The 121,896-nt window shown below is 37.2% G+C and overlaps 1 protein-coding gene and 1 non-coding gene across 2 annotated transcripts; one reads left to right on the plus strand and one right to left on the minus strand.

Annotated features, from left to right (window-relative positions):
* Window positions 1–3,834: 3,834 nt before the first annotated feature.
* On the minus strand, window positions 3,835–3,906 carry TRNAG-UCC (transfer RNA glycine (anticodon UCC)). The gene has a single exon. It is a non-coding gene; the product is annotated as a tRNA-Gly (tRNA).
* A 44,385-nt stretch (window positions 3,907–48,291) lies between these two features.
* On the plus strand, window positions 48,292–118,267 carry GUCY2C (guanylate cyclase 2C). The gene is made up of 27 exons (XM_025995541.2): window positions 48,292–48,612; window positions 54,472–54,584; window positions 56,111–56,175; window positions 59,184–59,399; window positions 59,942–60,063; window positions 61,700–61,796; window positions 64,510–64,627; window positions 66,391–66,526; window positions 73,215–73,300; window positions 74,889–75,000; window positions 81,691–81,772; window positions 84,804–84,909; window positions 87,988–88,050; window positions 88,612–88,683; window positions 89,144–89,248; window positions 94,794–94,880; window positions 96,153–96,285; window positions 98,600–98,737; window positions 99,479–99,567; window positions 101,228–101,319; window positions 104,140–104,298; window positions 107,870–108,062; window positions 109,794–109,968; window positions 112,658–112,756; window positions 114,196–114,290; window positions 116,284–116,360; window positions 117,660–118,267. Exons 1-27 carry the CDS (start codon window positions 48,402–48,404, stop codon window positions 117,835–117,837), a joined length of 3,219 nt encoding a protein of 1,072 aa, XP_025851326.2. The 5' UTR covers window positions 48,292–48,401; the 3' UTR covers window positions 117,838–118,267.
* Window positions 118,268–121,896: the final 3,629 nt, after the last annotated feature.

The raw sequence follows: 121,896 nt of genomic DNA on the forward strand, positions 1-121,896 counted from the left end.
GGGAAATAAGATACAAAGAAATACAATGAAAAATAATCACTAGAACTTATCAATCTCTTGACAATGACTAGATTGGCAATATGTTCATGTTTAATACTAGAATCAATGCAATACTTTTTTTAAAGTAGTTTCCATGACCAACCTGGGACTTGAACTCACAACCTTGAGATCAAGAGTCACATGCTCTACAGACTAAGCCGTTCAGACACTCCAATGCACATACTTGATAAGAAACTACAATATAATGATAATATTTTATGTCACAGATTGACAAACTTCTGGGAAGGTCCAGATAATATATATTTCAGGCTATGATAGCTGGATAAGAGTCAAAGTCAAGAATACTATGTAAATACTTATATAAAAAGAGAGAAAGTAAATTTCCACAATTTGTATTAATGAAATTCAAAAGATAATATAATAATTGACTAAAATATCTGGTGTAGGGCAGCCCGGCTGGCTCAGCGGTTTGGCACCACCTTCAGCCCAGGGCATTATCCTGAAGACCTGGGTTTGGGTCCCACGTTGGGCTCCCTGCATGGAGCCCGCTTCTCCCTTAGCCTGTGTCTCTGCCTCTCTCTCTCTCTCTCTCTCTCTCTCTGTCTCTCATGAATAAATAAATAAAATCTTTTAAAAAAATAAAATAAAATATTCTGGTGTAGTATAGGTCCAGTAAGGAGAAAAATGGAATTCTGGAGCAAGGAAGATTCCCTTTTCTTATTTGGGATTCAAAGTTAATATTCTCCTCAAAATACAAGCTAATGCTCATCTGTTAATGTGTTTTAAGACTTTACATATTTCAAATTTGAAACTTTGCTTTTCACATAGATACCACTACATATTGTTAACTAACAAGCATATGATTTTAGTTGAGCATACTCATCATTTGGATGGCATTTTTTGCCTTTCAGCAAATCACTACATTGCAGATTCATCACTTCCAATTGAAGTATAAATGGACACTCCTCAATTGCATAATTAAATGGAATTTGGAATATGGAAATATCTTTTGCACTTACATCAAGATTGAAAAAGAAATGCTATCTTAGAACTATAATTTGAGCTCAAAAAAATATATGTTGCAAATTTGTGTAAAAATGGCAATCCCACTTCTCGTGTTTACCTTTGACAACATGTATAGTTTATAGAGCAGCTTGACATTACTTGTGATTCAAATGTTAGTTGTTTTTGAAATGACTTTACCACAGTATGTTTCACATATAAGTGTTGTTTTGGCTTGCAATTTTAGGAATTCATTAAGGAACATTTTCAAGTCAGCAACAAAGCTCATTCCAAAGGATGGAATTTGGATCTTAACCTCTTGGTTAGGGGGCTGGCAAAGCATCTTCCTTATACCACTTCTTTATTCTTTCCCTCTATCACTTGCTTTCTTCCTCTGCTAATGGAATTATTACTCTCCATTTTCTTTACTTTTTTCAAAAATGCCATTTTATACATATATTTGACATAATTTTGTGTAAATTTAAGGCACACAACATGTTAATACATTTATATATTCTAATGTGATTGCCATTGTGATAATTAGCACCTTAATCATGTTCCATAATTATCCTTTTATTTAGTGATTGGAATACTTAAGTTCCAGTCTCTTAGCAGGTTTGTTATTATAACACAATATTTTTGTCCATATTCATTATACTGTGCCTTAGATTTCTAGGGCTTATAAACTACTCATTCCAAGTTTGTACCCTTAGGCAACATCAATACTCCTCATTTTTCAAATGAATCATGTTCCATAAATATCTCAATTACTTCCTGAATTTCCTGAATTCTTAAGGAATTTGTTTTGCTCTTTACCTTTTTTAAACTTCTAATCAGAAGTTTTGATTTCTGCTCCAAATACCTTGTAGGTTTGATCAAGTTAGAGATGTCCACAGTTTTGCTAATTTACATATAAACTAATGAAAGTTGTTAAGTAGTTTCCTCACTCGTAGGTTTCACATCAAGTTCTTACTCTTCTTTCAAAGGATCCGAGATGAGAATGAAACACTTTCTAAAGCTTTTATTGGTTGCTTAGCAGTGGATGATGACAGCTGACACCATCTCATGGGTGAATTCTCTGATTTCATACTGATTAAGAGAAGCCCAGATTGTCACATTTTTATGATCAAAATGTATTACTCTTCTCATTTCCCATTTTTGTTGAATATGAAATCTTGCATAAATTCCACTTGAGGGCCAAAGTGGATGCAATCATTCATATAATCATTTATATAATTAAAGCCCAAGCTGTTTACTGCAGTTAAGAGAGCACATTGCTCTTTTAAGAAATGCTTTGGGGTGGGAATCCCTGGGTGGCTCAGCGGTATAGCACCTGCCTTCGGCCTAGGACATGATCCTGGAGTCCAGGGATCAAGTCCCACATCAGGCTCCCTGCATGGAGCCTGCTTCTCTCTCTGCCTGTGTCTCTGCCTCTCTCTCTCTCTGTGTCTTTCATGAATAAATAAAATCTTAAAAAAAAAAAAAAAAGAAAAGAAATGCATTGGGGTGCCTGAGTGGCTCAGTCGATTCAGCATCTTACTCGTGTTTTTGGCTCAGGGTGGTGCAATCGAGCCTTGGGTAGGGCTCTGTGCTCAGTGGGGAGTCTGCTTCTCTCCTTCTCCCTCTCCCTCAGCCCCTACTCCTGCTCACACACTCTCTCTCTAAAATAAATAAATGTTGAAAAAAAAAGGAAATGCTCTGTTGATTGTGAATATAAAGGTAAGGATGCTGTTTATCCTCCTTTTAATCTTTATAATTATTGACTTCCTTGTCAGTATTGTAATCTATCCAAATAATTCAAATGAAAATATTTGGGAGCCCCAATCATGCATTTCACTTCTTCTCTTCACAGCCTGGCATTATTTAGGCTTCTTTTTTTCTTTGAAAAATTAATAGAAACTTGTAGAAATATTTAATCTGCATAATTTAAAAACAGATATCGAGTCTGGACTGTGAACATATCTACTTCCAACCTGAGAAACTGAATTCTTAAGTAGAAAGAAAAAATTCACATAGCAAGCTGAAATGGCAATAAAAACTATTAGATGTATCTTGAGGTTCTAAATAGGTACAATTTAAATATTAATCATGTGACATGAAATTTATTTAGCAGAGTCACAATGAAAATTTGAAGTATTCTACTTTTCTACTTCTGGGCATCTGCTGTAGGGAAAGGATCCAAAATACATGTAGGAAACTTTCCATACAAGTGTAATTTTTTTGCAGCAGTATTTTAAAAAGAAAAAAAAGACAATTCAAATGATACATTAAGGAAGATGATAAAATAAATTAAAGTGCTTCATAGACTAAACTATAGTACCTTAATAGTTATACAAGTTTGTATCATTATTATTAGTAACTAGATAATTATAATTTAAATTACAAAGGCCCTATGGAAAGTTGGGCACACAGTATGATCTCAACTGTGAAAAATATGCATAAGAAAGAAAATACATAAAAATCTACCAAATGTTAAAGTTTATTTTTTTCTGAGGAGTAGCATTAGAGTGAAGTTTTCACTTCTTTATTTTTTCCTGTATTTTCCAGTTTTTCTACAATGAATATGAACAGTGAGTCATAAACAGCCTTAAAAATTATAGTTAAAATGTTTTAAAGTATATTAGCATTTGTTGTTATTAATTATGACATTATATGCATTTTCCCCCTATAATTTGTCTCTTCTAGATAGTTGCTAACTGCCAGTTTTACAAGGAAAGAGGTCATTTTCAGTCAGGTGAATAGTTCAAGGAGGTTCTGTCTAATTAATTTGAAGAGTTTTAATAATTTCTGCAATTAGATTTTTTTTTGGAGGGGGGAGTACATGGGAGGCACTGCATTGGCCGGGAATCGAACCCAGGTCAACTGCTTGGAAGGCAGCTATGCTCACCACTACACCACCAATGCCTGCTTGCAATTTGATATTTAAAAACCTAATCCATATCATATTCTATAAAGAAATAACATGATGATTTTAGGGAACATACCGATTGCTTGATAGCCTTAACCCTTTGATTCAGGTGGAACCGTCCTATGGCATCTTGCTCAACCAATTGGTAGCTGTCTTTCATGCAGATCTCCTCATTAACTGTTCTTAATGGGGTGAAATAAAGATAGTGTAAGATATGATCTACATGAGCAAAACAATTGCTGTGATCCCAATCCCATTAAAAATTTCTGCTGACAAATTTTTCATTAGTATCAAATAGGAAGTTTTATTTTTTAATTTTATTTTTATTTTAAAAACACTTAATATTGTATTAGGTGCAAGACACTCTTCTTAGTACTTTACAAATATTAACTTATTTAATCCCCTCTATAACCTTATGAGGAGGGTAGTATTATTAATTTATTTTACGTCTATGATCCTGAGACATAAAGATTCAGTAATTTAGCAAAGGTCACCTAATTAATAGATGATAGTATAGCCAAGAATTGAACTATGGCAGTGTGGTTTCAAGATTAAAATCTATAACCTTGTACATGGAATATGTAACTGCCTCAGTAGCTAACCAGTTCATAGACCTATTGATGAGTTCTCAACTTCAAACAGTCTTTACTGTTTACTGATTATAGGTTTATATTTTGTCAAATACCGAAGGGAAGGATCTGTGTACACACCAAAGTTTTACAATGAATCTTGTATTTGGTAAATACCAAGATTTGAAAATATAGTGTCATCAAAGAATTTTCTATTTTTTTTGTTAAATTATTTGAAGATTTATTGATCTACTTTTAAGTAGCAAGATAATATATATGAATCTCAAGGTTTTCAGAACTTCATTTCAGAAGGATTTTTTGTTTAAAAAATTACATATTAAAGAACACAGTCAATTCACGTGAAAAATCAATTAAGACTTGTGACTTAATAGTTACAATAACCGATATTACAAGAAACTGAAAACAATTTAAAATTTAAACCTTAAAAAATAAAATTGAATTTGAAAAGTCTTCAAATTTTAAGGTTATATGGATACTTACAGTTGTTCTAGTTCAACAGGCTTTCTAATGTAAAGAAATTTTCTACCCCATCTCCAAGAAATAGTCACTAGCTTCTATTTGAATATGTATAGAGAAGGTAAATTTGCAATGTTTTTAGGCTAGATCTCATAATTTAAAAAATGGATTTTTCTTCATGGTGACCTAAATTTTCATATTTGTATATTGAAATCATTTCTTCTAATTCTATTTCTGTTATACTAATTTTAGATAGTTCCATTGATAAAAATACCCTAAACCTGTTTGGATGGTGCTATCAGTTCATCCCTCAGCCTTTCCCCTGCAAACTAACTGTCCTGAAAATTACTTTGACTAAGGTTCTTGTACTCAAATATGAGAGTTTGACCGTGAGAGATGGGAGATCTGAGATCCACAGAGACAATGGAAATGATGGTGATTATCAAGTCAAGAAACTGTTCTCATGAGATGCTCAGTGAAGCCATGATTCCACTTGGAAAGTACCTGGTACAAGAGGAAAGGAATATCTTAACAACTGTAGATGACATTTTATTCTTGAAATTCATTCATCTTAAATGAAAACAGAAAACTCAAACATGTATGAGTTTTGCAAAACTAAAAACGTGAATTTTAGAGTTTACATAGAAATAAATTTCTTCAAGTTACATTTAAAATTAGTTCGGGGGGGCCTGGGTGGCTCAGTCAGTTGAGTGTTCCACTCTTATTTTAGGCTCAGGTCGTGATCTCAGGGTTGTGGGATCAAGCCATATATTGGGCTCCACACTCAGTGGGGAGTCTGCTTGAGGAGTCTCTCCCTCTGCCACCCCTCTCTAAAATAAATAAATAAATCTTTAAAAATAAAATCAGTCCGTGGGTGTTTTATTAATATAGATACTTTCTCTACAATATTATTGAACTCTTGTATTTAAGAGACTGTCCTAGTAATAGAAGCTATAAAGCTGAATAAAGCATTCTTTTTCTCTAGCTTTAGTTAATGGCATAAAGTTAATGTGTAAAAAATTAAAGATATAAAACGTATAAGAACTGTCATAGTGGTATACAGTAGAAAGGTTTGGTAACAGCTGTGTCTGATATTATCAGTTATTGATTTTTTTCAGGGAGGTTTAAAAATGTATGCCTGGCTTTGAAAACAGATGAAACTTTCAAGGACTAAATGAGTAATGGCTACGGATTCTGTAAACTCAATAAACAAGATTAAAAGTGCAGAAAGTTGGGGCAGCCCAGGTGGCCCAGCGGTTTGGTGACGATTTTGGCCTGGGACATGATCCTGGAGACCTGGGATGGAGTCCCACGTCGGGCTCCCTGCATGGAGCCTGCTTCTCCCTCTGCCTGTGTCTCTGCCTCTCTCTCTCTCTGTCTGTCATGAATAAATAAATAAATTCTTTTTTTAAAAAGTGCAGAAAGTTCATAAGTAGTTATTTGACTACGAATTAGTTCTTTTGCAGTGAAGTCTTTACAGATCTATAAGGGTTAGAGATGAGTAGACTTTTCTTCAAAATATATGATGATCCATGAACTTGCTGGAAAAACACAACCAATAACTGTATTTTGAGAGTACTCTGCATTGAAACGTATTTTTGACAGATGGTCTGTGAATATATTGAAATTTAAGGATTATCCATGGTGATAATGCAGTTGTGGTTTTTTGTTTTTTTTTTTTTTGTTTTTTGTTTTTTGTTTTTGTTTTTGTTTTTGTTTTTGTTTTTTTTTGATAATGCAGTTTGACCTTCAGATGCCAACCATTTCTTTCCTGGGTCTTGGAGAAACAAAGACTTTCAGCTGTGGAAGGAAGGAAGACAAGTGACTATGATTATTAATAGGAGAATAAAGCTTCTGATGTTTGTGAAGTGCAGATCATTGGTCATGGGTCAGCAGAAGGTGCCAAAAGACCTTTGGAACTCAGTTCTGAGAATGCCATCCTCCCTACCCCCTCAGGGAGCCCCTGAAGAAGGAAATTTTATATATATATAAATATATATATATATAATTGTGTGCATATATGTGTGTGTGTATATATATATGGCAATAAGTCCAAAAGTATATTAGAAAGGAAATAGCCACTTTTTCTGAAACTGGCAGTATACGAGGCTTAAAAATATGTAATTGGTGTTGAAACAAAATTAAAAATTTATGAGTTAGATGAATGGTAGGTAATATTTTGGGAAGTCGTAAACAAGACAGAGTAGTAAAAGCATCTTGTTGGTGATGATGAGTGTAGCCTTGTACAACAGAGGATTTATAGCACTGGAAGCAAGAATAGAGTATGAGCAATGAGCATACCGTCTTGAAAAAATCTGTGACAGACCTAGGATCTTTGTGAAAGACCAATCAATACTTACATTTGAAGACAGCCCTTTTTTTTTTTTAAGATTTTTTTTTACGTATTCATGAGAGATACAAATTGACAGGCAGAGCAGAGGGAGAAACAGGATCCCTGCAGGAAGCCTGATGTAGGACTTGATCCCTGGACCCCAGGATCATGACCTGAGTCAAAGGCAGAGGCTCAACCACTGAGCCACCCAGGTGTCCCAAAGATAGCCTTTTAAATTGATTCATATTATTGACAGCAAATCTGAATGGTTTCTCTGTTACCCATAAATTGAAACAAAGTAAAAAAGATATTGATAAAAGCAGGAAGACAACCATTATTTCACATGAATTAAGAAGCCTAAATCAGAATGACCACATGGGCATTACAGATGAAGATAATATGATTTTCCTTTCAGGTATCACCATTTTTGCCTTGGTCCTAGTAAAACAAAGGCTTACCTCCAGGGGAATGAGTGAGCAATACGTAACTGTGACCATTAAGAGGAAAGGAAAACTTTTAACTTTTTGTGAAGTGCAAGTAATTGTGCCAGGGCTAGTGGAAGAAGGTACTGGAAGCTTTTCGGTTCCTGGATCTAAAGATGCCAGTTTCCCCCAGGAGGCCAATGGAGAAGGAAGTTCTATTGGTTTATATGCTTTCTTTCTCTGAAACATTTTCAATTTCATTATTCTCCAAAACTATTAATATTCAACACAATGTTGGGTGATATCATTTGAATTTTATTTTTCTAAAATTTGGTATTTTTTATATACTGCCTTACCTTTGTGCCTGCTACATTCCTCTTCTTTTATTTCTCCCTTCTTGAGCTTCACATCCATTCAGAAGTCTCTTAAACCTACAAAACACTGCATCTGGCCTGACCTGTAACAATTTGGAAACTTTGTTCTACCTAGAGTGATGAAGTTCATAAGAAGAGTGAACTGCAGTTGCGTGATTTCATTGGTCTCCTTGATTGGTTTTCTCTGAAGGGAAAAATAAGGTAGGAAGAGAGATGAGTCCCCTATTTAATGAGCTCAGTGAGAAATTGTTGTGTCCAAGTAACTATTTCACCTGTTATTCATGGTATATGCCAGAATATTAGCATCAACACTGGGTTGCATAAAAATAATGAGTCCATGGTATCAATTAGATGGCATCCTTCTCATATTGCTTATCTCTTTTTTTTTTTTTTCAGATTCTGTCCATTGAAATGGAAGGTGGCCACTAATTCTAGTGCTGTAAGATCTTTGAGATTTCAAGAAAGCAATGGATGGAGTCTCCAGAAACTGACTTTGATAAGGGCTCCATTTTTCAAATATGGCTGGAGACTGACCCCCAGGAGATGGTAGATCTGGGATCTTTGGAGACTGCAAATCGTGGTGATTATGAACCTAAGGGACTGTTATCAGGAGGATATTGATAAACCTGCGACTGATTGGAGACCCACCTGGTAATTGTGAGAAGTTAAATTTGAGGTATTTAGGGAACCTTATTTTTGAAAAATGTTTAAATCTATTTTTGGGGTCACTATCTTGTGAAAGTTTTTTTTTTTGTTAAACTCTACTTTTAAAGTAAACAATAGTAGGATATTTTTATTCATATGCTTAAATGCTACTTTCTTCTTTAATATTACAGTCACTGAGTTAAAGAATTTTCCAGTCACTCATGTACAAAACATTGTTTTGTCTACTATATGTTTATATAGCAGGGTTTTTTGGAAAACTTAATATATAAAAAATAATTTTTATAAAAAGATATATACTACAGTAAGTGGTCCTCCCACCTAGATCCCATGGTACCTTATCACAAATCAATTACTTTTAACATTTTTTAAACCTAGCTTTATTGAGATAGAGTTGGCCTATAACATTGTGTAAATTTAATATGTACAATGTGATTGATACATGTATACATTGCAAAATGATTATCACAAAAAGACTAGTTAACACACCTATCACTGCACATAATTACTTTTTTTTTTAATGGTGAGAACAATTTTGGCTATTCTCTTAGCAACTTTCAAGTCTGTAATCCAGCACTGAGACTACTTAGAACTATAATCATGCTGTGCAGCAGGTCCCCCAAAATTATTCATCTTATAACTAGAATATTGTACCTTTTGATCAACATCTCATTTCTCTAACACCCAGCCCCTCACAACTACCATTCTACTGTATGTTTTTATGAGTTGACTTTCTTAGGCCCTACATATAACTGAGATCAAACAATATTTGTCTTTCTCCTCCTGACTTATTTCACTTAGCATAATGTCTGTCCTCAATGTCATTCCATGTTGCAAATGACAGACTTTCCTTCTTTTATATGGCTGAATAATATTCCATTGTAGGTATTTTCTCTATCATTCTTTCATCATTGGTAACTTAGGTTGCTTCCATGTCTTGAGTATTGTGAATAATGCCATAGTGAACATGGGGGTGCAGAGATTTCTTTGGTATTGTGATTTCATTTCCTTTGGATGTCCATCCAGAACTAGGATCACTGAATAACATGTATCAAGAGTTCAGCTAATCTACCCCATGATATTACTGCATGGGCATCCATTTTGTTTGGGCAAGCTGACTGCAGGTGCCTTAACCTGACATTAGTCTCTCATGCAAGTGCCTGCCTCAGATAGCAGCTGGCAAATAAATGTTAAGTTCCTGATGTGACTTTCCTCAATGACCCTTGTGATAAAATCTCTCTTGCCTCCTGAGGCCTTCCCTTTGTGTGCTCCTTAGAAAAAAACCCTGCAAAGCCTACTAAAACCCCACTCTTCTGGTTTGTATTGACCAATTTGGCCTTAGACCAGTACCCTAATATAGGCATATGCCTTAGACTCTACCACTATCTGCCTACACCGCGCCTTGACCTCTAAGAGGCCTCCTTGATGCATGCTGTGTATGTTCTCTGGAATCTATGAGTAATAAACTACTCTACCTTGACTCCCTGTGGTCTTTCGTTGAACCATAGCTTACATTCTGACATACCAGGGCTCTACTTAACAATGTCAATTTAATACAGTCACAACAATATGGTAGTTCTATTTTTAATAGTTTGAGGAACTTCCATGCTGTTTTTTCATGTGGCTGCACCAATTTACACACCAACCAACAGAGCACAAGTGTGCCCTTTTCTCCACATCTTCACCAACCTTTGTTAGACATGGCCAACAAGCACATGAGAAAATACTCTGCATCACTTGCCATCAGGGAAATACAAATCAAAACCACAATGAGATACCACCTCACACCAGTGAGAATGGGGAAAATTAACAAGATAGGAAACAACAAATGTTGGAGAGGATGTGGAGAAAGGGGAACCCTCTTGCACTGTTGATGGGAATGCGAACTGGTACAGCCACTCTGGAAAACTGTGTGGAGGTTCCTCAAAGAGTTAAAAATAGAGCTACCCTATGACCCAGCAATTGCACTGCTGGGACTTACCCCAAAGATACAGAAGCACTGAAAGACCAAGACACCTGCACCGCAATGTTTATAACAGCAATGTCCACAATAGCCAAACTGTGGAAGGAGCCTCAGTGTCCAACAAAAGATGAATGGATAAAGAAGATGTGGTCTATATATACAATGGAATATTAGCCATTAGAAATGATGAATACCCACCATTTGCTTCAACATGGATGGGACTTGAGGGTATTATGCTGAGTGAAGTCAATTGGAGAAGGACAAACTTTATATGGTTTCATTCATACAGGGAATATAAAAAAATAGTGAAAGGGATTATAGGGGAAAGGAGAGAAAATAAGTGGGAAATATCAGTGAGGGTGACAGAACATGAGAGACTCCTAACTCTGGGAATCGAACAAGGTGTAGTGGAAAGGGAGGTGGGCGGGAGGATGGGGTGACTGGGTGACAGGCACTGAGGGGGGCATTTGATGGGATGAGCACTGGGTGTTATACTATATGTTGGCAAATCGAACTCCAATAAAAAAATACAAAAAATAACAATCTCCTTACTTGTTATTGGTCTGGTCAGGTTTTCTGTTTCTTCTGATTTGGTCTTAGTAGGTTTTATGTTTCCAGTAATTTTTCCTTTTCTTCTAGGTTAACCAATTTGTTGGTGTATAATATTCATAGTTACACATAGTATAATGTTCTCTCACAATCCTTTGTATTTCTGCAGTATCGGTTGTAATATCTCCTTTTTGTAATTTCATTTTAATCTTTTCCTGCTTAGTCCAGCTAAAATTGTTTATTTTGTTTATCTGTTCAAAAAAACTCTTAGTTTCATTGATCTTTTCTATTTTTTTAAATCTTTGTTGTTACCTTCCTTCTACAAACTTTGGGCTTAGTTTCTTTTTCTTTTCCTAATTTTCCCAGTTTCTAGAGGTTTAACATTAGGTTGTTGATTTGAGATCTTTTTTAATATAGGCACGTATTGCCTATATTAAACTTCACTTTTAGATCAGCTTTTGCTGCATCTGTAAGTTTTGGTATGTAGTGTTTCCATTTTCATTTGATTCAAGATATCTATGATTTTCCTTTCAGTTTCTTCTTGACCCGTTGGTTGCTCAGGGGTGTGCTGTTTAAATTACATGTATTTATGAATTTTCCGTTTTTCATTCTGTTTTTATTTTTAGTTTCATACTATTGTGGTTAGAGAAGATACTTGGTATGGTTTGAATCTTCTAAAATTTGCTAAGATGTAACATGATCTATCCTGGAGAATGTTGTTGGATTGAATCTTCTATGTCTGTTAGGTCCATTTGGTCTAAAGTATAGTTCAAGTCCAATTAACAAATTATTGTAGTGCAGTTATTTTTAATATTTTTGTTTTTTTACTCTTATTCTACAGTTAAGTGATTAATACACCATCATATTACAGTATTAAAATATTCTAAATTTGATGTTATACGTACCTTTACCAATATGTTTCATATTTCAGCTTTAGGACTCCTTTTGGCATGTCTTGTAAAACTGGTTGAGTGGTCATAAACATGCCCATTTTTTTGTTTGTCTCAGAAAGTCTTATCTCTTCTCCAGTTTTGAAGGACCACTTTGCTATGTAAGCTATTCTTTTTTGAGAGTTTTTTTTTTTCTTCCAGCACTTTGAATATATCATCTCACTCTTTCCTGGCCTGAAAAGTTCCTGCTTAGAAGTCCACTGAAGGTCTTTTGGGGGTTCCCTTGTACGTGATGATTTTCTTTTTCTCTTGCTGCTTTTAAATTTTTCTCTTTGTCTAAAGTTTAAATACAAGGAAGAAAATTAAAACAAAAAAAAATGTTACTTAAATCACCAATTGTGATGATTGGTGTCTGAAATTACTAGTCTGTGCAAATAGTCAAGTGAAATAAATTAGAGGCATAAAATTCCTCAAGGAAAAGTATTTTTTTTAGATATGTCATTGTAAATCTACAAAACCAAAAGAATCAAAATAAAAACCACTGGAAACAATAAGACAATTCAATATTGTGACTTGCTAAAAATTAAAATACAAAAAAGTGTAATGTATTTCTGCATATAAGCAATAATCAGTTGGAATATATAATGAAAGTATAATAAAAGTAAAAAATCCCATTTTATTTTTTAAGTAATTATTTTTTAAGATTTAATTTATTTATTTGAGAGAGAGAAAGCATGCACAAGAGAAAGAGCGTAAGCAGAGGGGAGGGGCAAAGGGAGAGGGACAAGCCAACTCCCCACTGAGCAGGGAGCCTGATGCAGAACTCAATCCCAGGATCCTGGAATCATGACCTGAGCTGAAGGCAGGCACTTAGCTAACTGAGCCACCCAGGTACTCCAAAAAATTCAATTTTCAACAGCAACGAAAGGTTTTAATACTAGGGAGAAAATTAATCCAAAATATATTGAATATGTATTTTTTAAATTAAACTTATACCTCAATAACATAATTTTTTATTTGACTAAGTTAAATAACCTTTAGTTTTAAGTCCATTTCTGTACTAGTATTTGTGGTTAATGATCAGAAAAATAAATATGGAAAAATAAATAAATAAATATGTAAGGAGAGCAACAGAAATAAAGATCACATAAAACATCACCTTTCTTTCTTTGCTTATACATAAGTAGGATAGAATCAGAAGCAATGTAGAAAACCATCAAAATTGTCATTGCTCCGCAGCCATGTTCTGACAATAGAACCTAAATATGAATAATTATAGGAATCAATTCTCTTTTGCATGAAGCCATTTGTATAGAACCAGGAGATGATTGTTGGTTTGAATTTATAATCGTAACAATGGTACATTTTAGCTAGACCTATAGGTAATGAGATATAGTTTATATATCAATTTTCGAGAAATGGAAATGTTTCCCCATTACTTCCCATTAAAAAAGTCACTTTCCATTCTGCCAACAATACCTTGTGCTTTTCTTTTTGTGTCTAGCTCACTTTAGCTAATCCTTTGGTATTTAAGGTCCAATACTATGTCAGGAGAAAACATCTACCAAACAAGCTCCATGATCCTTTGATATCTCTTGCCTAAGCTATTAATGGATCTTTCATGAGTGATTTATGTTTAAAATCATATCCAAACCCCAAAAGAGACTAAACCCTAGTGGATCATGGATCTGGGTTCCCCATGGACTGTGGACATTGTGTCAATCACCAACTGAGGAGAATTTGTCATAAACAGATAAATGGAGCTGTGATTCTGAGTATTCATCTGCTCAGAATGGCCAAACAAATTCCAGGTAAAGATCAAAACTTTAAGCTTCTAAAATAACTAAGTAACTCATTAAGTTTTTATATCAGTTTATATCCATGCAACAGTAGTTCTTATCTCCTTATAGTTTGAAGAATTCACTATAGACAATTTTGTTGATATGTGTATCATCTAGGTATATGGAAACACACTATTCTTTTTTTTTTTTTTTTTTTAGATTTTACTTATTGACTTATTTGATACAGAGAGAGAGAAAGCATGAGCAGGGGGAGGGGCAGAGGGAGGAGCAGGCTCCCTGCTGAGCAGCAGCCAAATGTGGGGCTTGATCCTAGGACCCTGGGGTCATGATCTGAGCCAAAGGCAGACACTTAACCAACTGAGTCACCCAAGTGCCCCTGCTTACACTATTCTTAAATGAACATTTAATATATTTAAGTTGATCTTACAATTTGCTAAAAGAGAACCCTTCCTTGAGGTAAAAGAATCAAATTAACATGGGTATTTAATAAGATTTACTGGTAATTGATTGAAATAATTAATTCAGCCAAAATCGTCCAACCAGCCGATAGCATATAATTAAATACCATAACTTTTTCTAGATTTAAAAAAAAATGTAATACCAGCTCTAGGTAAAACCCAGGTATGTCAACTCTATTCAGCTATAAAATTTACCGTTTCACATATATTCAATTTGAACAATGTGAGGAATGCAGATATTCCCATTTGTATGCATATGGCAGGTGGCTTCATGCAAAATTAATAGCAGAACCTAGATCTTTATGTTAGTCATGCAGTGAGCTCTTTTTCTTTGTTTTGCAAAGTAGATGATACATGTTAGCAATCTTGATATAACTTATACACTGTTAGAATGAAATTTATGCAGGACCCATAGAGGCAGTGAAAAAAACAATATATTTCTCAATTTACAACACAGCATGTCAGAACTTAAAATTTCTTATGTCAAGTGGGACTGAGATGTAGGGACATCATAAAATTTTTTTCCTACTTATTTTTTTCCATATATTACTTTGTTAACTTTCTGAAGAGATCCATTCGGAGAAACATAGCAATTCATAATTTGAGAGTGGTGTAGTAATAACCCAGAAGTATATAAAATTTCCCTTTTATTGTTATCTGTAAACTGTTTACAAGGAATTTTAATTTCCTCTAATTATTAATTATCCCTACCACTGCATATTTAATATTTTGGTAGTATCTCTAGTACTGCCTCCTACGATAGCTGTAACCCAGTCCAACACCTTGAATCTGTCTAGATCTTTTCAAAAGAACCACTGTCTTTGATAAAGTTACATATATTCTGAACTATTAAGAGACTAATTTCCTGGTGCATGGTGGATTTGGCCTTTTCAGTGAAATTTGCATTACTCACCAACCAAAGAGATTTTTGCCAAGAAGAAATAAATGAAGCTATGATTCTAGTTGGAGATTAATTGAAAATTGTGCCGCATTAAATCCCAGGTATGAATCCATGTTTTGAATTCTAGAAGGATCATAATATGCTTATCTTTCCTGTTTTCACCAATTCAGAGAGATGATTTACATTCAAGAACTAGAATATAATGAAGTTAAAAGAGCTGTATCAACTGATCCTAAACCTCACAGCTTAGCACCTTCAGTGACTCTAGATCCTCTGAAAAAGCCAGATGAATCTGTAGTAAAGGCTCTTGCATTCAAACAGAATTGGAGGATGATCCATGTTAAACAGTATATTTGGGTTCATTATATGTTGTCAATTATATTTCCATCACCAACAGAGCAGACTTTTGGAATGAAAATCTATATGGGGGTTATAATTCTCTTGGAGACCCATCTAAGAAAGATGGCACATTGAACCCCAAATATTATATCCAGATTTTAATTTAACATTAACTTGGTAATATAAATAATTTCACATTTAATACCGATGTAATTGAGGGAAGAAATTGGAATTAAGAAGAGAATTTCCACAATTATTCAAATTTTATTATATTGATACTTAATGTGAAATTGTTACCAACTTAAAACCAGTGTGGCCTTTCTTCTCCCTATACTTTTAGTCAACAAATAAGGGTGTCATTCAAAAACTTACACTTAATTTAGTTGGAGCTGAGTGACACATAAACTGATACTATACTAACATCCACAAAAATATTGCTTATATTTCCCCCATAATTAGTAGATTACCAAAAAAGTAAGTTTACTACTGAGATAGATAAGAATTAATTAACTGTGGCAAAACACATGAAAAGCAAAAACAATATTCATCAGCAATTGCAGCATGGGTTGTTAGTTAAGGCAACCTTAGGCTCATGCAGTGATTTGAAGGTTGAGTTCAGTGTGGTAACAGAGTATATTAACAGCTACATTTCAGGTGCATTAATTGTCATGTAATGACACCATATGGAGAAGTCCCTGTTTATATGCTACTAGTAAATATGGAGAGCTACTGGGATGAACAAAAGAGTACAACACTGTCTCTGCCCTCCTACAGTTACTTTTGTTGAAGAAAGAAAATGTTTAAGAAATGAATAAAGTAACGTGATTGTCACACAGATAGCAAAGAGGAGGAGTGTACACATGAGGTCAGAAAAATAAAAAGGATCTGAATTATATAATAGTGAAAAATTGGAACCTAAATTTCTAATAACAGGGAATCAATTAAAATTTAATGCTCAACCCCTGAAAATGATAAAGAAGTATATGTATTTACTATATACATATATATATACTTATATACACAAATTTTTATTTTTAAATTTTTTAAGTTTTATTTTATTTAAGTAATCTCTACACCCAATGTGGGGCTCAAATTCATGACCTGAGATCAAGAGTTGCATGCTCAAGGTGCCTGTGTGGCTCAGTTGGTTAAGCATCTACCTTTGGTTCAAATCATGATCCCAGAGTTCTGGGATCCAGCCCCACATCAGCTCCCTGATCAGCTTCTCCCTCTGCCCTTCCCCCTGCTTGATCTCTCTCTCTCTCTCTCTCTCTCTCTCTCTCTCTCTCTCTCACACACACACACACACACACACACACTCTTGCTCTCCATTCTGTCTTTCAAGTAAGTAAAAAAAAAAAAAAAAAAAAGAGTTGCGTGCTTTTCCAACTGAACCAGCCAGGTAGGTGCCCCTATAATTTTTAAATGTCTGCAACTTACCAAGTAAAAAACAGGTGAACAGTATGTATATTTAGATTGTCTATTGGTAGAAAAGTATATATTTATATGTGTCTCTGTATGTAAAAATCTTAGAATGTACACTGAAATCTTAATGGTGTTCATCCTTTCATGGCAAGATTTTAGAGAATTTTACAGAATTTTTATTTCCTTCTTTTAACCAACATAAACTTTTTACATACAAATATCTTTTCTATAAATATATATCATATTAGTTCAAAGTAGTGTTTCTTTTTAAGCTATGTGGAGTGTGAATTAGATTCATCATAAGAACACAACTAAATGATCCCTGGGTGGCGCAGCGGTTTGGCGCCTGCCTTTGGCCCAGGGCGCGATCCTGGAGACCCGGGATCGAATCCCACATCAGGCTCCCGGTGCATGGAGCCTGCTTTTCCCTCCGCCTGTGCCTCTGCCTCTCTCTCTCTCTGTGACTATCATAAATAAATAAAAATTAAAAAATTAAAAAAAAAAAAAAAGAACACAACTAAATGAGAGGGTCATCAGCAATCCTAACAGGCAAATCCTGTAAATGCTAAAAGCTTGCAAAAACAGTTGCATGTAGGTAAAATTGTTAGATACTCCATTAAAACAAGAGGAAGATTCTTTTTTTAAAATAGAAAATATATCCTTCTTTGATTTGGAGAAAAATGTGGGGAAATCATTTTAGAAAATAAGATATGTATCCATGGGTCCTTTTTTCCTGGGCTTTGAAAAAAAGAAGAGTTTGAATATTCTGAGAATCACTTAGAATGTTGGAATGACAGCTAAGATCTTTCTTGGTGTTGATGTATATTGAGTGAATAATGGATGAGTGAGTAAATAAATGAATGGATGAATGGATGGATGAATAAATGAAGAGGAGATTCTAAAAGAATTCAAAGTTGAAAAGCAATAAAGCAAAACAATATTCCTCCCCCAAGAAAGAGCTTCCTGGTGTTAATCCTCCCTGGCTATCACATACTGCTCTCTTTCATCGTCTACTGGTTCCTCTGACTATAGCTGATTTATTTGTTGCATAAACCACAGTCTCCTGTATTTAAAAAAAGTAGCTTTGGAGCCTGAGTCAACTGGTCAGAAGACTCAACTCAAAATGTCTTAAATATAATGAAATAAACACCTTACATAAGAACATATGAAGGTATAGTGGTGCTGGGGCCAGTGGCTCAGTGGCATCATCCATGCTGGCTTCATCTCAGGTGGCTGGTGAGATGGCTACTGCTGCTCCAGGTATCGCACTTGGACACCTTTATGTCCAGAGGCAGAAAGAGACCACTTCTCCCCTCATAACTCTTCTTAAGAGCAAAGGAAACTTTGGAGAGGTCCCTCAAAGATCTCCCCACATATCTCATTGGCCAGAATTATGTCACATGGCCATGGCTACACTGATCATAAAAAAAAGGCAATGGAACTACCCCAGGTAGATCAACTAGTCATCCCCTGGGGCCGGGGGAGGGGCCATGACTCCTCAGAGGCTCAGGTTCACAATTAGCAAATACCTGAACACATTATGATTCTGGAAGGAAAAGGGAATGACTTTACCATCATCATAGGTGTCTTTAGCAACAGAGAGATCAAATTTAGTGGCTGTTTTTAAAATTCTGGCACTTCCCCGCCTTTTCAGCAGTTAGGACTCTGTCCAGCAATCTTTCTCTTATATCTTTTATGGTATATACTGTTACCACATCCTCTTCAAGTTTCTTCTGCTGCCAAAAGAAAGAGAAAGAAAGTGTGCCATGTTACACTTGTTGCTACATGTTTTACCTGTGTGGCAGTTTATTATGTATTAAATATTTTCATGAGCTAAGATACCTCTAATTGGTATCTCATTGCAATATAGTAAACTGTTAATTATGAATCCATCTTTTTTGACATAAATTAAGCTGGGTTTATTCTTGCCTTGACTAAGTTGTTTTAACAGTAAGTAATTTTGGATATAAATTATTTAAGTAACTTTCCACAAAGTATTTTTCTATGAAATCAGAGCTTTTAATTACCTTAATTTGATTCTGGAAGAACTTAACAGAAATTTAGATACTTAAGTATGAAGTTGTCTTGTCTTTCCTTTCATCTTCTAGTTGTTGTATTATTATTATTACACTCTTAATACAAAATTCATTTTCTGTTTCATATATAAATTAGATTAAATAATACGATTTCTTGAGAAAATGAGACTTACTTGCATTGTTCACAGTTCAAGCATTCCTTCCTTAATGTAGAGAGGTATATGGACAAATATCTATTGTACACTTTATTTTTTTAAAGATTTATTTATTTATTCATGAGAGACAAAGAGAGAGGTGGAGTGAGAAGCAGGCTCCCTATGGGGAGTCTGATGCGGGACTCCATCCTCGATCCTCCAACCCCAGGATCACACCCTGAGTGGAAGCCAGATGGTCAGCCACCAAGCCACCCAGGCATCCTGCATAATTCCTTAGTATTCCCTTTCTTTCCTTTAATCTTCATACACACAGAACAGCTTTGCACTGGACCAATAACACCACTTAAGGCTAACTACTTTCCTTTTTCCTTTACAAAATTGGACAACAGCCCTTGCCATATCAGGTCATTACTTGTTTATTGCTCAGTTAATTGAACATCATATAAAAATTATCTGACCAATGGGGGGGAAAAATATCTGGCCTTCCCACCTAGGCAAGCTATGAGCTGAGGATCTGAGAACCCCTAGTCATGGCATAAAGGAAGAGAAGAAAATTTAAAGACAAAAATTCAATAGTAGAATTCCACTTCCAGGGATATGGGATAGAATGTACTTGTCCTTATTCTTCTGCTAGGTACACCAAAAACCTTGGACATTTTATGTAAAACAAAAGAAGACTGAAAGGTGAAGAGAAAAAGGTTAAAAAAGGGAATTCAGAATCTATTGAACAACCAGATGGTGGGTTCTCTGTGTTTTTGGTTTTTGGCTTTTAGTTTATTTTTGGCTTATATATCCCAGACATAGAACTGAAGGGGTTGGCAAACTGGAAACCCTAACAATGCAGACAAAACAAGTGCCAACAAAAGTCTGGAACAAGAAAGGGCAGCCTAGCAAGACAGAACATTTTTAGGCAACAACAGCTCCATTCCAACCAAATATCACAGAAAAAACTATAACCTTACCCCCACTCCTACCACAGAAAAATTGGGTGGGGAGCCCAGATTTCCACCCTTGTCAATCTATCAGAAGGTATGAGTGAATATCTAGATTTCTACCACCACTGGGCAGTAATAAGTTTGTGTCTCTCCCTTTGCCTACCAGAATGATGTTCAAGGAAGCCAGATAAAACATATGGTTAAATAAAATCCAGAGTCTCATAGTGTAATACCCAAACATTCAAATTTCAAGAGAAAATCATAATCTACCAAGAACCAGAATAATCTCAAACTGAATGAAAAAGAAGATAATCAGTAGATGCCAACATTGAAATGATAGAGATATTAGAATCATCCATCCAATATTTTAAAGCAGTCATCACAATACGTCATGTAAAATTATAAACAGTCTTGAAACAAATGAAAAATAAAACTTCATCAAAGAAATAGAAGATATAAAAAAGAACTGCACAGACGATTCTTTGAGGACAGTGAAACTATTCTGTAAGATACTATATTGGTGGATACTTGTCATTATATATTTGTCCAAACCTATAGAATGTACAATATCAAGAGTGAACTCTAATTTAAACAATAGATTTTGAGTAATAATGTGTCAGTTAGGTTCATCACTTGTAACAAATGTACCATTCTGGTGTGATATGGATAATGGAGAAGGCTATGCATGTAGTGGGGTAGGGGGTCTGTGGACATATAGGTTCTCTTTGTATTTTCTTCTCAATTTTTCTGTGAACCCAAAGTTACTCTTAAAAAATAAGGTCTGTTAAAAGAACCAAATGTAAAATTTACAACTAAAAATACATTAACATAAATTTAAAAATCAGTGGATAAGCACAAAAGCAAAATATAGAGGATGAAGGAAGGAATCCGTGATCTCGAAGATAGAACAAAAGAAATGGCTAGTCTGAATAACAGAAAAGCAATAGACCAAGAAAAACAAACAGAGCTCCAGGAACTTATGGGAATATAACAAAAGATCCAACAGTCTTGTCATTAGAATCCCAAAAGGAATAGAAAAAGGAGGGCTAAAAAAGTATTCAAAGAAATAATGTCTGGGACTTCTCAAATTTGGCAAAAAACATAACCTAAGTTTAATAAGCTGAGTGAACTTCAAAGAGGATAAACAAAAAAAAAAGATTCCTACCAAAGCACATTAAAGTCAGACTTCTGCACATTCAATATAAGTCTTTTTTACTTTATTTTATTTATTTGTTTATGATAGTCACAGAGAGAGAGAGAGAGAGAGGCAGAGACACAGGCAGAGGGAGAAGCAGGCTCCATGCACCGGGAGCCCGACGTGGGATTCGATCCCGGGTCTCCAGGATCGCGCCCTGGGCCAAAGGCAGACGCTAAACCACTGCGCCACCCAGGGATCCCAGACTTCTGCACATTCAAAGCAAAAATTCTTTAAAGCAGTGAGGGAGAAATGACACCTTTTATTTAGAAGAAAATTCCAGGGATCCCTGGGTGGCGCAGAGGTTTGGCGCCTGCCTTTGGCCCAGGGCGCGATCCTGGAGACCCGGGATCGAATCCCACGTCGGGCTCCCGCTGCATGGAGCCTGTTTCTCCCTCTGCCTATGTCTCTGCCTCTCTCTCTCTGTGTGACTATCATAAATAATAAATAAAAAATTTAAAAAAAAGGAAGAAAATTCCAAAGACAGCACATTTCTCATCAAAAATCATGAAAGCCAGAAAGAAGTGGCAAATTTTCAAGTGCTGAAAGAAAAGAACTGACAACCCAGAATTCTAGATATAGCAAAAATACACTTTAGGAATGAAGAGGAACTCAAGACATTATCAAGTTAAGGAAGGAACACTAATAGAATTTATTGCCAGCAAACTCGCTCTAAAAGTGAGTGACCCTAGAAGTTCTCTAAACTTAAAACAATAGAAGGGGGACATCTGGGTGGCTCAGTGGTTGAGCGTCTGCCTTTGGCTCAGGGCATGAACCGGTAGACCCAGGATTGAGTCCCACATCGTGTTTCCTGCATGGAGCCTGCTTCTGACTGTGTCTCTGCCTCTCTCTCTCTCTCTTTCTGTGTCTCTCATGAATAAATAAATAAAATCTTAAAGAAAAATAGAAGGAATCATGAAATATCACATGGGAATAAAGAACATGGTAAGTAAAAATATGAGTAATTGCAATAGACTTTTTTCTCTAGGGTTTCCTAAAATATGTTTGATTGTTGAAACAAAAATTATACCACCTTCTAATGTGATTCTAAATATATGTATAGTAAATATTTAAGGCAGTTGTATAATGAATGGGGGAGAAAAAAGAATGTAAAGAGGAGTAAGTTTTTATTATTCTTTTGAATTGATCAAATGGAGACACCAGTAGATTGTGTTATGTATATATAATACCTAGAGCAACCTTAAAAAGTTATACATAAAGATATTCTCAAAAACACTATAGATAAACCAAAATAGAATTCTACAAAACTTTCAAGTGACCCACAGGAAGACAAGAAAAATAAAGCACTAAAAATAAAAACAGAGAGAATAGAAAACAAGTGCAAAAAAAATGGCAGACATAAGCTCTAACATGTCAATAATTACATCAAATGTAAATGATCCAAAAAACAAAAGTAATCTTGGCAGAGTGGACTTGAAAATATGACTATGTATCTAAAAGAAACTCATTTCAAATATAGACATATAGGTGGGTTGAAAGTAAGAGGATACAAACATTTCTATCATACAAACATTAAAAAAAAAAAGCACAAAGGATTATATTAATATCAGATAACGTGAACATCAGAGCCAAAAAGAAGAAACAAATGAAACCCCACCAGAGTTAGGGAGGAACATAGTATAAATATAAAATTATCCACCCAGAAGACATACCAATCCTAAACGTGCTTGCACCACATAACAGAGCTGAAAAATATGTGCAGCAAAAACAAATAGAAAGAAAGGAAAGGAAAAAAAAGACAAATCTACAATCGTAACTAGAAACTTCAACATCCCTTCTTCAATAATTGATAGAAAAACTAGACAGAAAATCACAAAGATATGGAAGTCAACAGCACCATCAAACAAGATCTTATAATCATTTGTAGAACACTCCATCCAACCCCCCCCCAAAAAAAACCGCATTATTTTTAAGTGCTAATGGAATATGTGGTAAGATCATATTCTGGGCCATTAAACTTCAAAATATTTTTTAAAATTTAAATCATATAGAGTATGTTTTCTGGCCATTATGGCAACAAACTAAAAAATCAACAGCAGAAAGAAAACAAGAAAATCCCCCAAACATTTGAAAACTAAACAACACATTTCTACATGGTTCTTTTCAAACTGGAAACCTCAAGGAAATTAAAAAAAAAAATGCACTGAATTGAAATAAAATGAAAATATGTCAATGTATGGGGTATAGCTAAAAGGAAACTTATAACATTAAATGGATACATTAGAAAAGAAATAAAGTCTCAAATCAATATGCTCTCACCTGGAAAAAGAAGAGCAAATTCAAAGCAAGTGAATGGGAAAAAAAAATTTAAAGTAAGAGCAGGAAATTAATGAAATAAAAAAGAATAATACAGAAATTGGGGGAACAATGATTTTTTGAAAAGATCAATAAAGTTGATAAAACTCTAGCAAGAGCCTCCCTGGGTGGCTCAGCGGTTTGGCACCTGCCTTTGGCCCAGGGCATGATCCTGGAGTCCTGGAATCGAGTCCCACATCCGGCTCCCGGCATGGAGCCTGCTTCTCCCTCCTCCTGTGTCTCTGCCTCTCTCTCTCTCTCTCTCTCTCTCTCTCTCTTTCTCTATGTCTATCATAAATAAATAAGTAAATCTTAAAAAAAAAACCTCTAGCAAGACTTATAAAGAAAGACACAAATTACTGTATCAAGAATGAAATAGGGGATAACACTCCAGATTCTGCACACACTACAAGAAGAATAAGGAAACCAACTCCCCACACATAAATTTGATCTTGGATGAAATGGACCAGTTCATCAAAAAAGTACAAACTACCACAGATCATCCAAAATAAAATAGATTATTCTGATAGACTTATAGCCAAAAAGGAAATTGAATACATGATTTTAAACACTCCCCAAAATGGTATCACTCTAAGATCAAATGAAACCATTTGTAATTATAAAACCATCTATAATCAAGAGTTATATCAAACATTAAAAAAAGAATTAACACCAATTCTACACAATCTCTTCCAGAAAAATAGAACACTTTTAATACATTTTATAAACCTGATACTATCCTGATATCAAAACTCCAAAGGCTGTACAAAAGAAGAAGGAGAAGGAAGAAAACTACAGACTAATATTACAAAAATCTGCATTTCTATATACCAGTCATGGGTACATGGACACCAAAATTTAAAATACTATACTGTTTATAACTCAAAAATGGAAATACTTGGGTGTAAATCTAACAAAACACACATATTACTTGTATGCTGAAAACTATAGAACTCTAATGAAAGAAATCAAGTAAGATCTAAATAAATGGAGAGACATATCATGTTCATGGACTGGAAAATGCAATATATTAAAAAAGCCATTTCTCCTCAAACTAATAAACAGGCTTGGTGCAATTTCTATCAAAATACTAGCAAGATTTTTTGACGACACAAACAATATTACCTTAAAATTTATGTGGAAAGGCAAAGGAACTATGGTAGCTAAAACAATTTACAAAAAAAAGAGCAAAAGGTAAGGAAGAATCAGTCTTTACAATTTTAAGATTTATTATGTAAGAATAGTCATCAAGAACTGTCAAATGCAGAAATATAAATCCATACATCACTACAACCAAAGAGCCCAGAAATTAACCTACACAAATAGGAATTTTGGCAGGAATGTAAAAGCAATGCAATAGAGGAAAAATAGCCTTTTCAACAAATGGTACAGGAGCAATTGGACAATCATAGGCAAATGAATGAATGAATGAATGAATGAATATCATGGCCCTCTGTCTCCATCTCACTTATAAAAAAATTAACTGAAAATGGATCATAGACTTAAGAATAAATTTAAAACTGTAAAACTACTTTAAAAACATAAGGGAAAATCTTTAGGATCTGCAGGTAGGCAAGGAGATCTGACACCCGACACAGTAAGTATTATCTACAAAAGGAAAATTCCATAAGTCAGACTTAATCAAAATTAAAACTTTTTTTTCTATGAAAGATCCTTTTAAAGAGGATGAAAATAAAAGCTACATCATCATCAGAAAGGGAGACAGAACATGAAAGACTCCTACTCTGGGAAACGAACTAGGGGTAGTGGAAGGGGAGGAGGGTGGGGGGTGGGGGTGACTGGGTGACGGGCACTGAGGTGGGCACTTGGGATGAGCACTGGGTGATATTCTATATGTTGGCAAATTGAACACCAATAAAAAATAAATTTATAAAAAATAAAAATAAAAAATAAAAATAAATTAAAAAAAGAAAAGCTACAGACTGGGGAAAATGTTTGCAAACCACATATTTGACAGGAGAGTGGTATATTAAAATGAATAAAGAAACCCCAAAATTCAACAATAAGGTTATTGACAATACAGTTAGATACTGGGCAAAAGACATGAACAGACATTTCACCAAAGAAGATATGCAAATGGAAAATGTACACATAAAAAAATGTTCAAGGGCAGCCCCAGTGGCGCAGTGGTTTAGTGCCGCCTGCAGCCCGGGGTGTGATCCTGGAGACCCTTGATCGAGTCCCGCGTCAGGCTTCTGGCATGGAGCCTGCTTCTTCCTCTGCCTGTATCTCTGTCTCTCTAAATAAATAAATAAATAAATAAATAAATAAATAAATAAATAAATATTTTTTAAAAAAAGATGTTCAATATCAGTAGCTATTGGAGAGACAAAAGTTAAAGTCACCACGATCTATTACTACACACCAGTTAGAATAGCTAATACTAAAAAAAGTGACAACACTAAATGCAGGTGAGGATGCAGAGAAATTGGAGCACTGATATATCATTGATGGGACTGAGAAATGGCACAGCCACTCTAGAAACAGCTTGGCAATTTCTTATCAAACTAAATATGAAATGGCCATGCTACCCAGCATTTATACTATTGACATTTATCCCAGAGAACGGAGAGTTATAGCCACACAAAAGCCTATTACTTGTAATAGTCTAAGGTGGAGCAATCCAAATTCTTTAAATAGGCGAATAGTTAAACTATGGTAAATCTGTACCATACTTTGCAATAAGAAAAAATAAACTACTAATGTACACAATGACTGGAGGAATCTCCAGAGAACGATACTGAGTGGGGAAAAAAAAATCCCCAAAGCTTATATACTGCATATTTCCACTTATATAACATTCTTGAGATAACAAATATATAAAAATTGAGAACATATTAGTGGTTACTAAAGATTTTCAAGGGTTGGAGGTGAGGTGGCAGGAGGAAAGTGGGTATGGCTATAAAAGGGCACCTAAAGGGATCCTTGATGTGATAGAAACGTTTTGTATTTTGACCGCATCAAGATCAATGTCTTGATTGTGATATTGTACTGTTTTACAAGATGTTGCCATTGGGCAAACTGGGTAAAGTGGGCCATGAGATCTCTCTATATTATTTCTTACAATTGCATTAAATCTTCAACTATCTCAAAATAAAAAGTCTGATTTTTTAAATGAGTGATTTAAGAAAATGTTCCAAATTAATAGTACCCCTAAGATACTGAAGCAAATGCAAAATGACACCTGAGCTAACACGCATTACATAATAAACCTCAAAGGAGTTTCAGACACAAATCTTCCCCCAAAAATGAGATACCAGTAGAAAATCAGTAACCACACACAAAAACATAAACCACATAAGCAAGCATCAGAAGAAACAAATGGCAGAATCAGGCCACAAAATTTCCAGATATTGAATTTAGCAGTTACAGAACATGCAATAAGAGAATTTATTATGCTTAAAGTAATAAAAGAGGGGTTTGAAAACATGATAAAGATAAAATAAGCTACCAAAACTAATTTAGTAAGTTAGGGGGGAAAAGCTAAAATTCAGAGAAATTAAAAATAGAGCTCCTAAATTTAAACTCTTAACAGACAGATTAAGCATGTTTTTGGCATAGCTGAAAAAAGATTTGGAGAGCTAGAAAATGAATCTGAAAAAATTACTCAGAATGCAGCACAGATATGGGAAAATAAAACAACATGAAAGCAGTATTAAGAACCTACAGAAACTAAAATAAGAAGGTATACTCTAATAGAACTTTAAAAAAGAAAGAATAGGGGCAACCCGGGTGGCTCAGCGGTTTAGCACCTGCCTTGGGCCCAGGGAGTGATCCTGGAGTCCCGGGATTGAGTCCTGTGTGGAGCTCCTGCTTGGAGCCTCCTTCTCCCTCTGCTTGTGTCTCTGCCTCTCTCTTTCTCTCTCTGTGTGTCTCTCAAGAATAAATAAATAAAAATCTTTAAAAAAAATAAAAAGTAAAGAATAGAGAGAATGAGAATTTTGAAGGGCTACTAGTTAGCATTATCCAGGAATGATCAAAGAAACCAGTCCTCATAATCAGGATTATCAGTGAATCCCAAATAGAAAAATAAAACGAAATAACCTAGAACTTTGTGGTAGAACTACAGAAACCAAAAGACAAAAGGATGATTTTTAAAAAACCTTAAGGGAGCCACCTTGGGTGGCTCAGTTGGTTGGGATCTGACTCTTGGTTTTGACTCAGGTTCTGGGATCTGGAATTGAGCCTCATGCATGGCTCCCCACTCACGAGGAGTCTGTTGGAGATTCTCTCCTTCTTCATCCTTCTCTGCTTCTCCCTCTGCTGTGCTCACTGTCTCTCTCTTTCTTTTTCTCTCTCTCAAATAAATAAATAAATTAAATTAAATTAAATTAAATTAAATTAAATTAAAAAGAATCATGATTAGATGACTTCCTGACAAGATCAATGGAACCTGACAGCAGACTGTCTTCAAAGTTCTGTCACTTTAAATTGTATAGCTGATGAAAATTGTCTTTTAAACTTCTAAAAAGATTCTTAACTCTTAATAAGAGCAATGTGATTAGAACTCTACTGAAATATAACCTCTCACCTATTAACCCAAAGACTAAAAGTTCAACATCAGATTCTGTATGAGGGGCTGTGAAGAACCAAGTACTGTCACACGTGTGGGATTGCCTCACATGAAAGGCCAAGTTAGGTAATCTAGCAAAGTCCACTAAAACTATAGCTTGCATTTACTCTTTGGCCCAAATATCTCTCTTCTCGGAATGTATTTTTCATAAGCACTTATACAACTATATGATAATGTGTAGAAGGTATTCCTTGTAGCAGTATTTTTAATAGCCAAAGATGGAGAAAATCCATATTCCTAATATAAGATACTGCCTCTTATAATATAAATGAAAAATCTACAGGATGAAATACTGTGCAGCTATTTTTTAAAAAAAGAAAGAAGATCTCTATGTATAGATATGGAAATACTTCTAAGATTTTTACCATTAAGTGATGTCAGTATATAAGAAAGAAGGTTAAATAGGAAAAAAATATATATATATATACAGATAATCATCTGTGCATTTAAAAACATACAATGATTAAAGTAAAATTAATAAAAATTATGTAATGTGGATGGAACAGAATAGAGGACAATGATTAAAATGAAGTAATATAGATAATTTTTATATTTCATTGCTTGTTTCTTATCGATATATAGATGTTTCATGGTAATCCGCACATGTTAATCCTTTGGCAGTTACCCATAGTACAGTTATTTCTCTTAGTTATATTTTCACTCTCCTCAGAGTGCACTTGTTGAGTAGAAGTTCTTAATTCTAATGCAGGAGGAAAAAACTAGCTTTCCATATGTGATTTTCACATTTTTGTGTTTGTTTTACAAAACACAACTCTCTGTAAACATTTAAAACAGGGGATCCCTGGGTGGCGCAGCAGTTTGGCGCTTGCCTTTGGCCCAGGGCGCGATCCTGGAGACCCGGGATCGAATCCCACATCGGGCTCCCGGTGCATGGAGCCTGCTTCTCCCTCCACCTGTGTCTCTGCCTCTCTCTCTCTCTGTGACTATCATAAATAAAAAAAATTAAAAAAAAATAAGACAGATCATTTTAGTCTTACACAAACCCTTTCAAAGAATAAAAAGAGAAATAATATACTTCAACTCATGTTATGAGGTTCATACAACTTTGACAGCTCAAACCAGACAAAAATAGTCCTTTCTCATATTATGAAGGTATATTACAGACCAATATCACTCAAGACATAGCTGCAAAAGTCCAAGTAAAATATTAGCAAACCAAATCTTGCAATGTATAAACAAGAAAATAAATATATCACGACCAAGTGGGATATATTTCAGGAATCAAATATTGCAGGAATAGTCCAGCATGATAAAATATGCTGATACAATTTTCCAATTAAAAAATAAAGGTAGAAAAAAGCATTTGATCATCTCAATAGATGCAGAAACAATATAATTAAGTATTGTTTTATTATTAAAAACTTAGAAAACTTGAAATAGAAGGAAATATTACGGGGATCCCTGGGTGGCTCAGCGGTTTAGCGCCTGCCTTAGGCCCAGGGCGTGATCGTGGAGTCCCGGATGGAGTCCTGCATCAGGCTTTCTGAATGGAGCCTATTTCTCCCTCTGCCTGTCTCTCTCTCTCTCTCTCTCTCTCTCTCTCTTTCTCTCTCTCTCTCTGTGTGTGTGTGTGTCTCGTGAATAAATGAATAAAATCTTTAAAAAAAAAAAAAGGAAATATCACTAACATGATAAAAGAATCTAAACAAAATAACATCAATACTAAATCCTTAGAGTGATCATCACATTTAATGGTGAAATGTTAAAAAGCATTATCTTTAAAATAAGAAACATAGCAAGATGTATACTGTTGGGTGAAAACAGGCAGCAAGATGTATACTGTTGGGTGAAAACAGGAAATAAAAAGGAAGAGGAAATAATATAAAAACTGTCTTATCTTCCCACATAGGGAAACTAAAATGCACAGTATCCCTACTTCTTTTTAAAACAACATAAAAAAAGGAAAAAGAAAAATATCATTTAGTAAGTGACGTTTTCATATACAGAAAACTTATTTTATCCACTACATAATTAGGATGTAATAAAAGAGTATAGCAATGTTGTCAGATACAAGATCAGTATAAAAACCTTTTAATTTCTATCCACAAAATTTTTATTCAATTACAGATTTTTAAAAAGATTTTATTTATTAATTCATGAGAGGCACAGAGAGAGAGGCAGAGACACAGGCAGAGGGAGAAGCAGGCTCCATGCAGGGAGCCTGATGTGGGACTCTATCCTGGGACTCTAGGATCACGCCCTGGGCTGAAGGCAGGCGCTAAACTACTGAGCCACCCAGGGATCCCTACAGATTTAAATATAACTTGCAGTTTACTTGCAATAGCAAATATATAGTAGTTATGAATAATTCTTATAAATACTGTACATTATTCTTATGTATATAATCATAAAACTTCATTTAGATACATCAATAAAGATGTAAATAAAAGGACAGAGTTACCATGTTCTTGAATAAGAAGTCTCATTATAGTAAAGATTTCAAATATCCCCAAGTTTATCGTATTCATAGTTTTTAACCTTTACACTATCCCCTAAAGACACTAAGGAAGAAAAAATAATTTTTTTACAAGTAAGGAGATTTATATTAAGTGTCTTTCTGGCTTCTTCATCTGTATCCAAAAATATTTTGCACTTCACCCAAGTGTAATAATGAGAAGGGGAAAAAAGAAGAATACAAGTTTCTTATTTGTTTGGAGACGATATTAAAGTCCGATTGTAATCATATTTAGAAATGGGAAGTAATTATCAGGAGATTATAGTCATCAGGAAATTAATATTGAAAACTATAATAAACCATCTTTATAAGGCTTTGTACTTCCCAAATTACTACCAACTCTACCTTTTTAATTCCTCAAGGTCCTTTTAAAAATCTATTTACTCAATAAATATTTATCGAATTTTGACTACATTTTTTGAGGAGATGGAGATACAGAAATGAGTAAGGCAGTTTAATTCCTTGAATTAGTAGAGTTTAAATTCTAATGGGGGAGGCAAATTAATTAAGAAGATAGTATTAAATAATGATAACTTTTATAAAGAAAACAAAGCAAGTTAATATAATAGAGAACGACTAGGGGAAAGAGATGTTTTTTTAAACGGAATAATCAAAAGAAATGCCTCTAGGAAGTGCCATTTGGGCTGAAATCTGGTAACAGTAAGGATACCACCTTGTGGAGAACTGCAGGCAGAAGGAGCAGCTAATGCAAATACCTATAAATGGGTGGAACTTTCTAACCAAGGCAGAAAGTGATAGGAGATGAGACCTGCAATGTTGCAAGATGATTGTCATGCAAAGCAGTGGTTCTCAAAGTCTGGTGCATTTGGGTAAGGGTCCACAAGACCCCTTAAGGAGTCAACAAAGACAAAGCTATTTTCATAAGAATACTAAAATGATATTTGCCTCTTCTTTTTTTCTCTTTTGTTGACACTAGTGTTAATAGCTCAAAAGCAGTGGTAGGTAACACTACTATAACCTCAACACAAATCCCTAAACTACTAGTAGCCATTGTACTCTTCACTTAACCACATAGCATTTGTGTATGATTGAGTTGCAAGCTGAACTAGTCACCTTTTTGTGGAAACCATTTTTACTTGAAAGAAAAATTATGTTTTTTCAGACTTGGGGATTTGGCAGACATTTTCTCAAAAAGTAAATCCAGTGAGCTGGTCACCTCAAGAACACACTGACAGTATTTGTTACAATGATGAAATTTGAGGACACAAGTGATTTCAGACAACTTGGATCAGCTACTATGAGCTTGACATCTTCCTGATACTGAAAGACTTTTTTAAAAAAAGATTTTATTTATTTATTCATGATAGACACACAGAGAGAGAGAGAGAGAGGCAGAGACACAGGCAGAGGGAGAAGCAGGCTCCATGCAGGGAACCCGACGCGGGACTCAATCCTGGGTCTCCAGGATCACACCCTGGGCCAAAGGCAGGCACCAAACCGCTGAGCCACCCAGGGATTCCCCTGAAAGACTTAAAAAAAAAAGATTTTATTTATTTATTTGAGAGAGAGCACAATTGTAGGGAAGCAGCAGAGGAAGAGGGAGAAGCCAACTCCCTGCTGAGGAGGGGACCCAATGTAGGCTCAATCCCAGGACTCTGGGAACATGACCTGAGCCAAAGGCAGATACTTAACTGACTGATCCATTTAGGCACCCCACTGAAAGGCTTTTCTAATGAGATCAAGAATGATATAACAAATGTGATATTTTGAAATTATATATGGAAGTGTGTTAACATTTGGAAGATTTGCATAACTGAAGACAATATTTTCCAAATTGACCAGTGCATGATGTGTGCAAGATAGCCCAGTAGATTTTAATATATCAGGGTATGAAAGTTCCTTGGTATGGTTCCAAATTTCAAACTGCAATAAACATTTAAGAAACTAACACTTGTCAGGAGCAACTGGATGGTTCAGTCCGTTGAGTGTCCAACTCTTGGTTTCAGCCTAGGTCTTGATCTCAGAGTCATGAAATGGAGTCCTATGTTGGGCTTCATGCTCAGCAGATAGTTGGCTTGAGTTTTTCTTTCTCAGTCTCCCATTTTCCTCCCTCATGCTCTCTCTCTCTTTCTCAATAAATAAATATATCTCAAAAAAAAAAAAGAAAGAAAGAAAAGAAATTACCACTTGTCAAGTTTCAGTATAGAAACAGACTATATGCAAATATCTGAAAAGGCAATTAAAATATTCTTCCCATTTTTTAGCTATGTATCTATGTGAGGCCAGGTTTTCTTCAAATACTTCAGCCAAAAATAATAAAACAATTGAATGTAGAAGTAGATATAAGAATCCAGCTGTCTAAGACAAAATCAGAGAGGGAGGCAAACCATAAGAGAGACTCAACTGTAGGAAACAAATTGAGGGTTGCTGGAGGGGAGAGGTGTGGCGGGATAGAGTGGGTGATGGGCATTAAGGAGGGCACTTGATATAATGAGCACTGTTATATGCAACTAATGAATCGAATTTTGACTACATTTTTTGAGGAGATGGAGATACAGAAATGAGTAAGGCAGTTTAATTCCTTGAATTAGTAGAGTTTAAATTCTAATGGGGGAGGCAAATTAATTAAGATAATCTATTTATCCATGTATCTATCAATGGATACTTTGGCTGCATCCATAATTTGGCTAAATTCTAAATTCTTTCTTTGTTATTTGAGTTGGTCTAATTTCCTTGCCCTGCAACTAGCTCCCAACCCCTAGTCTCTGTTAATGAGCTCAGAGGAGAAAGACCTTTGCTTTCGGACGGTGGCAAAATCCATCAAAATTCTGGCTCTATCATTTAGTACATATGTGATCTTGGACCCAGAGAGCTTCTTTCCTCCATAAAATAGAGATAATAAACTCTCCAAAATATGGTTAGGAAGTCAATTAAATAATGCCTATAAACAGGACAGTTGGAGTAGCAAGTGCCTAGCAGGTGCTCAATGAAAGGCAGATGTTAATTCTTATGGCATTTAAGCTTCCTCTTACCTGCACTTCAGTGACATTTCCATGATTTTTCAGGCTCTTTTCTTCAAGCCCAATGATTTCTATGCTAAACATAGATATGTTATTTGTTTGTTGTCTGCCTCACATATAGAAATCTTTAAGTGGTCACTTATCAACAAAGGAGGCAAAGCTGGTTTGATAAAGTCCAACTCTGTCCCATGCTCAGACCTCCATATTTTCATCCTTTCTTCTCTTTGACTTTCCTGAGCTTCCATCCTAGGTCCTCAACCCTCTTCTTATTTAACATGCTTTTCACATGTTCCAATTTGGGAATTTCTTGCTCTTCATAGTATACCATTTCAGGAACCCTTCAACTTGAACAGGGAGAATTTGAAATTTGTATCTCAAATGCTGTCATCTCTTACTCTCTTTTTATTTTATTTTTATTTTTATTTTTTTCCATACAAAGAAATTATTTTTTTTTTAGGATTTTATTTATGTGAGAGAGAGCAAGCATGGAGGGGAGGGCAGAGGGAGAAGAAGATGCAGACTCCCCTCCAAGCTCCTTGCAGGACTGGATCCCAGGACCCCGAGTTCATGACTGGAACCAAATGCAGAGACTCAACCAACTGAACCACCCAGGCACCTTGATAGAAGCGTGAACTCTTCTCACTGTAGCATTACAGCTGTTCTCTCTTTAAGTCTCAGGCCGAATTCGTAGATTTTCAGGATGATTTGAAGGTTATCTAGGTAATTTGGTGGGGACAGGTGACTTGAGGACCCTACTCTTCCGCCATCTTGCCCCTCCTCTCTCTTACTCTCTTTTTAAAGTTAAACTCAAGAGCACCACTACACATCCTGAGTGTCAGTTAGATAGCAATAAATAACCACCATGAAGACTGACACCAGAAACTTGATCTGACTTCCTCCATTTTCTCATGATAAAATCCAAACCTCTTGCATCATTATCATTCCTGCTAATTTCATGTTTATGTTTCAAACTACCCTTAAAGCTTCCTCTCTAAATTTTTGCCAGGAATTCTCACTAGCTCCCATATTCACATCATCAGTGTGATTATATTTTCTTTCCAGACAAATCTACAGCTCTGTACTTTGTTTTGTTGACTCAGTTTCTGGTTGTCTGGTAAACACCTTGAACACTCTTGCTTTTTATTTCACTGGGATGTTGTGGGTGCCAGCTGTAAACGGGCTTGGCTTCTTTCTCACTGTCTATTTTACACCCTTATTATCAGGGTCATTTAATCACTGCCTACATCTCTGAGAGTTTAAAAGCCTATAAAGATGTTTGAGACTTGAAAGAAAAGAATCTTGGCTCTGAAATACAAACATAATAATAATGATAATAGTAACTGTAAAGTCAAAACCTGTATTTAATAAAACTATGAAAGTTCTTACAGGTTTTAAAAGATAAATGGTACATGTGCAATATGGTTCCATTTAATCCATTTAATACACTTGACACGTTGTGTTTTGGGGCAACTAATTTTTGCACTCTTGAAGGATTAAGAAGACTTTTTTCCCCCTTGATCTTCTTATCACTTTAAATCCAATCCTATTCCATGAGGCATTCATTCATCCTTCAAATAATTTTGCCAAATTTTAAACATTTGAACAATTAATTTTTCCTCATGTATAACACAAAAAGGAATATCTACCACTCTACATCTCAGAACTTCTGTTTCTTTCTTTCACTATATCCTGGTTCACTATAAATATACTTCAGGGAATAAGGAAGTATATCTAAATAAACGTAGTTTAAACTTTTGTTCCTGTGGTAGATTTCTAAATATTTGTTTTACTGATAATTTCTAAATCACATCTAACCATATCATCATTTCTTGACTACAACTGAAATTTCTTCCCACTATCATTCTTTTCTAATATAGTAAAATTGGCAAATGCTTAGATTTTTCAATTAACTTCAATTAAATGCAATTTTAATTGAAGCCAGAGAAGTACCTACTGTGCACAGAAGTGGCACAAAGGAAGGATCAATCAATTCTGCTATTTAGAGAATGGCATTTGGAATAACAATAACTAACAGCTGTTGAGGATGGAGTGTGTGATAAGAACTTTATAATACCATTTTCTAACTTAATTAACCCAAACTTCTCCACACTGGAATCTACAAAGTTCACAGCAACAGGAGTAACTTAATTTTTACTTGTTGCTGTTGTTCCTGTGTTTCTAAAAATTGCTAAGCATGTCTTGCACACTGTCCAAAAGCTGACTTGTGCTGCATACTGCTACAGGCCCACCATGCACGAGGGTTTCCAGTGCGTTCTGCCCTCTGGTAGGTGCAATTTGCTGATACATAGAAGTCCCCTCTGGGTGCTGATACAACCATGGGGTTGATCCTCAGAGGGCCAGAGCACTGTGTCAATCTGACCAAGCAGGGAATGGCATATCTCTCCTTTATGTGATGGAGTCTACTAGAGGGCCTCTAGGAAATGGTATCTGTGACTAAATATTCTACCAAGTGCTTTGTCACACTGTTCTTTCAATTTTTTTCATCCTGGGCCTTTTTCTCCCTTGAACTAAAACATGCGTTTATGGGCTGGTCCAGAAAGAGATTTGAGAAATATGGCAACTAAGCCCTATGGCTCAATGCTTGGCAGTGTCCCTGGGAATGAATGACCTCTAATGTGGCTCTTGAACACCAGGTAAGTGGATATTGTTTGGACAAACCCCACCGATTATCTGGTGCATCTACCCATATACAAATTCCAACAAAGTCGCAGCTCAGGCTTATTGGCTAGAAGAGAAATTAATTTTATTTTAGAAATGAGAAAAACAAAGATCAACAAATTTAGATAATTTGCCCAAGTTCATATGCTTGACAAATAACCAAAACAAGATTCAAAATTCAGCCCCAATTTTGTGGGTTTTTCGGTTTTGGTTAACAATATCAGACTAGGGCACCAGGGTGGCTCAGTGGTTGAGTGTCTGCCTTTGGTTCAGGGCATGATCTTGTGGTCCTAGATCGAGTCCCTTATCAGGCTCCCCATAGTGAGCCTGCTTCTCCCTCCTCTGATGTCTCTTCCTTTCTCTCCATGTGTGTCTCATGAATAAATAAATAAAATCTTTAAAAAAATAAGAATATTAAACTACTTCCTGGAACTCAGAGAGGCTCTTCTTTATTGTTCTTCTGTTCTTTAAGTGCCTTGCCTGCCTTTCTAACTATCTGCTCAGGAGGCATCAATAAATAAAACCGGCAATCTCTGTTCATGAGGGGTTTATACTTCAGGGAACTGGCCACTGTCTTTTCTCCTTCTTTCCCAAGCTGTTATTTTAACCCATATAACAATGAGGAAGTAATTCTTTAGACATCTCAGGGAGGAAAAACAAGAGTAATATCTGACATCTCTATAGGAAAACACAGAATTCCTTTTTCAGGATTGAAACATCAGCTCAACAAACCCATCTTCAGCAGCCTAGGTAATGTGTTTTTCTTGTGTTGGTTTGAGGTAAGAGAAGACAAATCAAGCTATTTCCAGAATACAGACAATGTTACACTACTGATTCCAACAGATACTTCCCCTAATATACAAACACAGCCACCTGGACAGAGGAGCTAATCCAAGAGTCATTAGGAAATCTAACAGATTTCTAGCTACTCCTGGCAAGTATATAACAATCACCTACTCCAGCCTTGCCTGAGCATAGAGGAATACTGTACAAGATGGGCTTGGGAAGGTGGGAGAGGAAGACATTGCTCAAGGATTAAACAGAGTTTCTCTCAGAATGGGGGAGGAGGGAACACTTCAGGAAAAGAGTTTAATAAGGAAAAGAAACAAACTTGTCAACCTGAAGCATCTCAAGCACTGGTGCTAGCTTTCGATACGTAGCCCTAGTCTGTGATAGTGATTCAGGTATCATCAGTAGGATCACACTACCTTGTGACCTAGATAAGGTTACTTTAAATCTCATTACCTACTAGTAGAAAGTCTTAATATCCTCCCCAATATATCATTAAATACTAAAGTCTTGAGGTATCATGATCAACTCTGACTTCAGCCTCCTACATCTGCAAATTGTCTAGCCATCTTATTTCTCTTCTTACGTTACCCGTCTGGATGCAGATCCAAGCACCTTTCCTTAATCCCCACAAATGAAGCAAGCTGTTTATGGCACACACTTGACTGAAGGTCTGGGAAGAGTCAACCAGTTTTACCAGTTTTACATTCCCACAAGAATACAGGTGTCACAAAGGCAGACATTTGTTCATTCGTGCTCTAGTTCCAATGCTGAAAATGAGAACACTCAATGGCTATCGACTGTATGGATAGAGTGAGGCATCTTTTCCTCAAGGAAAATACAAGCAACTTCTCTTTATTTTATACATCTTTGTTCTTAAAAATCTTCAGCCCCATCCCCCTAGGCCTTTTTCACTTGGCCATTTCTTTCTACATCGCTTCCGCCGCTTGCCATCCTGTTGGTTCCTCTTTCCATCTCTCCTCCTTACTCTCTCCTTTCTGGATTGACCCTAAGGACTTCAGATTTTCCTCATTTTATTATATAAAAGCAATCTGTATTTCCCTATGCCTAACTCAAAAAGTTTATATATCCAAAACCACTAGAGTACTCGGCAAAACCTCATAGCTTTTTAGCTACTTGAGTCCATCTGGCATTATGTTATCCTCTGTGAAGAGGACCAGGAAGTATTTGCTTTGCAGGGAAAAAAAAATCAGTGAAGGTAGGAATCACTAAAAATTATATATTTACGCCTTAAGTGTTTAATTTTAAATCAAAGCATATTCATGTTTATTTCTTCACCAATTGGTTGGTGTTAGGCTAGGGAGTCCCCTGATTGGAGCTCTGAAACAACTTTTCTAAGTAAACCAAATCCCTGGAGTGTTTTCTACAATTTTCAATGTTTACTGTTTGAAGACAAGTGACCAATTCTCTAAGGGCAGATTATTTTTAGTTTTTTTATGTTATTCCCCAGTGTTTTATAGCAGTCTTGCCACAGCAATTTTCTGAGGAATTTGCCTTTAAGATTTCCAACATTTTTCATATGTTTTTTTTTTTATCAGATTACATAACATTTAATTGAGGTCATAACTTCATAAGTAAATTTGGTGAGTTTGGACACAAACACAAGGGACCCTTGGTAAGCAAACAGCTTCACTCCAGGGAGTAGAAGCGTGCGTGACCACTGGCTCCCAGCATTCGGTGTATATTTCAATTAATCTGGTGAGTCTGTTCAATCATCAGTTAAGAAAGACTTCACTGAGGCCATTTTTCCTCAATAAAGTCAGATCAGAATCTCTAACTTTGTACTTACTAAAAAAAAAAAAAAAAATCATGGTTTAGTCCCCTTAGTTAGTAAAATTCCTTTTGAAAAACTCCTTTTTGTGTCTTTGCTAAGTAACGAGAGAGGAAGCCTTGGGCTTCAATGGAGGGCAGAGATTCAGGGCTCCTCCAGTCCCAAAGGCCAGAAGGACAGCTTAGCAGGAAGCATGCAAGAGACCCACCCAAAGTGTTGCTAGACACAAAAGAGTGGCACTTGCAAGCAGCTTATTCAGTTACCCCTCCCCATGTTGAGTAATTTCTCTTCTTTTCTCCTATCTTTGAGAGGTTTTGTGACTTGTTGAGGAGTGTGTCTTTAACTCTGCCAACCCAAGTGTTTTATTATTTGCTTTTGACCCTTGAAACTCTCCCAGCAAACCTGCCTCCTTTTAATTATGATCTACAGGCTAGTAAGTTTTAGGATCCAGGAAGGGTTGTTATCTTGGGTCTTCACATTTGGAAATCTTTTCCTGGTTACGTGCTATAATCAGAGGATTCCCAGAACTGCATGTACCTTCTGTCTTCATATCTGAAAAGCACCAGGCAGTTATGACCTCATCTATACCCACCCTCCTTGCTGAATGGCTTTTGTTCACATTTGTAATTTCCATACCTAATTAAACAAAAGTAAAAAGTTTGTTCTTCTACTACAGAAAGTGGCAAGAACAACAAATTAAATTAGAAAACCGCTGTTTGAGTCCAGGCTTGGCCACCAAACATGCAACATATAAAATCATTACCTGTAGCAAAGGTTAATCACCCTGGTGGTGGCCATGTGCCTCTCTGCAGCCTGGTGTTCCGTTCTTCCCGACATCGACTAAGCCTTCAGGGAACACCCACTCCTGACCTCCTGACTTCTATCAATCACTCACCACCATCTACCCCACCCCATAAAATAATCCCAGCAAAATCAGGGTGAAGCTCTTGAAGTCAGAGTATCTTCCATCCTATCCTCCCTCCAAGAGACACCAAGATTGAAACCCTATTCCACATCAACATGGGCCTTTGGTGTCATATTTTCTCCAGCATTTTTCATACCCATATTGATATGCCATGATCAACAAATGCCCCAATACCTTTGATCTCTTCATGGGCTCTTCCCTATACCTCCTGACTATGCTGGGATTAGAGGGGGTGATATCATGGGGATGGGGTACACACAGATGGAAAGGCTCTAGTAATATTTTGTATCTTAAACTATAATGTAGGTACATGAGTGTTTATTTTATTATTATTTTCATTTGTATATATTCATTGCAGATATGACTTTATATGCATTATCTACTTCATAATTCAATAATTTAAATAAGAAACAACTTGTTTATTTGAGGTGAACACCATTTGCCATGATTCTCACCATTCCTTTCTATCAACAACCACTGTTGAATGCAGAAGTCCTGGTTGTTCTCCCTCATTTATTGTTACATGAATAGATCCTCCCATAACCCTACCCTCTTCTGGTTACCACTCTACTTCCTCCTTCTGCCTCTGGTAAGAGAAGCATAACTTTGGGTTGTTTTCAATAACTAAGTAGGTTTCTAGAACCAGCCTATCCTTCAGGTTCCAATCTACTATAAAATGATGAGAATCACAACTACTGTACCATTCAAATTTACTAATCCTTTCTATTGAGGTTTGTTCACTGAGTACCCAAAATGCATTTCTTATTTTACCGAAGATGAACAGTAGAACCAATGAGACTAAGTCAGGTGAACCAGTGTTACCCCAGGCAATCATTGTCCTATCCCAGGACATGTGAAGACAGACTTCTCATAATCACAGGATCTCTCTCAAGTCATAACCTGAGGAAGTCCATTCCCCTTGTAGGCCCTGCAATCGGGGATGCAACTCCCAGTATCAAGTTATCAGCTGGACTAGATGACCAATAAAGTTACCCGAAGAATTGCTACACTTCAGATTTTGGAAAGTCACCACCACTTGGATTGAATTTATCAACAATTTGCTTATTATAATTGGTGACTTTTATACTGTGAATAGTGTTACTTCTGGGGGAAAAGTTATGGTGCTAGTTAACACTTATTTTTCAAAACTTTAAGTTTTCCCCTCCAACTTTATTGAGGTATTATTGACAAATAAAAATTGTATGTATTTAAAATTTACAACTTCATTTTTTGATATATGCACACATTGTAAAGTAAGAAGCACCACAATCAAGCTAGTTAACATATCCATCACCACACATAATTTCTATTTTCTTTCGTGTGTGTGTGTCTGAGTGTGTGAGAACACTTAAAAGATTTATCCTCTTAGCATGTTTCAAGTGCACAATACAATATTGTTAACTATAGTTATGTTGCTATACTTTATATTTTCAAGACTTGTCATGTTGTATAACTGGAACTTTGCATTCCCTGACCAAGAGCTCCTCATTTGCCTCTCCCCTCAGTCCCTGGCAAATGCTATTCTACTCTCTGCTTCTATGAGTTTGATTACTTTAGGTTCCACATATAAGTGAGTTCATATATTTGTCTTTCTGTGTCTGGCTTATTTCACTCAGCATAATGTCCTCTAAGTTCCTCCATACTGTTGCAGATGGCAGGATCTCCTTCTTTCTCATGGCTGAATAATATTCTATTATGTGTGTCTATATATATTATATATATAATATATATTATACATTTATTTATATATAAATAAATAATGTACTTATATATCAGAATTATTATAATATAATTATAGATTTAGATAACACGTTTTCTTTATCCATTCATGCATTGATGGATGATTTTTGGAGATGATGTGAAGTAAGAGTCCAATTTCATCCTTTGCAAGTAGATACCTAGTTTTCTCAACACCACTTATTGAAGACACATCTTTTCTCCATTGTAGGTCCTTGGCACCCTTGTCAATGACCACAGTGTGTGAATTTACTTCTGGGTTGTCTGTTTTGTTCCATTGGTCTATAAGTATGGTCTTATGTGACTCTGTCACAAATATGTGGCAGTACCACACTGTTTTGATTACCAAAGCTTTGTAATATATTTTAAACTCAGGCTGTATGATGCCTCCAGCTTTGTTCTTTCTCAACATTTCTTTAGCTATTCAGAGTTCTTATGTGATTTCATACGAATTTTAGGATTGTTTTCCTATTTCTTTAAAAAATGCCATTGGGATTTTGATAGATATTGCATTTGCATTGAATCTGTAGACCACATTGGGTACCATGGACATTTTCACAATATTATTTCAATTCATGAACATGGGTTGTCTTTCCATTTATCCATGTCTCTGTAATTTCCTTCATCAAAGTTTTATAGTTTCATTGTATAAGTCTTTCATCTCTTATGTTTATTCCTAAATATTTCATTCTTTTAGTTGTTATTATGAGTAGGGTTGTTTCTTAATTTTCTTTTCAGATAATTTCTTGTTTGTGTATAAAAATGCAATTGATTTTTGTATGTTGATTTTGTATTCTGCAACTTTGCTGAATACATTTCTTGGTTCTAATGTTTGGTTTGTTTGTTTTTTTGAGTCTTTAGAGTATTCAAGAAATATGATCATGTCATCTACAGAGATCATTTTACTTCATCCTTTCTTATTTGGATGCTGTATAAAAATAATATGTAGGTAGGTAGGTAGATCAATCGATCGATCAATCTTTACCTTCTGGTTCCTGACACAGAGCTCCTAAATCCTTTGGCATTTCCTGGTGATAATAATGGCTTTTGTCCTAATGAGGCAATTCTTTGTAGGCCCCTGAACAGCTTCAGAAGGAGGTCGACCACCAGACAGACTGAGCAAAGCTATGATTAGAAGCTTGGAACTTTTTTCCCCAGTTTTCATCTTCTGGGAAGGGGAGAGGGACTGGAGATTGAGTAAATGCCCTTGCACTCTGAAGCCTCCACAAAAATCCCCAAACTACAAGATTAGGGGAATGCTTCTTTGGTAAGTACATCTACATGCCAACAAGGTGGTGCAACCCAACTCATCGGATGGGAGTTTTGTGCTCAGGGCACTTCCAGACCACTCTTGTGTATCTCTTCACCTGGCTGTTCATCTGCATCCTTTATCATACTATTTATTACATTATAAATCAGTAAGTATGTTTCTCTGGGTACTATGGGTTATTCTAGTGAATTATCAAATCCAAGGGAAATGTTGTGAGAACCTCAATTTATAGCTAGTTGGTCAGGATTACAGGTGATATCTTGAGACTTATAATTGATATCTGAACTTGGAGCATAAGTCTTGTGGGGTTAAGCTCTTAACCTGTGGGTTAAGTGCTATCTCCAGATATATAGTGCTAGAATTGAGTTAAATTGTGGGTCACCCATCTGATATCAGTGTATTGCTTGATGTGTGGAAAATCCACACATCTGGTGTCAGAAGTGAAGTGAAATATGGTGTAGTCTGAGAGTAAATGAGAAATAGAAGGGAGTTTTTCTTTTATAGATACCTTTTCTTTCTTTTTCTTGCCTAATTGCCCTGGCTAGGACTTCCAGTGCTATTTTGAAAAGAAGTGGCAAGAGTGGGCATCCTTACCTTGTACCAGATCTTCACGTGAAAGCTTTTAGGTTTTACCTATTGGTTATTTTAGCTGTGAGATTTTCACAGATGGCTTTTATTGTGTTGAGGTAAATATCCTTTCTACCTGTTTTATTGAGAATTTTAATCATGTACTTTTTTTTTTTAAGTAAGCTCTACACCCAATGTGGAGCTATGGAATTGTGGGGCTTGAAGTCACAGCCCTGAGATCAAGAGTCACGTGCTCTGAGCCATGCCCAAAAATTGAACCCCAAGAATTGTAATCATGAATTATTGGACTTTGTCAAATGCTTTTTCTGAATTTATTGAGAGGATCATATTGTTTTTCCTTTTGTTTGGTAATTTGGCATGTCACATTTATTTTAATATATTGAGCTATCCCTGCATCTTAGCGACGAATTTCACTTGATCATGGTGTATGATCCTTACACTGTGCTGTTGAATTTAGTTTGCTAGTATTTTACAAGGATTTTTCATCTATGTTCAACAGGAATATTGGCCTATAATTTTCCTTTTCTTATCTCTTTATCTGATTTTGGTATTAGGATGATGCTGACCTAATAAAATGCATTTGGAAGTGTTCCCTCTTTTTTTTTTTTTTTTTTTGTATTTGAAACAGTTTAAATAGGATTGTATTCTTTAAATACTTTGTAGACTTTACCCGTAAAGATACCTCGTCCTGGATTTCTTTGTTGAGGTTTTCAATTACTGATTCAGTCTTCTTATTTGTTATTTGTTTCAGACTTTTTTTCTTCATTCAGTTTGGTAGGTTGTATGTTTCTAGAAATTTATGCAATTCTTCTAGATTACCCAGTTTATTAGTGTATAATTGCTTATGATTGTCCCTTATGATTCTTTTTATTTCTGAGGCATTCATTGTAATGCTCACTCTTTCACTTCTTATTTTATTTATATGAGACTTTTTTCCTTAGCTAAGGGCTTGTCAGTTTTACCTTTTCAAAAAATCAATTACTAGTTCTGTTGATATTCTTATTCCCTACTTGACTTAATTCTCCTCTAATCTTTATTACTTCTTTCTGTCTGCTAACTTTGGGCTTAGTTTTTACTTCTAGTTTCTTGATATATAAAATTAGATTATTTGAGATCTTTCTTAGTGTAAATATTTATTGCTATAAACATCTCCCCTTAACACCACTTCTATTCCATCCCATAAGGTTTGGTATGGACTTGATATTCTTTTTTGTTTGTCTCAAGATATTCCTTAAGTTCTATTTTGATTTCCACTTTTACCCATGAAGTGTTTAAGTGGGTTGTTTCATTTCCACATATTAATGAATTTTCCATTGTTTACTTATTCTTTTTTTATGTTATTGACATCTAGTTTTATTTCACTGTGGTCAGAAAAAATTCTTGGAATGGTTTAACTATTCTTAAAATTGTTAAGACTTGTTTTGTGATATAACATGATGTATCCTAGTGCACTTGAGAAACATATGTATTCTTCTGCTATTGGATGGAAAGTTCTATATATGTCTGTTAGATCCATTTTATCTGTAATATTGTTCAAATTAGCTGTTTTTTTATAGATTTTTTTTTTGTCTTGGTGTTCTATCCATTATCAAGGTGCCTTACTGTTATTGTATTGTCAGTTTGTTAATTGTTGTCAACTTTTTCCTTCACATGTGTTGGTATTTGCTTTATATATGTAAGTGCTCTTGTGTTGAGTGCATATGTTTATAATTGTTATAGTTTCCTGTTGAGTTGATCTTTTTAGAATTATGTAATGTCCTTTGTATAATTTGTTTGATATAAGTATAGCCCTCTTCTTTCTCTTGGTTATCATTTGCATGGAATATCTTTCCCTATTTCTTCACTTTCAGCCTATCTGTGTCTTTAAATCTAAAGTGAATCTCTTGCACATAGCATGCTGATGAGTATTGTGGGTTTTCAAAATCCTTTCAGCCAGCCACTATATGCCTTTTGATTGCTGAGCTTAATGTATTTACATTTAGAGTAATTATTAAGAGGGGTGCCTTGGTGGCTCAGTCAGTTAAGCATCTGCCTTCAGCTCAGGTCAACATCTCAGGGCCCTGGGCTGGAGCCCTGCATAGGACTCCCAGCTCAGCGGGAGCCTGCTTCTCCATCTCCCTCTGCCCATCCCTCCAGCTTGTGCTCTCTCTCTCTCTCTCTCTCTGCTCTGCTCTCTCTCTCTCAAATCAATAAATAAAATATTTTTAAAAATCAAGTAGTTATAAGAGAGGGAGGCAAACCATAAGATACTCTTAACTATTGACAACAAACTGAGGGTTGCTAGAGGGGAGATGGGCAGGGATGGGCTAAATTGATACTAAAGAGGACACCTGTTGTGATGAGCACTGAGTGTTATATGTAAGTGATTGATCACTAAATTCTACTCCTGCAACCAATATTACACTATATGTTAACTAATAGAATTTAAATAAAAACTTGAAACAAACAAAATAAATAGTTATTGATATGAGGATTTGTTATTGCATTTTATTCATTGTTTTCTGTTGTTTTGCTCCCATTTTGTACCTCTCTTCCACTCTTTTTTTCTTCTTTGCTGTTTGATGATTTTCTGTAGTAACTTACTTTTATTTTTTCTCTTTTTTTGTATTTATTAATTTTAATTTAAAAAAAAAATTGTGCTTTTACTCTCCTGTCCCTACATTTTGTGTTCTTATAATAGGTGTTTCTTTTTATATCATGTACTCATTAAAAATGGGCAGTTCTGTCAACTGAAGTTAGCAGTGGTGAAGACTGCAAGCATCCTTGGCACCAAAACCAAAGCAGCAAGGTCTGCAGTAGTCCTGGATGGCAAGGGCTGTCAGCCTTCTCCTGCTCTACTTCTACCACACAGGGAAAGTCCTGGTCAGTGAGATCCCTCTTGGAGCTCGGTTCTGGAGTACAGGCACCAAGGCACTGGGGAGGGTGGTGCAGTGGCCCCAGTCTCAAGGAGGGTGTATCAGTAGCTCCTTGTCAAAGGAGACATAGCAGCATGGACCTCAGGCAGCTCTGTCAGCTGGAGTCAGTGTTGGCAAAGACCATAGAGGTCCTTGGTGGCAAAAACTGCGTATTTTCATACCGGTGGTAAGGGCTGATGGAGTCTTTTTGCTCTCCTTTCCCCGAAGGGGGAGGTCATGGCTGGGAGGAACCCTCTTGGTGTGGAGCAGTGCCAGACTGGAAAACATAATGCTTATGTTTTCCTATGGCTCCACTTGGATTCTGTTGCTGCAGCTTTTTCATTGTACTCCAAAGCTTTCCCAGGGCTATTTTCATCAGTGGGCAGCTGTTAATTTGTTGTTTTCATGGAGAAATAAAAGCTAGGGCCTCCTAACCCTCCATCTTGTTGATGTCTTTTACTTTAAAACATAAATTTTGCCTTCAGCGGTCATCAAGTCAATGATGTAAATAATGACATTTTTGGGTCCAAACCTTCATTTAGAGCCAGGTCGTCTTCCCAAAACTCCAGGCTATTCCCACATCTGCGTGGGCTCCTTAAAATCAGCATATCCATAAACAGAACTCATGATCTTCTTCCTTTAAACCTGATCCTCTTCCAGAATCCTAGAGCTTAGTAAATAGCTTTTCATCTACCCAACTGAGCATATCAGAGGCCACTCTTGACTCCTTCCTCTTTCTGATAGCCCAAATCCATTAAATATCAAGTCTCATCTATATTACCTGTTAGATATCTCTTGAACCCCTCTCTACTGCCCCTGCCCTCATCCAGGCCTCCTTTACCTCTCATTTGGACCACAGAAACGCTGTCCTAATTTGCTCCATGTCCCCACTCTCTCTAGGTCATTCTTTCCATGGTAGCCTAAGAGGTCTTTACAAAATTCATCTGTTCATGTTACTTTCTTGACCTTTAGGGTGAAGTTCCAAATCCTTAGTGGCTTATGGGAAACCCTATGGCCTTCTACTCCATTGGCAGCCTTTATTGCCACTAGACTCCTAGCTCTCTCTACTCCAACCATGCTGTGTTTCTTTCAGATCCTCAAACATCCATGTCACTTCCTACTTCTGGGCCTTTGCACACACTGTGCCCCTGACTACCATACCCTCCTTCGTTTTCCATTCAGCTAACTCCTGTTCATCCTTCAGGGTTTAGCTTAAAGGACACTTTCTCAGGGAAGCTTCCTTTACTTTCTAGAATTGGTTATGTTAATCTGCCATATGTCTCACAGCACTCTGAACTTTTTGTTCACAGTTGATTTTATTCATAATTATTTATTTAATATGTGTCTTCACCACCAGAATGCATGTCCCATAGAGGTATTAATGTATCCACACAACTTATAGCTGTATACCTAGTGCCTTGCTAACACCCAGGATCTAGTCAAGTCTCAATAAATAGTTGCTGACTGGTGATTGAAACACAGTTCTTCCTGATTAAGGATCCAGTTCCAGATTGCAGGTATAACTTAAACACAATCGTCCATGATATTTGTGCTTTCCATAAGCCCTAGGACCTTTATTTTTCATTTTACAAATCTTTTTATGTATATACTATATTTCTCTCTTCCCCTTTTCCGTCTTCCCAGTGATGTGTCACAAATTGATGTATTTTTATTGGGTGAGGCCCAGGTAATCTCCCTGTTTATAACTCTGGCGTTTCTGTGAGCAAACATGCAAAGTGAACTTTGGTTTATCTCCTATCATAATGTAGCTGCTAATTGCTGGCAGGCAGGCTGTGTTCCATGGTCCACGTGACCAGTGGGGAATGACCAGAAAGGAGCGTGGGGAAGAGTGCACCAAGGGACCCAGCTAGAGGCTGTCTAGCTGGAGTTCCTGCCTCCCTAAAGGCACAGAATAAAACAAGTGAGCACAAGGAGTATGGTTCTGAGGTAAGCAAGGTCCTGAAGATGATACTATTGGGCTTAGCTTTGTGGTCACTGCTCCTCCGTCCAGGGGTGATGTACTGGGCCTCCCAGATCAGTCAGAATTGCAATAATGGCAGTTACGAGATCAGCGTCCTGATGATGAACAACTCAGCCTTCCCAGAGTCCTTGGATAACTTGAAAGAAGCGGTGAATGAGGGAGTGGAAATAGTGAGACAACGTCTGCTTAATGCTGGTAAGAATATGGTCACAGATTTCACCTCCTACCTTGTACCACCTCTGGGGTCAAAGGGTTGCTTAGCAAAGATCTTGAGTTCTTTGCCTGATGATCTACTCTCCTCTAAGGGCTTGTCCCTTTCTATTTCAAGGCAGCGGATATGTAGAAAGATTTAAGTCCTACGGCAATGTGCTCCGTTGTGATTCACCCTGCTCTTGGAATGACCCCAACCCAGGGAATGCCAGATGTTCACAGTGATAAAGTTCCCCAGACAAAACTGTACTGATGGTCCAGTTTCAAGGAAGCATCATGTTCCTTCTGCAGCTGCTCAGAGGCAATATTTGGTCTGGACCTGAGATTTTGCAGGGTTACTAGTCAAGAAGATGAATTAAGAGAGTTAAATTCATACAGATATTCTTTTTTCTAAGATTTTTAATCCATCTGTTCACTCTTTACATCTCTGCTATTATAAGACATAATAAAATAAATTCGCAACCAAATTCAGTGTTGCAGTTTTTTACTGTATCTATTAATTATTAAAATAAACTTTGTAACATGAGATAAAATATATAAAGAGAAAAAATCACATCTGATAATTTTCAGGCACCTGGATATTTATTTCCAGTGTCTGTTAATATGCCTCTCAGTTTCTTGTTTTTAAGAACATGGTTGGGAGCACTATAGTACAGAAACAGGAACAATTTTCTAGCCTTCTGATTTTGTTTCACATTATTCTGCAAGTGACTTTCCTATAGCTGCACAATCTTCATGTGAATCTTCACATCATGTGAGTGGATACATACTATTCCTCAAAGTAGGTATTTTTCCAAACCATCTAATTACTCCCTACTGTATGATTTTCTATTGTTTTTCATTTCTCATGATTCTTTTAAAATACTACAATACAATACTACTATATATTGCATTCATATATATTTTTTTTTCATTCTTGAGACTTGATCACCAAAAGTATAATTACGGAGTCAATGTCTATACCATACAACTTAATGTTTATTCATGGTTCTAAAGAAGGTATGTCTTAATATTCTTTATTTAAAATTCTGTGGTAATCAGCTCTTTTCTAGTGCCCAAGCTTCATGGTTTCATTAGGCTCATGGTCTCCTTGCCATGTGGCTAGCACAAGGTATATATATATATATATATGTTTGATACCTCTGCCAATGGCTGTCCATAGTGTATAGAATGTATTTAGGCCTCATGGTATACATTTCTGTTCCTAGACTGGATGTTTGTGTTTTAAGAAGTTGTCATAAATAACATAAATTGTCAAATAGTGTAATAACTTTTGCTGTGCAATATAAATTTCTTTCAATCTTACCTGAGACAAAATCAGTTGTAAATAGATGGATCTGATCTAGATCTATCATGGAACTATAAGGCCATTTAATAAAATCTCCTTATTTACCAAGACTGTGGCATCACAGAAAGAACTTTTAATTTGAAATCTGAGGACCTAGTTTAGAGGCCCCTGTCCCAGAGCTTACTCTCTTTGTGACTCTGGATGAGCAATTTTCCTCTCTGAGCCTTGGTTTCCTTGTTTATTGAGTACCTGTCATGTCTAGGTAAGACAGTAAATCTCTTTAGTCATCACAGCTCTGTAAGATTGGCATTATTGACACAGTTTCATGGTGGAGGTTTAATAACTTTGCTGAAGTCATACAGGTTGCCTATTGGAAATGAGATTCCAACCCATATCTGTCTGGTTCCAAAAAGCATATCATATTGTCACTATAAGATCTTTACCCACCATGAACTAACTTTCTCATTAAAATAAGGCAGTGGTTAGACACTGTGGTTAACAGAAGCAGAGATTTGGAATCAGACAGATCTTGGTTCACATTCCAGCTTTTTATCTAACCATTTTATCACCAGTGACTTGGAGCAAATTACTTAAGTTTTCTGAGCCTCAATTCCCTTACTTTATAAAATCACGATAGGGAATAGTTACCTCCTGTGGATATGGTATGAATTAAATGAGGAAATTCATATAAAATACCTAATACACAGACTGAGACATAGTAAGAATGAAATAAGTAGCAGTTGTTTTATTATTGTCACTGTTGTTTGTTTGTTTGTTTTTTGTTTTTTGTCACTGTTGTTTTTTGTTGAGAATGTTAATGTTGCTATGGCTGTGGTGCTCTTCCTGCTGTTACTTGAACAAGTTACCAGGATATAAAATAAACAGTGTACTAGAGTGTTAAGATCTTGATCTCTGGACTCATATAATCTGAATTTGAATTCCTGATCCATCTATCACTGCTTAATTATAAACACTTTATTGAGTTGTTTATTCCAAGTTCCACTCATCTCATTTACAAAATAGAGTTATGAATGGTGAAGTAGTTGAACAGATAAAATGAGTGGAGAATTCTGTGGAGGATGAAAGAATATGCAATGATGCTCAAATTTTTGTATATGGTGATGCATCTTGTTATATGTATGTTCATGTATAGAAAATTCAAGAAGTACAGGTTGTAATGGAAAGATAGATTCATTTTTCTAAACATATTGAGCATTATTATTTGGGGGAAATTCTAAGAGAATCTATTTAAGGGCTAAATTGAAGAAAATGAAGAGTTCAAATGTAGGTGATGTCCAAATGGAAGAAAACAATATTTTTTTCCTAGTACTTAGGATATCTCTGTGGATTTTGAAGAATAGATAGAATTTGGTGGAAAGCATGAAGAAAGAGATTTCTTCAGCCTAAGGACATCAACATATGGTCCATGGCTAAGCACATCTAGTTCATACCCTTCAAACGATCTCATGTGCCAAGGGGGTCCCATTCCTAGACTCCAGCATGTGTACTCAGATTCACTTTGGTCCAACCCCATCCTCAAAGTCCTAGTCGGAGAGAAAGGGTTCTGAGATTACTCTATATTCTATAGTATGCCACCTATCTTCCCAGGACTGAGGTATCGTGGTGGGGTAGAGGTGCAGGCAGGATAAAGACAAGGAACAGCACTTGAGGGAACTGTTTATTTTAAAAGTTAAGCTTTGATTTGAAGTCATTACGTTGTCTGAATATTTTTCAGTATTTTCTTGAGAAATCACCTGGGATTTGGGGAGATAAAAGAGAAGAGATTTTTCCCTACCAAATTAAAAGACAAAAGCAAAAACAGTTCACATAACCATAAAATGTTGAGAGGCAGCAGCATAGTACATACAATACGTTCTACAGAAGTGGCTCTCGAACTTTTTAGTCTCAAGACCTCTTTACACTCTTAAGAATAATTGCAGGCTCTGTAGAGTTTTGTTTATATAGTTAAATGTATTGACATTTACTATATTGGAAATTAAGATTCAGAAATGTTTTAAAAATTTGTTTATTGATTAATTTAAAATAACTATAAGCACTTTATCTGTTCACATAAATAAAGTTTCTTATTAAAGAAAACCTGTATTTCTCAAGCCAAAAAATAAAAATAGGTGAGAAAAATATCAGTTTTTATTTTTGTACATCTTTAATGTCAGGCTTAATAGAGAATGGCTGGATTCTCATATCTCCTGCATTTAATCTGTTGTAATAACACAATTAATATTAAAAAGCCTCTGGAAAACTACTATATGCTCATGAGAGGAGAGTGGACAAAACAAAGAATGTCTTAATGTACTTAGAATAGCTTTGACCTCCACGCCCTCCTGAAAGAGTCTCGAGGTACCTCTGGATTCCATGACCCACACTTTGTGAACTGCTGTTCTACAGCATATCAGTTCTAGAATCAGGTGGTCCTAGATTCAAAACTTCAGCTGTGTAACCCTAAGCAAGATAATCTACCTCTCTAGACCTCCATCTTCTCATTTTTAAGTTAGGAAGATAAAATATTAATTAACCTCATAGGATTCAGGGGAGGATTAAGGATTAAAATAATGCATGCAAAAAGTTCATAGCCCAATGCTAAGCATATAGTAAGAGAGATCATCCAGGTCTGTTCTGTCTATAAATGGATGAGGAACTGGGGCCCCAGAGATGAAGTCACTTGCCCGAGGTCATACTTAATAGATGTTGGCTCCCCTTCTTCTAGGTCCTGTGCAGGATTTATACTTGGGTTTTGTGTGCCTCTCCACCATGGGCTACCTGGACCATAGGATTTTTAAGTGGGTCATCTTCAGTGCCCTTCATGGTGGCAGAAGGGAGCAGAGCTGTCATAGGGATGAAGGAAGAGGACCTATCTTATATATTAACAGCTGCTGGTGTGGCCATCTTCCCAAAGCCCTGTTTTCATCACTCCCTGACTCCTCTTGCTGCTTTCTAAGACCATCTCCAACACTAGTCCCCACATGTACTCTCCTTTTCTTCTGGGACACCCACAGACTGACTCATACTGTTCTCCTGGCTTCATATACCCTATATTATCCCTATTGTTATGAAAACTAAATAACAAAAAGGATACAAAGTGTTTAGTATTATGGCTGGCACAGGACTACATTCAAGTGTTCATTGTTATTAAATATATAACTGGCCCCACCTCTTCTATTAATTTTCTCTGACTAGTCTTACAAATTGGCCTCTCCTATTTGATTAGACCTATTGCCAACTCTTATTGAGATTCCTTACTGAACAAAGTATCAGAATAAGTGTTCTTTTAAAAAACATTTTATTTATTTGAGAGAGAGCATGAGAGAGAGAGAGATCACAAGCAAGAGGGAGGAGCAGAGGGAGAAGCAGACTCTTGCTGAGCAGGGAGCCCTATGCAGGACTCCAACTCAGGAGCCTGAGATCATGACCTAAGCTGAAGGAAGACTGATGGAGCCCCTGGGGGCTGAGAATAAATGTTCTTGAATTAACCCTCCCTCCCTGAGAAGAGGCAAGAGGTAAAATGCTCCCTAATTGATAGACACATCTCTGAGGTGGCTGTAGAAGTGCAAAGACTATTTCATTCTCTGTCTTTAAAAACATTTTTATTTGGATGTTCAGAAGAACAATAACTCCTGTTGTTGACAGGCTTTACTCTTTCAAAGGTATTAAAATTATGACATTTAATAATTATTATTTTAATCCCATCTTACATATAAGAGAACCAAGTTAGAGAAATTCAAATGGCTTGTGCAAGAACACATAGAAAGTCACTTATACTGCAACCAGCAGCGTGACTAGCAATGGAAATTTCCAGACTTCCTGTGTAAGGGCTTGGCAGGATGCCTCTGCTTAGGAATCTAAAATTTGTCCTAAATATTTTTTATTGCAGGGAAACAAAATGTAAGAGACAGAGCTTGGTCAAATGGTTGTGTTGTCTTTTTATTCCCTTCCAGAATGTAGTATCTAGCAATACTCAGGGATATTATCATCAATGCTCTTGCCTTCGTCTGAAGATGATCCATTATCCAAAGATCCTGGACTCTGATGGACACAGTTCACTGTGGCTTGGGGGCAGACCACAGGGGGGCAGCGTGCATGGTGGCAGCAAACAGAATCAGCATCTTGGGAAAATGAAAGAACAGTTATAATGTGTGTATCTTTGCTTTCCTAACACTCTCCAGACATGCAGAAGAAATTTGCTGAGACTACAAGTGTGAAAAGAGGAGAGCCATGAACACAATAAAAATGTTGTCAAACTGGACTGTGAGATGGTTGCACAAATATATATACTTGCTAAAAATCACTGAATCATACACTTAAAATGGATGATGTTTATGGCGGATAAACTATACCTCAATAAAGCTGTTGAGAGAGAAAAAGACAGAGAGAGAAAAGAAGTGATAGGGAGTAATGTAAACTCAGAACTCAAATATTCCCAGGCCTGAAGATGAATATCCATTTTTTCCCTGCATTGACTGGCAAAAAGTAAATCTAATGACTACAAGCTACTGAAACATAACACCTCTGTTCTCTTTTTCCTCATTTCTGGATAACAGGCAAAAATGTAACTGTGAATGCTACCTTTATCTATTCAAATACTGTCATTTATAAATCAAGTGACTGCCGGAGTAGCACCTGTGAAGGCATCGACCTACTCAGGGAAATTTCAGTAAGTAAATGCTGTTTAGGTATCGCTCACACTTCTTGCTTGGCACCTGTCCGTGAACATCTCTTATGTCATCTCTAGTTACAGAGCTGAGTGTTTTGGAGAGAGGATAGTCTGACTTCACTTCCATATATTTCTCAAGTGATGAGGGGCCTCTGGGAATCCGGGAAAGTGGGGAGAAACTTCTATGTTCTCTTTGTACACTATCAGTATTTCACAGGGGAATTATTTTGTTTTAAGTTGTCTTCAAAACTTGTTAAAAATTTAAATGTTGGCCTTAGCTGGTCTTCTTTTATGTCCCTCAGGAAGTATGTGAGATAAGGCCCTAGACTAGAGATCTCTGTTTTGAGTCATCACCATTATATGTGGTCACAGATTAATTGCTGAAGGGCTGAATCTGCAACCTAAATTTTAAAGTAGTTAACTGTAATGTTAGAAGGAAGAAATGAGAAAGGAGAGATTCTTGCTCCTCCTTGCTCCCAACTCCCAACCCCAGTCAAGGCTTTATGGAGTGAAAGAATGTTCCAGGCTCTCTAGAGGCAAGTAACTGTGCAAGAAGCCTTTTTCCCACAAAAACCCAAGACAGGGCTCTTCTAGAAGCAGAGCGCTGGGTGTAGAACCATGGTTCAGAAGCTTTGATCAATAGCATCACCCTGACCAGAGGGGTCGGCTCATGTCAGGAGGAGTGGCTGATTACAGTGATCTGTCTCAACCTTGGGGGAGCCAGGAGTGAGAATGGGGAGTTTATGCTCCCTTTTATGATGCCAGGCACATACTTCGTCCCTTAACCTCTACAGATGGAGGTAGGCCTTGGTTTTCCAAAGCCAAGGATGGAATGTTCCTAATAACATTCCTCTTGAGAAATAGTACCAGACACAATCTATGATCACCCACTGTTCACATTGCATTTTGTTCTCTTTAGCTCTGTTTTGTAGCTTTCCTTAAACTGCAACTTGCCCTCTTCCTCCAAAGCACCTCCAAACCCAGTCTTCCCACTATCTGGCCCACAGACAAGACACTGCTTGGGTTACAGTTTGTCAGTCCTTCTCCCCGCACCCTGAATCTTCCTCTGGACGAAGAATCTAAGTTCACTTCTAGGCCAAATGTCCTTCTTCCACTCGGAGCATCATCACTTTCTCAGACTTCTTTCTCCCTTAGTGCCTGAGGCCCAGCCCAAGGCACTGTATGTTGCTCCTTTCTTGGGAGGCCCCCTTTCTTTCTTTCTTTTTTTTAAAGATTTTATTTATTTATTTATTCATGAGAGACACAGAGAGGGGCAGAGACATAGGCAGAGGGAGAAGCAGGCTCCCTGCAGGGAGACCAATGCAGGACTCCATCCCAGGACCCCGAGATCACAACCTGAGCCGAAGGCAGATGCTCAACCACTGAGCCACCCAGGTGTCCCAGGAGGGCCTCTTTCAAACCTTCTGGAGTGCCTTCCCCTCTTGCCCTTCTTTCCTGTCCATTTATTCATTGTTTTCATTTTAGAGATTTGTTTTTCTTGTCTTTCTTGTTTTTTTTTCCTACAGAACAACAAACGAATGGGCTGTGTCCTCATGGGGCCCTCGTGTACATATTCCACCTTCCAGATGTAGTAAGTAGTTTGGTCTGTTGTTATTGCAATGCCACTTTAAGTTGAAGTCAGGGCATGATATCACTATTTAAACAATTTATCAAATAGCAGTCTAGTCAAGGCAATGCAGTCAGAGGTGTTGGAACCCTCGTATTTTGCTACTTCTCCCTAAGTGTCATTGTCTTATCCAGGTAGCTCTGCCTTTGCTTACTGTGGGGTGAATAACTGTAGCTATTCAGCTCCAGTTACTAACATCTGAGCCTGAGACTCAAGATGGTATAGGTAAAAAGTGAGAGTCCTGGCAGGAGACAGGGAAGATAATGAACTTGGATAATTTGAGGAGTTTAATAAAGGAAATCTTCACTAAAGTATGAGCAGAGTGTATGGAAAGACACAGGAAAAGTATAGCACCCAGGGCACTAGCAGGGCTCTGTTCTATTCCTTAGGCCCTAGAAAAAAGGAAAGTAGCAAGGTATTTCACAGCACTGATGATTATATAGTTAACATAATAAAGTACCTTCCACAGTGCCCTTATCAGCTTAGGGAAAAAATAAAAAGTTTCCAGGGTGCCTGTGTAGCTCAGTCAGGTAAGTGACTGCCTTTAGCTCAGGTCATAATCCCAGGAGTCCTGGCATCCAGCCCATTTTAGGCTCCCCGCTCAGCAGGGAGGCTGCTTCTCCCTCTCCTTCTGCCCCTCCCCTGCTCCTTCTCTCTTTTTCTCTTTTCACTCACTCTCTTCCTCAAAATAAATAAATAAATAAAATCTTTAAAAAACAAAATAAGAAATTTGTAAAGTTTCCAATATATTCCACAATAAAAATATTTCTCTGCCTTTGGGAAAATCACCCTCATCCTTTCCATTCATTTCATTCAGTGCAATTCTCATAATTCTCATCACGGCAAAAACATTTTGTTGTGCCAAATCACATCTTCCCCAAATCAAAATCCCTCTTCCGTGCCTTTCTTTCATCTGTTCAGTCTTCCCCTGAATCAAGGATCACCTTTGTCTAGATAGAGAAAATTATGCTGAACGTAAAATTAAATTTCTGAAATTTCTATCGCAAAGTGTGCTTCTGACACCTCCTACCAGCTCTACAAACACACTCAGATGTTCAGACCCACTATGTGCCACAGACACACCACAGAAACACTTTCTCAGCTCATCTTCCATATCAAAGTACGGGCAGATACGGACTCTTACTCTTCCTTGTGCTCATTCCCAATTGTCATCTTATCTGACCACTTATTGATTTGCTGTAGAATGTGCTCAGAAGGAAAGGAGAAATAGGAAAATTGATTCACTATTTCTGAGGACCTTCCATGTGCAAAGACGCATTTTGGCTTTGTCGCAGTGGAGAGCATTAAATAAAACACAGCCTCTACCTGATGAAATAGAGAAGGTGACGGGAGCACTGGGACCAGTACAAGGCAGAGCGTGATACCCTCCATTGAAGAAACACAGGATGATGTGGGGTGCTCAGAAGGAAGGAGCCCCAACTTGTTGGTAGAGCGAAGCTCAAGAGGGGAAGAATTTCAAGGAGAAGATAGTCTATAAGTTGAGTGTTAAAGAACAGGTGAAATTTTAAAGGGTAGCAATGAAGGGATAAGCATCCCAACCAGGCAGAGGGAGCATTATGTGTGAAAGCAAAGAAGTAGAGAAGTGTAGAGATTTTGTGCACATCAGTAGTTAACTGGTGTGCAAAAGATGAGCAGGGGGATAATAGAGATAAAACTAGAAAAAATAAGTAGGGCTATATTTGAGAGGTCATGAGCTCCAAGTGAGGGAAGTGTATTTAATTAGATTTGTATCAGAAACAAATAAGATTGTGCAAGGAGGTGCCATACAAAGCAGCTCAAGTTTGGGAAGAGTAAGTGCCAATGGTATACAGGATAGGCTGAGCACACAGGAGAGACAGGTGGGGAAAGTCATTGGGGGGCTGGAGAGAAAAGGGCTGAACTAGCATATAAACAGTTGACATGGAAAGGAGGGATAGCCTTTAAAGATACTAAAGGGTAGAATCAATAACATTTGATAACTGTTGGAGTGAGGGATGGAAAGTAGACAAAAAAAAAAAACAACACTAAAATAAATAAGGTAATAAGGATAGGAGCAGTTTTGAGAAAAAAATAAAAAATAAATTTGACCATGGACACAGGGAGTCTGAGATGCAAGCAGAACACCTAGTGAAACCCTTCAGTGCAGCACTCAAGATGGAAGGGATGTGCTGCTTTGCTTCCTTTACCAAGTGCACATCAAAAGTCTTCATATGACTCCACAGGACTGGAGATATGGAGCTGAACAAGCCAAATATGACCTCTGTCTTCATGGAGATTGCAGTCTTGTGGAAAAGACAGATAGGAAACTCATTCCCACTTCAGGAATCCAGGAAAAGTTCTGAAGGATAAAGAGATATTTAATTCAGGACTCAATGGATCAGTAAGATTCAGCCAGGCAAAGAGGCAAGGGGAACAGCATTTCTGGCTTATGTCCAGGCCCTAATAGAGAAGAAAGTTGACATGTTTCAGGAACCACAAGAAGATCCATGTGTTAAACGGGGAAGGAAAACTGTAAAATTATCAGGTGATGTGTATCTCAAAGTAATCTGTAGAAGAGCCAGAAGTAAGGCAATGCAAAGATGGAAAAGTATGGAGGATATCTTTTGGGCTCCCTGACATCTATGGTAGTTGTGGGGGCCATCGTCTGTTCTCTTACCCCTACTCCCCCAAAGGCATATGTCCCAGCCTAGATGTTATGACAATTCGTTTTAGGATAAATCAAAGGAACCACACCACCACATAAACATGAAAATACCCAGAGTATCTTAAAGCTTAACATATGCTCAATAAATGTTGTTCTAAAATTTCCCTGTGTGGGAGGGACACCTATTTAAGTTAGAAACCCACTTGAAGGACCCTATTTCATTCTTACCATTTATAACCAACCACAGGTGAAAACAGGTTAAAGAGGAATCATATTTGTTCTACTTAAGTTAATCCTGACATTGGTTTCTTTCTCATCTTATGGTTAGCCTTGACACAGACTTGAACTATCCCATGATTTCAGCTGGGAGTTTTGGATTGTCATGTGACTACAAAGAGACTTTAACCAGGCTGATGTCTCCAGCTAGGAAGCTGATGTACTTCTTGGTTGACTTTTGGAAGGCCAATAATTTGCCATTCAAAGATTATTCCTGGAAAACTGCATATGTTTTCAAGAATAGCACCGAGTCTGAGGACTGTTTCTGGTAAGCAGGACCACTAATATGCTTCTAGCACTGGCCATGGACTCTCCACCCAAGTATGCAAAAGAGTAATGGTACCACATTTAGAGAACTGCAAGAATCAACCCTAAGACCTCTTCCTAGAAACTTTGGGGTGAACTTAGAAAGCACAATACTCCATTTCACCCAGTAAATAAAAGATTCCTGTCAACTCTGAATTTTTGTACTATAGACTCAAAGGTTTCAACTTATCTGTGATAATGAAGTTTATAGACAGAGCAGCCTTCCTTCTGCTAATAGCAGGAAACCATTATAAGGTACCTGCCAAATGTCTACCATTTGTTTATATACATGAAGATTCCCTAAAACTTCTATACTTTTACTAAACTAGATATCCACCATCCAGACTATTGATACCATGGTGTGAACCATCTGTTGTGTTGATAGTGGAAATGAATCTTAGATGAACAAGTTCCAGGACAGATCTGTAAGCAATGAGCAAACAATATGGAAGACCATGAAGAAACTAAGCTGGTTTCTTAGAGTTTCTCTTTTATCTTCTCTAGGTACCTCAATGCTCTGGAGGCTGGAGTCTCCTATTTTTCTCAGGAACTTAGCTTCAAGGAAATGTTGAGGGGAGATGACCAATTTCAGGATATCTTAATGAACCAGAATAGGAAAAGCAATGGTAAGAAGACATGGAAATAATTTTTTGTCAATTTCTTCCTTACAACAACCACATTTCATGAGTTGTTTTGACAGATCTATTACCACAAATCTATCCTCATTACCTCCATATATCTTGTTCACTCGCGGAGATGCAGAGTTGCATGCAACTCCATCATATTATTCCTCCTGTTGATTAAAACTCTATCCTATCAGAGAAAGGAGAAAGATAGTGTTGAATAAACACATTAAACATCATAAAAGTAATGACGAAAACCTAGCTTTTATAAACCAAAATGATATGACTCATCATTGATAAACTGCTTTTTAAGTTGATCTATTATTGGATTTATGACTAATCTATTATTGGATTTATGACTAATCTTCACACATTCTGAACCCTGGGCCTGTGATGACCAAGAGGATCTATTTCCTGATATCTGACTTCAATTAAAATTACAAGGTTAGCAGACCATCTCACTTTCATCTGTCCCTGTATCTCACATGACCAGTGATCTCTCAGCTAACAGGTCAAGTATGGGATAAAATCATCCTTGCTAAGTTATGACGTGATTCGTTTCATTTTCCAATAGTTCTCTTTACAAATAAGATATATCAGGAGCAAAGGAATAATTTGTGCATCTTTCCTACAAAGGGAAGATGCTTGCTCACTAGGAATTCCTAGTATCACTCAAATCATCACCTGCTGGCATTATTAAGCATTTGTCATACTAAGAAACTTCCACGTACAAAACATTGCCAAGATGTGGGGGGAAAAAAGTATAAATATCCCTTAAAAGAAGTATTCATGTCCCTAAGGTGTTTACAATTCAATTGAACAAATAGTATATAAAAAGATGCAATGAAATGTCCCCCCAGCTCCACTTTCTCATAGTCATGCATTTGGGAAATCTGGTGGCAAAGAGGAGTAAAGCTCACAGAATCACATTGGACTCTGCCGCTGAAATCCCTAAGACTGAATTCTGAGTTAAAAAGCTATAAACAGGGGATCCCTGGGTGGCTCAGTGCCCGCCTTTGGCCCAGGGCGTGATCCTGAGTCCCAGGATCAAGTCCCACATCGGGCTCCCTGCATGGAGCCTGCTTCTTCTTCTGCCTGTGTCTCTGCCTCTCATTCTCTCTCTCTCTCTCTCTCTCTCTCTCATGAATAAATAAATAAAATCTTAAAAAAAAACTACAAACAAAGCTCAAAGGAAGTTGCTTAGGAGCATTACATAAATTTTCAGATTTCCTTGACTGTCTTTTTCAACCACTTTACAATTGGTGAGGTGCAGATCACTTATCAATGAAAACAGTTTTCATAACTACTCCAATCTGGTAAAATAGAATAAACACTGAATCGATTCATAAAGTTGAAAATAAGAACTCTGCCATCTACTTGTTTTTTAACCTTTTGACATTTTGGCTTCCAGTCTCCTTAAATCGATAAAAATTAAGGGAATGGACCAGAGGATTCTTTTTAAAATCTCATACAATTTTACTCTGACACTACACCTGTAACGAACGAACAAACAAAACAAAAGCAAAAGACAGTAATTGATGAATTGGTGCTAATCTTAAAACATAAATGTATCATGGACCTACTGTTTGTATATAGACTGTTGTGTATTTCCGTCCTTATCTTACCCTCTCTCCTCCAGTGATTGTTACATGTGGTACACCAAGCACCATCAGCTCCCTCAAGGGAGACCGGGCAGTGGCTGAAGACATTGTGATTATTCTAGTGGATCTATTCAAGTAGGTATAATATTGGAAAGAACTCTTCTCTTTTCAGAAAGGAAAGATTCCCAGGATTTCCAAAAAAATGCATTCTCTTTTCTCTTGCTTTGCAAAGACTTGAATGGGGTTCAGTCATTAAAATACGATAATATTTTAATCAATGTTTTATTCTTTCATCATGCCCTCATTTTCATTTAATTAATTGTGGCCTTAGCAGACGTGCATATCTTTGACATCATTATCATGTATAAAACAGAAGATTAATGACCCATTAACCCCATATGTCTACTCATCTACAGAGATCCTGGTCTCCAGCCTGATTTTAAGATATTTTTCCAGGCAGTGATAAATCAACCAATAACCCAAAAACATTATTTTTGAGAATGTGGGCCTTATCTGCGCCTTCTATTGCTAATGGCCTTTGATCCTAGATTATTTTTCCTTTGCCACCTTTGGTAAAGAAGAAAGTTTCAGTTACATGAGTTTGCTTTTCTGCCTTCTGTGATCCAGTCACAGTGGTGATTTTATCCTCTATAATTCTCTAGAACTAGAGAGAGAATACAAACCATCTTCCTTCCTTCCATCCTTCCTTTCCTTATATTTCAATATTTATTTTTAATTTTTTAAGGGCAGCCCGGTTGGCTCAGTGGTTTAGCACCGCCTTCAGCCCAGGGCATGATCCTGGAGACCCAGGATCGAGCCCCACGTCAGGCTACCCGCATGGAGCCTGCTTCTAACCTCTGCCTGTGTCTCTGCCTCTCTTGTTCTCTGTGTCTCTCATGAATAAATAAATAAAATCATAAAATAAAATAAAGGTAATTCCAGGGCTGCATTCCTCGGGGATCCCTGGGTGGCTCAGCGGTTTTGTGCCTGCCTTCCGCCTGGGGCATGATCCTAGAGTCCTGGGCTCGAGTCCCACATCAGGCTCCCTGCATGGAGCCTGCTTCTCCTCTGTCTGTGTCTCTGCCTCTCTCTATTTCTGTGTCTCTCATGAGTAAATAAGTAAAATCTTTTTTAAAAAATTGGAATGTAATTAACTTACAGTGTTATATTTTACCACTCATCTTCTAATATGGTTGGAGACCCTACAAACTGTGCCAAGACAGTATTTGAGTCAGATTGAGCTTATAGAAAGTGTCACTGGTGCACCTGTGCCCCTTGCCCCATTGGCTAGATCATATGACCTCACTTATCTGATTGCATCATTAATCATTATACCAGTCTCTACTCAGACTGGATACTGTTAATGTACTACATATTTCCCATATTTACTTAGTCACTTCACCCATACTATACGTACTTGTCACAGTGTTAAGAGGAATGAAGCATAGGAACTGCAGGTCTATTTGACTACTAGTTGTTCGTTAAGGTAATCCAATCAATCAATAGCCTTTTAGCTTCAAAATACAGGAAAGAAGACAAAGTTATCAATAGTTCCTTCCTACAACCACATTGACAGCCACTTTCAATAGTTGCTTTGCCCTCTGGAAGGAGTCCTCAATGTAGCCAGGTTGGTGTAATCTTACTTTTAGCAAATCCTCAACCACCTGCCAAAGTGTTGGCATTCCTTTGTCACTGGACTCAAAGGACACCTGGCCATGTTGTGGGAAGATCATGAGATTTTTTTGAAAGCTGATACTAAGTGGCTTTCAAATTGTAATTCTGACACTTTTGGTTTATTTGACTTTTGGATATTACTTAGAATCTTGAAATTAAAACTTCTCTTTTGTAAAATGAGAATAAAGATGCCTATTTCATAGGAGTACTTTTAGGATTAGGTATGATACTATGAGCAAAATATTCAATCTAGTCCTCAGTGCATAGATGTGTTCACTACTGTTTGAATAGTAAATTATGGCTAGCCTAGTTATAACAGTTCAAACATGTTAGATTCTTTGCATATTAAAACACTCAAATGATCTGGAAGCTTGGAAACTATATGATTTGCAGCACAATCTTAGACAGTTTTGAGGATTTAAAATAGACCTACTATCCCCGAGGAGTTGAGGATATGAGATCAATACACTAAAGTCAAGGAGCTTACAGTGTTAGAGAAAATGTTTAGTCTTTTCATACTTATGTTTCACCATAAATTTAATTTATCAAATTCTTCTGTATCCTATCCCAATATATCTAAACTATTATGAACACCTAAAGAAAAGAAAGTTTCCATATATAAACCAAAGATCAGTAAGCCCTGAAAGCGAGCACTAGCTCACATGTCCAGCAGCCAAAAAAAAAAAAAAAAAAAAAAAAACCCCTCCCTCTTAGGGCACCTAGGTGGCTCTGTCAGTTAAGCATCTGCCTTTGGTTCAAGTCATGATCCCAGAGTTCTGGGATTGAGCCTTGCATCATCAGGCTTTCTGCTCAGCAGGGGAGCTTACTTCTCCCTCTCCCTTGGCCCCTTCCCCAGCTTGTGCTCGCCCTCCCTCCCCCCTCAAAAAGAGATAATAAAGTCTTTAAAAAAAAAAAAAAAGAACCTTCCTCAAAGATGTATCTGTGTTTTGATCTTCCTGTCCACGTGTGGGTGTAAACCACAGCCCTCTTACTCAACTTAGCATATTAGAAGACAATAAACCTATCTGGGGAAGTAGAAAGTTTTACAGGTTTTGGAAAAAAAATGTTTATAACTATTTCAAGGCTGGCATTGTAGCTTGTGGGATTTGTAGAAGCTCCATATGATTTTTGGAAGAACCTAATTTTCACTAGGAACTTGTGGTTTTTATTACAGTAACGACTACTTCATGGACAATGTCACAGCCCCTAACTATATGAAAAATGTCCTTGTCCTCACCTTGCCTCCTGAGTATTCCATCTCCAATAGCTCTTTCTCCAAAGGCACACCACAGGTTAGTTTCATGAGTATGTTCTCTTTCCTTTGTCAAGGGTAAGATATTATCGTCCTATGCAGGACCCAAATTCTAAAGTAGCAATTGTTTTTTGTTTGTTTGTTTGTTTGTTTGTTTTACTCCCATTCACTTAACAAATGTAAACTGAGATCAACTATGTGCAATAGGAAGATTACTGATACTTAAACTCGTACTAGAGGTCACTCTGCTGGGCTCTACACCAACACAACAATGCACATTCTTACACTGGAATGGAAGTGACAATGTGGGAAGATAGGAAGAAGCCCTGCTAATTTGGGGAAGTTGAAACTAAACAATGTAAAAAAAAAAAAGTGGAGTTTCCTACATCCTAAAGCAACTTTCTGCTGTCACTGATATCAAAATTCTACCTTTAGAGATATAGATTTCTAGGTTAAGATATTGTCTTCTATTATAATTAAGTTGACCATTGTTTAAATTTGTCTAAGAGAGTTCTGCTTTATTCCTCTTACCCAGCATCTCATCTAGTTTAGCATTTATCCCAGAAAAAAAGAACCTGTAATTGGACTTTAAATCATGGCCACCTTGTTATAATGCAGGGGCCCCCAACTCTATAGCACATTGGGCCTTGTCAGTCCCGCACCTTACTGTGACTAAATTCATCAGATGTATTCTGTCCTCAGAGTTGGTTGAGAGCAGTTCCCTCCTGGAAAAAGGAGGGAAAGAGCAGTACTGAGAACCCTGAACAAACTTGGATGGCAAGCCACCTGTCAGATCCAAAGAGCTATAAGCGAAGTTGGGTGCCTTGGGAAGTATCATAGTTTTTTCCTAGGTTAGCAGTTCTAAACCCTCCAAAAGACACTGAAGCCAATGAGAGGCATTTTCTTTTTATATATATTTCTAGCAAATATCCTTCTGGGTGTAATATTCAGATATCATTTACACAGCTTCTAGGCTTTGGCAGAAGTGTGACTCTTCACAGGTAGGAGGTACAAAATGCCCAAGTTGACAGAATTTACTTGGTCTCAGGGGGCATCAGACTTTTAATACAGTCCCAACTCTGTGAAGACCACCATGCAACTGTCGAAAACTGTCTTCAAAGCAAGTTTAATTGTACCACCCAATCAAATCTCTCCCTGGCCCATTCAGGGTGCTGAGGGGCAGAGAGTATTTTTACTGTTGTTCTCTTTTATTCTTTGTGAACACATTAAACTATAAGCAACATCTTTTTCTATATAAAAGCACCCAAGAATTGTGAAAATGCTGCATGCTGTTCTTCCTAGTTGAAATGATAGATTTTGCCATCCTGGGAAGAAGGTATAATTGCTTTTAGTTCCTTTCCTAAAGGCAGTGTTCCAGGTTTGTTGATTCCGAAGGAAAGGCAGAATTTTGATACCAGGTTAATAAAAGAGCCCTAGCTCAAGGACGTATTTTCCAAAGGGCTTCTTTAATACCATCCCTAGGGGGATCCCTGGGTGATTCAGAGGTTTAGTGCCTGCCTTCAGCCCAGGGTGTGATCCTGGAGACCCAGGATCCAGTCCCACATCGAGCTCCCTGCATGGAGCCTGCTCTTCCCTCTGCCTGTGTCTCTACCTCTCTCTCTCTCTCTCTCTGTGTGTATCTCATGAACAAATAAAAATTTTTTTAAAAATACCCCCTATACTTCTCCTTACTATCCCTTTACCTTTCCAGCTACTCTGCTGACCTCAAGAATGTTTTGCTCCAGACTCAAAACCAGAATCTCTTTGTGGGAACTCATTTTAAAGTTTTTCTTTCTCATTCAGGCAAAGAATAACTTTGCTCTTGCCTACTTGAATGGAGTCTTGCTCTTTGGACACATGCTGAAGACATTTCTTGAAAATGGAGAAGCTATTACCACCCCCAAATTTGCTCAGGGCTTCAGGAACCTCACTTTTGAAGGTACTGGTTTCCTAGGAGCAAACAACAGCAACAAAACTTAACACTTTCTACAGAAAGCTGAAGAAATTCAGGCTTTACGGATAGACTTTGGGAAACAAAGTGGGGGTTTGGCAGTAGATAGATGAACAGCTAGATATCTTTGAACTTATTTGAAGGCAAATGTTATTGCCTAAGTTTGGGGGTTACTATTATCAACATCAGTATCCTAGTTTATGCTTTAGGATTTCAGAATCTTTTGATACCAAAGAAAGAGCGTATGGCTTGGGCTTTGTACTTATGAACAAGCTCATCACAGGGTGTTTTAGGCAGTGATGTCCTGACTGTGCTTGAGACTAGCAAGAAGAGAACTCTCTGCCATTTGATTTTGGTACTTCCATATCTCCATCCTTCCTTTAGGGACCTGGGACCCTGTGTTACCCCTCACACAACCAAACCTCTCATAACAATATCATCCTAAAGTTCCCAATACATATTCCTGACTGGGAAGTTTGGTATCTTATTGTAATTTTGATTTACATTTCCCTAATGATTAGCAATATGAAGCATCTTTTCATGTGCTTATAGGCCATTGGTATATGTTCTTTAGAGAATATCTCTTCAGTCCCTTGCCCCTTTTCGAACTGTTTGGTTTTCTTGCCTGGCTATTAATGCCTAATCAGATATATGATTTGCAAATATTTCTCCTATTTTCCATGTTACCTTTTTATTCTGTTGGTAATGTCTTCATGCACATAGTTTTTAAATCTTCATGAAGCCCAATTTGCCTATTTTTTTCTTTGGTTGCCTGTACCTTTAATATCATATCCAAGAATTCACTGCCAAATCATATGTCATGAAGCTTTTGCTCTGTGTTTTCTTCTATAGTTTTATAATTTTAGGCCTTACATTTAGGTCATAGATGCATTTTGAGCTATGTGGATATCCAATTTTTCCAGTATCATTTGTTAAAGATTATCTTTTCCCCCAGTGAATAGTCTTGTCAGTTTTAGAAAAATCATTTGATAATATATGTACAGGTTTATTTCTGGACATCCTATTCTATTCCACTTGCTTAAATGCCTGACTTTATGTTTTGGTTACTGTTTTGATTACTGTAGCCTTGTACCAAGTTTTGAAATTAAGAAGTAAGTCCTTCAGCTTTGTTCTTCTTTTTTCAAGATTATCTTGGCTATTTAGGATTTTTTGAGATTTCAGTTGAATTTCAAGATGACTTTTCCTATTTCTGCCAAAAAAAAAAAAAATCATTGAGATTTTGACAGGAATTGCATTAAATAGATAGACCGTGTGGGTAATACAGATTTCTTAAAGATATTAAGTCTTCCAATACATAAACATGGGAGATTTCCATTTATTTATATCTTCTCTAATTTCTTGCAGAAATGTTTTATAGTTTTTTCTGCACAAGTCTTTCACCTTGGCTAAGTCGATTCTTAAGTATTTTATTCTTTCGGATGCTATCATAAATGGAATTGTATTTTTATTGAAAAATAGTTGACACACAATGTTATCTGAGTTTCAGCTATATAACAGAGTGATTCCACAAGTCTATATTTTATTCTGTGCTTGCCGTGAGTATACTTACCAACTGTCACCATACAATCCTATTATAGTACCATTGACTATATTCCCTATACCTTTGATTATACATTGACTCTATTTCCTCTACTTTTTACCCCTATGACTTATTCAATCCATAAATGGAGAAATGTAAATGCCACTGGCATTGTATGGCATCCTATCCCGAATGTTCATTATTATTGTATAGAAATAAAACTGATATTTGAGTGTTGACTTGATATCACACTACTTTGTTGAACTCTCTTATAAGTTCTAACAGTTTTTTGGCAGAATCTTGAGAATTTTCAACATTGTAAAATCATACCAGCTGTGACTTTTACTTCTTCCTTTCCAATCTGGATACCTCTAATTTTTATCTTGCCTAGGTGCTCTGGCTAGGTATTCCAGTACTATGTCTAATAAAAGTGACAAGAATGGGCATCTTTGCTTTGTTCCTGATCTTAGAGGGAAAGCTTTTCATCTTTCACCATTAAGTATGATGTTTTCTATGGGTTTCTCATAGACAGATTTTACTGTGTCGAAGTAGTTTTCTTCTTTTCCTAGTTCATTGTGTTTTATCAAAAAAGCATACTGAATTTTGTAAAAGGCTTTCTCTTCATCAAATTGATAAGATCATGCATTTTTCCTTCATTCTTTAATGTGGTATATTATATTTATCAGCTTTTATATGTTGAACTATCTTTGCATTCCAGGAATAAATCTCTCTTGGTTATGGTATATACTTCTTTTAATATGCTGATAAATTCTGTTTGCCAGCATTTTGTTGAGGACTTTCATATCAGTGTTTATTAGGGATATTGATGTGTAGTTTTATGAGAGTCATTTTCTGGCTTTGGTATCAGAGTAATTCTGGCCATATAGAATGAATTAGGGAATGTTTCCTCCTTCTCAGGTTTTTTTGAAAAGTTTAAGAAGGATTGGTGTTAAATATTCTTGGAATGTTTGTAGATGGGAGCTTGGGTAGCATAGTCAGTTGAGCATCCAGCTCTTGGTTTTGGCTCAGATTGTGATCTCAGGGTGATGAGATCAAGCCTCTTGTCAGGCTCCACACTCAGCATGGAATCTGTGAAAGTTTCTCTTTCTCCCTCTGCCCACCTCCCTCTCCCACCATGCTCTCTCTCTCTAAAATAAATAAATAAATCTTTTTAAAAAGAAATATTTGTAGAATTGACCAATAAAGCCATCAGATCCAGATTTTCTTTGTGTTTTGGTCAGGAGATTTTTGATTACTGATTCAATCTCCCTAGTAGTTATAGGTCTATTCAGATTTTCTATTTCTTCATGGTTTAATCATAATAAATTTTATGTTTTTAGAAACTTTTCTATTTCATCTTGGTTATCCAAATTTTTTGGTATGGAAATGCTCCTAATAATTTTCTAAATTTCTGTAGAATTGATTATAAAAGCTCCACTTTCATTTTTTATTTTAGTAATTTGAGACTTTTTTTCCTTAGTCTACTTACCTAAAAGTTTGCCAATTTTGTTGCTCTTTTTTGAAAAACCAACTTTCAGTTTCATTGATTCTTTTTCTGTTGTTTTTCAGTTCTATATTTCATTTACCTCTGCTCTAATCTTTACAATTTCCTTCCTTCTGCTAGCTTTAGGTTTAGTTTGTTCTTCTTCTGGTTCCTAGATTTTTGTTTTGCATTTGTTCTTATTTTTTAATGTAAACACTTCTGTAAAGTTCCCTCTTAGCACTGTTTTTGCTGTGTCCCATAGGTTTTGGTATCTTGTGTTTTCATTTTTATTTGTCTCTAGGCTTTTACCAATTTCTCTATGATTCTTCTTTGATCCTCTGGCTGTTTAAGAGTATGCTGTTTAATTTCCACAAACTGGTAAATTTTCCAGTTTTCCTTCTGTTATTGAATTTTCATGTTATGGTCAGAGAAGATATTTTGTATATTATCTATTTTTAAAAATCTATTCAGACTTAATCTGTGGGCTAACATATGGTATATCCTGGAAAAGTTCTTACATGCACTTGAGAATAAAGGTCTTATGTGTATTTTGTTGTTGGGTAGAATGTTCTGTATTTGTCTGTTAGATCTAGTTGGTGTATTGTTCAAGTCCTCTGTTTACTTACTTATCTTCCATCTTATTATTTCATCCATTATTTAAAGTAAAGTATTGAAATTTTTAACTATTACTGTAGAACTGTCCATTTCTCTGTTCAATTCTGTCAATTTTTGCATCATATATTTTGGTAGTCTATTATTAGGTGCATAAATTTGATAATTGTTATATATTCTTGCTGTGTTGAAACTTTCATTAATATGCAGGGTCCTTTGTCTCTTATAAAATTTTTTAATTTAAAGTCTATTTTGGGGGTTTCTGGGTGGCTCAGTTGGTTAAGCATCCAACTCTTGGTTCTTAGCTCAGGTTGTGATCTCATGGGTTGTGAGATCGAGCCCCACATTGAGCTCCATGATCAGCGGAGAATCTGCTTGAAGACTCACACACACACACACACACACACACACACTTATGGCTTGTGCACGTGTGTGCACTTTCTCTCTCTCACAAATAAATAAAGCTTTTTAAAAAAATAAAGCCTATTTTGTCGGGTATTAGTATATGTACCCTGCTGTCTTTCAAGTTCCCATCTGCATAGAATAGCTCAACCTATTTGTGTTTTTTAATCTAAAGTGAGTCTCTTATAGATATTATATAGAATCATTTTTTTTAAAAATGCAATCTCCTAATCTCTATCTTCTATTGGAGAATTTAATCTATTTTATATTTAAAGTAATTTCTGACAGGGAAGATTTACTTTTGTCGTTTTGCTGTTTGTTCTCTATTGCCTTATAGCTTTTTGTCTCATTGTTTGTCTCATTTTGTTTCATTTTCTTTTGTGTGTAGTTGGTTTATTTGTAGTCAAACATTTGAATTCCTGTCTTATTTTTTTGTTCATATTCTTTAACTATTTTCTTTCTAGTTACCATGGATATTATAGTTAACACCCTAAGGTTATTACATTCTAATTTGACTTCACATCAGTTTAACTTTGATATCCAAAAACTCTACTCCTTTAAGACATCCATACCCACCTCTTTCAGACATTGATGTGGCAAATACATCTTTATACGTGTGTGTCCAAAAACACAAACTAATGATGTTTTAAGGATTAATCTCTTAAATTATGTCAAAAGCAAAATGTAGAGTTACAAACCACAGTTACAATAATGCTAGTTTTTAGACCATTTTTAAAAACACATTCATCTCTTAAATCCTGTAGAAAACAAGTGGAATTACACATCATTTTATATTAATGCTAGATGTTATAATTGCCAATATATTCGCCTTTCCTGAGATCTTTATTTCTTCATATGGCTTCAAGTTGTTGTCCAGTGTCCTTTTATTTCAACCTGTAGGATTACCTTAAGCATTTCTTGTGGTGCAAGTTCAGGTGGTTACACTTTCTCAGCTTTTGTTTATCTTGAAATGTCTTACTTTCCTCCACACTTTTGACAGAAGGATTCATTGGATAAAGAATTCTTGGATGAAAGTTTTTCTTTTGGCATTTTGAATATATCATTCCACTGCCTTCAGACCTCCAAAATTTCTTTTTTTATTTTGATCTCCAAAACTTCTAATGAGAAGTCTGCTAAAAATCTTATTGAGTATCTCTTGCATGTGACAAATCACTTCTCTCTTGCTTTCAAAATTGTTTTTTTAATTTTTATTTAAATTCAATTTAATTTAATTAATATATATTGTATTATTAGTTTCAGAGGTAGAATTCAGTGATTCATCAGTTGCATACGACACCCAGTGCTCATTACTTCAAGTGCCCTCCTTAATGCCCATCACCTAATTACCCCCATAAGCCCATCCAATTCTCCCCCAGCAACCCTGTTCATTCCCTATCGTCAAAAGTCTCTTGTGGTTTGCCTCCTTTTTCTATTTTCATCTCATTTTATTTTTCCTTCCCTTCCCCAGTGTTCATCTGTTTTGTTTCTTAAATTCTACATATGACTGAAATCATATGTTATTTGTCTTTCTCTGATTGACTCATTTTTCTTAGCATAATATCTTTTAGTTCTGTCCATGTCATTGCAAACGGCAAAATTTCATTCTTTTTGATGTCTGGTTTTGACAGTTTGATTAAAATGTGTCTCAGTATGGCTCTCTTTGAATTTGTTCTATTGGAGTTTATTGAGCTTCTTGGATATTTATTCATGTGTTTCATCAGATTTGAGAAGTTTTGGGCATTATTTCCTTAGATATTCTCTCTACTGCTTTCTCTCTTCTTATTAATTCTTCTTCTGGGACCTCCACAATGCATATGGTGGTCTGCTTATGGTGTTATACAGGTCCCTTAGGCTCCATCCACTTCAATTTTTTTTCTGTTCCTCAGACTTGATAATTTCCATTGTCCTATCTTCAAGTTCACTGATTCTTTCTTCGGCCTGCTCAGATCTGCCTTTGAATCTTCCTAGTGAATTTTACATTTCAGCTATTGTGTTTTTCAGTTCTAGAATTTCCTCTTGGTTTCCTTTCTAGGTTTCCGCTCTCTTTATTGATATTTCCATTTTGTTCATATATCATTTTTCTGACATTATCTATCCCTTCCTTTAGTTCTTTGAGCACCTTTAGGACAATTGTTTTAAAGCCTTTGTCTATTAGATACACCATCAGGTATTTTTTCTGGGATTGTTTCTGTTGATTTATCTATTTTTTTCTTTGGCTACACTTACCTGTTTCTTTGTCTGCTCTGTGATATTTGTTGAAAACTGGATATTTGAATCTAATAATGTGATAATCCTAGAAATCACACCATAAATGGGGAATTTTTACTAGTTTAGTAAAATTCTTAGCAAAAACTTTTCACTGATAATTAAAAGGACTCAATTGGTGATTACATTTTCATCCTAAATGCAATGCAAACATTTTCCCTTCTAACTAAATACTAAATAGCATCTCTCTTTAAAATATCCATCAGAGATTTCAAGGCCAAGAGCCAATGGGTATTTTCTCTGATTAGTTCATTGAGATAATTTTTCAGTAAAAGAGAACAATTTTAACCTATTTTGTACCCTCTGTAAACACATAACTGGTTTTTTCATCAAAAGTAAAAAATATCCTCCAACTCTTTCTGATTTTCCCCTAGGGCATGCAGGTCCTGTGACTTTGGACGACTGTGGGGATATTGACAACACTATGATGCTTCTGTATACTTCTGTGGATACCAATAAAGTATGTCTGACTTTTTATCAGGAACTTGGGGTGAAGTGATAGCAAAGGAATTAGAGAAGTTGTTTTCAAAATAGGCAAGTTATCTATTTCAGAAACACAATTATGACCTACTTAGGACTGTATTTAAGCATTTTAACCCATACCTTATTTAGAATGTCCACACTCTTTTGACTATATATAAAATACCCACCCAGAATACATTGATATAAAGACCAGACTATTGATGGGATAACAATGAGAGAATGACAGTTCTCTCCTAAGAATTATTTATTCATTTCTACAGATAAAAATTTCAATGAAACATTCCCTGTTCTCTCAATCTGAAGTCATGAAAATCATTGTGTAATCTTTCTGACACATATAAACAGTCCTATAGTGTCATGCTTTTATTCACATTCTATATCTCTTTTCTCCTTACCTACCTACAGAGGTTCTTTAAAGAGAGTGGGTCTTAATTATGCCTCCAGTGCTTAGCTTCTTATATGGCATATAAGTTGATTGATAAGCATTTAATTTAAAAACAAAACATCTGTCTTTATGTCACCCAAAGTTGTGCCCATCACAAACTGTAAAAGCCACTGTTATAGCCAACCAAATGGTCTATAGAAAGTTTTTTTCTTTAATATTTTGTGTCCTGGCATAACTAGAAATCTAGGAGAAAAAGTTACTCATTTTTTCATATGATTTTCCCAAGTGATTATTATGATATCTTTAAGCCATATATTCAGTGTATTTTTTAGAGACTTATTTATTATTTATTTATTTATTTATTTATTTATTTATTTATTTATTTATGAGAGACACAGAGAAAGGCAGAAACATAGAGGGAGAACCAGGCTCCTCACAAGGAGCCTGATGCGGGACTTGATCCCTTGACTGGGCATCACACCCTGAGCCAAGGGCAGATGCTCAATCACTGAGCTACCCAGGTGCCTCATGTATTTAGTGTGTATATATATATTGATTCACTTTCTCAAAGATATCTGTAATGGAAAATGTGGAAATCTAGAGGAAGGATTTCAGATTGATGAAGTTAAACCAGAAATTTGGAGACAGCACCTCAGAAAAGTGCTCCACAGTTTTCAGTTACTATATAAACCTTTAATATAATGATATATTTCACATAATTTTCATAGGAATACCTTTTAAAGAGTTTCATCAGTGGTCCAATTATTACAGTAACTACAAAGATAATTATACTCCTCTCTAAATTATTTGTACTTGGAATGGTGCTCTTGGAGAGAAGCAAATACATGTGGTAAGATCCTACATCAGCCTCATAATTGCTCCTCAGTATTAAAAATGTTCTATGCACTATTTGGGTAGGAGTTACTGGTATGATCATAAAATAGTGTATTATCATAAAGAAACAAAAATAATTTACCCACCTGGGGCTTAAGTCTACTTTCAGGCTGTGAACCAATAAATGGATACTAACTAGCAAGCTCCTGGCTGCTAAATATTACCTTGTTTCACTGAGAATTGTTACTATGAAATTCAAATGTCATTGAGCAGGACAATTTCATCAGAAGTCATTTTAAAATGTCTTTTTCTTTTTATCCTTCTTCTTTTTCATGCCCTGACACAGTACAAGGTTCTCTTGACCTATGACACCCATATAAATAAGACTACCAGAGTGGATAAGAGACCCACATTCATCTGGATGAACCACAAACTTCCTAATGATATTCCAGGCCAGGGTAAGATGTCCTTTAGTGAATTTTGTTTCCCTGAAGTTGCTTTTCAGGTAAGATAAGTACATTCTGTGGTTTATGCAATTAGCCTGTGTTTTCATTTGTTTTGTTTGTTGCCTGAATTTGCCAGGTTGTAGAATGTGGACTTTACTTCCCTGCCCAGTGAACGATATTACAATTCTGATTAAATGCTGAAGATACCTCTATTCTAATTTAGCTATACCTATCTTTAATATGTGTCCTACCTGACCACTGAGAAAAATTATCCTATAGAAAACTAGGTTTGACAATTGGCAAAATGAACATAGAGATATGTATTCTTAATGCCATGTATTCCATTTTATTGCAATAAATTCAAAATATGCATATTTCATCAAGGAACACAAGATGCCATCAGCCATCAGTTATTAGTCAGTATGGCTTCAAAAGTCTCCTCCATTTCCTCAGAGGACACATACTTGGGTTATATGATGGCTACTCATCTACTTACAATGAAGTCCTATCATGTTATGGAGAGCCCTAACATGACCAGGACTTCACTCATGCAACTTCTGATGCAACCATATAGCATTGGCCATCACTGGACAGGGCCAGCCAAGTATCTCCTGAGCAACAAGGTCTCAAGACAATCTGGCTTAGCCAAGGCTTACGACAATGAATAGTAAGTTATTCCACATTATTAATCTATATGTAGAGAAAAAAAGTTTAAATTTGAACAAATATTTATGCCCAAAGAAGCAAAAAAAGTGGAAGTGACATTAATAAAATTATTTAGCAAATGATGATATAATCCCTAAATGGAGGATTATAAGCTAATTAAAATAATTATTTACAAAAAATCTTAAATGATGTAGGAAAACTCATGAGGTAAATTAAGAGGAAAATAAACAGCTTTTTTATTTAATGATATTCTAACTTTGTAAAACAATATTAGAAATAGATTGTAAAGAAATATGCTAAAATGTTAACAGTGGTAGCTGCCTCTGAGTAATGATAGTAGGAGTGGGTTTTTTTGTTTGATTGGGGTTTTGTTTTGTTGCTATTTTATATTTTTTTCTTAATTTTTTCCACAATGACTCTGTATTAATTTACCATTTTTAAATTAAAATATAAACTAGAAATATTTCTTTCCTTGCGCTTCTATCACCAAAAACTGAGGTTGATATGACTTAAAAAGTTCTGGTTTGATGTACTTGCTTATACTAAAGCTCCTACTATGCTTTCAGTCCACTTACATTCCATAGGTCAAATACGGTTTAAAAATGATCCCATCTTTAAACAAAAGGGGGGTGGGACGCCTGGGTGGCTTAGCGGTTGAACGTCTGCCTTTGGCTCAGGGTGTGACCCCGATCCCAGGATCGAGACCTATATCGGGCTCCCTGTGAGGAGCCTGCTTCTCCCTCTGTCTAATGTCTCTGCCTCTCTCTGTGTGTCTCTCATGAATAAATAAATAAATCTTTAAAAAATAAAAAATTATCCCTGTGTTTTTTTACTCAATAACCATCAGCAGGTGACTAAAGCAAAGAGGGAAGTGGGAAGTGACGTTCCCATTCTTCTAAACAATAAGCAATCTTGAACTGATTTCAGATTTACTGCTATTATTGCTTTTTAAATTTGATTTCATTAGCAAGCTTTTTAAAGATTATCTCTAGAACCATCTGCAAGTTTTCTAGGTTTAAACCAAATTTACTTTTGAAATATACCTGTTTTCTCATGTATTTCTGTAACTCTCTACTTTTTTTTGTAACTTTTTGAATTACATTTTTTTCTTTTCTCTTAATTATAGCGCTTAGTGACAATGTTACTTTGAATCTTTAATATATTTCTTTAAGAGTTTTTTGTTATTTTATGCAATAAGAGTACTGTGCTTTGTAAAATGCTCAACTTCTCAAAAAGTAATTTTTGAGAGAGCTCTCATTATTTACCCAAAAGAGATCACATTAAATATTTATATTATATTATTCATATTACAGGGATGTTGTTATCATTCCGAGCAACTTCACTTCATCCTCATTTAATCAGAGAATTCAGTTAGCCAGAGCTTTTCATTACTCAACTGTTACTACATGTATTTTTTTAAGATTTTATTTATTTAATCATGAGAGACACACAGAGAGAAGCAGAGACATAGGCAGAGGGAGAAGCAGGGTCCCTGAGGGGAGCCTGATGTGGAACTCGATCCTGGACCCCAGGATCACAACCTGAGCTGAAGGCAGACACCCAACGGCTGAGCCACCCAGGTGTCCTTCAACTGTTACTACACTTAATTGTAACCTTTATAAATTAACTCAATCTTTCAAATAGCATACAAATAAGATATTCATACGGTCTTTTATCTGGGGACACAATTGCCCTCTAAGTAACAGAATGTTTCATCTGGAGATACCACCATCACTGTCCCTTCATTCATTCTACAAAGATTTACTGAATTTTAGGCAGTGTTCTAAGCACCTGGGACACAGCAATGGACAATGCACATTTGTTTCTGCTTTTTATCCACACCATCATCATCTGCCTCCTGGGTTACAATAACATCCACCTGACTTCCTGCTTCAGACCTGCTGTCCACCTCCAGTCCAACCAACATTGCCATCAGAATGAAAACATGGATCCAGTTATATTACACTATTGCTAACACTCACTTGGCAGTTCCACTTTACTCCAGTAACATCCAAATCACTTATTTTTTATTTAATTTATTTATTCATTAGAGATGGAGCAGGAAGCCGGATGTGGGACTCGATCCCAGGACCCTAGGATCATGCTCTGAGCCAAAGGCAAATGCTCAACCTCCTGAGCCACCCAGGCATCCCCCAAATGACTTATTATAGTACAAAATGCCTATGATCTTCCTACGTCTCCAGCCTTATCTTCTTCTTACCTGAAATCCCTTCCCCATTCCTTCAATTTCCACCCACTTCCTTAAAAAAGAAAGAGGGAGGGTCTTGCAGATTCATGCCCCTGTGTCCTTAGTGATGATACTACCTCTGATGAAAATGTATCACTCCCCCATATGACTGGTAAACACCCACTCATCTTCAACATTTAACTTGGATTTCATTTTTCTTAACATCCCAAAAGGCTACTGATCTTGCCTACGTCCCACCAGACTTCTAGCATAGAATTTATATCATATTAAGATTTTATTTATTTAATCATGAGATTCACACAGAGAGGGGCAGAGACATAGGCAAGAGGGAGAAGCACGGTCCCTGAGGGGAGCCTGATGTGGGATTCGATCCCAGGACCCCAGGATCACGCCCTGGGCCAAAGGCAGGTGCTAAACTGCTGAGCCGCCAGGGATCCCCAAATCTATTCTTTTTTTAATTTAAATTCACTTAGTCAACAGAGTACATAATTAGTTTCAGATATAGAGTTCAGTAATTCATCAGTTGCATATAACACATCGTATGTGTTCATGCCCATCATCCATTTATCCCATCTCTCCACCCACCTCCCCTCCAGCAACCCTCAGTTTGTTTCCTATAGTTAAGAGTCTCTCATGGTTTGTCTCTCTTTCTGATGTCTTCCATTTCAGTTTTCCCTCCCTTCCACTATGATCCCTCTGTGCTGTTTCCTATATTCCACATGAGTGAAACCATATGATAATTATCTTTCCCTGATGCACTTATTTCCCTTAGCATAATACCTTCCAGTTCCATCTATGTCGATGTAAATCGTAAGATTTCATCCTTTTTGATGGCTGAGGAATATTCATCTATATACCGCATCTTCTTTATCCATTCATCTGTTGATGGACATCTGGGCTCTCTCCACAGTTTGGTTATTGTGGACATTGCTGCTATAAACATTGGGGTGCAGGTGCTCCTTCAGCTCACTACATTTGTATCTTTGAGGTAAACACCTAGTAATGTAATTGCTGGGTTGTAGGGTAACTTTATTTTTAACTTTTTGAGGAACCTCCACTGTTTTCCAGAGTGGCTGTAACCAGCCTGCATTTCCACCAACAGAGGCATCCTTCCCAACGTTTGCTGTTTCCTGACTTGTTAATTTTAGTCATTCTGACTTGTATGAGGTGGTATCTCATTGTGGGTTTGGGTCTATTCTTTATTCACATCTGCCCAACACAGTGCCAAGGAAGGAAGAAAGGAAGGAAGGAAGGATGGACAATATGAGATAACTCTAAATCCGTTTCTACTCAGCACTAATTCACACTATGTTAACTTTAGTCAATTTACTTCTCTGAGTGTGAGTTTCTTCCTTCTTCAAATCAGGAGATTTGTTAACTGATTCCAAGATTTTTTCCAACTATTATATGATATGAACTCATTCTACCATCACTACGAATCTAATTAAGTAGTATGTATAACCACAGCAGCCACCAGAAGGCAGCAGAAGCTTAACCTTTGAACCAATGTAATACTGTGACTTGATTAACTCAAGCAAAACCAAAAAGTATGTTGAATTAACAACTGCTATACTTAAATAGTATACAGTATATTTAAATATCATAAATATACTTAATGCAGTGAGATGTGCATGCTGGGGTGGGCAGATAGGAATTGAGATGGGGGAGGACCCAGCAGCCAGAAGGTTCCCTAATCCCTCCAGTTCATGCTCTAATCTATGGGATGTTTAATTCCAGTACACTGATGAGTAGAGTCAATAAACAGAATTGTATTTCTCATATCGACTTTGAGTTGAGAGCGATGGTAATGGCAAGGGTGGTGGGGTGATAGGAGTGATGTTCACAGTAATAAACAGGATTCACACATTCGGTTATGCCCATGCAAACCCAAGTACTAATCTATTTCTGCCCTGATGAGAAGAGAAATCCAGAGCTCACATTTTCACTGTTACCAGTTTCCCCATAGAAGAAAACAAGATAACAAACAGAGGCAAAGTCCTATGTTAGCAAAGCATAAATTGCTCAAAGTCATCCCCTATAGAAAGCCTGGAGACATTTTTCGTGAAGGAAATTCATACATATAATTTTAAAATCCAATAGTAAAAATATTCATAATGGAACATGAGTGTGCTTGGTCCCATCTCTGTCAGTTCTGGTCTCTCAGTCACTCTGCCTTTAGTTTGCTGCATATTTCTAAATAATATCCATATATTTCTTGATTTATAAGTTTTGGATGTTATCTGTTTATTTCTTGTATTGATAAAAGATTTAGTTCATCTTCACCAGCCCTACTTTTTTCTAGCCTTTTCTCAATATAGTTCTATCTTTTTGTCAATACATTTATTGGGTGCTTTTGTAATTTTAATTAACATGCATAAGTTTCTAGTATTGTTCTACCAACTACATTGGAAATTTCATGGGGCACCTGGGTGGCTCAATTGGTTAAGTGTATGCTTCCGGTTCAGGTCAAGATCTCAGGGTCCAGGGATCGAGCCCCACGTTGGGCTCTCTGCTCAGCAGAGAATCTGCTTCTCCCTCTTCCTCTGCACCTTGCCACCTCTGACTCATTCTCTCTCTTTTTCTCAAATAAATAAAATCTTAAAACAAAACAAAACAATAACCTCTTTGCTTCCCAGCTTGGTAAGATGAATATGTTACTGTCTCTATCCTTCCTACCACCTCATTTCTACCTCCCAGATTCTCCTTCATTTTTCTTTAATTTTTCATAGCTGATAATATTTATTTGGTAGCCATATGAAGCCCTGTATCATTTACCCATAAGTTGATTCTATAAGTTGTAAATTAATAAACATTTTCATCATTATTATTTACAAAAGTGAAATAGCACTCTATTACTTAGAATGCATTCCAGTTTCCTTCCTGAACTCACCAACTTCCTATTCTAATAGGAATCCATTGTGGCATATACAAATCATGACTTTCTTGTACAGTTTTATGATTGTGGTTGTCCTTCTCAGGCTAGGTTTGTTCCTTTGCATATTCAGTTTCTGTTTCAATGCTTCCTTAGGCTGATCTACATTTTCCTGAATTCCAGTTACCCCTCTGCGAGTCCCTTAAATCCCTCCATCTTTCCAAATCCACCTACATACTTGTACTTTAATAAATAAAATCACTTACATCTTTCATTGACTTCCCTCAATGACCTGGCAGCACTTGGAAAAAACTATCAGGCAACACCATCATTTAATATTCCACAGCGACTGACTTTTCCTCGGATTTGTGCTTGGTATTAAAAAATAGTTGACTCTGGGGCACCTGAGTGGCTTAGTTGGTTGATCGACCATCTCTTGATTTGGGCTCAGGGTAGTGAGGTCGAGCCCTGCGACCGGCTCCATGCTCAGCAAGTGGAGTCTGCTCATCTTTCTCCCTCCCTCCACTTGCATTTTCTTTCTTTCTCTCTCTCTCTCTCTCTCAAATAAATAACTTAATTTTTTTAAATAGTTGACTCTTCCTCTGTGAATTATCCTTAGTTATATTGGTTTCAAGGACATCAGATGGGTTTCCCACCAAAATTATTTATGTACTTAGGTTCTTGTAATATTTGGTAATTCCCATAAGAAATGTAGCATGCAGACTATATTTGAAATTAAACCACTTCCCCTGGCACATTCCAGGTAGTTTTCTTCAGAGACCACATATACTGGACCTATATTACCAATGAAGAGATTAATAAAATATAAATGTTTTCAAAAGGTCTCTCCTTTTCCCTTCTTCAAATTAGATTATACAACTAGAATCTCTGAAATGTTTTATCCTCTTTTCAAAGATCCTTACTAATGCATTTTTCACTGTCTTTTCTGCCACAGGCCCTCAAATCCTGTTGATTGCAGTCTTCACCCTCACAGGAGCTGTGGTTCTTCTTCTGCTCATTGCTCTTCTGGTGCTGAGGTACCTACCACCACCTTTGTCTTGCTGTGCTCATCATCCAGAGAGCAGGGAGGGGAGAAGAAGTCTGATGTTATCAATGATAATGTACATTCACAAGAAGTACTTTAGATAGATCTAAGATCACGATGGCATTCTGCATCAAATACTACATCAAGGGCAGAATAGTATTGAGTGGACCAACTGGAAACAACTGAGCTCATATCTATCTCAGTTCTGTGACTGACTAGTTGTGTGGTTTTAGTGTATTATTACATGCTGCTTAATTTCAGTATCCTCTTCCAAACTGTTGTGAGAACTTGAAATAAAGTGTAGATAGTGAGTACCATATAATAGGCATCCTACAGGTGGAAACAGCGATTCTGCTGTTTTGTTGGTATTTTCTAGGAAATCTCAAAGCCTCTATGTTGTATAGTGTTCAGGCTGGAAAAGTCTTTAGAAATCATCTACTTCAAACCTCCCATTTTAGCATGGGGAAAGAGACCCAGAAAACCAAATGGCTTGTCTGAAGTCACATCACCAGGTCGTTGTAGGGACAAAACTAGCACTCAAGTCTTCTGACCATCAGTTTCATGGTTGTTCTACTCAGTTTAGACAGATAAAGTGCCCAGTACAATGTTAGAGACATAATCTATACTCAGAAATATTTGTTGAATATATAAATGAATGAGAGAATACCATACTACCCTAATCTGTGTATGTGAAACACATACAACCTGACACCCTATTATATTGTCAGGATCACCCTCATTTCCTAACTGAACCAGACAACAATTTTTGTATCCCTTTGTATCACACACTTTGATCTGTGTAGCACTTTCCTTTCTCATGAGAGAGTCCAGTTTGTTGTATGTCAGTTAAAGGTTTCTACAGGAAAGAAGTAGATTGTTCTGTTCAGTCTGAAGGCAGAACTTGACTCCTGTGACTCTTTGTTACCCCCAATTTGAGCTATATGTACACATATACAGGGTATGATAGCCATTTAATTGAAGGTAACCAGAAACCAAAATTTGAGGAGAGTAAAGCCAGTCAACAGCAAGGTCACAGATATGGCTGTTGTCCTTCAGAAACCAAGTCCACCTTAAAATAGGGTGAAATCACAAGGTAAGAGACCATAACAGGTAGAGACAGGCAGAGACAGGCTTCTCAATGGCCAGAGCGACAGTGTGTCTACAAGGAAACCTACACAAGAAAAGTAGTGAATGATTTATGGTATCTTGTGATTCAATATGATTCATTTTGAATGGCACTTGCCTCTGTTGGGTCCCAAGAGTCTTTTGGAAGGCTACAGGCCTTCTTTCCCCTGGTCTTAGGATCATAATCATTGGTCAATAATATGATATTTTAGGGATCCCTGAGTGGCTCAGCGGTTTGGCACCTGCCTTTGGCCGGGGGCGTGATCCTGGAGTCCCGGGATTGAGTCCCGGGACGGGCTCCCGGCATGGAGCCGGTTTCTCCCTCCTCCTGTGTCTCTGCCTCTCTCTTTCTCTCTCTCTCTCTCTCTGTGTGTGTCTATGATAAATAAATAAATAAATAAATAAATAAATAAATAAATAAATAAATAAATCTAAAAAAATAATATGATATTTTATTTAATACAGGAATACTCAGAGTTAGATGGAAGCATAGGAAGAAAAATAGTCATTTCTGCTTAGACGACATTAAGAAAGGCATCACAAATGACCTAAGAAGTTTGTCAAATAACCACAAGCAAAGATAAACTCAAGAAAAAATAGGTCAATGGAAACATTCAGATTCTAGAACTAGATACAGCAAGCATGAGAATTTGAAATATGCTAGAGGTGACATTTACAAGTCAATTGGGAAATGATGGTGGCACACTAGGCTTGCAACATGGAAAAAATGAAATTAAAATCCTACCTGAAATCATACATAAATATAGAGTTCATTCTATATGGATAACAAATGGAATAAAGACTTCAATGCGAAACTCAAACTTCAAAACTTAGAAGAAATTAATAGAAAAGGACTTTATTATCTCAAGTAGGAATATACTTCTCAGTTAATATAAAAAAATAAAAGTCATAGAAGAAACTAAATAAACGTGGCCATAACAAAAATGAAATGTTCTATACAACAAAGTTAAAATAAGCAATGAACTAGAAGAGTGTATTTGCAACTCAAAAGGACAAAAGATCTGTTTTACAGAATATAAAAGGAACTCCTATAAATTATGATATATCGGCAAAACTATGAATGAATATATAACTATATATTCTATAAAATAGCTTGAAAGTATTTGAAAAGATCTCTTTGTAATAAAAAGAAGAAACACAAAACAATAACTAAACACGATTTCACATACATCATAATAATAAAAAAAAAAAGTTTAATAATACCAAATGTTAAGAGTATGGAAAAAATGAGAATTTTCATGTTGGGGATGTTTAAGTGGTATAACCATTTTGGGAACAGCTTGGTAGTACCTGTAAATTTTTAAGTGTTTCCTGTAACCCAAGAATTCTGCTTTATCTGTACTATCTGGGGGAAACACTTACAAAAATTGACATTTTGAATGCCGAAATACCATGTTGCATTTTCTCTGTGCTTTTCTATTTTCTTTATATACATATTTCTTAAAGCCACAAATGCATAAGTAGAACTGGCTTGTTTAGGAATCTGGTGTATTCTCTGGTGGCTTAAAATTTAATATATTTTCTTTTCAAAACTATCCGTTTTAAATTGTCTGTTTTTTCCTTACTCTTTCCATGTCATCAGTTGAAATTCTTTATAATAGTGAAGGGCTGCCTTAGTGAAGAACCTGAAAAAATGAAATGGAAAGAAAGAAAGAAGAGAAAGAAAGGAAAAGATAAACAACCATCAGAAATCCTTAAAGCTGACCTGATGGTCAGCATTCACCAGTCTGGAAAACATGGAGTCACACCATTGGGCTAACATCTCTCACCACATACCTACCTGAGAATATCAGGGTTCTAAATTTCTCTTAGTGCTCAGAAGCTAAATGACATGAGTGTTAATAAAAATGTATTGAATGGTTCTATTCCTTTCACAGAAAATATAAAAAAGAATATGAACTTCGTCAGAAAAAATGGTCCCACATTCCTCCTGAAAATATCTTTCCTCTGGAGACCAATGAGACCAACCATATTAGCCTAAAGGTAAGGCAAGCGTCACCTGTTGAAGAATACTAGAGCTGATGCAACTTTCCAGGTATTTGACAAGACAGGTAGCATGGTTAAGAAATGGGCAGAGCAGGGATCATTTGCTTGAGAGTCTAAGACAGACATTTTCTAATTCTCTGCTTCCCATCTTTCCATTGATCCTCCAGTGCCCTAAATGTCAGCTAGTTGATCAATGAACACTCCAATGGAGGCTGAGATTTGGTGCGTTACTCATTCTTTGCCTCTGACCCAGAAGGGAAATGCATATGGTGTGCATTTGTCATGAAAGCGGTGTATAAATGTGTGGAGCATTTAGCTTACCTAAGCCTTGGCTACGACTCTGCCCATCCTAAGGATGCATGGCTTATCTTGCTCATTTCTGAAGAAAGAAGCCTCTGCTGACATTTGCATGTATTCTCCCTTAGCCAGGACATATAACGGCAACCAGTAATAATCACTCCCCTTCAGGAGCCAAATCATCTAATCTGCAGTGCTCCTCACAAGGAACTCATGAGTTAAACTTTATCATAATTTTACTGATGAGGAAACCAAAGGATGTGGGGTTAGGGAACAGTGCAGGGTCATGCACAGCTTATGAGTAGGATTACTGCAAATAATAAGAGCTGATACTTACTGAGCACTTCTGATGTGCCCGATGCATTGACCCATTCTATCTTACCCCTAGCTCTGTGAGGTAACAGAGACTAGAACTTCAGGAACATGGCCAGTTTGAACCTAGTCTGTCTAACTGTGATTTCTAGGATCCTAAAACCTAGCACTCACTATATTCTTAAGAGTTTTTATACCAAAGAACACTAATAGAAGAGGGAGACTCAGAACCTCCACCTGAAGGGATTATTGGGGTTCCTCAGCCTAGGGCCAAGTGAATAGGCTAGTGTGACTAGAGATGCCTCCCTGCCTAAAATCAGCAAAAGTAAAATTGCAGCCTGGGTCAGGTTTGTCATTAGAGCCACCCTACCAGCTCTTGCTACTCCACCCAATTCCTGCATGTCGCACTCTAAGAGCTAGGATCCCCTCACCCTGTACTAGGGCTAGGTCTCCTTTGCCTCCAGTAATGCTCCTGCTCTAAATGACCCTCCTGTTTAACTGGGAATCTCACACATAAAACTGCTATTTGCAAAGACCACTCTATTTCAGGCAAGTGTCAGGATAAAATCCATCTTCTAGCAATTCACAGAAAGGTGCAAATGACCATAAGGCTATTGGACTTCCCAAGGAAGAATTTTTGGACCTAAGTGACTAATTGGCAGTACTCCAGGAAGGAGAGAGGACTCCTTAGCTCATCTCTAGAAGGAGTGAGTTCTCCTCCACCTCTGGTATGACACCAGGATGGGTTCCCATGTGGCTCACCTCCACACACATCCAGCCATGCCTCCGCTCCTCACAAACCTCCTCTACTACCTCAAATCCCACATTTCATATTCATTCTTTTTGATGAAGCCTAAAATAGTGTGTCCCTGCTTCCTTGAAATGTAAATATCCCTAGAAATGTAACCCATCCATCCTTCAACAGATAATATAGGAGGTTTACACATTAATTCATCAGATTAGCCACTCACCTGGCTAAGGAGTAAGTCTTTGGGACAATAAGCTTAAAGGAGGGACTGTAGAAGTGATTTGGGGCATGGGGAGTCACAGTCACTCTGAGTTTCAGGGAATCTGGGAAACAGTGGCAGGAACTGGGTATAAGGAGAGGTCTTCAGTGCTCCAATGGAGCAGGAAGAAAGCAAGGAGGTTAGCCATGGTCAGCCAGAGGGGGAGATACTGCACCACCAGACAGCAAGTAGTTCAAGTCTCAGGAGCTGAAGGCAGAGATAAGGAAGCAAGCCCAAGGGACAGGATGAGAAAGAGTAGATCCCCGTACTAGAACAGAAAGGGACAGAAGACCAAAGCAACCAGACAAGAAGAGAAATCAGGAAGGTCAGAGGGATGAGTAACAAATGAAAAAGATGATGAAGATGCAGATAACTCTTTTGAGGATAAAACACTTAAATTTGTGAGAAAATTTCACAAACTTTATGCATTTGATGCCCAGTATCTCTGTCAGTCAGAATTTCCCAGATAAAGTCCTAAGGTTCAAATGTTTAATGACCTAATTGAGGGCTCACTAAAAAGAGAGACAAGGCAACAAGCTCAGATTTTGGCATGCCTGTATGTGACACTTAATGTCATTTAATCTGTATGTAGCCCATTTGTAAAATGAGAAGAGGGATAGAAGACACCTGACATTTATTAATCCACATAGTGCCAGGCATCATGCTTGGAATTCGATATAGTTTATTTTGCTCACATTTCAAAAGGTCCTATGAGGTAAGTTTTAACCGATATTATAATACATCACAGGTTTTTATGAGAACCAAATTAAAAGATGCAATAGTTCTCAATCTTTTTTCTGCCTTGAGACCAGAACTCTGGCAGACCAAGAGCCAATTGTAGACTGCAGAGATGTGTATGTGTATGTATGTGTGAGTGTGTTGTGTTTCATTCAATATTTAACATCTTTTAAAATTAATTGCCAAATATAAACATTTTGGAATGGCATAGGAAAATCCATATTACCAGCTTCTTTTGACAAATCAGATGATCTGGCAACTCTAAGCTGAACCCAGAGCTAATGGGCCTGCCCCCTTAGAAACCTCACCCAGTGTCTTCACTTGCATTGCTAATCAGATCCTGAGGGGCGAGCTTGCAGCTCTAGAGCATAACAGGTTTCCCTTGGAACACCTGTCTCTAGCTACAATGATTTCCAGCAAATGGGCCAGGAGAGAAGGAGGCAAAAGACATGCCTGGCTGATTTAGGCCATAGGAAGGGAGGAAGAGGGAGGAAGACCCAGAGGTAAGCATGAGAGGTTAGAAATCTGGAAAGAAGACCCTGGTGGAGAGCGAAGGTGAGTAGTGGTGGGGAAACACAAACCAATTGTTAGTTTAGCCAGGAGCCTGCCCAGCATGCTGTGAACCAACAGATATAACCCACCTGGCAGAGCATCTCTGCATTGGGCAGTAGATGGGACTAAATAGGAACTTTCTCTAATAATTAGCCTTTTCTTGTGCTAGATCGATGACGACAAGAGACGAGATACAATTCAGAGACTCCGACAATGCAAATACGACAAAAAGGTGACTTGTCTCCTCTGCCTCTTTGAACTCTCATTCGGGCCATGTTACAAGCCTTCTGCTCATCGTGGCCCTGGCTCTTGATGTTGACAGTGCAATGGTGTGGGCTGACCTGGGGCTGTTCTTGGAACTTTTCACAGGGATGGACAGAGGGTTATAAAACTCGCAATCCTGGACAATTAAAGGACAAATAGAATTTGTAAGAGGGGTAGAGGATAGGAAGGAAAAGGAGAAATAAAATAATTTGGAATAGTCCAAACTACCCTAGTATTATATTGTGGCTCACTGCAGTGGGAATACGACAATCCCATATGGGGGTTTTGTATCTTCTTTCCTCCCTGGGCCTTCCCTTTTCATTTAGTCATTCTTCAAGAAACATTCAAACCTGAGCCTATGCCAGGCACTAGGTACCCAGGGTATAAATACCAATAAAATAGTTTCACTCTTCTTGAGAACTTTACAGTATACAAGGAAGATAGACACACAACAAATTAAATAATTTATAATATGCATATAAGTGGTCATGCTACAGCATTATCTCCTTAATTCAAACGATCTTTGCAGCGAGTGATTCTAAAGGATCTCAAGCACAATGATGGGAATTTCACTGAGAAACAGAAGATAGAATTGAACAAGGTATGTGTCTCTTACTTGAAATCCTTACATGAGAAATAGCTTCACTCCATTTTCCCTCAGCACTAAAGTCCTTAGTGGAGCCATATTTTATTGGGGATGGAGACAAAAAAAGCCCTCAGACCAAGAAGTGGGTGACTATACTTCTGTTTGTTGAGAATTCTACAAACGGGGGTTGAAGAGTGATGTTAGAACAAATCAGAAATCTCTTAACATATCCTTGAAAATGGCCCTGATATTATTTGAGTGCAGTCAAAGGTTCATTTTCCAGTCTCCTTGCTGATAAAAGAAAGACTGTCAAGGAAGATGTAGTGTCAGTAAGAAATGTACTGACATTTCAACGTATCAAGAACAATACATCTTCCCAAAGACCTAAAGCATGACATGTTTTATGAGCGTATTAATTTTTACTGTGGCACTTCTTTCTGCCTGACTTGCTTTATAAATAAACATGTTTTCTTAGTTGCTTCAGATTGACTATTACAACTTAACCAAGTTCTACGGCACAGTGAAGCTTGATACCATGATCTTTGGGGTGATCGAATACTGCGAGAGAGGATCCCTCCGGGTAAGGAACCATGATCATTTCCAATGTCCTAACTGGCCACCCTATGGGAAAAAAATACTTAGTAGAAATTTTAAGTGTTTATCCAGTAAAATATCAGAGAATTATCCGGAAAAATTTGTGGATCCATATGCTTACCAACTAGATCACTTAGATTTTGTCAGTTTTATTACATCTCTACGAAAAGAAAAAAAAAAAGCCAAAAATAGTCAGGAAGTCAAAGTATAGAATTGAAAAACCAGAGAACAGATGTGGAAAAGTGAGTGATTACCTCTAATTTCATTTCATTGTACTTGCATACTTACTTTAGTATTAAGAGAATAATCGTCATTATGATAGCACCAAATACGCATTAGAGAGTTGTCCATGAATCCTGGTTCTGCTACATTTTAAATTCCTACCCTTTTCTCTTTTGGGAGAAATTGAAGATGGCCGAAGAGTTGCCAGATGTGGTCAGGCATTTTGGTTGAGCAAGTTCGAAGCAGAAAGAGAAAGTAAGACAGGGCTGAGCCAAGTTCTTGGAAAGAATAAAGCTTTAAGCTAAGAATGTCAAATCACTGGGTAGTTCAGAAGGGCAGGTATATATAAGAACCATTTACATATAAGAAAGAAAGTCCGTTTCAAGCAGAAACAGGACTAGAATGGGGAAATGAGCAGGAGCAGGAAGGAATCCAGGATACTTGCATCGAACAGCATTGAAATATTTGCACCTCACCTTGAGCACTTTCTGGGCATATGTTTTGAGAGCTTTTCACCTTTTACATACCTTTGGGTAGAGTGACCATATAATTTATCAGGATACTTTGAGAAGGAAAGGGATACTATAACAATTATATTGGAACAGCTGATATAATTTACAACTGGATCCAAGAAAAATGAATGTATGGTCACTGCCTTTGGGCTACTTTCGGACCTAGTTCCTTAATTTCCTTAAAAATAACCTCAATGCCCTTCCTATAACAAAGCCAAAGTACTAAGATTGGGGGCAGCAGCAACTTCAAAGAAGTCCAAATATTCATAATACAATAAAATTTTAAAATAATAAAAAATTTAAATTAACTTCTTAGAATTTTTTAAACAAGTTTCAATTAAAAAAAAGAATAATAGCTTTCAAAATATATAGCATACACTCAAATCTATCCTCAAGGGAAAAAATAATAGCCCTAAATGTTATTTTCAATTAAAAAATAATCTAAGTATTCAATGCAAAATTTAGAAGAATAACTATGGCCGAAGGAAAGGAAACTTATAAAGTTTAATTATTATTAAAAAGATAGGATTTTAAAATGCATTCATGAGGCTTTTTTAATATAAAACATAAAAGCTTTGACATTGGCCCCAACAAATTCTTAATAGACACATCTCCAGGGGCAAGGGAAACAAAAACAAAAGTAAACTATTGGGACTTCATCAAAATAAAAAGTTTCAGCACAGTGAAGAAAACAAGGAGCAAAACTGAAAGGCAACCTACAGAATGGGAGAAGATATTTGCAAATGACATATCAGATAAAGGACTAGTATCCAAAATCTATAAAGAACGTAGAAACCTCAACACCCAAAAGCAAATAATCCAGCTAAAAAATGGGTTAAAAAATGGGTTAAAAACTGGGTGGCTCAGTGGTTGAGCATCTGCCTTGGGCTTGGGTTGTGATCCCAGGATCCTGAGGTCAAGTTCCCCATCAGGCTCTCTTCAGGGAGCTGACTTCTCACTCTGCCTATGTCTCTGACTCTCTCTGTGTCTCTCATGAATAAATAAATAAAATCCTTTTTTAAAAACCTACAATGAGCTATTACCTCACACCAGTCAGAATGGTTAAAATGAACGACAGAGAAAACAACAGGGGCTGGCAAGGATACGGGGAAAGGGGAACCCTCTTACACTATTGGTGGGAATGCAAACTGAGGCAGCCACTCTGGAAAACAGTATGAAAGTTCCTCAAAAAGTTAAAAATAAAACTACCCTATGATCCATCGATTGCAGTACTAGGTATTTACCCAAAGGATACAAAAATACTAATTTGAAGAGATATATGCACCCTGATGTTTATAGCAGCATTACTAACAATAGCCAAATTATGGAAAGAGCCCAAATGTCCATTGACAGATGAATGGATAAAAAAGGTTTCGTACACACATGCACACACACACACGCACACACACACACACACACACACACACACTGGAACATTACTCAGCCATTAAAAAGAATGAAATCTGTCATTTGCAATGACATAGATGGAACTACAGATTATTATGCTAAGTGAAATAAGTCAGTCAGAGAAAGACAAATACCATGATTTCAATCATATGTGGAATTTAAAAAACAAAACAAATGAACGTGGAAGGGACAAAAAAAAGAGAGGAAAACCAGGAAATAGACTCTGAACTGTAGAGAACCAACTGATGGTTATCAAATGGGAGGTGGGTAGGGGATGGGTTAAACGGGTAATGGGGATTACGGAGGGTACATGTTTTGATGAACACTGGGTGTTGTATGTAAATGTTGAATCAGTAAATTCCACACCTAAAACTAACATTACGCTGTATGTTAACTAGCTGGAATTTAAATAAAAACTTGGAAGGAAAAAAAAATCATAAAAACCTCTCATACTTCTAATTAAAATTTTTAAAACAAAAATACACAGAAGTGGGAATAAAAAAGAAAGCTCTGAAAAATGTATTTTCAGTTGTGAAAGAATATTTTAGGATTATTAAATTATAAAATATTAAAAGGAAAAATTTCAGAACCAATATAGTCATGAAAATTTGACTCAAAAAGTAAAAACTTAAATAGGACAATAATAATGCAAGAAATTATAATTTCCATTATAGAGAATGGCAGATTCAGTTTAATTCTTTAAAACTTCAAAAAATAATTCTCATTATCTACATAAATACTATTCGAATGTTAAATGAAAAATGAGCATCTTCTAAATTAATTTAATATCCAACAAAGCTAGCATAAAGTTGAGACTGAAATATAATTAAAGACTAACCACATTTATAAAATTAGATGAAAAAATCATAAATAAAATACTAGTAACTCTAAGCCAGTTGTATATAAAAGGCATAATATAATCAGATATGGTTAATTCTGTGAAAGGAAAAAAATATTACTATAATACATCATATCAAAAAGTCATAGAAAATTCATATGATCATTTTAATTGGTGCTGAAAAGTATCATTTAAATTGATACTTAAATAAATACAGTTTCCTAATAACAATTTGGGGCCTCTCAAAATTATAGAGCTTCTTTGATCTACATCCCCATAAAGCCATCATAAGTTGAAAATATCTTAAGTCAAAAGTGCGTTTAGTACATCTAACCTACCAAACAGCCCACCTTAGCCTGGCCCACGTTAAATATACTCAGAACATTTACGTTAGACTACAATTGGGAAAATCTCCTAACACAAGCCTATTTAAAACAAAGGGTTGAATATCTCATATAATATACTGACACTTTACTGAGAAACAAAAAACAGGATGGTTGTAAGTGTACTGGTTGTTTACCCTTGTGAACGAGTGCCTGACTGGGGGCTGAGGCTCACTGCCTAGCATTATGAACTGCCAGCCCGGGAAAAGATCCAGATTCAAAATTCGAAGTATTGTCTCTACCAAATACATATCACTTTCACTTTCATGCCATTGTAAAGTAAAAAAAATTATAAGCTGGACCATCATAAGTCAGGCAGGGACCATCTATAGAAATGTTTTTCATATGAGAGCTAGACCAAATCGGATTAATTTGATTTCAGTGACATGAAATTTTAGAATACCAATTAACAGGGCCTACTCTAAGGGTTTCAGATGGCTTTTTAATCCCTAAAATGCTCAATGTAGATAGTGTTTTGGCTCTCTGCCCTAAGGTAGGAAACCTCTATTATCAGAGTGGTCCTGGGCCCCTTTCTGGCATTGCTTACCCATGTTGGAAGCAAACCACTCCTTTGTGTCTTGAATCGCAAAGCAAAGGCTGTGCCAGTGCAAACTTTATAGCGCTCTCCCTGACATAATCCCTTTAGGCTCCAATCCATGGTAAATCCCATTGGAACCTACTTTTGTAAGGAAACAAATGAACAAATTTCTCCCCAAATAAAAACATTATACTTCTCATCTTATAAATATACAAAAATGTTGGCTAACCTTATTAGGAACAATTGATTCATTTATGCAACAAATATTTATGAGCCATCTATATATGCCAGACAGTGTTCTAGATATTGCAGATAATGACAAAAACTATCACGGTTTACATTTTTATAGGAAGAAGAGATAATAAATAAAAATATAAAACATGCCAGGTGCTAAGGGAGAGAATTACTTTAGAGTCCGTCTGTTCATAATTTCCCTCTCTTAACCTGGCCTGGTACCCACAGCCAAGCGAGCCTTATGTGAAATGATTAGTGACTTCAGATCCTTCTTTGGAAATCATGGTTGCAGAGCCTGAGTTAAAACCAAAGGTCAAATGGGGCTTTTTCCCAAAACAGGAAACTATTGTTAGGCTGTTACAGTTTTACTATGAAGAATAATTATTAGCGGGCAGCCCAGGTGGCTCAGGGCAGCCCAGGTGGCTCAGCAGTTTAGCGCTGCCTTCAGCCCAGGGCATGATTCTGGAGACCCGGAATCGAGTCCCACGTCAGACTCCTTGCATGGAGCCTGCTTCTCCCTCTGCCTGTGTCTCTACCTCTCTCTCTCTCTCTCTCTCTCTCTCTCTCTCTCTCTGTGTATCTCTCATGAATAAATAAATAAAATCTTTTAAAAAAAGAATAATTATTAGCTTAGCTAAAACCCTGTATCTTGATAGAACCATCATCATATTAAAATGATGAATTCAAAATTTTAGGTGATACAATTCATACAAAATATAAGAACTTGCTCTTATGGACAGAGGACTTGGTAAACGTAAAGAAAACAGGGCTGTAAGCCAATGGATGCAACTGATCGTAAAACGTATGCCTAAGGAAGGGATTCCCCAATAGCAAATTTTGGTTTAAACACACAAGTGTAATTTTTTTTTCTAAGATTGTATTTATGAGAAAGAGAGAGAGAGAAGGAGAGAAAGGAGAAGGAGGAACAGAGGGAGAAGCAGACTCCCTGCTAAGCAGGGAGCCCAATGCAGGCTTGATCCCAGGACCCTGGAATCATGACCTGAGCTGAAGGCAGACAGTTAACTGACTGAGCTACACAGGCACTTCCCACACTAGTGTAATTTCAATGAACTGGAATCTGCAGCCCAGCCACCTGTGAATCAGCTGACAGCTCATGCTCCAGGCAGGTGTCTGCTCATTCCTTTACCCTTGGCTGGTGGAAGAACTGGGATTTGGGGTACTATGGGCATCTCCTGCGCATTTTTTTGCAGTGAGAGCCCCCTGATATTTCATAGGAAAGAAAAGAAATGCATGTTCAGGAAAACCAGGACAACAGAGTGTCATTTTGTTTCTGAGCCCTAGGACCTGTCATTAGAAGATCACTATTGGCCTGTAATCATCTCTCCATAGTATCCCTCCTCGCAACAACTTCTTCCTTTTCTTTTTCTACTGTTCAGGAAGTTTTAAATGACACCATTTCCTACCCTGATGGTACATTCATGGATTGGGAGTTTAAGATCTCGGTCTTGTATGACATTGCTAAGGTAAGAGACCTGCAAACACAAAAGGCATTTATGAAAATTAAACATTGGAAAACAGATCTAGCAGGCTTTCTACTTCTCTGAGCATTGGTTTCTCATCTGTAAAATGATAATAAAAATAGTGCCTATTCAGAGGGTTGTTGTGAGGATTTTGTAAATAATGCATGCGCTTCATATGATGCTTGGTACAAATAAATGTTCGATATACAAACTTCATTATTATATTTTCTCTATGCTGAATATGGGCACACATTTTTGTAGACTTGCTGAAAGCAAAATCATATTAACTGCAGGCAAGACAACCATCTTCAACTTTTTACAAGAAAAGATAGGGCAGGCAACCCTCTGGCACGAGGCAATAATGAATTTGAACATGTATATTCCCAGATAGGATATGAAAAGGAAGTGGATACCAGTGACCAGGACCTCATTCAGTAATGAAGAAAAGTCAGTTCCAAGATTGAGCTGTTTGATACAGTCTCAAATCACCTGAAAGTCATCTAGGATTAGAATCGGTTTTTAAAAAATTACGGGATCATACTATATGTTGGCAAATCAAACTCCAATAAAAAATATACAAAAAAAATAAATAAAATAAAATCCAGACTCAAAAAACACCTTGCTGTTCTGGGCAGGTAAAGAAAAAAAATTAAAAAGTAAAAATAAAAAATATTACAGGATACCTACCTTCTTTGCCACTTTTCACTGCTCTGATCCGGGCTGAAAACCAATTTCTGCAATGACACCTCTGGCCATCAGAGGGAACCATAGCAGCCCAAAAACTGGTGGCAGGGGTGGAGGCCTGGGGGTGGGGGCTTCCCTTTTCATAACTGAAGGAAACATTCTCTTTCAAAAGAGAACAAGACCAATTATATTTTAGAAATAACAAGCCTAGCTCCTCCTTTCAGAAAAGCAAGACTGTATTGTTCATATTTTTTAATTGAGGCCGAAGACCAGAGATATGCCTAAGATCACAGATGGAATAAGTGGTCAGCAGAAACACTTAAATTAGGATCACACTTTGTTTCATATTAGATATAATTATTTAAGATAATTAATTACCTTTTAAGATGCAATGTCAAGGCAAATATTATTTTAGGGCATTCACAATATTTTTAAAGTAAAATTAATGGAATTAAATTTAAAGCCTGATAGTGTGATTGATTCTATCTGCATGCTGAAATGGTTTCAAAATGTCATTTCTTTCTTAAAAACAATCAAGCAGCTGAAGAGTATCATCTCTCTTTGTTTCCCTGTCATCGGAAAAAATTACAGGGCATGTCCTACCTACACTCCAGTAAGACGGAAGTTCATGGCCGCCTGAAATCCACCAACTGTGTGGTAGACAGTAGGATGGTGGTGAAGATCACTGACTTTGGCTGCAATTCCATTTTGCCTCCAAAAAAAGGTCTGTAATGAATGAAATTTTTTGTGGTTTCCCATTTTTAAAAAAAGAAAAATTCTCACTAGCCCATGAAAAGTAGTCAGGGAGTGGTGATGCTGATCAGAAAATAAACACCAGGAGCCACCAGAGGAAACAGCTGGCTCATTCTCCAGCACTTCACCCTTGTCAGTTTTCAACAAATGCTTCTTGAGGGGAACAAACCTCCTCTGTGGCTTTTCATCATCTGTGTATTTTTTTATATCAGTGAGGAAATTGTGAAGAACTTTCTGGCTGTGGAAGTAGAACTGGGTAAAAAAGACAAGGTTAGAGTCATACGAGACCTTATAAATCATCTGCTTCAACCCTCTTCCTTTATAGAAGACAGAACTGAGGCTCTGAGAGGCTAAGAGATTTGCCTAGAAAGATAGGATACAAGGCAGAAGACCTATTTCCAAACTCATTCATTTATCTGTGATAATAAGAAATTATAATGATAAGGGGAAAAACCCTCTTATTAGTAAAATATATTCTGGGTAGTGATAAGAATGAAAAAGTAACACAAAGAAGAGTGATTTGCAATGTATAAAGGGCTTTTCAGGTTGAATGTTTATCCATTTTTCATTATAACTGAGGGTCAAACAGCCTCAGAAATCTAGCACTCATATATAATGCCTCAAAATACCATCTAGATCCAAAACTAAGTTCCATTTCTAATTCTACTTTGTAATCCTTCAGTTTTCCCTTAGTAAAAGAAAAATCATGGGCGCCTGGGTGGCTCAGTTTGGTTCAGCATCCAACTCTTGATTTTAGCTCAGGTCTTGATCTCGGGGCGGGGGGGCGCAGTTTCAGCTCTGTGTTGGGCTCCACAATGGGCATGGGGCCCACTTAAATAAGTAAAAATGAATTTAAATAAAGCAAATAAATAAAAGACACATGATAATTCTGCCCCTACTTCTTCAGTCACATCAAGCATAAAATGACTTTGGACTCAATCCAATAAGTGCTTGATGAGTATCTGCTACATGTCAAGCATAGTTCATCATGTGATGAAACAAATACCTTTCATTAGATGATTCACCACGACACAAAATTAGATGAATTGCCAATCAAATGCTATCCTCTTGAACATCACTCAGTTATATATACCCATCTGTGCTGCTGGTTACCCCAGATTTTAGCATGCATAGATCTACTTGCCTTTTCTACAACCCCAAACCATTAGGATCAATCATATATGAATCACAAGTCACATAAATTACTAAGACATGAATTCAAAAAGGTAATGAACATTTAGATGGCAAACCAAACAAGGAAAACGTGCCTCCGCATAAGCATACTGCTGTATCTCACAACATGAATCTATAGATTTTTTTTCATTGAAACTGCTAAAGACAGAAATCTCAGAAAGTTTAGAAGGAGCTAGGTGACACTAGAAAATTTACATGAGATGAAGGAAAATTATTTGTATGCCCTTATGGCTACTAAATAAGATACATGATAGGGTTCAAAACCCAAGTGCCTGTACGAACCAAACAGAGCACAGGAGCACTTCACTTTGTGTGAAGTGGACTACACGGAAAGCATTAGTGAGTAGCAGGCACAGAGCAAAACTGTGAGCAAATTGTATGCATTACTTTTTAAAGAATAGTGTAGGAACCCAAGAAAACACATCTGTGAGCAATAGCAGATTTAGAGGATGCCAGTATGTTCCACCTGCAAAATATCAGTGATTGACTCTATTTAAATGTGTTTAAACATGTATGCATATACATTAAATGTAATATATTTTACATTGCATAAAATACATACATGTATTTTATAATAAAAAATATAAATGTATTTATACATAATACATAAAATATATAATAAAATATATTTATATTTTAATATATTGATATATAAAATTTGTATGTAATCCATACATTTTTTATTTATGAAAATTTTCGTAGATTTATGCAATATGTCCCCAAAGCTATTAAACCCTCAGCCTTTTTTATTCTACTACACTCATTCTACAAATATTTCCTGAGCACTTTCCATACACCAGGTGCTATTCTAGGTAGGCTTGAGGGTTTTCAGCACTATGAAAGTTTTAGGGAAGATGTTGCCAAGTGACCTCACCCAAATCCTGGCATTACATAGTCAGCTTAAAAAGCAAGTGTGTATTCTCCCCCTGTCACCAGCATTCGCATAAACTCCTCAAAAGCTTGGGACATACAAATTCAAGGCCACTCGTATTCAGGGTGCATGGTATAGAGCCTTAAAGAACAAAAGCAGGTTGGAGACCTATGGGCCACTCATCTCCCTCGACTTTGCAATCCCAATGCTGAATGCGCAGACCTGTGGACAGCCCCAGAGCACCTCCGCCAAGCCAACATCTCCCAGAAAGGAGATGTTTACAGCTACGGGATCATTGCCCAGGAGATCATCCTGCGGAGAGAAACCTTCTACACATTGAGCTGTCGGGACCAGAATGGTAAGAGTTGGACTCATTCATCCACCCTCTCATCTCTGTGATCCCAGCTCAGTCCCCTCGTCAGCAAAAGTATTGGCATGTCTGCACTGCACGTGCCACAGGGATATTGGAGGGGTTGACAGTGTCAATGGTATAATGCTCTGAAAAGCATAACACGCCAGGTATTGTCACTGGCAGCATTATTGTCAGTTAAAGATTCTTCCCTTACAATACACCTCCCCTTCCCTTCTGATTCTAATATAAGGTGTGTGTCTGTTTAACACTTGAACTAGACCAGCACTGTAGCGGGACAACATTTATGTTGTAGTTCTTACTGAGAGATCTGTAGTTTTTGTCACATGTCCTCTAATGGGGGGAAATGCTTCCTTCCATTCATCCAATCCTTGCTTACTGAGCAATTATTATGTCCCAGGTCTCAGCTCTCTGGAGTTGAGGGTGGGTGTCTAAGGGATGTAGGGAGTGTGGGCTAGGGTCTTCAAGGAAGCATACCAAAGGTAGTGGTATCCGAGTTACGTTTTAAAGGCTCAGTAACCTTAACTTAAGCTGACCTCCCAGGTGTAATTGGGTATAAGACCCCTTCACCTAGTGGCACATTCATCCTGTTGAGTGCTGGCCTCGGCTCTGTGACATTTTCACTGGGCGCCCATCCAGGGAGGGTAAACCAATTCAGGGCCTGGCTGCCACTGAAATGTCTTCCTGCTGCATCCTTTCTTGTAATTTGAATTATTCTCATTCCATCAGAGAAGATATTCAGAGTGGAGAATGCGAACGGAGTAAAACCCTTCCGCCCAGATCTATTCCTAGAAACGGCAGAGGAAAAAGAACTGGAAGTGAGTGCATCTCCCTACATGAGTTTCTGTGTTGCTGTAACAAATTACCAGCAATTTGGTGGATTTAAAACAACAGAAATTTATTGCCTTACAGTTCTGGACGCCAGAAATCTGAAATAAGTTGTCAGCACGGTCACAATTCCTCCAGAAGCTCTAAGGGAGAATCCATTCCTTGCTTCTTCTAGGAGCTTCTGGTGGCTACTGGCATTCCTTGGCTTGTGACTACAACACTCTGCCTCCATCTCTGCCTCCATGCTTACATTCTTGTTTCCTCTTTGGTCTAATCCCACTCCACCTCCCCACTGTAAAAGGATTCATGTGACTGTGTTGGGACTACCAAGATACTCCACAATAATATTTCTATTTTAAGGTCCTTTACTTTTTCACATCTGCAAAAAACCATTAGTCCAAATAAGGTAACATTCATAGGCTCCAGACGCCAGAACGTGGACATTTTCTTTGGGTGCCATTATCAGCCTGCCACACTCCCTGTGTCCTTTTCCACCTCACCCAACATAAGAAAGAGCTGGCTCCTGAAGTATATATCACATTCTCAATATTTAGGTCATAAAAGATCAAGGTGTCCATGTGATAGATTTATTAGGCTTATAAATAGTATCTACTAATTTAAAAATGAATGTGTCAGCATCTAGAAACAATACAGAAATGTATAGGACACATTCCAAGACCCCCAGTGGATGCCTGACACCATGGATTATACAGAGCCCTATGTATACTAGATTTTCTTTCCTGTAATTACATACCTATGATAAAGTTTAATTTATAAATTAGGCACAGCAAGAGACTGACAACAATAACTAATAATAAATTAGAACAATTGTAACAATATACTGTAATAGAAGGCATGTGATTGTGGTCTCTCTGTCTCTCAAAAATATCCTTTAATACTGTCTTCACCCTTCTTGTGTTGACATGAGAGGATAAAATGCCCATGTGGTGAAACAAAGCTAAGTGAATGACACCCCACGCATTGTGGGGTGTTGTTAGGTTACTATTGACCCCTGTAGGTCAGAAAGAGGATCGTCTGATTCTGAACCGTGGTTGACTCAGACAAGAAGGGACTATTGGAAATCAGAATCTCCTGGGGAGGGGACTGGGCATAAGAAACCGGAAACCTCCTCAGGTGATTCCACTGGTAGCCGTGGTTGGAAATCCTTGTGGGAGAGTCTCCCCTTAGAGTTACTGTCTCATACCCACTGACCCCAATGATTTATTGTCCTCTGCAACAGAAACCCTGCAAACTTCCATAAAGCATTTTCTCTCTCTTAGCAAGCCAGTCTTGTCCAAATCACTATCACATTTTTCACTAATTTAGGACATGTGTCTGTTTAACACCTGAACTAGAGCACTCTAGTGGGACAACATGCATTTTGTAGTTCTTACTGAAAGAAGATCTATAGTTTTGTCACGTGCCCTCTCAGGAGGGAAATGCTTCCTTCCATTCATTCTGTTAAAAGGATGTGGCAAGGTGGTGCAGGTGGCAGGGCAGAGACCGACTGAGGGGGAACCCAGCAATCTCATCCTCATCGTCAGAGTTGAGTTGTTTTCAAAATATTCCCTGCCTCAACTATTCCCATGGAGGGAAGACAGTAAGATTGGATACTGCCCCTTTCGCTAATCCACCCCTTCTTTCTTTCAGGTCTATCTACTCGTAAAAAACTGCTGGGAGGAAGATCCGGAGAAGAGACCAGATTTCAAGAAAATTGAGTCTACACTGGCCAAGATATTTGGGTATTGCTGAAACTTTTACTTTTCCTCACTAATTACAGATTTTTCTAATAATATTTGATATTCAATGGCACTTCAGAATGGAATGCCTGTTCTAATGAAAAACTCCCAGACTGCAACATCTGTCTCGAAAAAATTACAAGGAGATAGAGCCCAACAGATTGTTTTCTCAGGGAATAATCACTTGAAAAGTTAAATACTCAAAGACAACACTTGCCTGATTAAAAAATAAATTCTGATTTATCATAAATATGACTGTTGAAAATATAGTTCCCTGGGGCACCTGAGTCACTCAGTCGGTTAAGTGCCAGCCTTCAACCTCAGGTCATGATCCCAGGTTTTGGGATAGAACCCCACTTCCCCATCTGGCTCCCTGCTCAATGGGGAGTCTGTTCTCCTTCCCCCTCTGCCTCTCCCCACACTTGTACACTCATGCGCTAGCTCTCTCTCTCTCATAAATAAAATCTTTATATATATATATATATTTATTTATTTATTTATATAAACTATATATGTATATATACTATATATGTATATATAACTATATATAAAGTATATATATAAAACTATATATATATGAACTATATATATATGTATGGTTCCCTGACCCTTCTGCAGATAACTAGGATTTAGAAGTCTAGCATGAGTCCTATGAATCTACAAAGCTACTGGATAATTCTTACAATCAAGAAGTTTTTAAAATCTTAAATTTAGCAACTTTGGCCCTAGATACTTAAGACTTGTGCCATGAATCAGATTATAATTCAGTGTCCAAAAAAAGCCACACACACACACACACACACACACAAAAAGCAAAACAAACAAAACAAAAAGCACACAATTACCCAGTAAGGTTGAACTGTATATTTTCCGTGTTTCAGTTACATACAGTGCAGTAAGAAAAATAACCGTGAACTAAGAGTTAAGAGATCCAATTTCGAGACCAAGATCTAGTAATAGCTTGCTGTGGGACATTGGGCAAAATGCTTACCCTAACTGGATGTCAATTTTCTTTTTAGTAAAACTGGATTTAAATGGGATGATTTCTGCAATTCCTTCCAGCTCTAATTTTCCATAGTTCTCATTAAGTCAAAGATTCAGATACTTAATGAGCCTAAAAGCCCAGGGCTGAGATGAGGTCAAGTGAAATCACGAAAGTGTGGTCATTGATTGGTACATCTAATCTGTCATTTGTGTGAAAGGAGCAGAAAATAATAAACGATGTAATTCTTGCCCATTTTTCATTCCTTCACAGACCTTTTACTAAGATCAGATGAAACTGTATGTGTGACAGATGAAAATGTAAACTCATGAAGATAAACTGGGCCTCCAATACTTAGCCTTTTATAGGGTGGTTCTCAAACTTGCCTGCACATTGAGATCACCTGGGGGTCAGCAGGGACGATGTTAAAAAGACCAGTGCCAGAATCCTGCCCCAGAGAGTCTGATGTAATTGCTCTGGGGTGCAGGCTGGCATCAGGAGTTTTAGTAGCTCCTCGGGTGATTAAAATATGCAGTCAAGGTTGAGAAAACTGTTTTAATTGAATCAATTTATCACAAAAGGAGATAATCTATCTTCATTCCTTACACCTGCTCCCTCACCCAACCAGATTCTATGCTAGTGTCTTCAAGTAAGAATCCCCTGGGGAGCTTGTTAAAAAATACTGTTTCATAATCCCAAGCTTAGTGGTTTCTAGTTATTTCGGTCTGCGGTTGGACTCAGAAATGTATCGAATGTTTAACAAACATCCCTCCCCACCCCAGGGCATTATGACAGAGGCCATCTTCTCCTTGAGCTCGGAAGTGGTAACTTATAATTGCTGTTGCAATAATAAATGGTAGGATTTATTCAACCCCTTCAATGGCACCATAGACATTATAATCATTATTTCGATCCTGAACGACCCTACGGGCACTCAGTATACCCCCTGACCAAGTTCTGCACCAAGGCTTGCCCTGCCTCTCAGGGTTGCAGAAAGCTGGCATCTTGTCTAAGTCTCCTTGGCCTAACAAATTATCCAGAGTTAGGTTTTTTGCTTTAGGAGCTCAGCTCTCTGTTCTAAGGAGATAATAGGAGGCTCAGCTTTGCTTTTCTTCGTCCTTCCCTTCTCCTTGCATTTATCACTGCTAGAGCCTTAAAAAAAAAAAAAAGTTTCTCCCTCTATTGTAAATTATTAAAATTTCAGGAAACAGGAATAAGCAAACAAGAAAGAAAAGACATCACCTCTTTGTTAGATGACCAACAGTTTTCAAAAATTAAAAATAATTTCTGCCATTGCACCAACTTTTTTATTTAACAATATAGAGGTAGGGTCTTTCTGTATATTTAACTATTCTAACTTGAATTTAATGATACATTAATTTTCCATTGTATCATAATATTTTAATTATGTTTCGTTACACATTTGGGTTATTTTTTAATGGTTGCTATTACAAAGAATGCTGTGACCTTTTTTGTAGTTACTTTTCAGCACATTCATGTTGCTTCCTTTAGATAGATCTAGAAGCAATGCTGGTGGACTGATCTGTGTGTGTACTTTTCACATTTCTGACACATTTTGCCGGGTCATAGCATATGTTTTTCCTCCTTACCTCCATTGATTACCATTGTTCTAACATTTTGTTTTCTTTTAAAAAAAATCTTGTTTATTTGTATTGGATTTTTCCTGAGGTTATTTTTTTTAATGTGTGTTGGTCGTTTCTATGTTTTTCTCCTTTTTTTAAAAATGTTTTTCTTTAATTAACAGTTGCATATTTTCCACTGTTTTACTGGATGTTTATTTTTTTTTAATGTAACCATTCTTTATCTATTGCCACCTACAGCCTATTTCACGACCAAAAAAGTGAAAGTTATATGGATACCTTGATCCGACGTCTACAGCTGTATTCTCGAAATCTGGAACACCTGGTGGAGGAAAGGACCCAGCTGTATAAGGCAGAAAGGGACAGAGCTGACAGACTTAATTTTATGTTGCTTCCAAGGTAAGGCAGTTCCTCCTGCTGGGTGGTTTCACACAATTCCACAGCTGTGCCTTGTTCCTTCTAGCTGAGAGCATCAGCATTTTTGTCCAATATTGTTTTTTTTCCTTTGTATCTATAGAGGATTATTCCCTTTTGCACATTCTTCAACAGATTATTGAGTTAAAAAAAGTACCTTGCTAAGACTTGGTCTGGTTTGTACTTTAAATATCTAGAGAGAAAAAGGTTATTTTCAAGTGGCTGTGTCGTGCCCTCAGAGGAGCACAGGGAATAGAGTTAGAGTGACCAGGTTTCTGACACCTCTTTGCCTGCCACTTTTACTAAGTCTGTGATCTTAGGCGAGTCACTGTCTCTCCTTAATCTCAAAATGGAGATTAAAGTTTTCCTATAGAATCTATGAGCTACAAGGCACTTGCAGGCACTAAATGCTCATTCCTTTCCTTTCTCTTTCTACCTCAAAGTAGAAGCCAAATTACAAGAAGTAGGAGCAGTTGTTAGTGGAGGAGGTGGGGACCACATATCAGATGCCTCATCACAGAGGCATCTATGGGCTGACCTCTGTTTTGTGAAATAGTATCACAACCATGACATAAGAGAAAGGAAGTAAGGTTGAAATCTTCAAACAGTATAAAGTTTTCTGAGTGTTGGTACTCAGAAAATAACTAAGCAATGTTAAGAGAACCAAGAAATGAAAATGTGAAGAGTTAGAAAACTGTCACAAGTGAGCAGTCAGGTTCTCCTGTCATTAAAGTGGAAAAAGGTGTTCTATGAGATGAAAGCTAAGCTAGGTAGTCTAGCCTTGAGTAAAATCATAGAAGCTGAGGTCAGCTAGGCCTGACAAAAAACCATAGTTCCACCACCAACTTGGACAAGTTACCTACATGATCCAAGCCTCAGTTTCTCATCTACCTCAGACACCAGCCCTAAGAATTTCCTGAAATAATGCTTAGGATATGTGGTACTCAGCACAGAGTCGCTATATCCATGGTTGTTATTATTATACATAGTAGCTATGACATTAATGTATAACTTGTGTTCATTGTTTTATTTTGAACCCATGCTTTATTTACAATATGAGCTCTACATTAATAAGGAATGATTTGAGACCAGGTGAGCGGTCTTCTAAATAGAAAGGCAGTTTCTTTTTGACAAACCTGAGTGAAGAGGTAGGAGTGACACACATGCTCTGTTCAGTCATCCATGCCTGAAGGGAGTCTCCAGCAGAATCTGTGTGTCCTCAGAGTGCTGAGGAACAGCCGGGGAATGGTATCCTGGAAATAGGCTGGAGCCCTTAATATTCCCATCAGAGATGGCAATTTCACTCAGAGCTTCATAAATGCTAGTTATATGATGCATAATACTTTGCCTGGCCTTTAATGTTGAGTTGTGACAAAAACAACATCCAGATAATCTGACTGCCTTTTCCGGGTGTCATCATCAGTGGTTTTAACCAATAATCTTGCTCAAACAATTCAAAACAGCTCATAACTTCCTCAGATTTTTCTTACCCTTGGTGTAATGTGCCACTTCGACACTAGATGGTAGATGTCTTGTTTGTTTTAATTACTGAGTCTTGTTGACAAACTATTCTGTTGGTTTCATGTGGGCAACATGGTGATTTGATGATTCTAGACATTACTCAGTGTTCACCACAATAAGTTTAGTTACCATCTGTCACAATATAATGTTATTACGACAGTATCAACTATATTCCCTATGCTCTACTTTTCATCTCCATGGAGAGATGTTTTTATTACATTGCCAAAGGTTATATAACACAATACACCATGCCTCCAGTTCAACTCACTTTGATAATTTATGTAAAAAGTATTTATATTTTTAAAGGAAAACTAAACCATACACCAACAGTAACTACAAGAATCAAAAGGAATATTTATGGCAAAATTGCAAATAAACTAAGACTGCAATGTAGGAACCAGATATTAAACATTTATTTAAACAGTGCCCTTTGGGCTTTGAGACATTAATGTTGAAGTTTTTATCCTTGTGGGAAGCCTTTCCAAAACATCTACTGTGTTTGCTAATCTATGTCAGCAACAACCTGTTACCAAAGCTTGCCATGTGAAGTCACAGCTCTTCATTTATCTACCAACATTAATTTCTCTCTCTGGGTAATGCACTAGTTTCTAAGCTCATATGACTTTTAGACATAAGCAGTAATAGGAACGGTGAAGATGGTAAAATATCCAATTTTATCATTACATTTATGTATCCTTCTAAAAATTTGCACCCTTATACTGGACAGGTCAAGAACCACTATCCCAGAAGTGCCCCCCTGAGAATCCAACCAGCCACATCAAAGGGGTGTTTCTCAAAGGTCCCAGGCTTTGTTATTGCACCAATTGAAAAGACTTACCTCAATGCTTTGAAGGTTGTATGTCCTTGTGGTTGACAAACTGTTTTCTGGGAGAATGGCAGACATTCCTTCTCTGATACAAATAGCATACCTCCAGATCTTCCTCATCTTCATGAATATCCAAGGTCTGGGTTGTGGAGGAGATACCATGCAATAAAAAGACCAAAAGGTGGGATGTTGCTGAGTACTGGCTCTTCCCTTAGTGGCAGTGGGACCTTGTGAAAGTCATACTTTCTTTTTAAGCCTCAGTGTTCTCAATGATCTCTAAGGCACCCTCCCAGTGGCCATGTTCTGATTCTAGTGGTTCATACTTAGGTTCTTTACAGAGGGATTCCAAGGGCAGACAGGGAGCATCTAGCCCCATGTTGGTCCCACCTATTTTCTCAGTGAAAAAATGACTTGGCACATCAAGAAAGTATGGTGTGAATTCCTTCTTGTGGTTCTCTCTAATTCTAAGTTTGATGTACTACTCTGTCTCTGCAACAAAGATACTATAAGTTGCTTTTATTTGACTTCTGCAGTTTTACCATAATTTTAACTTGTTTACATGGTGACTAATTTTGCTTTTAAAAGGACCCATGTCTGGTTCAAGAATATATCAAATAAATCCCTGTTCAGAATTTGTCAAAGTTGATTTTTAAGTGCATTGTTCCTTTATACTGATATCCAACAATACCATGTAAAATATGCTTAGGAGGCAAAACTGTTGGCTCTGATGAAAAAAGTCAGATCTGACAGCTGTAGTAATTCAAGCTCTTGCATTAATGACACACTCTCCTCAGCCTCTGGATATAGAGCTATATCTAGAAGGAGTTGACTATCAATAGAGTGGTAAAATGTGGGCAAGTGTGTATATATACAAAGGGGTTATGTAGGCACTAGAATTATATGTACATGTGTGTTGGGATTAATAATCATGTACTAAGTTAATGCTCAATCTGCATATATTCCTATGAGTTCAAATGCATGGATCATATGTGTATGTATGTAATATATTACATATGATGTGTAATATATGTATGTAATATATTCCTATGGTCAGTATGTGCAACCAATCTTTGCTTCCTAGTCACCCCATTCAGTGGAAATCCCAAATTCTAGAATTCCTTGTGAGTAGTTACTACTATCTTAAAGATGTATGCAAGATAAGAAAAATAATTACTAAGTTGAAGACATCTTTTCCCCTTTCTCATCTAGGCTAGTGGTAAAGTCTCTGAAGGAGAAAGGCATTGTAGAGCCTGAATTATATGAGGAAGTTACAATCTACTTCAGTGACATTGTAGGTTTCACCACCATCTGCAAATACAGCACCCCCATGGAAGTGGTGGACATGCTCAATGACATCTATAAGAGTTTTGACCACATTCTTGATCACCATGATGTGTACAAGGTAACCACTTCACCTAACAGGCTGAAATGATTGTACTGCCTCTGGTCAGCAGAGCCAAAGTTGGTTGGTTCCTATTATTACTCAGATCTTGGCCTTTCTAATTTAAGATTTAATGAATTTGTGGTTGAAACTGAGCTCAACCCGGGAAAATGAAAGGAAGTAAAAGAATAACAAGGCTCAGAAGTCAAAATTGCCCATGTGACTTCTGAGAAGCAGTACAAAAGAAACAACATAAAGTTCATCAGGAATGAATTCTGGACACTAAATTTATAGAAAATGGCATAAACTCAAATCATTGAAATTGAAAAAAAAAAGGACAGTGTGTAGACTGATTGAAAAGGAAGCAGAGAAGACACCAGAGTTATAAGAAGTAGAATAGTGATCTATTGTTGAAATAGTGAGCACAATTCAAAGAAGATTAAAGAAGAACGGGGAAAACATTCTGTAACTTCAGAACTAGGTCTGTGACCTGCCTAGAGTGCTGACCAGTTTTGGGCTAATAATGTCTGGGTCAAAAAAATAATAATAATGTCTGGGTCAGAAGACTAAAGAAAATTGAATTCCCACATTTTCATGTTGGAAAAGCTGCAGAGCCTATGAAGCAAGTGACCTAGAATTAGAGCTCTTCGTTTGAATCCCAACTGGTCCTACCTGTGTGACCTCATTTAATATATTTAACTTTGTCAAGTTTCAGTTGCCTATCTGTAAAATGGGAAGATAACAGCACCTAACTCGGTGAGTTATTATGAAGGCTATTTAGATAAATAATATGCTTGAAATACAGTTTGCTCAAGTAAAGTTTAGAGGTCACTCATGTAACAGTCTGTCATAATGGTTATTACCCACAGAGAAGATGTTCCTTTTAGGTTTGTCCTAGCCCCATCTTCACTCTGTGTAGGTCAGAAAGCCATATGAACAATAGTTCTTGTTGGATAGGAAATGGCTAATGCATTTTAGAGATGGTTGGCAAAGAAAAGTTAACTACTCAACAAATGTGAACTATATGATTATGAACATAAAATTAAAAGAGACGTCATTTATCAAAGAATAATGTTTACGGGATACTGTTTTTTTTAAGATTTTATTTATTCATGGGAGACACAGAGAGAGGCAGAGACATAGGCAGAGGGAGAAGCAGGCTTCCTGCAGGGAGCCCAATGAGGGACTCAATCCCAGGACCGGGATCACACCCTGAACCAAAGGCAGATGCTCAACCACTGAGCCACCCAAGTGCCCCATGTTTATGGGATACTGTTGACACACATTTACTTGTTACAAGAAAAGTGTTTGGAATCACTACGCTATAAGAATGTGAATTACATCTTGGAGGAGCCTACAATTATTTTTTTGTCAAATAGGATATAATATTAAAAAATGTTAAGTGCTAAAGGTGACTTTTCTGGTAATTACAGGTGTTCCTAAAATTATATACAATCATTCACACTATGTAAACATTACAGAACTGTTACGACATCTAGATGATTTCTATGATTATGAAGTACTTTCATATGGTCAAAATCTTTCATAGCTGTTTTATCATTTGTTTAACTAGATATAAAACCATGAAGAAATTAGCATAGACCTGGTCTTGAGCTAGTCCCAGAAAAAGTATGGGGCTTTGCTCACGCTGAGTTCTCAAAAGCTTTTGTTTTGATATGCAGTCAACTACTTGTTTTTAATTTCCTCTGCCTTTGAAGGGGTAGGACCACTAATAAGCAACTATTTCCACAGGTGGAAACCATTGGCGATGCCTACATGGTGGCCAGTGGTTTACCCAAGAGGAATGGCAACAGGCATGCAATAGACATTGCCAAGATGGCCTTGGACATCCTTAGTTTCATGGGGACGTTTGAGCTGGAACATCTTCCTGGTCTCCCAATATGGATTCGCATTGGAGTTCACTCTGGTATGGAGTTAAGCACTGTAGTATATGGGAACCATATGAACCTCTATGCACCAACTAAATCAGAAAGGATAAAGGGTCTTTGGATGTGATCAATTTTCCCATAAAGTTTATTCTTGAATCTGTCTGTCAAATATCATGACATAATTAGACCCAATCCCAAACCCTTATAAGGTCCCATTACATGTACTGACATAATTGGACCCTCCTTTGAGAATTCTAGGGAACAACAGCTTTTATAGTACCTTTGACTCCTGGAATGATAAACACTAACCATGGACTAAAATGACAGCCTCCAGACTTCCTCCTGTTTTTTTTTTTTTTAAGATTTTTATTTATTCATTAGAGACACACAGAGAGAGAGAGAGAGGCAGAGACACAGGCAGAGGGAGAAGCAGGCTCCATGCAGGGAACCCGACGCGGGACTCGATCCCGGGTCTCCAGGATCACACCCTAGGCCAAAGGCAGGCACTAAACCGCTGAGCCACCCTCAGCGGTTTAAATCCCCATATTTACCATTTCATTTATTTCCCTCCCATTCCTTCCCTCTGCCCCATTGTCAACTTATGTAGATGCTTTTCCACCACATTAGTATAGCATCTTTCATGGATTGGATTATCCACAGGGGAAAAAAATAGCTGTTAATATTACTATAATGAAAGGGCATTTATGTCCTCCCCACCCCCCTCTGTGGTACAGAAAGTACATGGATCACTTCAAAGACCATGAAAGATACTCAGTCTAGAATGAAGAGATTTGAAAACTACAAATGTTATGGAAAAATTAAGTTGGAGAGGAACTCAGAAGTCATCTGGATTAATCCTTTATAGGGAACAACTTATTTTTATACATTCCAAGACAAGTAATAATATAGCTACTTTTAGAATAATCCCAAAATTCCCTGAAAGCTCACTGTTTCCAAAGCCAACTTACTCCATTATAAAATATGTATCATTATTAGACAATCTTTCCTTGTGTTAAATTAAATTACATCTCTCTATACTTTCTCGTCATTGCTCTTTCTTCTGCCCTCCAAGGCTCTCAGAAGACTCAAAACACAGAAAATCCAAGATCACTCCAGGCTTTGTGCAAGGACCAGACAACTGCACTTGCAAGTCATCTTATATCCACAATTCCTAGCAGAAAGGCTGGCAGTAAACATTTATTGATTTAGTAATAACCCAGGGTAGTTATAAAAGTAACAATAAATAGAAGTTAAAAATTCCTGCCACATTCATTCTTAGCCATAGATCATAGATGTTTTCATATACACATGAGGGGACTTCTCGGGCATTTCCATAGCCAGCAATAGCATGCTCTCCCTTTTCTGGCCCATCACAGATTGCCAGACCTGGAGGGAGAGACAGCAGCATGGCTGGATGAGCCAAGTCAGGGAGGACAGAGTTCTGGGTCCTGGTCCCATCTTTTCCTCCTGTGGCCAACTCAAGCCTGAGCTGACTGCCAGGGCCCCACGTGTCACCACATTGGGCTGAAATGAGAATAGATTATTAGGAACACATATCTGGGGGGCTTGGCCCTCTAAAATTAAGAGGTTGCAGTTAAATACTGATAGTTGAACACAAGACTAGATATCTGCAGGATTTTTCTGCTAACCAGACCTTCCCAGCTTCACTTCAGTTTTGAAGTGAAGGGTCACCTGTCATTAGAGATAGCAGACCACAGGCACAGATCAGAGATCTTCTGACTCAGTAGCTACCACTACTGCTCCTTCCCTTCTGTAGATTACTTCTGCTTTTGTTTGGTGTTTCTTGTTGTTGTTGCTGTTGTTTGGCTATTTGTGTTGTTTTGCATCGAACCTAGCAAATAAGGGCTCAGCACTCAAAGGAAGATCCAGTATTTTGATTTTTCCCCCAATGTTCATAATCACGCAGAATCTATAGGATAAATCTGCAGCTCACATAGATCACAAGCCAACTAGAAAATCAATAGTTACCTTTATCCAAGACCAGTTTTGCAATTTCTGAGTTAATCATTAATGTCTACAATCTGTAACTCCTTGTGTTCAGTGATTCCACACAAACACTTGATTTCAACAACCCTTCTTCCCTACCTAATATGGTGCTGTGCCCAGTCTTTGCTTTCTGTGTTCTTGTGAGAATGTCCTTGTGCCACAGGCTTTTCCTTCCCACCGCATCCATATGGTATATGAAATGCCCAGGGATAATTATGCCAAGTCCTCATCTTCTGGGTCTTCCATCATTGTGTCACCAGTCTGAGAAATGCTACTTTGAGTAATTTTTTTTTAAAGACAGAATTTGGTTACTGAGTGTATGAGTGTGCCACGGCCTCCACCAATTCAGGGTTGTGTGTGTGGTGTGGCACAGTAAGCAAACAGTGGGAGAGTCTTCATCCTTCCTGAGAACCTTCTATTGAAAATACTAAAAAGGATTTCCCACCTTTGCAGGTTGGATCTCTGGATACCTTCTTGTTTTGTGCAAATGTACTTTTCTGTGCTATAGCAAGATATTTTCTAGAAGCTTATCTTGCTATAACAATGCTTTCCTCCTTGAATACATCCATTTAACAAAAGTCACAGCTCATTTTTCACACTGTCAGCCAGTTCTACATAAAATGAAGGATTCAGCACTGTGACTCTGAACAAAGACTTACCCATCTTAACTGCACACTGTGATTTCTGCTGCCTTCACTTCCTGCTTTCTGTGTATTTCAGGTCCCTGTGCTGCAGGAGTTGTGGGGATCAAGATGCCTCGTTATTGCCTATTTGGAGATACTGTCAATACAGCCTCTAGGATGGAATCCACTGGCCTCCGTAAGAAAGGAGATTGCTTTTCTTAGGATAAGATGTCTTCCAGCAGAGAGGAATTTGTAAAATAAAATGTACAATAAGGAGCTACAAAGTGCTAGTGAGATGAAGAATGACCTTTCACATTGACTGGACATGAGCCTATGTCAATCCAGTCCTTACTACCTTTGCTTTTGTTGTTGCCATTTACTGAGAATTATTGTATTCTTCCTTTTTAGCTCAATAGTAGACTATTTGTTTTGGTTCCTTTGCAATGCATTCAGGCATGCTCTCTCTACCTGGAATAGTCATGAAATTTAGGTTAGATCCTTGCAAGTTAAAGAAAAATTCAGTGGAACAGATATGGAGCTTATACTGGTTCGCTTTCCTATTCCTCTATTATTTCCTTTTTTTTTCCTCTTTTATTTTCCTGAGAATTGGTTTTAGTAAAGAAAAATATAAGTATTTATTATATGCAGAAGTCTATATTGCATTTGCCTGACAGGCACTATGAACTACATGAACATTGTGGCACTGTGAGCTTTATGAACATTGGTGACTGTGATAGTAATGGAAATCTACATAAGAAAGAAAGCAAGCTTTGGTAGGTCTGGGTGGGGCTTACAAAAACACAGGTGGCGGAGTGGTATTTTGGCAGTCTACTGACAACCTGATACTGGTTTGTACTGGAAAGTCACAGTATAAAGGAAAGGACAGATTTGGATTACAATTATAACAATACATACAATCACTATCTCTATAAGCTGGGGGAAAGTTACCTCATCCTTCTAGGCATCCGAAAGTTGAAGAAATAAATTAAGGATGAGGTACCTATATTGCTAGGAGGTTCTCTGGAAGGAGTTGATGTGATATATATTAAGCATTTCATAATCCTCTGATACGTGGCAGGCATACAATATAGGATTGCCATTATTTTTACTATTGTCATTGTCTGTGGCACCCACAGTAGGAAAGGTAGTGTTCCAATGGTGGACCATGAATGGGAATGACTTCACCAACTGTTTGTCAGAAGAATAACAGTATCCCTAAAAGAGTAAAACTAAAGAAAATTGTGACCCTGTAACTATCTCCTGAATCTCCACCTTGCTACCAACACTTAAGCTACTTATTAGAACTTTCATAACAGGGACCCAAAACCAAATTCCAACTGTCAAAATCTAAAACATGGCACAGGGGCCACCACTCTGTGCTGGAGAGAGAATCTATGGAACACAAACCAGGGAGCCCCTTCACTCAGAACCCCAAAAAGCAATGCGAGCCCCTATTTAATCCCATGTGTAATACTATTTATCTCACTGATTGTGTTTTTAAGTGTCCTTTTACTAAAATATCTCAACTGTCAAGAACACCTGTAACAAATTTTCTGAATCAAATGGAAACAAATGTGTTCGTATAATAGACTTCAAAGTGGATGAGATTTTCATTGATCTATTTTGCATTTCCAGCCTTGAGAATTCATGTGAGTGGCTCCACAATAGCCATCCTGAAGAGAACTGAATGCCAGTTCCTGTACGAAGTGAGAGGGGAAACATACCTAAAGGTAAGGGATCCACAGAGAGAGGACCCAGGAAAAGCACTCACTTGTGGGTCACCTTCTTGGAAACTGGACATCATCTCATGGTCAATAATGTCGAGAAGCATAAAGATCAGGAATCCTTTTCTGCACTTCCTGCCATGACCACGCATTATCCTCTGTAGGAAAAGCCACTACCAAAGAATGTGACCTCAGAACCTTTTTAATATTTTGAACTAGGACCAGTATGTTATAAAATGCTACCACCATTTCTTACATATACATCCAAGATTTGTCTCCAAGTCCTCCTGCAAAACCGAGAGCTAAGATCTGGGACAGGATTTATTTGTTTATTTGAGAAAGAGATGTTTTTGTTTGTTTGTTTGTTTGTTTGAGAGAGAGAGAGCACCCAGGGGAGGGGCAGAGGGAGAAGGAAAGAGAGACTCCTTCTCTCTGTAGAGAGAACTGTGGAGCCCAATGCAGGGCTTGATCCCACAACGCTGGGATCCTGACCTGCGTCAAAACCAAGAGTTCAACACTCAACCAACTGCGCCACCCAGGCACCCCAGGACTTCAGTCAAAGCTCCCATCTTCTCACTCACTTCCTTGCTCTCATTTCAACACATTGTTTCTCCCTAAAACCACCTCTCTAGGGGGTGCTTTATCATTCTGAAGCTCTGGACCTGCGAACAGCCAGCTGTGGCCCTAGACTTCTGACTTAGCATATCTGGACTCTCCACCAGCCCTGCTGAGAAAAATGCTCTGTGGCTATTTTTAATGAGGATTCTAAGTGATCAGGATGCACGCCAAAGATGGAGAATGACCAGTCTCTCCCCTCCATGCTAGTCCTCATATTCAGAACAGCTGCCCATCTGTCACCAGATGTCTCCAGTTGGCACTTCGGCTGCTTTTCAAAGGTCATTTCAGTCTTTTCACAACTGGTCTGAAGCCAACTATCTACTATAAGATGATCTGTCTCCAGGAGCCACAGTGCTTCTGGCCTTTACACTGTGACTGCAACTTGGAAAAGCCTCCTTTCATGAAGAAGTGCCCTAATATCACACTCCCTTTTTGAGTGCTCCATAAATACACTTTCTACATGGAGCATCCCCCCGCAAACTAGAAGTGGTATTTGGATTACTACAGCTCAAACACAGCCAGCAAACTACCAGTGTCAAAGATGTGTGATTTTTAGGGGTGCTTGGGTGGATCTGTTGGTTGAGCATCTGACTCTTGGTTTCAGCTCAGGTCATGATCTCAGGGTTAAGGGATTGAGTCGAGTTGGGCTCCATGCTCAGTGTTGTCTGCTTGGGACTCTCTCTCTGCCTCTCCCTACCATGTGTGTACTTTCTCTCTCTCTCTCTCTCTCTCTCTCTCTCTCTCTCTCTCAAATAAATAAACCTTTAAAGATGTGTGATTTTTAAATATATAACCACCCCATCTCCTTTTCAAATACAAGCTTTAGCAAAAACGGGATTTCCAGTAAGTTTCCATTCACTCTATAACCTCCAGGTGGGCTCAGAAAATGCCATTTCATAAGTGTTTCTTAGGATGTACACATGTTTATAATTACATGCTGAAGGTGGAGAAACTATGGCAAAAGTTTTGTGGCAAAATTTTGTCGCAAAAAGGGCTAGAAGAAAAAGTGGGTGATAAAAAACCAGTTGGACTTCTTGGCATAACAGGATTGGACACGGAGTTTCTTCTTTAATTTAAGAGTTCTTATGGTGTTGCCATAGTGACACTTAGAAATGCCTTTTGGGAAAAAAGAGAACTCTACTTTGGAAAAAATAAAAAACATGTCTGGGGAATGAGAGACTTGTTTTTAAAAAGGCACTTGGAAAGAAAGATCTGTCTAGAATGAATGCAAATCACATCAGGAACATGTGCTATACTGAAAAGTGGGCCCTGATGAGAAACATGGAAGTGAAATATCTCTTGGGAACACAATCAGCATGATTGGGCTGGAACTCACCTGCCTCACTGGCCTCTATGGCTCATACCTTTCTTATCTTCCTAGGGAAGAGGAACTGAGACTACCTACTGGCTGACGGGAGTGAAGGGCCAGGAGTACAACCTGCCAACCCCGCCTACTGTGTAAGCTGTTCTGTGTGGCGGGAGGGACAGGGGAATGGAAGCCTTGGCTCTGTTGGTTGTGCTACCTACAGCCAATTGAGTGGTTGGAAGTGCTTCGCCAGAGGCAATGACATAATTGAATACAAGGCCATTGACTATACACATGAGAAGTGTAGAAACCTCCCTTCTCTGGCTGCCAGAAACTGGGTGTTCCAGGCACGCTCAGAACGGAGAAGAGGACACAGCTCACCTCCTGCATGTCTGATTCAGACAAGAGTAGAGCATGCTGGTGGCAAGGAGGCCCTTTACATCTCTAGCCCTGCCAGCAGCTCTCTACTAGGCGCAGCTCTCTACTAGGCCACCCAATGGAAATAGGACCTGCACCAACCCCAGGACTGTGGTTCTGGGTTTTCGCATGGAGTCTATGTTCTCCCAGAGATGAGGAAGGCAAGGTTTCATGTTTAACAAATAGGTTTCAGTTCCCCTAACAGTGACTGAAATGGCACTCAGTTGCACATTTGGTTGTTGCAATCAACTGCATGACTGTTACAGTGGCTTTTGCTATGGTAGAGAGACCCTGTTTTGCAGACTCCTAGATGCTGGACCCAGATCAGTGGCAAGGCTGTAGAGAAGCCAAAACAAGCCAGATCTTCCCCAGGCCATGGGGAGCTTGGCCCTTATTGGAGCGCCCGTGTCCATTCCAAACTCTTGAAACAGTCCATCCCTTCTGAGGCCTCCCCAGACAAGATCCACACTCCAAGTCCTCAGGTTGTGTGCAGGAGCCTTGCATTGTCCTGGCTTCTTTTGCCCTCCCTGCGGTGGCATGTGTAAACCTAACCATGTTTCCAAATCCAAGCAGCATGTTGTTGTTCCACTTTGAAATTGAAATATAATTTTCCACTTGAAATGGGTCCTGCTTTTCCTTTTTCCTTTTTTTTATTTTAAGATTTTATTTATTTGCCCATGAGAGACATACAGAAAGAGGCAGAGACATAGGCAGAGGGAGAAGCAGGCTCCCCAAGGGGAGCCCGATACAGGACTTGATCCCAGGATCATGCCCTGAGCCAAAGGCAGACGCTCAACTGCTGAGCCATCCAGGCATCCTGGGTCCTGCTTTTTCTACAAATGCACAGAGCAGGGATGACAGCTCTTATAAGCTCATCAGAAGTGAAGCACGTTCTGTATCCTCTGGACTTCCAGTGTTTAGCACAGAATTAGCATTCAATAAGTATCTGGTAAACTGACTTGATCATCCTAGAGCTAAGGAATATTCTGTGTGAATCGCTGAGATGTTCATTTTCCCTCCCACTCTCTTTCCAGGGAGAATCAGCAGCGCTTGCAAGCTGAATTTTCTGACATGCTCGCCAACTCTTTACAGAAAAGACAGGCCGCAGGGATAAGAAGCCGAAAACCAACAAGGGTGGCCAGCTACAAAAAAGGCACTCTGGAATACTTGCAGCTGAACACAACAGACAAGGAGATCCCTCCAGCGAATTAAGTACAGCTGCACTTAGGCAGCGGCCTCGAGGGTCCCGGAGACCTCAAAGCAACAGAAGACTTAGATGCGCTCTGCTTCGCCTCGGCTGCCTTGGCTGGAACATAGACTTGCTTCTGTGAATCAGATGTGCACTCTCAGTGCCAAAATTACCTTTTACTCTGGAATCTGATCCATACGGTGGCTCCAGAGACCTTCCACCTGTGAGTGAAAGAAGAGGAATGGATGGACTATCTCTAAGTTGGAGAGATTGTATTCTTATTTTACTTATTTTGTTTTTGTTTGGTTTGGTTTACTGGCTCTTTTTCTTTGTCTTCATTAGAGTTTTTAAATTGTCACGTCTACTTTAAACACCTTATCTGTTAAATTATATTTAACTCATAATTTGGCAGAAAACATGCTATATGTTAGGCAGAAATAAAAGTTAAAACTTTATTGGGTCTGGTTACGTGTTTCCACCCACTCCACCCATTTTCCTGAAATGCGCCGGCCACTGTCTCGTGCTTGCACGAAAACAGATGACATTCTCCAGCACTGAGGCACAGCAAAGCCAGCATTGCTGTTCAGAGCTAAGACCTTCCATGTTTGCCATCACCTGCTATGCACAAGGGGATTGTATGTCTAGCCTTCTACCATGGGAGGCAGGGCCTACATCTGTCTCTAGTCTGAGATAAAGGTCACATCTTATTTACCGATTAAAGATGAAGTGCTTTAAACTCTGTAAATATCCCCTTTCCCCCATTTGGAGCCCTCTTCTCTGGCCCCCTTCTTATGGCACACCGGCATGACTCATTTGCTTGAAATCTCTGGGGAAATGACAAAGGGCAGCTGGTGTGGAGGCGATTAGAATCAGAAAGACAAGAACAAGTATCTAACATTTCTGTCACTAACCTTCTGAACCAACTGCTTCAACCACATTACTCTTCCCCTCTAACCACCCCCCTCCGCCTCTACCACAAAAACCACTCCAGAGATCAGGAAGCAAGTTATCCATCACCCAGAAAAGTGTAAAATCAAAAGAATACAATAAATTCTCTCCTGATTTATCGGTTTAGCCCTTATTATGCAGCAAGAGTCCTTACCTGGAATCTAGAGGTTTGTAATGTGTCTATGCCTCAGCATTTCCACTTCAGTGGCTTCACAATTCCAAAGAAATAAGCTTAAAAAGCAATAATTATTTTCATACATGCAAGGTAGCTCAGGAAGTGTGTGACCCATGAATTCTATGTGAAAAAAAAGTACAAGAGGAAGTACTCTGTAAAAACAAGGAATAAATTCAGGAGGAATACAGGAAATCCTAGAGTCGATTTTTTTATACCTTTGATACAGACTGTCTTGAAACAAGATCTGAATTTAAAATATTGAATAAAAATAATACAACTAAATCAATAAACCATGCATTTTGTCTGTTTAGTACCCAATATCCAGTATCCAAAAAGTAATTAGGGTTTAAATGAGAAAGGCAATTTTACCTTATTCTCTTTTTTTTTAAATCCCCTAGAAAACAGTGAAAATAACAAATTATAGAGGCAAATACCCAAGATTTTTAACTTCAATTTCAATTAAAGGTGAGTGATTTTTAAATATATAACATATAGATGCATACCTGTTCAAAAACTGATTATCTGTGACAAAATAAGGGAGAAACCTTGAGCCAGCTCATACTCCCTCAGACCTCAAGCAGGAAAGAGATTTCTCTAAAGTTAATAAATATCACATCCTAAAGGCTGGTCTGCTGATCTATGGATTAGGTGACCAGATCTAGGGCATGATCAAGCAGGAAATGACCTTGGAAGTATTTTTGAAAGCCTCAGAATAACAGAGAAAATAGAAACTATGTTGACATTAGGTCTTCAACATAATATCCCATTGGAAGGAGATGTCAGAAGTAAAGCAGAGAAATAAAGGAGAGAAGGCAATAATTTCCAAAGCAATTTTAAAGGGCTCATCCAGGAGTTACATTAGACACTCAATGGAACCACTCAATGCAGCTCAATAGAAACATGTCAGCCTCATATATATATTTCTTAGCTTTTTATTTTGAAAAAATAACAGATTCATAGGAAGTGGCAAAAAAGAGTACAAGAGGGCCTCTGGTTCAGACAAGATGACATAGACTCATTGTCTCTGATCATCCCCTCTCAGTACAACTGTAAATCCATGATACAATGGAAGACACAAGCAAAGGAGAACCGAGGAGGATGGGAAGAGGAAAACAGACTAGTTAGGAACCCCAAGACTGATAAAACAACATTGCAATAGGGTGAGAAATTGGAAATAGGAAAGTAAATAGGAAATAGGAAAGAATTGATGTACTAGAATGTAGCACTAAAGAAATTCTGCGAACTAGCCAAAGAGAAAAAGAAGTAAATAAATCAAAACAAAGCTATTACCAACTGTGGGACAATACCCAGTGGCCTCCAATATGTAAATGGAATCCTAAAGCTAGAACAATGTGGAAGAAACATTTGAAACATCCCTCCACTCAACAAAAGAAGGCAAGCCAGATTCTGCATTTTTCAACTTTTAACCAGTCAACAAAACTGCTTTATAACTTTGTCAAAATAAGCTGTCCATACTTGAATGATCTATTTATGGGTCTTTTATTTTATGCCGTTAATCTATGCATTTATCCCTCCTCCCATACCACATAGTCTTGATTATTGTAGCTTAAATCTTAAATCTTAAAATCAAGTGGAATGCTTCATCCCACTTTATCCTTCTTTTGCAAAATTGTTTCAGCTACTATAGTTCTTTTTTTTTTTTTTGCCTTTCCATATAAATTTCAGAATAAGCTTATATACAACTCTAATAAAATTTGCCAGATTTTTTTATATCACCTGCATCAAACCAATATGTCAATTTGGGGAAAATTGACATCTTGGTTATGTTGAGTCTTCCAGTCTATGAATATGATATATTTTGCCATTTATTTAGATCTCCTTTTACATATGCAATTTAAATGACCTAATAGCCACATTTTAAAAAGAAACAGGTAACTTACTTAAATATTTAATTAAACCCATATATTCAAAGTGCTATCATCTCTGCATTAAATCAACATATAATTATTAATTAGATTTTTTCATTTTTTTGTGATAAGTCTTGGAAAGTATATTTTACAGTTACAGAACATCTCAATTCAAACTAGGCGTGGGATCCCTGGGTGGCGCAGCGGTTTGGCGCCTGCCTTTGGCCCAGGGCGCGATCCTGGAGACCCGGGATCGAATCCCATGTCAGGCTCCCGGTGCATGGAGCCTGCTTCGCCCTCTGCCTATGTCTCTGCCTCTCTTTCTCTCTGTGACTATCATAAATAAATAAAAAATAAAAAAAAAAAGAAATAAATACATCTTTAAAAAAAAAAAACAAAAACAAACTAGTCGTATTTAGAGTGCTTAATAGTCACATATCATTAGTCATAGTCACCACTTTAGAATGCCAAAAACAGGAACATTCTTTTTCAGGGAAAGGAAAGGAGATTATAGATTAAGAGAGCAAGAGGATTTATTCACTTTCTCAAGAGACATCCAGATACACACATGACATAGGTGTTGAAACTATTTAATAGGGAATTTTTGACAACTATATTAGTTACAGCCAACTTCTCTTCTGAAACTATGCAAACTAAAAGACAATAAAATGACATCTTTAAAGTAATGAAGAAACGTAGAATTCAATACCTAGCCAAAAATGAAATTCAAAAGTAAATATAAAGACTTTCTAAAAAAAAAGTGAGAATTTATTGCCAGTACCTATACTCTACAATGCATATTAAATGCATATGGTACCAGATAGAAACTTGGATCTTCAAAAAGAAATGAGGAGTACTGGAAACATATACAAGTAAAATAATTTTTTCCAATTTTAAATGGTTTTAAAACCACTCTGTGTTTACCTTCCTGTTTTCAGTTTCCTGTTAGACAACTTAGATTTAGAAAAATTGCAGCTTTAATTTTGATTTGCTGTTTGACTTTCCACCAAAGGAGATATGTAAATGCAAAAAGTATATGAAAAGATGTAAAACATCATTAGTCATTAGTAAAAGGTAACTAAAGTCGCAAT

Source organism: Vulpes vulpes, chromosome 8 (assembly GCF_048418805.1).
Source record: "Vulpes vulpes isolate BD-2025 chromosome 8, VulVul3, whole genome shotgun sequence".
Taxonomy (NCBI): domain Eukaryota; kingdom Metazoa; phylum Chordata; class Mammalia; order Carnivora; family Canidae; genus Vulpes; species Vulpes vulpes.

Coding starts and splice junctions, on each gene's coding strand:
- GUCY2C (XM_025995541.2), top strand. CDS start 48,402: ATGATACTATTGGGCTTAGCTTTGTGGTCACTGCTCCTCCGTCCAGGG. Junction 104,299..107,869: donor AATTTTATGTTGCTTCCAAG/GTAAGGCAGTTC, acceptor TTTCTCATCTAG/GCTAGTGGTAAAGTCTCTGA. Junction 114,291..116,283: donor GAGGGGAAACATACCTAAAG/GTAAGGGATCCA, acceptor TTATCTTCCTAG/GGAAGAGGAACTGAGACTAC.